Source organism: Grus americana, chromosome 2 (genome assembly GCF_028858705.1).
Source record: "Grus americana isolate bGruAme1 chromosome 2, bGruAme1.mat, whole genome shotgun sequence".
Lineage (NCBI taxonomy): Eukaryota > Metazoa > Chordata > Aves > Gruiformes > Gruidae > Grus > Grus americana.
This window is the reverse complement of record NC_072853.1, coordinates 47,331,071-47,475,249: the sequence shown is the minus strand read 5'-3', so window position 1 is coordinate 47,475,249 and position 144,179 is coordinate 47,331,071. Positions and strand designations below refer to the sequence as shown.

Here is a 144,179-nt window from a genome sequence, read left to right as displayed (position 1 = left end):
TTTTCCAAATTAGCCTTCCAGTAACTTGTCATAATTTAGTGAAAGTCTTTCCAGTCCATAAACTTCACAATGGCCATATAAAACCCAGTGTAGTTATGTAGGTAACTTGCAGTACTGACAGTGAACATCCATAGGTGCTAATTCTTCTAGAATATACAAAACCATCTGGGGGGGTGTTTAATTAATTTTTAAGTGGTTATTTAAAATTAACTTCCTTAAGCCAAGATTAACTTTATAAACTCACGTTTTTAAAAGGATGCTGTAAAAAACCATCTGGAGATTAGAAAATTCAAAAATTAATTTATATAAATTATCACTATATCTTACTACAAGATCTGCTAGGAATACTAGGAAAGTGCTACACTAATTTTTGATTTTTTAATAACTTACAAAGAAACAGCAGATCCAGTCATCATAGGTATGTGTCTCCTCCATGTGCCCTCAGCAATCCAACCAAATAGTTTCCAATACACATATTATCTGCTGCCATGCTTGAAGCCTGGTTCTACTAATGTTTAAACATTTCCTTAACACAACTAGTCTCATGAACCTCAGTGGGCTACTCATATATTTTACACTGGAAAAGGTATAGATCTGGGAATAGCAAGGCCTTTAGACTTTACCTTGCTTTGAACTTTGAAATATCATTGGGCCAACCAATGTGATCACATCACAATATCACTGTGATGTGCCATATGTTCAGTAGTGATAATATATTTTAAATTGGTTTTGTAGCCTATAATGACCATGGGGAACTGTGTATACAGAACAGAAATTAAAGATCTACTTCTTAGCTATAGTGGGAAATTCTTCCTTAGAAAAGGTAAAAGATGGCATCAGATACTGATTATTTTTTAGTCTGAATATAAGTGATCTGTGGTTGAATGGCTGGACTATAGAAAACGGATGGCTCACAGGAATAGCATTTGGGATGTCCTATTGTGGGCATCAGTTTATCTGAGAGATATAGCAGAGGGTAGCTAAGGATGAAAACAGAAGAACGACTGAAGAAATCAAGCACCAAATACTCTGACATTAAAATTTTTAACCTCATTGTTCTGACTAGTATGTTTTTATTAAGACTTTTTTGTGTGTGTGATATTCATAGAATTTTTAAAGTTATTATTTAACAGTTTAAGAATAGTATACAAGTCAAATGTGCATTATTTTATTTTAAATATCTATCTATCTATCTATCTAGTTGTGGTGTCTACAGTCCAATGTTTGATGTGGTAGCCGCACTGCCAAAGATCAGTCTCGGTCCCAGATTACAACACATGTATTTTTACTGATAATAAGAAAATATTGTCATTTTAATAACTATTTTATTTGGTCTTTATTTGGCTTTTATAATTTTTAGATGTAAATAGCTAGCATAAGTCATTATGCAAAATGGCACTGATGCAGCGAGTATTGTCATGAACGGGGTCTTTTGCAGAGCCAGGGCCTTAATCGGCAGAGTTGCTCCAAGCCCGCGTAGATTCCTCTGCTAACTTCAGGAGAGAAGATGGTTACTGTTCCTGCAGAGTCAGCACAGCTCAGATAGAGAAATGGAATATAATACACCTAAACAAGAGTTTTTTATTGACCTGTGACGAAGTATCATATACTGTGCGGTATAAGTGATGGTTGTTTCCATAGCCATAAAGGAGCAGCAAAGGAGAAAAACCACCGCCACGTCTGCAGCAAGAGCCTACTCTAAACACACAAAGAGACTTCCCAGACTGAATCTGCTTTTTCGCATCAGTGCATTTGAGAAATGCCCTCTGCCGTTTATCACCAATACTGCATTGACCGTATTCTCCTTTTTAAGAAGTCTGTGTTGTTAATAAACTAACATTTTATCTCTGTGCTATTGCTTTTGTTATTATCTAAAAGTTTCTGATGCGTGCAGATAGTTATCTGCAGCTAGCAGAAGGCTGGCCAGACTATCTTGTTTGTTTGTCTTGTAATGCAGAGAAGGTAAGGGAAAGTCATCTATTACGTGCAAACAATTCAAAATATTTCCAAGTTGCCCTTGGCAAGCAGGTGCAAGCAGGTGCGTACTTATCCAAAAGAGAGCTTATATGTATGTAGTCCTTTACCTCCAATGAGCTTGAGAGACAACATAATCTCTGACTCCCCTTTTCAGAGGATTCCAGGGTTTTGCACTTACAAAGCCAAATTTGAATTGCAGATCCAAGTACAACAATGATCTTTATTACTTTTCATGCTGTTGGGCTGTGTGTTTTGTATCTGATTGTGCTACTACGGCAGCTTTAGAGATCCTCAACCCAGCAACATTTAACTTTGTGTGTGTAGCTCTCCAGGCATTAGTTTAGGAAGTGATTTATGTGATCACATGGTATGTTACTCCTTAAATTTGTAATTAATCCACTGAGAAGGTCTTCCAAGCTTTTTATTCCAGGTTAGCTGTGAAGTCTCTCTCAAAATTTTCGCTAACATTCTAGTTCTTCATCAGCTTTAAGGTAACTTGATGGTGACCTTTTACATATATATTCCCAGAAAAAAATGCACATTGTGAGAAGTTAAATGGTACTAATTACAGCTTTTGTTCTCGGCTGAAAACAGACAAGAAAGTGATTATAGCAGCAGATGTCACACAATTTAAATGCTCTGTTTGGTACTTTTATGATGTCGTCTATCACAGAAAGATAGATAGCTAGAGTAACTGCCCAAAGGGGCTGTGATGTCAGATATTCATGGAGAAAAAATGGTAAGGGGTAGGTTGCAATGGTACTGCATGAGTCACTTGTCTTAATTTTGCTAAGTGATTTTAGGGAAGCTTCAGTTCTTCACATCGAGATCTGGCCACCAATACTTGTCCTGTAATAGTTGGTTTGTTCTGACAACTTAAGACTTACCATGAGCACGATGTATAATTTTTGTAATTCCTCTGGGACACCTTCACAATTCCTTAAAATGTCATATAACTTGAGGTGACATTTTATTACATATCTATACTGTGGGTGAAGTTCACTCTGTAGGCTGAAACATGGTATTGGAACAGCATCCAATGCATTTGGAATTCCTGAATCACCTTCTAGAAGATATGTAATTTCTGTTAAATCAGACACTACAAGCAAACAGCTTTAAATTTTTCTCCTATAATTGCAGCAAACATATTTATAATCCACGCAACAACTTCCATATAATCAACAAGATAAGCATCTAAAAAAAGAGCAGATGAGAAAACTATCAGCTGCTGTGGTTTTGATTTGACTAAACTGTGTCATATAAAAATGAAAGTAATCTTGCTAGCCATCTGCAGACAGTTCCTGCTCCTCTGAGTCTTTCTGTCATTAACAGAACTGCCAGGAGGTGTGATCTGTATGCAGTTGGAGCGCAATGCCTCGGAGGCAGGTTCCCTACTCTTCTGTAGTATATGCGCAAAGAAATGTTTCCTTCCCAACACTTTTATGGCATCTTGTCAACTGTTCTTGGTTCAAATACAACGGTTTTCTCATAGAAATTGTCCCCGCGGATTTGGGTAAAAGCGGCTCCACGTTCGTAGTATGAAAAAGTGATGGCCAGCATGGCTGAGGGAAGTGCTGCGTGGAGGTAGTGTGACCGCACGGTGCCTGGTTGGTAGGCTGGCCACACCGGCGGTACCACTGCTCATCTGTTGGGGGGGCAAAGCAGACCCCAGGTTAGCTGAAACCAGGTTTATCAGTTCAGCTGCAGTGTCATAAAAAAGACCTGAGTGATTACCTGGCTTCTGAAGGGCTAGGAGGGAGTAAAGGAACAGTAGCTGGCCATTCCTGGTCCGAGACAAAACTAACGACAATCGTGTTGAACACTGAAGCCAACAGTATAAACACTGACTAGTCACAGGCAAAGCTTTCATTGTTTGAAAATTTGCTATGGTGAGATATGTCTTGGGTAAATTTTAGATTTTACAACATACTGTTTTTAATAGTTCTACAAACACTGCACAGTTAGGAATAGACAACGCATACCTTGACTTGAGACCTGAACAATATGGTTGTAATTTTTTTTTTTTTTCTGGCAAGAGTGAGCTCTTCTGCATGTTCTATGACCTTTTCTAGTCCTGATGGAAGGATTATGTGTTCAAGAAAAGATTACTCTGTGCATCTGATTTAGTATTTAGTAAAATTCAACTTCAGCTCTCCTCTATCGACATGTTGAAGTATAGCCTGTAGGGTTTTTTTCATGAGCCTTTCCATATACAGTAACATCATCCAGATAATATTACATTCCAGGCTTGTTATTAAGAGTTATTAACATATCTGAAAAGCTCTGGATGTTGATTCAGGTCCATATGGCGTATGATTAAAAGAGAAAAGTCCATTAAGTGTAATAAATGCTGTGAAACTCACGCTGTCTGAATACTTGGTAATATGAATTCTTTAAATCAGGAATAGAAAACATAGTCTGTAACTAGGCCATCAGTATGTGTAAATGGTTAACTGTCACTCACAATGGCTTTGTTTGGCTTCTCTAAGTCCACACAAAAACAAGTATTCTAGTTTGCTTTTTGTCACCACTGTGCTGAAACTAATTCAGAAAATGCACTGTCTCCATTAGTATCACTATGGTCTATTTTTTTAATTATGTTGTGACTCAGCATCTCTCATTCAATTGCAGAGAATATGATTTCCATTGTAAAAGTGGCACATTAGATTGAATTGTCATGCTGTGAATAAACCCTTCCGCACACATGGCATTTCCATGTAATAGCTGATGTTATTTCTTTTTTTAAGAACTGAAACTGGAATTAGTATTGCAGCAGTGTTTTGTTGTACTGAAGCACTGTGTATATATATTGGCATATGTAGTGCAGGTCACAGATTTCTGCTTAACAGGAATATTGCTGTACACAATAAAGAACTCGGCAGTATCAAAACTCATTTTTATATGCAGGAAACAAGAAGAACAATGTTGTTCAGGTAGCTCACTAGATACGGCAAGTGTCAAACTTCTATAGCATTGCAGGTAAATGCATTCATTGAGTACTGAAACTCAGAAGCCAGTGTCCAATGCTATTTTAGTAGCATATGGCCATTCTTCTGATGCAAGAAAAAGTAACCAGACAGAAATGCATCCATAATAAATAACTGCTTCTATCCGTGGTCAAAACAGTAACATCTGGCACTGTAACGTCACATGAATATTGCTTAGGTAGAAATTCATGATATATTTTAATATAACACCTTTCTGCAGTATTTGCAGATTATCCAATCTGGTTTACAATGTGCTGTGGATGCAGCAGTACTATATTTACACACACACATATATACACACATGTGTTATGTATGCTGAGCTTTTAGCCATAGTTCCAGCAGCTGCAGTCTGAATATAGTTCACTATTTCTCAATTTCGCTATTGTCAATTCAGTTACAAGTAGCAACAATCATGATCTCTTGTAGTGTCAGGTTGAATTCATGCAGTAAATACTATCTATAATCAATAGGAAATGCTTTCTTCCCTAAGCTGAACTTGACCTTTTTCTGCTGTGCTCCCAGACTTAGACATGATTTTTAACTCCCTTAAAGCAGCAGTGTGCTGTTCTCTTGAGTCACTTGGTTTCTGTGTATGCTGGCAATCTTTATAGGATTCAGCTAAAGCTTTTGTTGTAGAAAAAAAAAAAATCTTTCATTTCAGGAGCACAGATTTTATTTTTTTTTCCCCATGAAAGCATACAGAATGCACACTGGCTCTCTGCTCTGATACAGCAAACAGCACAAATGGTTTTCTTTCTGCAGTAAAGTCAGTGCCATTAACTGTGAGTATATGATTTCCAACCATTTGTATGTGAACAACAGAAGGAACTTAGGTGCACCTGCACTTGGTAGGAATAATGTAAATGAATTAAGTGGCAGCACAGACACTGGTCCAATTTCTTCTCCAGCGGAATAGAAAGGATGCATAACTAAAAAGATTCTTCCATGTGTTCATACAAGTACCAGATGAAAGTGTGATCCTGACTGCAGAGTAACACTACAAACCAACCAAAACCTCCACAAAGTCAGACTAGCTTTACAGGGTCCCTGAATTTCTCTTTACCTGACAAATGTCCACTTCTGTCCAGCACCAACACTGCAAGACCAGAGCTCTCCTGAGTAATGGAACTTCAGTTCATGTTACATGCATGAAGCAACTGGATCAACAACTGGATCATCATCTACCTGTGAGCAGCTGGGGAACTAATGCAGAACGTTTCTTTCAGTCTTAAAACAGCCACTTGTGATGGGAGTGACTGATAAACTTCCCCATGCTTTTTCATTTTGTTGTAGTTTCAATACTGGAAACAATGAGGGTATTTCAAAGGCAGTTTTAATGAGGTACTTAATTACTAAAGATGTAAACTTTTAGCATGGGGGATGAAACATGAATGAAGCCTATATGGTGTAGGAAAAGAAAGTTACTAAAGGAGAGGAAATGCAGAAGGAAGAAAAAGGAAGTAGGACAGAGACATAAAAGGCAGAAAACAAAGTCAGAGAAACAAAACATAGGCAAAGAAGTGATTCCAATAGCAAGCATTTCCTTCCTAATTGTTACTAAGGTGACAAAGAAGGTATTCAGTAAATAACAAAGGAATGTGTAGCAGTTTCAACAACCAGATGATTGTAAAAATTTTTACACAACCTAACTCTGTCAAACCTGAAATATTCCAGTTGCAACAACATTTTTCTCAAGAACATTTCTGAGGCATACTCAAATCCTCTGATCAAAACTATAGTCTGGAATCAAAACTAAATTCAGAAGCAGCTGCTTAAATAGAATTTTGTTTCATTAATGCTTTTAAGTGGGAACAAATGATGAGATCTGGAAAGGTGTCATGGTGAAGAACTATCTTCCATATATCATTTCCAATTAGAACATAAAAAGGAAGAGCAGGACGCCTCTGCAGCTGAAACGCCATCTGAGTGCTCTTTGAGAGTGTTTTGGGAATGCTATCAGGTCACCACTTCTGCTTCCTCCAGGGCTGCCCCGGTCCTTTTCTAGATAAAACAACCTGAACATTGTGGTAGCTGGGAGTGACTTTTGTTTTTCCCCAGTAAACTGTACATTTGTGGGAAAATAAGGTTTAACGTTACCGAAGGCAAGGTGAAACGGGGAGCTGCTGGGAGAAGGATGAAGGAGGGAGCAGGGACTGAACAGATGGATACACAAAAGCCTGAATAATTTCTAACTCATTTCACTCTGAACGAAAAAAAAAAAAAGCCAAATATATTTCAATAGTATTCCAAATATACTTTAATATTTGGGGGAGGGGAGGAAACGGGAGAGAACCCACATCACAATACCCTGTAACTCCGGAAGGTGTGCTAAGTCCTTTGCTTTGTATTTCGCGGCTATCTTAATCCTAGGTCATCCAATAAAAGAAAACATCCTTCAGCAGTTTTACGAGCGCACGCACATCAACTCCTTTGTTTACACTGGCACAAGAAGATGTTCTTTCCTGTTCCGACAAGAAAAGGAGTTAAAACGCCACGGCAGGATCCCTCCGAGCTGGCACCTCTTTGCCCGGGGTTTGGTTTGTCACAGCTCGGCACGCGGGGCGAAACGAAGCGAGGAGGGCACAGGCAGGGACCGCCGCGGCCACAGACGCAACAGCCGCCCCGCGGCGCTCCCCTCACCGCGGCCCGCCGCAGCTGGCCCGCCGCCGGCCCGGCCCGGCCCCGCCGAGAGCTACCCCAGCCGTAAGTAAGCGCCAGCGAGGAGGTCGCACGCCGGGGGAGGGCCGGGCCCTATTTGAGGCCGGGTTTACCGAACGCGCTTTCGGCGTGAAAGGGGAAAAGCAGCGGCCCGCGGGCGACGAGCGGGAAGTGGCCCCAACCGCAACCGCGGCGCCAGCAGTAATCACCGACGACGCCGACCCGCGCGGCCGCCGGCCCCCGCCCCCGCCCCGGCAGCGCCCTCAGCGCCGCGTCCCCCGGGAGACGCCCCGCCCGCCGCGCTGCACCACGGGAGCTGTAGTCCGGCCGCTCCGGCTGCCTTCCCCCCCCCCGCTCCCCCTGCCCACCGCCCCCAGCCCGAGGGGAGCGCGGCGCCACGGCCGCTCTCGCGAGGCTTGGCGGCGGGAGCGCTCTCGGGCGGCCTCCTCGCGAGGGCGGCCGCCGCCGCCGCGGGGATGTTTGGTGCGGGCGCCATTCCCCCGCGTGACGTCATAGTGCATTGTTGTGAGCGTAGCGGAGCATCCCTCAAGCTGTCAGCTGTGCCGCCGCCGCTGCCGGGAGCCGAGCCGGCCCGGCCCCCTCTCTCCTCCTCCTCCTCCTCCTTCTTCTCCTCCTCCTCCTCCTCCCCCGCCCCTCCCGCCCCGGGGGCTCCAGAGCTCGGTGTCACCGTATCATTGTCCGTGCGGAACCCCTCCGGGCCCCCCCGCCCCCCCCGGTCCGCCCTCCCCCCGCCCCCCTCGAACCACCTCAATGAGATGCAAACATGAAAGACAAGAGGAAGAAGAAGGACCGCACCTGGGCCGAGGCTGCCCGCCTGGTAGGTGCCGTGGTAGCATTGTGTGTCTGTCCGTCTGTCTGTGTGTGTGTGTGTCTCTGTGTGTGTGTCTGTGTGTGCGCGCCGCGCGCGTCCCGTCGCCGCCAGCCCGGCGCGCTGCCCGCCGCTTTGTTGCCGGCGGTTGGGGCCGTTGGGGCGAGCGTGCGTGTGAGGGAGGGGGAGAGAGAGAGAGAGAGAGAGAGAGAGAGAGGGAGAGAGAACGAGTGTGTGAGGGAGGGAGTGTGAGGGAGACTGAGGGAGAGCGTGTGCGAGGGAGAATGAGAGAGTGCGTGTGCGTGTGAGGGAGCGCGAAGGAGTGTGTGTGTGTGTGTGTGAGGGAGTGCCTGTGAGTGTGAGGGAGTGCCTGTGCGGGAGTGTGTGTGAGCGTGTGTGTGTGAGGGAGGGTGCGAGTGCGTGTGCGAGGGTTTGAGAGAAGGAGTGTGCGAGGAAGCTTGTGCGTGTGCGATTTAGCGTGTGACGGGAGAGGCCGGGGTGCCCCAGCGTGAGGGGAGCTCGGGCGTGCCTGTGTGGCTGAGGGGGTGCCTCCCCCCGGCGGTGCCGGGGCAGCCCGCTCCCAGCGCGGGTGAGCCCGAGCTGGCGGTACGGGCAGTCCTCTGCTCTCCTCCCGTCCCTGCCTGGAGAGGAGAAATAGCTACATCCCTTCCTCGGTGTATGTGTGAGGAAATGCCTATTCTTTTCTTCTTTTGCATGTGCGTGTCTGTAAATACCCAGGGATTGTTTCTATCTCTGTGAGTTCATGCATCAGATATCCCAAGAAAATTCCTCCTTTTAATTCTGGAGAAAAGTGAAATATCCAGGAATTGCCTTTTCATCCTTTTAGGGCGGACAGGACTGGGGCGAGGGCGAGGGGCGAGGACGTTAGAGAGCACTCTGTCCTGGGATTTCCCTTCACCCTCTCTGCTTCCCCCACTGAGCAGGGAAATATCCAGGGCAATTAAACCCACTTCTGGAAAGGCTCTGTGGCTCCGGAGACCTAGTCCATTCCTACTTCATTAAGAAACAGTCTCCTTTTCCTTACTGTATCTGTTTTCATGATTCTGTATTGTTTGCTAAGTGTAATAGAGCACATCGTTTATGTTGTTTTTCAGTTTTGGAGTATGTACGCGTTCTCTCCATTCTAGGAATTGTACAACAAATAGTTATGCGCAATACAGCGTGTATGGTTGTACACGTTTATATGTGTGTCTTCTGCAAAGTTGAGTCCGGTTTCATAGAAAGATGACAAAGCTGGAAAGACAGGCTGCTGGCTATATTGCTTTTTCTATCTACACCAACTTTATCTTTTATCCATCTCTGATACATACTTAATTGCTTAAGTAACATGTCTGTGCTAATGGTGTGTCTGGTTTTGGCAATGGGTATTGATATCTTATTACTATTATTTGTCCAGTTGTGAAGCACGTTTCTTGTAAAAATGTTTTCACCTTGTTGTATGAATTCCTACATAGGAAGTTCAGCCTCTCCTATGTAAATAATTATAAGGTATTAGACAGACACTACCTATAGATGTCTCTGTAAGCTGTACCGAGGTATTCTCATATGCTTGGTCAGTGCTAAATTCTGATATTGCTCATTGTCCACCCTACAGCATTTTGTAATAATGTAGCTTTAGTGAAGATGTTCTGATACAGTGTTGCTACTGTCCTCCCTTATTTCTCATGATTGTAACAAAAGTTTAACTGCAGTAAAACACTCACCTTTGCCAAAATAATTTTGGCAGTGAGTGTTGCTACAGTACTTGTTTCTCCATGCTTTAAACTGGCAACATGTATTTAAAAGTCTATAAAATACATCACATGCTATTCTAACTTTGCTCTTTCAAGTTGCTGGTGCAGTTGCCACTATAAGCTGTCTTTTGTTTGACAGATGTGCATAAAGGAATTTTATTGTGTATCGAGTAAAATTGCTATTCCCATGTGGTCCAATATATGGAAAAGTTTAAAGCCTCTGGAGAACAAAGGCTGAGCCAGTGCTGAGGAGAAGGGCTAAGACGCTCTTATTTTCATGATGTCATATCACCTCACGCTCACACCCACCCACCCCCTCGGGAGGGTCATGATTTGCTAAAATCGAGTAAAAATGATACACTGCTGTATGTAAGTGGTGGAGATAGATACACAGTGTGGTTCTGTCTAGCCTCCTGAGGTTGCCAAGTTGTGGAGAACTTGTCCCAAGTGTATTCTGTGTGTGATACATAGTGTTACTCAGACCAACTACAGTTTTGCACCAGGCTTTACTTGTATAGGGACATATGTTTGCAAATCACAATTAAAGATTGAAGCCAAAATTGCCACTCCTTACAGTGTTTTATGTTAGGACCCTGATGGTTCATTATTACTTCATTTTCTTGGGATACATCAATAATGTATTACTGCAAGGTTTGATTAAATCAATTTCTTTCCAACGACAAGTAAACAATGAAGTGATTGATACTTACAGAAAATGACTCATGAATTACCTAGATCAATATGTTGTAAAATTGTATGCTGCTGAATTATTTTTAGGAACAAGAGGTTGAATTAATACATACAGCAAAAGAATGGATATTTACGTGTTAAATTTTCTACAAAAGCCTTTACATTACAACAGTATTGGGCTTTCAAAGCGAAGTGCTAAAAAGTATGAAATGACAAAGGTAACATTGCTGGCATTGCTTTTTCACCTTTGTTGTGCACGTCCACATATTACAATCTAGACTTCAAATTATGTACTTGCATGCTAGTTTCCCAAGTACTTTAAGGTTCACTCACTAGAGCTGCCGATTTTTCATTTTATTTTCTTTCTTCGATCTGAAGCACCATACTTAATTTTCTATGCACCTTTCAAACTCAGTGCTAAAATATATTTTTCTTTTATGTTTCAGTCGTACATAGAGAGCTATTATTAGCAACACCCAGTAGCTTCCCAAACACACATGTTTCTATACTTATAACATGCCTATGAAGTTAAGTATTTTGACCTCTGCTTTACCCATGCAGAGTTGAGGCATAGAAAGATTAAGTACCTTACTCAAAGCTGTGCAGGAAATCTGTGGGAGGGGCAGTAATGGTATCAACAGCGTCTCCGTAGTAGTTCTGTTTCATAGTCATAAAATCATCTTCCTTCTGTGGCTACACTTTTGCCTCATTCACTCTCTATTACTATTTCTCTCACAGTAATTACGAGTGAAATGGATATGGTCATGTCTCTATATTCAATCTATATTGAAACTCATAATGCACCATGTAATAGTTATGGATAAAAAGGAGTACAAAAACTGGACTGGAGCCTGAAATCATTACACAGCTCTCCATTTCCCACATTCACAGTGAAAGAAGCATAAGTACTTTAGAAAGATATATTACATGACGGTCTGAAAATACATCGTAATGTGTAAGTCTAGTGGTAAGGCTCCAAACTGACAGTCAGTGTTGCATTTACTGTTTTTTGGTATTTGATTAAAGGGTCTTTGAAAGCTTAAATTCCTGCAATGCAGTGCTTTTTTCAAGCTGTTCCCTTAATTTTTAAAACATAAGCAGGAAAGGACTCCCATTATATTCAGCTCTTGCTGTAAATACTGTGTATGTGATACAGGTGGTAAAACAGGAGCCACTGGCATGTCCTGTGTTGGAACTTGCATTTTGTGGAAGAAGTGTCCTGCAGAGAGTTGAATCTTTCTGTCTGCGACACACTGCTTTTTTTTTTCTTCATGCAAGTCTGCTTATCTTAGGGCAAGGCATAGCCCAGCTTACAAGCATTCCTGAGAAATGAATGCATGTGCAGGATCAGTGGAATGGTGGCATACCACTAACAGTTCATGTTACAGAACCCATTTTGTAGAACATGCATTTTTATGGACAAAATTGCAACCTGTCTTTACAACCTGCCAAAGGGCATATCTCTGATGTAGACCCGATATGTCAACTCACTTTGTACTTTGCAGCAGACTACAGCAATGCTTATATATGACTTGGGCGTTATCTCCATACCAGTTTTCTGCTTTTTGTGTCTGATAGACTAAGATGGAACACTTAAAAGAACAAAAGAAAATCTTTAAAGGAAGGAGGAGAAACCTTCTGTCTTTCCTCTGCCTTTCAGTTGATCCTCATTTGTTGAAACCATGTTGTTGTTTTCTGGTCATACATGGAACTCATAAAAATTGAATAGAAAGGTTAAACACTTTAATGTATTTTTAATGTTTACAGTTTAAGCAATCTGTAATGATTCCTTTCAGTTCAAAACCAAATTGTATCCATTTAGTTTCATCTGGTTTTAAACTCACAAGGACTCTCAAGCAGTTGCTGAAATTCTGAAACAGTGAATGCTGCCTCTTAATAATTTCGTGCCATAAGATATTGCAAAAAATATTAAAATGAAAAATACTGAGAACAAAACGTATCCAAGAATACTCTGCCACACAGGAACTGATAACAGTTTTAAGTAGACAGCAGTGATCCAACTTCTATCATTTGACTGCCATCCTTGGTTATTTGTGATATAGAATCACAGAATTGTTTAGGTTGGAAAAGACCTTTAAGATCATCAAGTCCAACCACAAACCTAGCACTGCCAAGTCCACCACTAAACCACGTCCCTGAGCACCATGTCTACACGTCTTTTGAATACCGCCAGGGATGGTGACTCCACCACTTCCCTGGGCAGCCTGTTCCAGGGCTTGACAACCCTTTCGGTGAAGAAATTTTTCCTAATATCCAGTCTAAACCTCCCCTGGCACAACTTGAGGCCATTTCCTCTTGTTCCTATCACTTGTTACTTGGGAGAAGAGACCAACACCCACCTGGCTGCAACCTCCTTTCAGGGAGTTGTAGAGAGCAATAAGGTCTCCCCTCAGCCTCTTTTTCTCCAGGCTAAACCACCCCAGTCCCCTCAGCTGCTCCTCATAAGACTTGTGCTCTAGACCCTTCCCCAGCTTCATTGCCCTTCTCTGGACATGCTCCAGCCCCTCAATGTCTTTCTTGTAGTGAGGGGCCCAACACTGAACACAGTACTCGAGGTGCAGCCTCACCAGTGCCGAGTCCAGGGGGACGATCACTTCCCTCGTCCTGCTGGCCACACTGTTTCTGATACAAGCCAGGATGCTGTTGGTCGTCTTGGCCACCTGGGCACACTGCTGGCTCATATTCAGCTGCCTGTCAGCTGCTACCCTCAGGTCCTTTTCCACCAGGCAGCTTTCCAGCCACTCTTCCCCAAGCCTGTAGCATTGCATGGGGTTGTTGTGACCCAAGTGCAGGACCCGGCACTGAGCCTTGTTGAACCTCATACAGTTGGCCTCGGCCCATCGATCCAGCCTGTCCAGATCCCTCTGTAGAGCCTTCCTACCCTCAGGCAGATCAACACTCCCACCCAACTTGGTGTTGTCTGCAAACTTACTGAGGGTGCACTCGATCCCCTCGTCCAGATCCTTGATAAAGCTATTAAAGAGAACTGGCCCCAGTACTGAGCCCTGGGGAACACCACTTGTGACTGGCCGCCAAGTGGATGTAACTCCATTCACCAGAACTCTTTGGGCCCAGCCATCCAGCCAGTTTTTGACCCACTGAAGCATGCGCCCATCCAAGCCACGAGCAGCCAGTTTCTCCAGGAGAATGCTGTGGGAAACAACAATGTCAAAGGCTTTACTAAAGTCCAGGTAGACAACATCTGCAGCCCTTCCCTCATCCACCAAGCGGGTCACCTTGTCATAGAAGGAGATCAGGTCAGCCAAGCAGGACCTGCCTTTCATAAACCTGTGCTGACTGGGCCGGATCACCTGGCTGTCCTGTATGTGCCGTGTGATGTCACTCAAGATGATTTGGTCCATAACCTTCCCTGGCACCGAGGTCAGAGTGACAGGCCTGTAGTTCCCCGGATCCTCTTTCTGGCCCTTCCTGTAGATGGGTTTCACACTGGCTAACCTCCAGTCAACTGGGACCTCCCTGGTTAGCTAGGACTGCTGATAAATGATGGAAAGTGGCTTGGTGAGTACTCAGCACCCTTGGGAAAGGTGAAAGAAGCCTGAACAAAATGAGTGGAGAGTGCTCACTTCAGATATGCAGAGCTCAGCATATGTATGAAGCACAGAACCTCTGCCCATGAGGAGTGGTAGTTTATGGTAATGTTTTGAGAGGATTTTTTATCAATAGCTTGCCCTTATTATTACCCTCATCCTTTTAAGTGGTATTGTGAAACACAGTTAAGTCTCTACCACTAGTTGACAATAAAGCAGAAGAAAATCCTAAGAATAAGAACAGTAGTGCTTGTTGGGTTATTTGTGTGTTGGATCTCCTTTCCAGTATTTTTGCTCTTTCTTCTCCAAATTTCATTCTGAAAGGAAGGTTTTCTTGTGTTATTGAAGACTATGAGCTTTACAGTGCTATGGAGAGTCCTCATGGTTCAGGTGATGTGTGCATATGGGGTGAGTAATATTCATACCTTAATCCTTGTATTTCTTGCACTAGTCTTCTGACAGGATCCAGCTCTTAATTAAGAGTTGTTCTCTTGCTCCTGTAAACTTTAAGAAAATTATAGTAATTAGTTAAGGAAACCAATGCTGAAAAAAACCATGAAAATCAGCAAAAGCCCATTGGAATTGTTAGCTTGCATGTTACTGTTTAATGTGGCTGGCTGTCCAAAACCTGATTGTTGCTTCGTCTGGTCTGCTAAGATAGTGTATTTGAAACAGATCGTATAGTGGTACGAAAGTATTTTTGTGTTACATATTCATATTTGAAGACCACAAATGAAACAAAAAATTAGAAGAGTAACTTCTGTGTAGCTAGACCATTGATGATAATCCCTTTGACTTTTATCTTAAGTCTTCGCTTTTGTTACTATAAATAAAATTTTAAATTATTATGTGAAAGGAACTTCGTGTATCTTTAAAAATGGGTGATTTGACATAACTTTGTTTTATGGTATTAAGGATTTCTTTGTTGTTGGCTTAACAGAGACCTACTATTATTTTGATATTTGTTCTGAGTTAATTCTTTTTCAGACATGCAGAAACATTGTGGCTTGGGAAGTTTTGATAGCCTTTCCCTTTGATCCACAATCAATGCTGCTTTGAAGAACTATATTTTATTTTGGTTTGCTCTAGGTTTTCCTCCAATTTGTTTTATTCAAAGTAATTTTTGCACTTGTTAGACAAAATTGAACCTGCACTTAATTTTTATTTACCTTCTGTGGTTGTGTTTTAAGTGTCAATATTTTATTTCGTTAGTATGAAATAATACAGAAATTAGTGTGTTTTAATATTTTTTTATTTGAAAAGGTGATCTACAAATAAAATATAATCTATTTCAGCTCACCTTTTGCATTCTTCTAGGGCAAATTGAGAGGAACAAGATTCTAAGTCTTATCTGGAGACAGCCTTTTAACCCTTGGCATCACAGACCTTTAGGAAGGCAGGAAACCAATCCAGGAATGGGACCTGTTTTCTGTAATGTTACATTACTTTTATCAAATCAGGGTAACATAGTGAAAACCCTTACAGGAACCTAAATATGGGCATTCCTCAGCAATGTGATGGCATTCTCGGTGTCTTAAGGTATGATTTAATGCTCACTGTTATAGTAAATGCTTCCAGCGGCTCATGGCTTACCTTTCTCTGTAGAAGGACCAATATATTCCTGTCTTACTGCATGTTTCTGTTGAAATAACTGATCTGTTTTTTCTTCTTCCAGCAGTTGACATGTTTCTCACAAACAAGATTTGGTCAGTTGCATGTGGAACTAGTGGAGTCACAGTGAAATAGTTTCTTCTAACGACACCCAAGTCCCTACCCACCCTTCACAGCTAGGTTGCTCTGGATCTGGTAGCCCAGATCAAACCGTGTCATTGCAGCATCCCAGTCTGGACCAGGTAGCGTGGTGTTCTCAAAGAAAAAGCCAAACTCACCGTGCTTCCTGTCAGAGCCTTTGTTTGTTCTTTATACTGTGGCTAGCAGATTACAGTCACTTGGAGAGTAACTTGCTAAATTTGACCTCCTGGCTTTGGAGTAATAGGGGTTTTTTAAATGTAGTAAGCTTCAAAATGTTTTCCCTTTTCCTGGGTGTCATGATGATAATCTTGCATTCCCGGTAGACAGCAATAACTCATAGTGGCCTCTTTTTCTGCTATCAAGACCTGGGAGAATATTTGATTTGTGGAAATTATTTCATTATGATTCCTGGGTTCCAGTTGAAAGTGACCAAATTGTACTTTTGAGGAACTTACAGACTGAAGGAATCAAATATCTTAGCCTTCACTCTGGAACAGTCAGCTTCCAATGCAAAGGCAGAAGAAAAACCTAGAATAAAGCCAACTCTAAGCAATACATCCTGGTTCAGCCGATTTGCTACCTGTTAGTTCAGGTAGCAAATCCCTATGCTGCTCAAGGACAACAGGTGATGACCTACGTCTTTCTGAATATCATACCTTAGAGCAGACTACTACATAAATATATCCACTTATGACTATAGTGCTTTAGCATAGACTTCACGAGTATCAGGAGACACTTAATAAGCCATCTGGCCGTGCATGCCTTCTTCCTAGAGCCTCTTTGGTGTCAGTGCACTGATTGGGGTAAGGGACTGCACTTAGTGTTGGAGAGGTCTAGAGCAGCACCATTCGCTATGGTCTAAGCAAACTCTGGTGTTTCTGGCATTGGAACTGAGGGGATCTGATTGAATATTAAAAGTTCAGCTTTCTGTAATAGCTTGAGCTCAGCTTGACCAAGTCTGTGTGGATCCCGGCGTGTAGCTTTCCTCAATATTGGAGCACCTTTTACGTGAGGTTTTTAACATATGGCATCCAGCTGTTACATTGCAGGTTCTGAGTCTGATGTCGTATCCTGTACCTCAGGTGTCTGAGGAGACTTGTTTTGTAATGTAGCATTGAGTTTAGTTTCTGTCTGACAACTTTTGCCAGGATTGGCAACCACAGTTCAGTTCGTGCTCTGGAATCATCAGGCGTGTTCACAGACTCATTAAGAGGATTGGGCTATAGTGCTCTGTAGAAGACATTCCAGGTCATGTCCTAGATTATTGTTCATGATTTTGGAATGTTAGAAAGTAATTTACGTAGAAGGCACACATTACATACTCTGTTTTAAAACTTGTCCTCCTATATACATAGATTGGTCTAGCTGAGACTGTAACGATGAGAATCTCCTCGCTGCTTGCAGAGGCTCAACTCTAGAGATCATTATCTTGTGGGTGTTAGTTGCATCCCATAGGATGTAGTCTGACTTACAGATAACAACATTTTCTAAACATCTGCAGCTTCAGAAGTGTTCCTTGACAGACAAGTGTCTCAAGCTAGTAGATGATTTGGTTTGGAGAACTTAATGTTGAAGCTATTTTGTCTCTTTCTTGTTGAGATCTTGTTTAAGTATAGATAGGATCAGGAATTTAGTGAAGCAGTCATTCTAGTCAGGAATTATATTGCTTTATCTGGGTTAGCTTCTTGTATAACTTGATGTCTAGAGAGGGAAAAGATCCTTAACCATAGTGTACATCAACCATTTGAAGGTCAAAGTTTTACTCCATTTCAGCTGACTCTTAGTAGCTTAGTAGTGGAGAACCTGCCTAACTGTGTGTAGTGATTCACTATAGTTTGTGAGATGCCTTGTGAATTGCCTGTAGAGTAGTAAATTACAGTCAATCTTCATGTCCCATATGATTTGTTCTTGCCTTTGCAACTTGAACCTTCTTTACATAAGGCTCTACTACTATCATTGTATTGCCAAAGTACTGTACTTCATGCTTCATTAAGTGATAACTTTCAGTTTCAATTATTTTTCTTTCAGTTCCATCAGTTTTAACTGAACAAATTCCACATCCAAATGTTTCAATACATCTGTTGGTGTCTGGTTTTGGATAAACATTAATTCTTTTTATGTCTCAAAATTCCCAGTTATCCATCAGCTGATGGGATGTCTATTGGCATTGCTATATCAGAGAAGCATGTGACATCCAGTGTCAGTACACCTATCTGCCAATATTTCCTAGCAAGGGTAATGAGAGAAAATAGACCCTTATTGGCCATAGCCTGTTGTCATTCTTCTGGACCAAGATTCTGGCAGCTGTCTCAAAATTATGACATTCTGATCACACCAGCTTCCTTAATCTCATTTGGTATTTCTGTCATTTCGAAATTCTAGACAGGTAAGACCAAGGAGAACCTCTTTGGAATTCAATGTTTAGAGTGGGAAAAGTATCTTAATTGGAGCATTACTTTGATAATGATAGAATTGATAATCATAGCAGATGAAGTTGGAAGGGGTCTCAAGGTCACCTTGTCTATTTAGACTTGAAAATAAGTCACACACCCCAAATTAGTTTTAGTTTTGTGAAATAAATAAAATCACTTGGTAACTTAGATTACCTATAGGAGCTAGGACTTCTCTGGCCTTTGCCAGAATCTGGTCTTTGTGTGGATTTTCATATCTTACTTAAAATATGGGAGAACTAGGAGAATAAAATGATTATGAAAAGTTGCCCAATGGGCATGATTTAGAATTCAAATGCATTGTTACCTCTGTCTTTCTGACAGTGACTAGATAGAAAACATCAATTTTCTTGTACAGATTGAGAATTCTGTATCCATTTAATGGTGTTCATTCACATTCTCTGCTTTTTTGAGTTGTTTTTTTTTACTTAGTCTCTGGATTTTTTTGTCAGTTTGATGCAGCAATGCTGCAGTAGGTTCATCCTTAGAGCAATAGTGCTTAATGCATTCTAATCTATTTCGTAATTTGTTTCATTCATAATGCAGGTTTTGAGACATCTTGCAAGCACTCATCTGTTTTGAAAAGAAAAAAATGTAGAATAACTTAGTGGGGCTCGCTGTCTAGCTGTGGAATAAGTCAGTAAATCACTGTTGAAGACATTTTCAAATATGTTACTACTGAAGATATGTTAATACCTTTTTGTTACTGGTTTCAAGATGACCTATGGCTCCACAAGTGTGTACCTTCCTGAAGATGTCAGGGACTACCAAGCATTTACCTGGATTTCTTCTTGTACTGAAGTCTCTCGGTTTGAAATTATTTTTTAATGGGCCAAAAATAAGAAAAATCTATGTAGCCAATTTTGCTACACTGTCAATCTTTGTCAAACAGGTTGTTTGTCTTCCTTTGTCCTGTTCCCGGGATGCTGTGCCCTTGTGTTGCATTATTAAACATCTCCAGTCTGTTAAGCAGACGTCAGACAATCGGCTGGCCAGTTCAGCAAGTGCTTGGGTCCATCAGTCCAGATTGTAGAAAAGAAAGGGGAAACAGTAGTATAGAGCATGACCTGTCATTTATAAGGCTACTAATCTTTTAAAATTGTGCTGAGATTCTTGTGATGATTCACTTCACCCTGCCCAGTACATCTGTGCAGCTGGAGACTTTGAATATAGATCACAGTACAACAGTGGTCTCCTGGGCAATAGCTGAAGTGCTTTTTGCTAGGTATCCCAGTAGGAAAACTTTGATGGGAGCACAAAATAAGGATTGCATGTTTTGATGCAGTCCCTCGAATTCCTGACTTAGCAGCCCAAATCTTTTACATACATACATACATACATATATATATATAAAAAATGTCAAGTATTGGGTTACAGCCCTGTGGGACTGACTGGGAGAATTGTAGAAACAAGCCTACATGCCTGGGACATTCGGTCTGCCCAGAACAAGCCCCAGCATCCTTTTGGTAGACAGTTAGCAACAGCAACAAACGGACACTGCTCCCAGCTTTTGGATTAGTCCAGTTGTGTGGTTGTTTTGTCTTGCAAATCAAATTCTTTGTGCTAAAGTGCTGTTTCTCCAGTCAGTGTTCAGGGATCAGCTGACTCACTGCCAATTTCCCCTGTCACTGAGTGGAACTTGTCAATGATAACCAACCCTATGCCTTTGTCTTGGACTGATGCTCCTTGTCCTTAGTAAAAGTCTGTTAGTGAATACTGTGGTTTCTAGAGCATGGGGGTCAGCCCCCAAAGAGGAGATGGTGAAAGAAAACAGAATTACTACTTTAAGCTAGCTTGAACGCTGCAGTTATAAAGAAGGATCTTTCCTGCTCTTTGTGATATGGTGTTCCAACAATGATGAGCCCCACTAAGTGTTTGTGATGTTAAAACATGCTCTTTTTTAGAGTTGTAGAAGCACTTAAGAACTAGAGGGCTGTGGCTTCACAGGGTAAATTTGGAGATTTTTATCCATCTGGCATGCAAGTTACTGCATGCTGTATACATGCATTGCTGATGATTGTCACATTTACCAAGTACCTCCACAAGAACTTCTCAGTACCTGTGTTACCATCAGCACTTCACAGTAAATGTTTGATGTTCACTGTAACCACCGTGGGTGATTTATCCTCCAGGCCCACAGCAGCAGCGGCACTCAAGGAGGAGACTCTCATAGGGCTGTCTGTGGAGTTTTCCAATGAAAGAGATCATAAATGTGGGAGAAGTGAACCAACAGATGCTTGACTGGCTGAAGGGTACAGGATACTGTGCAAGAGATAAGCAATAAGAGGAGTGGGCGGAGTGAAAGGCCTTGATAAAGTCAGTGTCTGAGCAATCATCTGAGCTATGGTGTTTCATGGACTCCAAAAAGGTAGTCTTTCAACTGGTCTGTGAGCTACAGATTGAAAACTTCAACAGAAGTTGGGAAACTAGAAAATTTTTGGAGTAATAGAGTCAAAGCAGTCAATCAAGAATGTTTTGTATGGATTTTGGAAGTTAGATCAGAAAAGCATTGTCTTATCATCTTTTAATCTGTTTAGAAAAAACAACCAACCAAAAAAAAACCTAAGATATTGTAATCTGTCAAATTAGTTTGGCCTAAGTGGGATTTTTTTTTTTTCTTCAGGGACCTGATAGACTTCTTTGTAGGTTAATGTCTAATGAAATAATTGTTATGTTGCAAAAGATAACACTTCTGTCTCCGTTAATTTGTAAGGTTACCTACTTTGAAGATAGACTGTTTGACACATTATCAAAACATTCCCATCTTACTATAATTCTTAAAATCTTTAACACTTCCGTTAAATGAAAAAAATAATTAAAAAAAGAAAATATCTCTGTGTTGTCAATTTTAACTATCCTTAATGAGGATAGACTCAGCTTCATACTGTAATTTCAACAGGGGAGTTGGCAATATAATGCTAACTTATTATATTAGTATCTGAGCTGCAGGAGAATGTTTCAAGCTATTTAAAGTAATGTTAAATTAAGTAAAATAATGCTCCTGTCTTCATTTTGAGCCAGATCTACAAAAGTGGCTGCCGGGATAGCAGAGGTTGGTATATGCATGGCAGCTGGGAAATGCTTCTGAAAAAACTGCAAAGAGAATGAGACGTTTTTTAAAAAATAATTAAAAATCACTGCACCTGTTTTCTGTTATCAGCATTCTTAGAGCTGTTATGGCAAGAAGCTTCATGTGTTAGTTAAAGTGTTTTTAAATGTTGGAGTTAATTTTATAGAAAAATATGGGTGTGGAGGGGGAGGGAAGGGGTCTGGGGAAAGCATTCTGAGGATTAATGTTCTGAAAAAGATGAGGTTTTAAGTGCTACATACATACATAATAATAGTTATGAAGCTTATTACTTTGAGTGCTTGCATACATTTTCTGGGATTAGTACAAAAGAATGAAACTGGGTTTATGTCTGTTGGTATGTCATGTGGTGAAAAGAGTGTGTGCCTGGTTGATACTGGTGTAAACCTGGGGAGAAAAATGGTAGTGCTGCATTGGGAAGTGGTGAAGAAGAAATGGAGATGTTCTTGTACCAATGAGAAGTAGAATAGCAAATATGCTGAAGGGAGGAAAAAAAAAAATCTATGCCTGACAATGAAAGGAATGAGTAAAAAAACCCCTTCTGAATTCTAGGATAAAATTGCATTTCATTTGTTTATTTATTTCTTTTGCCACCATTTCACTTAATTAGATAACCAGCTAAAGTACCCAAACCTTCATCTTTCCGGTTTAGATTCTTCTCAAACTTTGAGACTATAACAATGAAATACCAAGATGAAAAAAATTCTGTCTTCTCTGTAAAAAACAGGGCCTTTGTCTTGCAAGTGAAATACTATATTTTGATTGTGTTGCATTCTGTTTATTTTTAGAACAAGTTCTATTATGGGCTATCTCAGCCAAAGGAGTATTGATGAAATTATAAGTTCCCTTTGAAATAATTGAAAAGACCAATTTTTCTTCTGAAATATTCTTTCATCCATTTGGTAGTAAGATCTCCTATTGGAATTTTCAGAATTGGTTTCAAATTGTCTTGCCCAGGTTATTTCTAGAGCAGCAAAAAAATATAAATGTCCTAGAATCTCCCATGTCCAAAAGTCTGTCTGATGTAATGGTTGAATATGAGACTGTGGCAGTTTTCTTATTGTGATTCTGGGTACCTTGGTTTATTTTTGTTTTAACCTCAGAGGACTTAGCATGTAAATCTCCTAAGTGTAATTTTATGTGTTTGGATGAGATTTTCTGGCACAGTTAAAGGAAGACTGCATTCCTGGATTTGAACTGTAAGGCTAATCTCATTACTAATTCTTATTGTTTCAAAGGTACAGTGTGAGTTCAGTACTTATGCTGGAAGCCCAAATTGAGGCAGTGTAACTTTTCCATAAAACAGTTTTCATTTTTCTGTTCACTTATTGCTAGCTATTTTTGAAGGCAAATGGAAGACATAGCTAAAACATGTATTATTATCAGCTTCTAAAACATTAAATCTAAAATGATGTGCGTAAACCCCATAGACATTGAATTTATTTGCCAATAGCATTTCCTAGGAGCTGACAATTTTTACTGCTACATTTGCTGAGGAGATGTGACTTTGGGAAAATGCAGATCCTCATGTGTATGTATGTTGGTGCTCATAGAAAAAGAATAAAGAACATGACTGAATATGCTGTATAACAGCCGTGTTCTATTCTCTTTGTTTGTTTTTCCTGGGTTACAGTTACCGTCCTGATGGGTAACAGTTGAATCTATTCAATGTATGGTGAGGGGTCTTAGGACAAGAAATATGCTATGATATTAAGGTCCCTTAAAAATAGCAGCTTGTCTTGAACAGGAAGCCTAGCTTTATGAGAAGTCTCTGTGTTTATATTCCTTTATAAAATCCTCTGTGATTCCTTCCGTTGACCAATTACTTTGTTGCGATTCTGGAGTTCCGTGATGGTAGTTGCATGATGTGTATGACTGATGGCCGTTTCTCACTGTAACCTGGCCAGCACATGTCCAGCTTGACTTGGAGGGGTCAGCCAGTCTTGTAGCTCGGAATAATGCCTTCAAGCAGGGTCAGGAGTTTGGAGCCTTCACAACAATTGCAGATTATCCTGAACATTTTCAGGATTTCCCCCTATGGGGGAAGACATGTTCTGTATTTTTGGTTTCAGATCTGATTACAAACTGTTGATTTAACAATCAGCATTTTGTTGCCTTACGAACTCCAGTTTTGAAGGCACAGTTTGCCTTTCTTCTTTATAGGCTGGAGGTCCTATTGAATTTGTTTACCTATGCCAAGTGATTGCTTCTATTGGTTTAAATCTCTAAGGAAAATCAGCATCCAGCTGGTAGACAGCTGTACTGATGAGGACCCATTGATTTTTCTCTCCTATCCACTTACCATCAATAAGAAATGTCCTTAGCTTTCATGATAGTTCTTCCCTGCCATAATGTTGCCCTGTTACTTGGCTGGTCTCACTGTCAGGGCTGGTCTCAATTGCTGATCACATTATATGTGGATGTGATTAACAGCCTGATAAAAATGTTTAAGTCAATACTTGAGAAGCCTAGATAAAGATAAGGCTTTGTGGTGAGAGCTTTGTAATAATGTGTTCTATTTGATGTAAACCAATGGTAAAGAATTGCTGGTTTTAACAGAAAACCCTTTTGTATCAAGGATTAAAGTTTACTTAGCTTGGTGTGATTTAGCAGTATCCAGAGAAGGAGAATTTAAGAAAATACATACAATTCATGGTCCATTTAGGGGGAAAAATAATTCTTCCCTCTTTAACAGAACTTTTGTTTATCAAGTTTTTTTCATTGAAGTATTCTCTTTCATAAGAAGGAGTGGGGAGCATGTAAACAAAATATTCAGTGTGCATTTCTTCGAAGTGATAGGCTTTTAAAAGATGATTAACTTAAATTTAGGATGGTCAGATTGTTTTACAAGGTCCCTAGGAAGAAGTGAGCATGTAACTTTTCTAAAACCTTGAGGAAAGCTGCTCTTTCTATCCCGAGTTTTGTTTATGTATATGAATACAAACACAGATACAGAGCCATTGTATGTTCTTCCTGATCTGCCTGTATTGTGACAAATGTTTCTTAGTAATAGTTGTTAAACAGTGTATTTTTGAAACCTTTAAACAGATGCTACCACATACCACTGTAAACTACCAGTATTGACTTCAATTCTGCAATAAATGGTGTATTTAACAGGACAAGTGTGGGTGGACTTAGGTGATGAGATGGGGGAAAGGACTATGTGGAAAGACTGATAAAGACTGAACAAATAAATGACACAAAATGGATATGAGTTAGTGAACAGCAAAATATTCTCCTATTTTTGAAAATCTTAGATGAGTAATTGTCAACTGTGCCATCTGTAAGTAATGTGGGCTTCCAAACTTGTGGCAATTAAAACTGCCTAGCATCCCACTCCAGCCCTGTATTTTATTCTGTGTACAAGTCCGTACTGAAGACTTATCTCTTACGACATTAATCGTCTCATGAGGAGAGACGGAATAAATCACAGTAGCCCTTCCTCTCTTCACTCATGAAGATAAATGCCATAACATGATGGCTGATCTTTGTTATGACACTAACCATTATATATTTAACAGAGATAGCAAAATCCCACTGACAGCTAACAAAAGAATTCTCTCTTTACACATTCTATGAGAAGGCTCTATTTCTTTAGTTCAAAAACATGACTTATCATATCTGCTCTCAGAGGAATTTAAGCAGCAGATCTGGATTGTGCCAGTGAACTCTATTCTCTACACAATGATGTCATGATTCAGACTAATGAAAACTGATGTGAAATAATTGTGCAAGCTTTGGAAGGAAAAAATTGCATAACACCCAAGGACTCTCTAACACTCTTTTGTATTGTCTGTTCTGATAAGAAAAAATAACTTTCCTACTTAAAACAAGCAAACAGGCAAGTAACAATACACACAACCCCAAAAAAACCCAAACTCAACCAAAACCAAACTGAAAGTTTTTTGTCAGATTTCCTTTTGTGGAGATTTCGGATTTCCATTTTGCCTTCAGTACGTGAACAGTTGGGCTCAAGAAACTGAAAGTGGCTTTTTGTTGTGTCTATGATGGCAAGGGACTTTAAATTTTTCCAGCTTTATCACTTTCTGTAAACCTCTCAGGAACTTTTTTCTAGGTTTTCCATGCATTATACACATTCTGGTCTTTCTTTCTGAGATAAAATTACTAAGAAAGGTTCTTAGTATTTTTCTGCATCTCTGCTTGCTTATTAATTTGAAGGGAGCGATGCTGTGTATCATCCCATGAGTGAGGAACAGAGCAAACAACTGAGTTCTGAAGTTTATGGACTTCCCTTGTGAAGTTAAGAGAATCAATGCGACTTCCACTGGCTTTTCATCTAAGCATCAATGTGCTGTAAATTTCATGAGGTAGTTTCATGCCATCTATCTGACAGAATTAAAATGGAAGTATAATTTTTACAGTTTTATTTTTATGTTTGCTGTCGTTGACCATATTTTAGTAACATGGATAGAAGTGCTTTTTGGTTGGTTAAATATATTCATGGTGCATCAATGGAGTCAATGTCAGTTGCAATATGAAACTTGTCTCATCCTTTTAGTGGGTGAGTTTTACCTGGATTAATACTTAAAATGACTGAAACTAATATGTAAGAATATTTAGGTAGAGTGCATAGATTAAAATATTTTATTTATATTCTGCTATCCTCTTTTTTTCCCCCCTCCTTTTTCTTTTTTTTTTTTTTTGTTTTCTTTTTTGCCTTCTGGAAATCTTAGGTCTGTATCTTTAGGACACTGTCTAACAAGATAAGCTCTGATAGTAAAGCAATGGCAAGAAAACCGGCATAACTGTCACCTCTTGTTAAATTTGGTACATTCAGAGAGTAGCCAGTAGGAATTTTATTTCTCACATTAAAAGTAACCCTTACACATTACATTTGCCTGAGGAATTTAAGCGATGAAGGCTTTTAAAACAAACACACACTCATTCTCTCTGTTGATTTTTCTGGGAAGTTTTACTCTTCTTTTTTTTATTTTACTATGCTGAAATATAAGTTATACAGCAAACCTTTCAGTGTCTCAGAAAAAAAAAATCTGTATCAGCTTTCAATAGAGAAAACAGCATATATGGACGTGAATATGTTTGGGGTTTGGTGCTTCTTAGTATTTTGTTTTTCTTGTTCCCTTACTAGTGATGAATGTATTCACACTGGTGGTAGTTCTTTCCTCTGTTATCTGTAATATAAAAGCAGCTGACAGGGCTCTCATATCCATTCTGCTCCATTAGTTCCAGACACCTAAGCATGGCCTCTCTTCATTTTGTACAGGGGTAGATGCCAAAGGGGAAATTTTATCCCTGCTGGAATTAGAGACATTTCAGGATCGTGGCCTGTGTGGTCACCGAATGAGTGCAGATTTCAGTAATGTTTTTGGGTGGCAGAGCTGTGTTTTGCTCCTGGCCCCTTCCCTGGAACAATGATTCGTAGTTGTAAACAGCTTTGACCCATGTTTTTCAGCTGGGTGCGCTGATACAGAAATTGAAACTTCTACTGTAAACTAAATAGGCAGAGAATATGGTCTACAAGCCACGGGAGGTTCACAATACAATTTGTCCTGTCAGCACCTAAGAGCTACAGCGTGCTGCTAGCTAGCTATTCAGTACTGATTACTTAGGCAGCACTTGTGTACCTGTGTGGGGGTTTTGGGGAACCCATGGCAATGAACTGCATCCGTATGGATATGCTAATGTTTCAGGAGGTAGAGGACTTAAAGGAAGATACTGTGGGAGTGTACTGTGGTAAGGACAAGGAAAGAAAGGTAGGGATGTGGAAAGGTGGGAGATACGGAAGTTAGGGGTATTGCAACACCTCAAAAGATGAGAGTATCCCTTTGAGAGCAGAGAAAGACTGGGCAGAGTGAGAGGCAATGAGGTATTGTGATAGAAAGCAAGAAAAGGTATGGCTTGCATGGCTAAGCAGAAGTTTGGAGCTGGACTGCACTGTCAGAATTGAGCAGTCATTCTGAGAATCTGGATGATCCATTGCTTGAACTGAAGTCATCGCTAGTAATCTTGCTGCTAATAATGGAACCCATACTGGGGTCGCAAGTCTGGTTGCTCAGACAGACTGATTGCATTACTAAAGAGAGAAATACGAAGGCTTCCTTTTGTTTCAGTATGTCAGACCAGATCAATAAGTTATTATAAGTCAGTTGTTTAGGGTTGAAAACTTTACCCTGCGTTTTCTGGTGTGATGTATGAGGCCACTAGCAATGGCAAGATGTTGTTGCTGCTAGAGCTTGTGCCTTTTAAAGGAATAACACAATTGTATGTTTAATTTTAACTGAACTGTAATCTAATTTCTTTTGAATTCAAAATGTCAAGTGTACAGTTTATTTGGAATTTCAGAAGCACAGTTGCTGCCTTTCAGTTTAAAATATGACATTATAAATAAATTTTAAAAAAAGAACAATAAAAGATTCCAGACATCTCAGAACAAGCCTCAAACCAGCCAGTCAAAGCAATGGAATGAACAAACAAATCATTCAGCTTCTTTCTTGTTCTTTCCTTTCATTCATTTAGGAGATGATAATGCCTTTACATATCTGGCAGGTTAGCAAAGCTAGGCATTTTCAGACCAACTTGCGAACAAATTCTATGGTAGAAATTCTCTTGCAGGAAACACTCTCCCAGTTATTCCCTCTAGTTCATGCTAAAGGAACTGTAAAGTGCTTTTGACTGAAAAAGGGCTGGGGAAAAATGGTTTTTTGGGTGTACTTTAAACCATTTGAGCTCTACAGGTCAGTAGCATTACTTCTGAACCTAAAAAAAATTATGGACTAGCAAGCATGCACATAACTGATGGTAAAACTTAATGTATTTCAGCAGGTTTGGGTATTTTTGTGTTGCTTTCTTGTTCATGTTACATCTTTGTTCCGTTCCTTCCTCAATTTTACTTTTCTTTCTTATCGGTAGTGATGTGTGGATTACAGAGACAAATTCATAGTATGGACCATACCGTGAAAGACATGTCTTATGAAATGCACCTTCTTCTGCTCAGATTTTTATAACTTCCTTATTGTAACTGCAACTGCTCAAAGACAAAAGTCCTACCAAGAGACTTATTACTCCTGTTTCAAATTCTTTTAATATTTTAGTACTTGGAAACTCTCTTTACCTTTCTCTTAATCACCATCAGAAAGAGCTCCATGAATATCTATTTGAGAACTTATGTTAAAATAGGTTGTAGTGCACCATCTCTTCTTATTTTCATCCCTCTTTCCTCTTTTTCATGTGTTGTGTACCCTCCCTCCTCTCAATCTTCTTGCTGTTTTCTCCTCTTCATCCATCTCTATGCACTTCCTTTCTTCTCCCACTCTGTACTCTACCCTACCCTCCTCTCCTAACCATTTACCCATCTTTCTTCACACAAAGGGCTTTGAACTTTTACCAGGCTGCTGATAGTTCCCCAATGACTAAAGCCGTTAATCAAAAATGAATACAGAAGATTTGAGTGGGGCTTTTCCCACAATAGAAATCAGTCCTCCTGTTAACCTCACACAAGCAGCTGGAAAAGACAATGCTGGATTTTTTTTCAGGATGCTGTTCTTGTACTCTGTTTGGGAGTCCATCTTTCAATTCATTAATTTTGTAATGAGTGGCTAGAAAATATGATATATTTTCTGCTTCAGAGAAGGAAAGTTATTTTTCTGTTCTTTTATTCACCCTGCTGTCCTTGGGCAGTGAAGATTGTCTATTGTGCAGTTCAGCCTGACTTGTATTTTAGCTGTTGAGTGGGAGCACTGGCAATAACTGTACTGTTCCTCTTTCGCCTCCTGAATTATTTAAATAATGTTCTAAAGATTTCAGTTTGTGAGTAGTGGCTCAGCCTACAGTTTCACCAAGCAGATGTGATAAAATGATCCTGATTTTTGTCAGCTATCTGACCTTCAGAACCCTGCAGGCAGCTTCCAGAAATGGAAGAGGCTCTGACCGGTTCCCACTATATCTGTACTCTGGCCACACAACCAGCATCAGCAAGCCCACTAGACTGATCTGTCTGCTGCTTTCGGATCATGTCACAATATCAGACCACACTTGGTTCTTGTTTAGAAGAATCATCTTCTGCCAGCGAAATAACCGATAGCTGCAGTAGTGGCTGCCAGGGATGTTTATGGGTGGCAAGAAGGCCGACTTTCTTCATGCTGTCCCTCCACTTTTGTTCCCTCTAGCGGCTGAAATGCAAATGATTGAGCAGATCTGATTCAGGTAGTCACAAGCAGCTGTGCATATAAATTAAACTAATCATTCCATCAATTATATAGAGGTTCTCTTCTGATTTTGTAGGTGAGCTGAGCATTCAGAATTTCTCTCTTATGCAAAGACGAGTGTCTTTGCTCTAGAGTTTTCTTGCTAACAGTTCACTGGAAAGTATTTTTCCCCAATGTGGTAACTGATTTTTTGAGCAGTTGTCGATGCACAGAAGATGATAGATGCCATGTTGAGAAAAGGAATTTGGATTTCTTCTTGTCCCATATAACTGACATGACTTTTCAAATGAAACTGGGAACGTATGTGTTTGTGGCATCTGTGTAATTATTTAATGTCTCTGAAGTTGTGGGTTGATACGTGTAGGTGATAGAAACATAACAGTTTGTCACGCTGCTACCATTTGCTGGGAGGTTTGATTTCCACTGTGCTTGGTAGGATCTGAGTCATCTTCTCTTTAAGCCATTAACCAGGGTTTGAATGAACACCAAGAATGTGTTCAGTGCAATGACAACTTCTGTTCTCTTCCAGATTGTCCTGATGGGTATCAAATTATTTGTCCCAGTTATTTAGCAGCTGTCCCTTTTTATGGCTGTGGTTGAATGGCAGAAATAAATAGAGCATATTTGATTCTCTGCGACAGAGGTTGCAGTCAGTGCAAACCATTCTTCTGCTATTGTCCTTCTTAAAAAAATACATCGAAACAATCATACTCTTCATGACAGTACTCTGGCATGTTTTAATTTCAGCATTATTAGTCACTGCCCATATACGATACGAGTGTTGGTGGATGGAGTGGGAGGAAGGAGAAAGATTTTAAAACAGATAAAGGCTTCCTCCCCTGATGTGCACTACTTTTTCTGACCAAGAAGTCTACGCTACTGCATTTTAGTGTTTTATTTGCCTTAAGGCACAGTTAGTAATTCAGTTTGAATTTCTAATATTATTTTTAAAAGTCTTAGAAATGCAAAAGGGATTGCAGGCTTTTAGCATTGTTAATGGTGAGATACAGAGGCAACAGTCACTAGTGCAATTATCAGTTCAGTGTATTCATTAGCTCACAGACTCTTAAATAATACTCCGATGCTGTTTTCCATAACTGGGGGAAGAAAATTATATTATCACTACAATGTTTTTACAAGTAATTATTTTTGTTTTCTTATTGTGATGAATGGTTAGGTTAAAAATGGGGGGGAGGGCGGCACAATAGCATGGTGGGAGGGGCAGAGAAAAACATCCTTACTAAGGTTCTCTGCTAAATTAATCTTTGTTCTGATGAAGAAAACTTAATCAGGTACACAATAACTGGATTTTCAACTTAAGCAGTGTTTGAATTGGAGAATTAATGCTTTGCAGTTAGGGTATGAACAGTTCTTTAAGTAACAGGCTTTAAAGGGTTTAAAGGGTAAGATGAACAGAATTAAATTCATGGGGTCTATGAACTGCAGCCCACTCTACATGCCCGGCGTAAAACAAGTCCACACAATGGGCAATTGTTTGCTCCAGCACTTTCAGCCTGTCTAACATACTCTGCATTTCAGTTTGTCATTATACTCTGAATGTGTTCACTTCATACAATGGTATTTGAAATCTGCCTTGTGGGTTTGATTAAACTTTCTGTAGCGGTGTAATGCATCCTGCTTGTTGGTTTCATTGTTGTTTGGTGAAGAAGATCCTCCGTATCCATATGTTTGGCCATTGTTTCCACAACCAGTTCAGTGCAGCTTCCTCAGCACAAACTGCTCTCCCTTCTTCCATTGTCCAGAACAGGGTGACTTCTGATGTTTGCGTAGCTTTATTGTTTCCTTCCCGTTATTGTCAAAATCACATGGTAATACTCGGCACTTTTACTGACTTTATAGAGTAGGATGTGATGTCGTAGAGAAGGGGACAGGGCTACCCAAATTTTCTCAATTGCAGGGAGGAGCTGCCCAGGTGTGCTGAGGGGCCTGTACTCAGGAAGAGAAACAGGGAATCCTCCACAGTGAGTAACCCCACTTTCAAGTGCACACAGTTTCCTTCATAGCCGTGTCCAGTACAGTGTAGTTTCCTCTTCTGTCCTTTCCAGTTTTCCTTCTGGAATGTTCCCACCTCAGTTCTCTTCTTTTCCCTTTATTTTGGTGTATTCTCAGTTTACCTTGTCCTTTGTCTTCTTTCTGAAGGTTAAAGTTTCCATTTTTGTCTCTCCACACCCATTAATCTTTTCTCATCCTAGTCTTAATCTTTATATGCATTGTCATTTTTCCAATGTGTCATTGTGGTTCTGTCACTAATACATCGTATCATTTCTCTTCCCTTGCTGTGCAATGGCCCTTTTTCCAGCCCTGTGCAGTTCCCTCTGTCCTTACTCATTGCCGTACTCTTTCCTACCCCCTCTTTTTTCTCCTTTCAAATCACCTTTCGGTTTTCCTTTCCTGACGGGTCCCTTTTGAATCTTGCCTATTGATGTACATGAGATAAGCTCAGTTCAGCTCCCAGACCTTTCTAGTGCAGCCCTCACTTCTGCATTTTCCTTTGTGGAAAGATAAAGGATACAAAGCTCATGTGTAACAAAGAACCGAAGGATTTGGTAAACTGTGTTTTGGCTGTGAAAGGGGAGAATAGGCAGTAAATTAGAACTGTAAAATGTCAGGGGAGGGCTGAGCTGGTCAACCTGTAGGGAGGGGGGAGGCTTTGGCTTTACGTGAGCTGCTTGAATTACAGCCCTGGCTAGCACCCTTCACAGTCTGATGACTTGCATGATACGATGTGATGGTGTCTCTAGTTCCTACTGGACAGGTATCCACATAGTAATAGCTACTTTCACAACTGACATCATTTGGTAACTACTAGAGAGAAGCTCAGGATCGGATGAATTTGGAGACCAAACTGATTTCTTATTGACCCATGGTAGAAATGCAAGTTCTGGCTGAGAGATGTTGGCAAGATGCTCTGGGAAGCTTGATTGCTGTGGCCTGTGCTGCACCTTTTACTGCTGATTGAAAGGTTTCATTTTCCAGGGCTGTCAGTCTGGCACTTTACATGAGCAAAAGAGTGGCTCTTTGTTTAACAGCTTAAAACTGATGGGGACAAAAAAGGAAGTGGAAAACCAGAAAAATCCGTACAAGATGGTTGTATCTGGAAAGAGGAGTAGGTTACTTTGGGCTCAATTGGAAAAGGCAAAGGAGTGGAAAACTGAGCTGAACTGGAAAAATATACTGCACTCTGTCATGTAGCATCTTGTGTGCTGTGACTGTTCTGACTGCTTCATTTTTCGTTGTTTTTAGAAACAAAAAGCATTTTAAAATTGAAACCTATCTCTGTCAATTCTTGCAGTAGCTCCTGCTCTACAAATGGAAGGTTTTAACCAATTTTGTTCCTGAGGTCATGACAAAACCTAAGTGTAGAATATTCAAATGACCTCAAATAGTTCTAAAGTAATAAAAATCAAAAAAGAAGACTAGCTGTCTCTTTGTTTGGTGGGTTTTTTTTCCCCTCCTGCCTGAAAGGAACTCCATTGCTGTGTCATAAAATTAGTTGCATATTTCAACTCTTTTATTTGGAACCTGCTAAGAATTTTTCCCAGGCAGATGTAGTAGATGATGCACAAAAGCAGCAAGTAAATCTTATTCTTGCTGCAGTTTCCTGGACTGTATCTGGCCTTCCAACAGACAGAGGACTCCAGTCTCAACACTGCTGTTCCCTGCCTTTCACAAACGACTACATAAAAACTGCATGATCGCATAACCTCTCAGATTCCCAGGACATCTGTGTCTTGTCACTTACGCGCTTCTTATTTCTTTTCAGGCATTGGAAAAGTACCCCAACTCACCAATGACTGCAAAACAAATACTGGAAGTCATTCAGAAAGAAGGGTTAAAAGAAACAAGGTCAGTGTTTATATGTTCTGTATTTTTGCTCTCTCATCTAGGAATGGTATATAATCTTTATAAAACATAAAGTGCTGGTTAATGGCTGAATTGATTTCCAGTACCAAAGTGGGAAATATAGCTGATGGGTTTTGTTTGTTTGTTAGTTAAAGGCTTTTAAAATGGTTAGTGACTGTCTTAACTTATGTACCTTCCAAAAGGAGTCTGTGGGCCAGCTCCAGTCCAATGGCCTTTCTCTAGAAAGACAGTGTGATCTGCTCAGACAGCCCAGTGCTACATCTCATTTTTGCTTAAGGACCAAAGCTTGACAACTGGGTTGCCTCTGCCACCTTGTGCACGGAGAAAGTGTGAGATGGAGCTAGATGCACTCCTCCTTTCACTTGTGTTTGTGGTCTGGCACTTGAGTCACTGTTACGACATGCTGCTGTTGCTTGTGCCGATAAAGAATTGGCAATGGAAGGAGAGGGGTGTTCGAACACTGGGAACTAGTCTGTGTGTCTGCAGAGATTGGATACCGAGTTGCTTAACAACAACGTACTTTGGATGTAGATTTCAACTATAACCATTAAGCTGTTAGGGGATAAGTGGGTTATCCAGAACCTATGGAAATCAACAGTTGTCTTCTGTTGACTCCTGGTTCAGATGGGCATGCAGTTTCTTGTTCCTCAAAGGTGACTGACTACTTGGTAGGTCTTCTAGTGACCTGCAGGTGGAATCTTGGGCATGAAGTAAAATAAGTTAAGGAAAAACTGGTTGGTTAGTGGGGGTCTCCTAAAGATGCAGTCTCCTCTTCTCTAAATGTTATATTAAAAAATTTCTGTTCTAATTTGTTTTAAGACTTGTTGCCATCTTAAAGCAAAGGGAGACATCTGCTTTTATTTTAATTATATTCTTTTAGTGTGGAACCTAAAATCTAGGACAACAGAACTTCAAAGTCCATGTAGAGGAGTAGCAACACATTATGTCTGTTACTTCTGAGTTTATTCTGGTGAACCAGAAGTCACCATAGGACATATTTTTACTGAATTCACTCTTGTTCCTAAGAAACAGAACACTCTGTGTGACCATTTGCACTACATAATCATGCAGTGCTTTGTTGGTAGCCTTGTAACATGCTTATAATAACTGTATTTTGGTAAAATTGCAAAAGAGATGGTATGCAAGACAAAGTTGAATTTGCCACCTTTTACAGATATAAAATGCTTTAGTTCCTGTCAAGAAATTGCTTCAAGTGTATTTGGCAATGATGCCAAGGAAACAAAGGGATAAAAACTTTTTAAAATTAATGTCCAAACGTGTGTTATGCTGCAAGGATTTGCATACAATAACAGCAAAAAAGCAAGAAAACCCAACTTTGAAAATCTGTTTTTATTAAGATAGTTTCTCACAGCAGTGAATAGATTGCTTTCTTCTTCTTGCGTCTTGTGATATGAGACAACTGCATGGGAGAGGCTCACATGCCTGTTAATAGCATTTCTTTGTAATTTTAAAAATTCCTGTTCCTGTGAACAGTACATGAATAAAATTTTGTTTGCAAAACCTATGGGAGGGAGTGAAGGCAGCATTTTTATGATTTAATTATAGAAAATGTAGAAGCCCTTTTTAATTGCTGCAGAACGAATAATAAGAGAAAGATTCCTTTAAAGAGGTTCAAAGCTAGATCTTTCATTTCTTTAGTTACCAAGAAACAGAATTACAGGGAAATAGGAAGGAAATTCAGATTCATTCTGATTTTTATTTGTGGTATGGTACGTGCAGGTATGTGTGAATGTGTAGTAGATTGCAGGATGCCATATGTGGTCATGAGTATCTAGATAACTGAGGATAAAATTCAATGTTCTTTACTCCTTACTTGAAACATTGTACTATGTTACAGGCTAAGTCATCCTAAACTGATTAGCCTAAAAATTCTAAATTCTGCATTTGTAAAAACAAAAAAATGTTGATTCTGTATTGATTTTTTTTGAAGTATTCGGATTCTCATTTAACTTCTGATTTCATGTAAAAGTTGTGTTTCTGCTGCATTTTAATTGATTTAGGCACAAACCTGCAAAGTTATCTGAGTGCCTAAGTCTTAATAGGAGCCGATAAGATGTTTGACTTCATACACATAGTTGTTGATTGGGCCTGTGTGTGTAAGCAATGTTTTGTTTTCACAGTCCTTGAATTTAGAGTCTCGCATTTACTTCGTCCAGCTCTGCAATTTCTTTCAGTACCTTTCTGCCAGTATGGTATCTTGCTGTTACTAAAGATAATCTTTCCTGGTATCTATGCTGCAGCCAGCTAAGATGAGCAAGGGATGTAAATTTATGATGTGCAATCATCTGGTCATAAGCAATAGAATGGCACTAGCATATTTTATTCTGTATTGATTTGTGTATTCTTCAAGTCTGAACTTGTACCAGCAATATGTTACTACTTTAATATATTTTACTTATTCCTTTACACTGATTATCATTGTTGGTAGAACCTTGGCAATCCTAAATGAAGTTCTTCAAAAATTCTCCTCTCTACTGTTCCATTTATAGATGAACGAGGTTAATAGGCTTAGTCAATTTTCAACTATATTGCAGCATTAATGAATCTAAAGCTTTTTGCTGTGGTAGTAAATCTGAGTGAATAACGTATGATTTTCAGCAATCTCATTGTCATTATGTGTACTCTTTAAAAAGACACTGTCAGACTATTCAGCCTCTTCTTTCCTTTGTTTGCAATAAAGACATCAAGTTGCACATTTATTTTTATTATTACTCAAATAATTAAATACAATAGGAGGAAAATTCCAAAGTTACAAAGCCAATATATGTTAGAAATTAAAATAAAAACTTACTGACATGTCCTGTGAGAAGTTATATACCTACCCAGCTTCCTATATCTTGGGGAATGTACAGCTCAATTATTATTTTTTTTTAATATCTTTCCTGTTATAATGGTTGGCTGTAAAATGGTCAGCAGGTAGTTCTTCTGTTTCCCAGAAGGAGTAAAAACTTATAAGGCAAACCTTTTTGGGATGTAGAAAATATATGGTTTTCTTCTGGGAGTGGGGAGGAGAATGGAGAAGTATTTATTTTACATTCGTGCCTGTGCTGATAGTGAACAGTGTCAGGGCAACAGTCCTGGACACTGAAATCTCTTTACAAAGGCGATAGACAGCAGCTTGCTCCAGTGCACAGTGCTCTGGATTTTCCTTCCTAGCTTCCACTGTTCTGTTCTTTTGAAAATTCCCTGTCCCACTGTAAATTTCTAGACTCACAACCTGCTGTTTATGCATCCTAGCATGAGATTTTGCTGATTTTGCTAGTGTGACATAGACTACTAGTCAGAGTATGATCCACTCTTGCCTCAGTGTTCCTTTTCCACTGTGCTGCTGCTAGTTGTTCTCCATCTTGTATTTTTGCTATTACTTATTCCTGTTAAGCTCTAGAATTTCCCTTACTGACTTGTATTCAGATCTTCAGCAGACCGTTTCTCAAATTTATTAAGATTTCTTTAACATGCAGTCTTGTCTTTCAGCATAGTGTCATTAGGTGTCAACAAAGAAAAGGCACTAGTGTTCCTGTGCTTTTGGTGTGAGTGCTCAGTGCCACCCCTTCACGGAAGAGCAAGCCAGTTTCCTATTCCTTGGTGTACTTACCGAAATGTCTTTGTGCATGGTGGGTGGGTAGGTGAGTTTGCTGAAGTTTAATTTCCTGAAGCTCATTTTCTTCTTTTTGTGTTCTCCCTTATTTTCCTAAAAATGAAGAATCATCCCTTCATGAACACTCAAAGTTTTCAGCTGCTTGTTCCCCACTAGTTCAAGTCGAATCTAGTGCTGCCTTCCTTCCTAACTGCTTTTTACATCTTCTGTTCAAGGATTTTTGTTCCTAACACAGTCCCAGGAAATTGCCAGATGCTTCTTTGTCCCTGTGTCTTTCTTTTCCCAAGAGGTGCCCACATGGTCATAATGGGGATAGTTAAATAGGTCATGTGTTTTAAAAATTTTTACTGATTCTTACAGAAAAAGGATTCTCTAATTCTCCTGTTTTTATGCTATATTAAACTCTGACCTGGTACCATCCTTGGTTTTGCCCTATTTTGCCATTACCCGGAAATTGCCTGTAGGACCAGCAGGAATAACGTATCTATTTCCTTCTGTTTGGGGCACTGTACCTTCATGAAATGCACATGGAAAATAAGGAGGTGATTGGTGACAGCCAACATGGCTTCACTAAGGGCAAATTGTGCCTGACAAATTTGGTGGCCTTCTATGATGGGGTTACAGCGTCCGTGGATAAGGGAAGGGCAGCTGACGTCATCTATCTGGACTTGTGCAAGGCATTTGACACTGTCCCACACGACATCCTTGTCTCTGAATTGGAGAGACATGGATTTGATGGATGGACCACTCGGTGGATAAGGAATTGGCTGGATGGTCACACTCAAAGAGTTGTGGTCAACGGCTCAATGTCCAAGTGGAGAACGGTGACGAGTGGCATTCCTCAGGGGTCGGTGTTGGGACCGGCACTGTTTAACATCTTTGTCAGTGACATGGACAATGGGATTGAGTGCACCCTCAGCAAGTTTGCTGACGACACCAAGCTGTGTGGTGTGGTCGACATGCTGGAGGGAAGGGATGCCATCCAGAGGGACCTTGACAGGCTGGAGAGGTGGGCCCGTGCAAACCGCATGAAGTTCAACAAAGCCAAGTGCAAGGTCCTGCACATGGGTCGGCGCAATCCCAAGCACGACTATAGGCTGGGCGAGGAATGGATTGAAAGCAGCCCCGAGGAGAAGGACTTGGGGGTATTGATTGATGAGAAGCTCCACGTGAGCCGGCAGTGTGCACCTGCAGCCCAGAAGGCCAACCGTGTCCTGGGCTGCATCAAAAGAGGTGTGACCAGCAGGTCAAGGGAGGTGATCCTGCCCCTCTACTCCACTCTTGTGAGACCCCCCCCTGGAGTACTGTGTCCAGCTCTGGGGGCCCCAGTACAGGAGAGACATGGAGCTGTTGGACAGAGTCCAGAGGAGGGCCACGAAGCTGACCAGAGGGCTGGAGCACCTCTCCTATGAGGACAGGCTGAGAGAGTTGGGGTTGTTCAGCCTGGAGAAAAGGCGGCTCCAGGGAGACCTTATAGCAGCCTTCCAGTACCTGAAGGGGCCTACAGGAAAGCTGGTGAGGGACTGTTTATCAGGGAGTGTAGTGACAGGACAAGGGGTAATGGGTTTAAGCTGAAGGAAGGTCGATTTAGATTAGATATAAGGAAGAAATTCTTTACTGTGAGGGTGGTGAGGTACTGGAACAGGTTGCCCAGAGAGGTTGTGGATGCCCCCTCCCTGGAAGTGTTCAAGGCCAGGTTGGATGAGGCTTTGGGCAACGTCATCTAGTGGAGGGTGTCCCTGCCCACAGCAGGGGTTTGGAACTAGATAATCTTTAAGGTCCCTTCCAACCCAAACCATTCTATGATTCTATGAAGGAGAGGACTAACTGAAGCCTGCTTAAAGTTATCAGAGAGTTAAAAATAAGACAGAAGTTTTTATGAATTAGGTGTTTGGATTAAGGAAGAGAAGATTGAGTTTAGACACAGTAAGTCTTCTATTACATTAAAGATAGGAAAAATAGTAAGGGAATAAGTTACCCTGCATATCTGATATGGACAGGACAAGAAATAAGGCCTTTAAATTGTAGCAAGAAAAGATTTTGATTAGATAGTATGAGATTTTTTTTTCTTCTAACATGTATAATTGAGCTCTGGGGGAGATGTGAGAGATCTCTAGATTTCTCTAAAACCAGTTTAGATATGTGTCTGTCAGAAATTATGTAGATTTGGTTGATCCTGCCTTGAACTAGAGGAATAAACTAGCATATCCCTTGATCTACATTTTTCTATGAATTTTTTTAGATCACTTTGCAGTCCTTGGGCCATACATATTGTTTGAGTCCTAGGGGAGAATATCCAGCCAAATTCTGATAAATGTTTGATGCTAATAACCCTAGATTGTGTCTTGGCTCGCTGTAGTTCCCTTTCTCCTTTGCTTGGTGAGGCTGGGAAATTCACTTGTCTGGATAAGATTAAAGCCAAAGATTCTCAGTACAAGTTAAAAGCCAATAAACTTTCAAAATGGGACAATTTTTTGGACTAAAATGTTAGCCCACAGCTATGCTAGCTATTTACTTTCTTCTTCCATTTGACTCAGGACTGTGAACTCTGGAACAGGATAATTTCATAGTATTTTTACTATTCAGCTAGAGTAACTGACCTCTGTATTGTCAAGTAACTTTGATTATTCTGTTCAGGTAATTCACAGAAGAGGTTAAAAAAACCCCCCTTTGTCTCATTCTGTTTTTCATTTTCCAGTAGGAATCTTAAACTTATTTCTCTTGATGTTTCTTTTTGGATCTTCATTTCAACTAGGAGAATCACGCCATCAGTCCTCACTCCTCCTTTTTTTCTCTGCATATTTTGTCTTTTGCTACACAAGATTAAGCTGTCTATTGATTTATTGTTGTGGCAGTAGTCTTTCAGAATACTAAGAAGAGATGCTTGCCACTGGCACTGGCAATAGTGCTGTTTCTTCTGCACTCCACAGTGTTGATAATATCTATCATGAATGATATCATAACATATTAAGTCTTCTGATCCTAGGAAAGCAGCAAAGTATGACCCTAATAAATCTCAAGACACTCTTACTAGATTTACACACTTTGTGCAGAAATATTAAGCTAGTGGGTTAGCTAGAATTAAACCCACTTTGAACTGCTGAGCGGAGTCATCAATGGAATAAAACACATGATCCGTGCAGGGTCTGTCTTCAGCTCCAAAGTGACGTGGTATTCCTGAAAATATTACCGTCACTTCTGAATCCTTTGATCTTTTTGACAGTGTCTCTTTAAGCCTTTGCATACTTCATCCTTAGAGCTATTGACTTAAAAATAAAAGCCCTTCTGAATGTTGCTGTTTCTGTAAATAGGCTAAATGAGCTGGCAACTGTCTTCTGTTGTTTATCATTTTCAAGTTCCTTGTTCTATTGTGTATTGTAGACAGAAATTTTTACTTCCTTTCTCTGTAAAGTAATTCCAAGATGTCATTGTGATTCATAATTATTAACAAGTCATAGTTTTTATCTTCCACTTAAAGAAAAGAAAATGCCCTTCAATAACCAAAAGCTCTTAAAAATTTCACTGAAAGAACCACAGTTTTTTGACTTAAGGCTCTGATTGTTAATGGAAGAGTACAGACAAAGTACAGTTAAGAGGCTTCTGTGGTTGCATATGTCTGACAGAATTTATCTGGGAGCCTCTTCAGCTGAAGGAGTGCACTGTTTTGTATTGAAGGTAGTTATTCCCTGCAATGGACTGAAAGGAAGCCTCGATCGGAAGAGAGAGAGAAAGCTATTCGCATTCTTTTGCCTGGCATTATTAGGTTGATTTTTATGCCTCTACAGATGTGGCTTTTGGCTGTAGAGCAGTGAAAGAAACAAACTTTCAGTACAACCTGTCTTTTTGCATAAATCCACTTCAGACACCTCTTTGAAACACTGCTCTTCCCAGTGTAACAACAAACTGCCTAATTTGGTAGGCAGTTGTGACAGCAGCAATTCACCAGTTGAAAATCTCAGGCTTGCTCCTTGCCTAGACATTCCTTATGTCTAGGTCACAGTCCTTATGTTATGCCACAGTGCAGTCTAATGTGGTAAAAACTCATGGTTTTCCTGCATTATTGCATTCCAACGTTGTAACTGTAACTTGCATAATCACACCCATGTCACCTCTGTGATAATTATTTCAGTTTTTGATAGTGATGTAGCCCTGAAACAACTATGGTATTAACTCATGCCTAATAGCAAGGTGGTTAATTCTTTATTCTGTGTTGCTGCATTGTGATTACCCTACCGTTAGTTTAAAGCTAGCTTGCTTATGTCCATACAATGGTAATCCTGTCTTTGTATTGATTTGGAAAACTGGTTTTGGGTGCTAATGAAACAGATACAAAATAATAAACCTCTAATGTTTTCCCTCAGCTAATTGTGAAGACAACAGAATTTGTATTTATTAGTGATGGTGCTTCTTCCATTGTGTATACCTATGAAAGATATATTTAAATATAAGACTTTTAACTACCTTGAATGTTGGGAATTTTTTTGCCTGAACCACCATTATCTTCATTTTTGCTCTATATTTCATTTTTAGACATTATCTGGGTATTTTTTTTTTTGCTGCTCCTTTTCCTTTCACAGGACAGTGAAGTCTCTGTCTAGGGACTTCAGTAAACAGTCCAGTAAAATCAGTCTGCATGTTAGCATTTTTTATAAAATTACCAGTTTGGTTTTGGCATTTTTTGTTGTTTTTCTTCATGATGTAGTAACACGTACCCCAGCTGTTACAGGCAGGCTAAAAATCATGCTTGTCTCCAGAAATGCAAATTCCTTTGTTAGTTTTATTAAGGTGTGGATTTAATTTTGGAAATATTTCAGATGATAAATGGCACAATGTAAATAGTAAGAATCTTTTGAGTATGACACAGAATACTTTGGAGGATACTGTTCTTACTGTTAAGAATATTAATTGAACATATGTAAAAAGACAGTGGAGACAGAAGCAAAGTAATATTTTTCAAAGCTAAATGCAGAGCTCAGAATATAGCCTGATCCTCTACTCCTCCACTCCCAATATCCTGTCCATTAAATTGGTGTTGCTGGTGCAGTATCTCTACTAGTTCCCATCTACCTGCAATCCCTTGTCCCAAGAGTTTCTGCTACATGAATCTTCCCTTGTTCTCAAACTAAGTCACCAATCCCATGGTCTCCAGTTAACCCAATCTGCTGCCATCCTTTTTCCCTTCCCATATATGAGGACTCAAGCTCCATTCATTTGACCATTCCATGTGCCTGAAATACAATGTGGACACCCTAGATTTCAGTATTTATTTCACATTCTGGCTCAGGACCAACCTAGCTTTCTTCTTTAGTTTGGTTCCAGGACCAATTATGAGGAAATAAAAACACAATTCCACCATTTATTATGTCTGGCACCTTCAATAGATGATTTACAACACCTTAGAAAAGTTCATATGGCTTCCTCTTTTGTACTTTGCCCCTGACTTGTCATCATGATGAAGTCTGTTCCTGTATACTCAGGTGAACTAAGATTTCAGAACAGTTAATTCTCTTTTTTTAAAGATTATTATATTACTGTTACTTTCCCATATACATTTTTGCTCAGTGGTCAGTATTTCAGTTTTCCATTTGGTACAATGGCTCTCTGTATCTGGATGCTAAAACATATATTGTAACCACCTTTCCACATTTCATGGAAGTAATAGGAAATAGTGCTGCTTGAGTTTTTTTAATTTTGGGGGTTTTTTTATTTTTTTAAAAGATCTGCTATAAAGTTGTTTGCTTTAAATGTATTAACAGCTCAGCAAAATGTGTCTGCAAAGATTGGGAAAGCAGGAATCCAGTCTGTGTGATACACTTGCTTCCTCGGTACTATTAAAATATTCTTATTTTACTTGTGCAGTTACTTATGGTTCTGCTCCCCTCACCCAAGCCTAACCTGTATTTTTGCAAAGACTGTTATGCTAGTGCAGTGTGTAAAGCTTTTTTTATTTGTTTGATGCTTTACTGGTAAGGGAGAGTGGCCCATATGATCATTACATATTAGAATATATATTAGATATAATAATTCAGTGGAAATGTGAAAATTTTAAAAGTTAATTTATTTAGCTGTAAGGAAAAATGACGGTTGTTAAATTTTGTGATGTGATAAACATTTTTCAACTTCTAAAGGTCTATATTGCAAAAATATTTTGTCTTCGAATGCATGCCCAAGTCCTCTTTATCACAGCCTAATTGCTGAAATTAAGACCTCCATAATATGTTAATGCCATATTAAAATTAAAGATATTCCTTTTCTAATACAAGAGGAAATCCAGCAACTTAAATGTAACAAATAATGGATAGTGGTGCAGATGCTGATTATTTTGTGGAGTAATGACAATACTTCCTATTAAAGGACATTTTATTTTGAAGTAGCAGATGGCCATGAGCTCTGACTAAACAGTGTAAATTTGTCAACAAATTAAGTGTTGGCTTTTTTTACATAGTGTAATAATGCCTTTATCAACATATTTTGATGTTTAATATAAGAATTATATTTTATATATATATAAGAATTATATTAATATATTAATAAGTTGTGTTTTCTTTTTCCTGTTGTGGTGGGTTGACCCTGGCTGGGGGCCAGGTGCCCACCAGAGCCGCTCTATCACTCCCCTCGTTCACCAGACAGGGGAGAAAAAGTACAACGAAAAGCTTATGGGTCGAGATAAGGACAGGGAGAGATCACTCACTAATTATCATCACGAGCAAAACAGACCGAACTTAGAGAGGGAATTCATCTAATTTATTACCAAGCAAAACAGAGTAGAGGAATGAGAAATAAAATCAAATCTTAAAACACTTCCCCCCACCTCTCCCATCTTCCCAGGCTCAACTTCACTCCCGGCTTCAACCTTCCCCCCCCCTCAGTGGCACAGGGGGACAGGGAATGGGGGTTACGGTCAGTTCATCACATGTTGTTTCTGCTGCTTTTTCATCCTCAGGGGGAGGACTCCTCTCATCATTCCTCTGCTCCAGCATGGAGTCCCTCTCATGGGAGACAGTCCTTCACGAACTGCTCCAGCGTGGTCTCTTCCATGGGGTGCAGACCTTCAGGAGCAAACTGCTCCAGTGTGGGGTCCCCCACAGGGTCACAAGTCCTGCCAGCAAACCTGCTCTGGTGTGGGCTCCTCTCTCCACAGGTCCACAGGTCCTGCCAGGAGCTTGCTCCAGCATGAGCTTCCCATGGGCCACAGCCTCCTTCAGGTGCCTCCACCTGCTCCGGTGTGGGGTCCTCCATGGGCTGCAGGTGGAATCTCTACACCCCCTCATCCTTCCTCCATGGGCTGCAGGGGGACAGCCTGCTTCACCATGGCCTTCACCACGGGCTGCAGGGGGATCTCTGCTCCGGCGCCTGGAGCACCTCCTCCCCCTCCTTCTGCACTGACCTTGGTGTCTGCAGAGTTTCTTACATCTTCTCACTCCTCTCTCGGGCTGCAAAAGCTCTCTCTCTCTAAGTGTTTTTCTTCTTCTTAAATATGTTATCACAGAGGCGCTGATTGGCTTGGCCTTGGCCAGCAGCGGGTCTGTCTTGGAGCCGGCTGGCATTGGCTCTGTCAGACACAGGGGAAGCTTCTAGCAGCTTCTCACAGAAGCCACCCCTATAGCCCCCCCCTCCCCGCTACCAAACCCTTGCCACGCAAACCCAACACACCTATGTTGTGTCTCTCAGTGTAGACTACTACTGAAAGAGACTGAAAAGTAATAATGTAGTTCATGCTGATGAAAAGAGAAAAGCTCCTGCATTATAAATTGGTGTTACCATATGCATAGGGTTGTCCTAAAGTGTATACTGTGTGATAACTGCCTTCCCACATTTCTCCTAGAAAGTATAACTTTTAGCAATATTTACATAAGTATGCTACAGATCTTTTTTCTTTAACATTTCTGTATTTCAAAGAGTGATTCTGCATTAAAGTTTGTGTCTCTTTTTCAATAAGAAATATTAAATAAGGATATCCAAGAGATCTAAATACATTCAAAACAAGCAGATACTCACAGAAATTATGTTAGGAAAGTTTCACCAGATCTTTAATTCATTGCAAGTTTTTTGGTTGTTGGTTGGTTTGTTTGGGGTGGTTCTTTTGTTTGTTTTGGTGGTTGGGGTTTTGTGTGCATGTGAGTAGTATGTTTCCTATAGTGTAGTGCTTTAAGCCTGATTTATTTTTTTAAATGACTGAAGAGATGAGACCTTCCACAGTCTACAGAGTGTTTTCCTGTTCTTTTATCCAAAGTCTGCCTGCAGTTCTATACACTGAACCATGACTATGTGGAAGGTAGATAGATATGTATGTTCTTCAATTATACAACCTTTATCAGCCTGCTTTGCCAGCATCTTTTTAAGAGGAGCAAGGACATGGAAGAGGCTTCCAGTAATAGTTGTCCAGCCAAAACTTTCAAAAATATCTTTGGGAAACTGAAATTTGACAGAATGTGTTCTCTTTCCATCATTATTCTGAAATGAAGATCTGTCATCTGCTAACATTAAAGTACATAGGTAATAAACTAGTATTTTAAAATAAAAGTCAGAAACAAGACCTGCAAGAGAGCTTAATATCAGTGTATGCTATTTAGGGGCAAAACATGAGAACTGTTGCTGAGTAGCCAGCAACCTTGTTCAGCTCTCTTGTGCCTAGGAAAAGCAAGAATAATCTACGGTATTTCCTTTAGGAAGTATTTGGGCAAATGCGATTCAATATATAAGCCAGTCAGAAGCAGCCATATATATCAAACTTTCAAACACAGAATGATACAGAGACTTTAGCTAGGAGTCACCTTTTGAATGAACACTCTGCTAAAATATTCTTGGGAAAAGAGTTTAATCTGTTGAAGACTTAAAACCTGCAGTCTGGCTGGGAACTTGAAGACATGCCTAGTTTAATGGATTTATGAGCTTTTGTTACAACGTCTGAGTAACCTAAGAAGCTGCTTTTTCTTGCATGTGTAAAATGAATTATTCCAGGTTTCAACTTGCTAGTTGTTGTTTGAAATTTATTTATTGGGGTTGGATTTTTTTTTTTTGCATTTCTGTATTGTTCTCTGTATTTCTCTTTTGCATTGAAAAGTTAGTATTTAAACCTATTATTTATTACTGCTTTGAATTTCATTTATCCCACAGCTGACTTCTGTCTTTATTTCTAAGCACTCTGTGTTAAGGGACATGCACAACATCCCACAAAATGGTATAATCTTTTTTAATGCTATTTCTAGTATTCCATAGCAACTGGAAAAAAAAGAAAAATAAAAAGGAGCCTAAACTGAACACTACAACACAGGCAATTCATTACAGATTTTCCGCTTAGTATTCAGTAAATTGTCAAGTTCCTACTTTCATCATTAGCATATTTTTCACAGAGCAGAAGCATAGCCGTTTCTGGCAGTCTGAATTAAATGTGTTTTACTTGAATATGAAAGAAGAAAACATTGTCAGACTTTCTATGAAAGCATAATTTTCTAGTAATAATTTATTTTCTGGAACAGTTTGATGTGGATGTCTTTATGTTTCTGTAAAGATATGGGTATGTATTTCAGTCTACCTGTAATTAAACCATTTCTTAACTGAAGGGGGAAAATACAGAAATAATTATTTTCTCATATTTTTTTTCCTTCATATTGCATGGTCTGAAAAATTAACTAGTTCTCTTACAGTCATGCACTGGCATATATCGTTTAAAATTTTGAAGTATGTTTTTATAGAACCAAGACAAAAAAAAGCCTCAGAATTTCACTGTCCAAGGATTATTAAAAAGATCAGGTATAACTGTTCAGAAAATTTGTTACATACATGAATTTCTTTTCTATCTAAGGCTAGCTGATAGCAATTCCATTTTATTTGAGTCTCATAGGTAGTTGTCTTAATTACTGTGAAATTAAATTACATGCACTCTCTTCATTTCAAAACAATAGTAAAAGTGCCTAAACATCTTTTGCTTTCTTACGTACTGTCATGTGAAGGAAAAATCTGTTTTATGCAAGATCTGATTTTCTTTCAGCAGTGTAGAAAGCTCACATCCTCTGTTTGTAATCCCAATAAACTCTGCATTTGTCACTGAGGCTATTTTATGATAGCTGTATGCTAGAAACAGTAATTGTGTGGCTGGCAAATATTTACAGTATTAACAGAGAACTGAGAACCAAAACATATATATCAAATTAAAGTATAAATTAACTAAAATACTCTATGTATGAAACTATGTTTATGTTCTTGTCCTGGTTTTGGCTGAGATACAGTTAATTTTCTTTCTAGTAGCTGGTATAGCACTGTGTTTTGGATTTAGTATGAGAATAATGTTGATAACACACTGACGGTTTTAGTTGTTACTTGGTAGTTATAGTGATTACACTAAGTCAAGGACTTTTCAGCTTCCCACTCCCTGCCAAGTGCACAAGAAGCTGGGAGAGCACAGCCAGGACAGCTGACCCAGGCTGGCCAAAGGGATATTCCCTGCCGTATAACGTCATGCTCCAGATATGACTGGGGAAGCTAGCTGGGAGGTGGGAAAGCTGCACAGAAACAGACTGAGCATTGGGTTGGTTTTTTTGCCTGTGGTGGGCAATTGCATTTATGCATCACTTGTATTATCCTCCTCCTCCTCCTCCTTTGTTATCCTATTAAACTGTCTTTATCTCAAACCATGAGTGTTTTTTTTCCATTCTCCTCCCCATCCCCTTGCGGGAGGAGGGGTGAGTGAGCGGGTGAGTGAGTGGCTGTGTGGTGCTCAATTACTGGCTGGGATTAAACCACCACAGTGCTTGAGTGTGTAAAAATGCCTGCAGACACAAATTCACCTTTGTGCACATACACATGCACTTATACGTATATCAAGTTATAAATCACAAAATTATACTCAAATACATCCTTTGTTCAGTTATTCCAATAGCAAAGACTATGGGAAAGAGCTCAAAAGATTCCTAAGAACTGTTTTGCTGTTTGCCCTCAATAGCTAAAAGAGAGGACAAATTGATTTTTTTCCCCCATTTCTTTTGGTTTTCATTTTATTTGTAGTATGAGAAAAGGAAAATGAGATCTAGTAGCTCTTCTGCTGGAAGATATACTTACTAAAGAAAAAACAAGCAAAAATAGCTCCGTCGCCCTATTTAGCTACTACTGTATTTTTATATGTTTCAATAAGCTTGTTTAAGATATGTTTATCTGCTATCAGGAATCTATCAAGATATACCATTCTGTACCTTTTTTCCTAAAAGAGCTTCACTTGCATGCTTTTATATTTCATTCACAAATAAAATAAGTGCAGGATCTAGACAATAGTTTCTCTTGCAAATGGCCTCCATTACTTGTCATCGTTTCCTTTCTTTTTCTTGTGTTACCAATACACCTGGAGTTTTTGTTTTATACGCTGCTAAATACTTTAGGTAGCCATTATCAAATATGGAATCATATTTGAAGTCTCAACATGTATCCCCTACAATCATCACAAAAGAAAAAACCTATGACCTATAAAGGACAGCAAGAAACTTTTTGAGAAGAAATGTTTAATAATATATGACAAGCAGAAAGTTGTTTTGTTTTGTTTTGTTTTGTTTTGTTTTTAAAGACTACTTGTTTTCAGTCAGGGAATCAGGGATTATTTGTGCCCAGGATTACAATCCAGGAATTCATGATATGATTGATACTGTCAATTGATTTAATATTAAACTTACAATTTAATTCATTATTAAAAATATTTAGACACAGTGATCAGGATGTCTAACAGAAAACAATTTCTGGTTAAGACTGAATTTTGTTTGTAATGCCACATTACGTTACATTTCTTCGGCTCGCTCTGTGTGTGTGTGTGTATCTCAGCCCCTACATTCAATGGGACTTTATTAATGACTTCAGCAGAATCAAGCTTCCTTTCAGATGGAATGATGTGCCTATCAAGAATCGCCAGTCTAAAACTTTTAGTTATTAATGCTTTGTTTTTACAAATTATTTGATGGTTACTATTGTTCTAATTTTAAATCATTGTCTGTGACATTTTGAAATTAGATTAACTTTTAGTTACAATTTAAATAGAAACGTAAGTCTCTCGATTCCAGACTTAATGAGCTGTTTTAAGTCAAAAAAGAATAAGGAGATCTACTAATAGTATGAATTGCAACAGCTGGATTAAGTTAAAACACAAAAATAAAAGTATCTGCTCGGTCCTTTGAGGGAAGGAAAGAACCTTTTGCCTTGCTGTTTTGCCAAGTTAAACTCCCTTATGTACAACAAGTATAACTTAAACATTTCACATCCACCCAAATATTTTAATTTGACCCAATAAAATAAATCATATGTTGCTATATTTTTAAAAATACAGACCGTACTGTTATTGCCCATTCTGTATTTATTTTCAGGCTTTCCTTTCAGGTGAGAGCTCTTAACAAAAATATTTTAAGGACGTTAATTGACACTTACTAGTCAGCAAAGTTGTAGTAGTTACATTTATTTTAATGTAAAGCGTGAAATTATTGTCTTGCTTACAGAAATATTTTTGTAGGAATAAATATTAATAGAAAAAAGTAATTTGCTTTTGGATCTAATTGTTGTTTATTTCTGATTACTCCCAGCTTCCTTATTCTATATATCACTTTGATTTTCCTGCCTGTATTGGTGGCTGAGTAAAGCATTCTCAAGTGCTGAATTACTCTTCAAATAGAAGAATATTGAGAAAAAACTTTTGTAAGGGAAGAATGTTTCTATTCATTCATTCTTTCACATGATACAATAGATTTTAGAAATTTTTTGTCTTTTTTGTGTGTGTGTGTGAACTGAAGATGTAGAAATAGATCGTTCTCATATGTTCTGACTTCCTTTTCCTCTTTTTGGGTTGGATACAATGTTTTGGATGCTAAAAATAAACATGACACTTTTGCATATTTATCCCAGAATTCAACATTTAGTTTCAAAATTCTAAATTCCTTCAGTTAGAAGTCATGCCCTAATTGAAAACTGGGGAGAAGAAACAAAGAAAACAATCCGTGGAGATTTCTCTGAATTTTTGTGAGAAGGAATAAGATATGATACACTTTCTTTGTTTTGAATAGAAATGAACAAAAATAAAAATAAATTTAGTGATTTCAGTTGTTCTTGTTTCATTATTATTTTATACTTCTGCTTTAAAAGAAGTATGATTCTTTTATCAGAATAGGGTATTACAGGATGGAGAGAGAGGGGAGGACAAGAGAGAATGAGAGGAGAGCAAGGAGGAGGAGAAGAGCGAGAAAGGGAGAAGAGGAAGAGAAGAGATAGGGAGAGAAGATAGAAGATGGAGGAGTAGAAAGAGAGATGAAAGGGAAATGAAAGAAAAGGAGAAGAGAGAGAGAAAAGAAGAGGTGCACATGACAGGGCACTGGTGGGAGGCTGCAGGGCGGCCTCTGTGACCACAGGCCGGGCCTGCCCCCGGCCAGACACAGCTGGTTCCAGCCAGCTCCAACCCACCCACTGCAGGGCAGAGCTGAGCCCAGCTGCCAAGATGGCGGCACATCTGTGGGAACGTATTTAAGACAGGGCAAAACCAGCACTCAGGCAGGAGGGTAAAAAAGAGAGTGTCAAACAGCAGTGTGAACACCACAGCCAGAGAAGAAGGAGAGGGAAGAGGTGCTCCAGGTGCCGGAGCAGAGATTCCCCTGCAGCCTGTGGAGGACCATGGCAGAGCAGATATCCATGCTGGAACATTTGGATATTTCCTGAAGGAGCAGTTGCCCACAGAGAGCCCAGGCTGGAGCAGGCTCCTGGCAGGAACTGCAGCACATAGAGAGCCCATACTGGAGCAGACAAAAAGTGTGAGGAGGAAGTAGCGGCAGAGAGGAGCTGATATGGACTGATTGTAACCCCCCATCCCTCAGCATCGCGCCGTGAGGGGGAGGTATAGGAATAGGAAGTAAAGGAGGAAAGTTGAGCCTGAAAGCAGGAAGCTGTTTTAAGGGTTTTTTTGGCTTTGTTTTTCTCTACCCACATCTATTTGAATTTGCAATAAATTAATTCTCCTCAAGGTGAGTCTGTTTTGCTTCTTATGGTAACTGGTAAGCTATCTTCCTGCCTTTATCTCAGATCATGACTTTTTCATCCCCTTTTCTCCCTGTTTCCTGTTGAGGAGGGGGAGCGAGTGGCTGGGTGGGCATTTGGCTGCTGGGCAAGGCTTAACCCACCACAAGAGGACAGAAAGAGAAAGCAAGGGAGAGGAAGAGGAGAGGAGAAGAGAAAGGGGAAAAGAGAAAAGAAAGGAGAAGGAAAAGAAAAGAGAGGAGTGAGAGAAAAAAGAAAAGGGAGAAAAGAGAAAATGAAGAAAGAAAAGGGGAAAGATTGAAAAGAGAAGGAAGAAAAAAGCAGAAGAGAGAAAATAAATACAGGGAAAGAAAAGAGAAGACAATGAAAAGTAAGAGAAAAAAGCAGAAAGGAAAGAACAGAGAGAACATGGGAGAAGGGAGAGGAGAACAGAAGATAAAAAGGAGAGAAAAGAGAAAAAGGGGAAAGAAAAACAGAAATGAAAGGCAGGAGAGAAAAGGAGAGGAAAAAGAAAAGGAGAGGAAGAAAAGCAAAAAGAAAAAGACGAAGAGAAAAGAGAAGAGAGAGAAGGAAAAGAAAGAGGAAGGAACAGAAGAAAAGGAGGCAGAAAGGAAAATGAGAGAAAAGAAGGAATAAAAAGGAAACAAGTCCAGGCAAGTCCACTGTGGTTGAGGAATCTGTAACTGAATGCTGTTAGCAGTGAAGTTAAAATTCTTAACTGACTTGAAAAGCTTGTATGTGGTATTGGTATGTGGTAACCAAGACCCTGGAAATTACTTTCCATCAACTAAAAACTGTAAAATCCTTAAATTAAAATAACTCAGCTTTGATGGTTTCAGGATTGCCATTCAATGAATAGATACATTCTTTCCAGGTAAAAATTTCCATAGAAATTGTAATAAGCATTAAAAACTTTCTTACTGATTTGGCAAATTGATTACTTAGACAGATGGATGGTGTGGCTGAAATGGCACAACGTCATGAACTCCAGCAGGCCAGCATGTTGGCATGTGTCAATTTTTAAGAATAGGCAAAGTTAATAAAACAATTTAATTAGGATAACTCAATAAGATTTTTGCTAGTGAGAGTAAAGAAAGGAAAATAAATCACTTTTAAGTTCAGCAGAGCAATTTGCTTTAATGCTGTCCTTTCTATCAGGGAGAAATATTATTTAATAAAGTAATCTCATATTACAGTCTGGTAGCTCAATATTGAGTAACATAATCAAGATTTAAAGACTTCTGAAGTGAAAAAAGAAATCCCTAATTCTTATAAAACATAAACAATAGTTTTAAACTGTGCAGTAGCTAGTGAACTTTGGTCAGCAATACTTGTTGATGCTTTCCTTTAAATGGTTAAATATTGCCATAATTTAAGCCTTTTCTCTGAAATGTGCTTACCTTTTAAAATTTACTTCTAATAGGTCTTAACAGCATGTTGTGTTTTGCCTCTTGTGTTTTCTTTCCATTACTGGGGGAAGGTGGAAGGAGATGTCTGCACCTAAGCACCTATTCTAATTTTATAAATTTAGTTGCAATTGCTTTTAATGGCAATGACTGGAACACTGCACTGAAATCACGTGAGAGAGCAGGGACATGACATTAGGCTCAAGTGGAAGAATGTGTAGGGTATGTGGGGCTCCTTCAAGCTTGGTAATTCTGCTTTCCCTCAGCAGGGTGGTACCTCCGCCTCTCCCCTCGTCTGTGTCTTCTCGTGCCAGATGTAGCAACCCAGGGGGTTACAGCTCAGGCGAGCCAGCTGCATCTGGCATGTAGGTTTGGGAGCGGCTGGAGGGAGCATGTTGTGTTACTGACAAAAGGTGAAATACAGGCCTTGCTCTGAGCAGTCTGAAATGGGAACCAGTTGTGTCAGTCTGAGGCCATCCTTCTCCAGTTACTGTAAACCAATATTGCAGCCGAAAAAGTAATCCCACTCTCTCCAAGCTGCTTTTCCTGTTCTGGGCTGCCCACCTCCCTGGGTGCTGGCATAAGCATTCATGTGGCTGTTTAGGGAAATAATCAAGATTTAAAGAAAAAAAAAAACAAAACAAAAAGCACGGGTGAGGGAGATGGGGAGAACATGTCGTGGAGGCAGGAATATGGGGTCTGCCTTAGAGGGAAGCCACGCAGGCTGCTCCTTTGATTGGCAGAGCTGGCTGAACGTGACAAGCCCAGTATTCATCTTGGTGCAAACTTCGTTGGTGAAAGCAGAAACTACTCCATTGCCTTACATACAGGTACACAGATGTACTATCACTGGCATAATTGCAGGATGGTGTCTTGTCACTGACACAGCTGTGGTAACAAAAGCACCTGCTGTGGATGATAAGAAAGGCTGGAGATTCTTCTAATCAATCAGGGGAGGAGTGTGGCTGGAAGCTGTGACTGCGTCAGGATTACGTTCCTGGTATAGCATGATAAAATAGGAGTCCTACTCAGCCTTCTGAACTAGACCTGGCCCACAGCGGTTTTCTGGCAACATTTTGTTCTGCTACCTTCTCCCTTTTTCACTGTGCAACAGAGTTAATGAAGCCACTGTCAGATGCTGCATGGGCTTCCTCTGTGGGTGGTGCAGCAGCTCAGAAGTCCTGTTGTTCTTTTGCAGTATATTTTGTCAGTCTGCTGCAAATCTCCAACAGAGGCAGCTAATCAAAAACTTAGCAGTTGCAGCGGTTTCCAGGCTTCTTCAGGAAGCTTCAGGGAAAATCTTTTGGGAGCTCCTGCTTCTGGGAACTGTGGTGGCTTGTTGCTGCAGATCAGGGCCAGCCTGTGGAGGTGTTTGCCTCTATCAACTCTTAGTGACCACTTTTGTTGGCTACATGCTGATTGTGGACTGCCTGTGTATTTTGTCCTCAGCTGACTGTTGATCAAGCAGTGTCAAGCACTTGCTTGATGAATGCTTGAGGAGTAGTTGTATAACTGGTGGGCACAAGTGCAGCTCCCAGACACCTAGCAGTTAGCACAGCAGTTAGTACAGGAGGGGTACAATGGGGTGCAGAAAATTAGCTCAGGACAATGTGGGACTGCTTAGGACTGTGCAGTGATGGTACTGATGTGCTGTAGGGCATGGTCACCAGCAACTGTTCCTAGTACATCAGAGGTCTTGGTCCTGAGAGAACTCCAGGTCTTGGGCAGCACTCCCTGGGACTAGGACTCACACTGGGGAGGGCTGTGGCCTCACCCATGGGAAGTGCACTCTGGTCAAGGTGCTGAGTTGCCAGGTGAAGGGGCTCTGGGAGGAGATGAGTAGACTGTGCAGCACGAGAGGACAAACAGGAGATCAACAGGATCTTTGCAGAGGCAAGAACCCAAGCTCTGTGATGTGAAATAGAGGCAGCTAGAGATTATTTTCCTAAGACTGGGAGACTGGAAATTTATGACTTCTGGCAATAGAAGGAAGATTCTCTGCCTGCAGAGAAGGATAGGCGTAGTGCCCTGGAAGGAGGTGAGCAGGATTGTAAGGGGAGACGTCAGAGCCAGCTGAGTCTCAGCCAAATGTGCGCATGAAGAAGAAAAGGAGGGTAACAGTTATTTGAGACCATATCCTGACAGAGGCACCCATCTGCCAACCTGGTGTACTTGCTATAGCTGGAGGTTTACTTCTTGTAGGGTACTTGAATCACAGATGTTGCAGATGGACATATCTGAGGTTTGTCCAGCCTTCAGACTTCACCCCTTGCTGTTCATCCATGTGACCACCATGATACTACTGGGGTAAGCCCAAATATATAAAAAATGACTGCAGAGCCCTGGGGGCAAGAATGAAGAGCACAAATGCCCAGGTGGTGTTTTCCTCAATCCTGCCAGTGAGGTGGAAATGCACAGGTGGCAGAGGGCACAGCCCTCAAGTCAAAGTGTAGCTGCATGGCTGGTGTCACAGGCAAAGCCACAGTACCGTCTTTGAGGAATACGGACTGCTGAACAGGGACAGGATCCATGAGATGGAGTGTGGCACGGGCATCTTTGCTGACAGTCGCAGTAACCTTTTCTGGAGGGCTTTGAAGTAGTTACTTATGGGAGGGTTGCTGCAATTTGAAGAGAAGTGAAGGTATGGGAAACATTGAGGAAGTGTCTGGGGGACAACATGATTAGAGAAACCTTGCACTTTCCTTATGCAGGCAGTATAACTGGGGTGTCCATTTCAGGTATCAGTACACAAATGCACAGAACGTGGGAAACAAGCAGGAGAAATTGCAGTCTGTGCACACTTGCAGAGCTCTTTAGGGTTACAAAGACTTGGTGGGATAGTTCATACAATGGAGTGCTGCCATGAAGGCAAAGAGGGGCAATGCATGCAAAGGAGGGGCAGGAGTGCACAGTGCTTTGTCTTGGAACGGGTACTGAGCCTGTTGAACACTTAAGAGAGAGATCAGAGGGCAGAACGACGTGAATAATGTTGTGGTAGACATCTGCTGCAGACCGTCTAGCCAAGAAGTAGTCGATGAGACCTTTAAGTAACTGCTGGGGGCGTTGCAATCATTGCACACCATGCATGGGGGATGCAAGCAAGCCAGGACACTCCTGAAAGTCAATTTCTTGATGTGGATGATTGATGAACCAACTAGAAAACATGCTGTCCTGGACTTGGTACACATGAACAAGGAAGAACTGAAGGTGTGAAGGTTGATGACCACCTTGGCAATGGTTGGTCATCAGACTATGGACAAAAGGGCCCAGGAAGGCTGTTTTGTCTTCCTTGGTGAATGAGAATGGCCCATTCCAATGTGCAGAAAGCCAAGCAAGTATGGCAGAAAGCCAGTATGAATGCGCAAGGGCAAATCACGCCTGACCAGCCTCTTTGCCTTCTATGGTTCAGTGCATGAGAGGAGAGCAGTGGATATTGTTTACACTGACTTTAGCAAGACCTTTGGCATCGTTTCCCATAGTATCTTCACAGTCGAATTGGTGAGATAGGAACTCAGTAAGTGGAAATAAGGTGGATGGAAATTTGCCTGGGCTGCAGGGCCCAAAGTGTTTTGATCAAAGGTGTAAACTCCAGTTGGTGAGCAGTTGCTAAGTGGTGTTGCTCAGACATTGATACTGAGGCTGCTATTGTTGAATGTTGCGATTAAACACCTGGAGAATGGGACACAGTGCACATTCACCAAGTTTGAAGATGGTCTTCAACCGGAGGGAGTGGCTGGTACACTGGAAGAGTGGGCTACTGTTCAGAGGGGTCAAGACAGCATAGAATTGTGCTAACAGGAACCTCATGAAATTCAACAAAGGCAAGAGCAAACTCCTTCATCTGGGATGTAGTAACCCAGTACAGGTTGGGGGGTAACAGGCTAGAAATCAGCTTTGCAGAAAATGACCTGGGAGTCCTGACAGTTAACAAGCCAGATGTTAGTCCAGCAACGTGCCCTTGTGGCAAAGAAGGCCAAGCCCATATTGGGCTGTGTTAGCAGGAGCGTGGCCAGCAGGTGAACTGAACTGATCCTTCCCCTCTGTTCAGCACTTGTGAGATCACATCTGCAATACTGTGTCCAGTTCTGGGCCCCGTAGTACAGGAAAGAGATTGATATACCAGAGTGAGTCCAGTGGAGGTTCACCGAGATGGCTGGAAGCTAGAGCATATGATGTATGAGGAAAGGCTGACAGAGCTGGGCTTCTTCACGCAGGAGAAGAGAAGGCTCAGGGGGATCCCATAGCAGTCCGCAGCTCACTAATGGGAGGGTGTAGAGAAAATAGAGCCAGGCTTTCTTTGGAGGTTACACAGTGACAGCATGAGAAGCAAGGAATGAGAGGCAACAGACACAAATTGGAACATGGAAAATTCTGATTTGATACTAGAAAAAATATTTTCCCAGTGAGAGCAGTTAAGCACGGGAGGAGGTTGTCCAGAGAGGCCGTGAAGTCTCCATTCTTGGAGATTGCACAAAACTTGACTAGACAAGGCCCAGATCCAAGTGGCCCTGCTTTGAGCAGGAGGTGAGACTAGATGACTTCTGCAGGTTCCTTCCAATGTAAATTAGGCTACAATTATATGAATATGTGAACCTTGGTGGAGCTGAATGTTCTTAAAAATAGCTGTAACTTTTTTGGGGGGGTGGGGTGTATTTTTTATTTTGCATTTGACTAACCAGTTGTATCTCAGTCACACACACAAGATATTCTTAAAGCACTACAGAGAAAGTTGTGGACACTGGCCAATTAAAAAGCCAAATTAAACAAGAGAACTTGGGATAACTTCATAGAGGTCCCTTGTGTAGGATGATTAAATTTTAGAGGCCAAAAGGCACTCGGTGATTACTGCCTATGTCTTGTTCAGCATAGTCACTTTACTTTCCACCTTAATTTCTTTTTGAGAATTAAGCTTCACCCAACTTGAAGCCAAGAATATTTGGAAGGGTGGGGTGGTTTTTTTCATTTTATACATTGCACATTTTGTGGCAATGTTTTTCTTGGGTTTAGTACATTTTTGATTGTAGCACAGTCATTACTTCATTTTTCTAAACATATGTATTTAAAACCCACAAGGGCCTGTGAAATCTGATACTAAAATAAGACATCATATATATCAAAACCATGGTTTCTTTAAGAAAGCCATTTTTACCCTCTACTCCAGAGTTCCTTTCATGTGGCAGGAATTCATTTTTTTCCTCTTTATAATTTTGTCCTTCATGGTGATCAAAAATGTACTACTGCTTTTTAATGAAATCAGTTAAAACTATTAAAAGGAAATATTTTATTAAAAGGGAAAAGAAAAACCATATATTCTTGAATAGAAGTAGCTGTCAGAGAGCACTGTATTATTTGACCAGTATAAGAATTTGTTACACAAAGAAATCAAACAGTTTCTTTCAAGTGATGTTGAATGAGGAAGGTGGTCTAAGTCCAGAGGACACCTTAGCTGTCATGACCATCTCTGACGCATGCTGATTTCTTTTTCTTTTGAGATAATTTTCTTTCTGAAACATTTTTCTTTCAGGATGATTTCAAAAGGTAGTCTATAATCTTTGCCTGTGTCTTTCAAAAACACATTCAAAATGCCTTTTTTTTTTGTTAGTATTGCTTTTTTCTTGTATTATTTGTACTACATCTAACAAAATGGTAAGAATTCACAAAGAAGAAAAACCTGGGTTTTTCCCAGGTGTTAGGGAACACAGAAAAGTGTAAACATTCTCTATAAAACTTGTATTCTCATTTCCTTTCTGGTCAAGGAATGCTTGTTGCCATATGCGAATATCATTTAAAGAGGTGTCATGGTGTTTCAAGCATACTTTTCAGAACATTCAAGAATATTTAGGGAGACCTACTCAGAGGCATGGCTGACAAAGGGCAAGGGTAATCAGCAAAAATAATGGATAGGAATACTTAAATTTCAGGAAAGCATGTTTGTATCTTTCTGTGTACAGTGTATAATGTGGCATTGGTATGATAAGTTTGTGTGCTTTTTATTTTTTCTTCTCAAATTTACTTACTATACTGCTAGCATCCTGTTTTCAAATATACTATAAACCTAAAGTTATATCTCCATAGGAAATTTTTCCTTCAAAAACTTTTTTTTGAAGAAAAACTGTTTTCAGGGGACAATGGCAATAAGTCTGTAAAATTGTATTCAGGAACACTTTTAAATTTTACACAGGTTCTGGAACTTTTGTATGTAAAGGTTTTCTTGTGAGAGAAAATGGTTTAAAAAAGAAAAAGGAAAAGCCTCACTGGCTTAAGGAGTACTGAGATTTGCAATGAACTTTCGTTCCCAGGGCTTTTCATTTTATTGTTTTGGATGAGTCGTAATAAAGCTCTGGTTTTACCACAGATGAACTCCATTTGGGTATTTTTCCTGGAGCATTACTGTGGTTATTGTCACCAGGTTTGACACCATCAGAAGTTTTGCCAGGCCACCAGCACCAGGAGATACAATACACTTTGCTCTAGATACCAAAAAGCTTCATTATCAGTGCTGTAGGGTACCAGAATTTCATATACCCTGGCCTCAGACCACAGAGTGCTCTAAAGGTAAGGGTGGAAATGCTGAACTTGATTGAAATGTCTTTCAAAGGCCATTGTACAGAGCGGAGGGCAGATCTGATGTTTTCAGTAGTCTTTGCCTCTGAGGAAAAAAGGAAAGATATATACTGTAGTGCGGTAATACAGCTAAGAGGTGAAAAACCCTAAGTCTATGCCACCATTTGGAAAAGTGAGCCAAACTCTTAGCTACTGAGAGGGAATTAGAATAAAAATGTATGGGTAGTCATGCATGAAAGGTTTACTTCACCAAGAAACCAAAGTGTCATCTTAGATTGTGTCGTCAGTTAGTCACTTGTGACTGATTGTGTGTGAATGCAACCAGTCTGGCAAACTCTTAAACAAGGAAATACAGCAACCTTTTCCTTGTCTTTTTGTCACGTTCGCCTTCAGCTAGTTTTATCCACTTGTCCACCTTGGTTTTTACATGATGACATATGGCTAGAAGTTTATTATGTTTGTGCTTTACTGAGTGTGCTAATATCATGTAATCACTGCACGCAGTGGCTGTATGCAGATGTACAAAAGGCCCAGAGGGACATTGGTTCATGTAGGAGGATCCTAGCAGTGATAGAAATAGGTCTTAAGGGTAGTGGCATGATCTCCAATATTTGTTTATTATGTATATCCTTTCACAGAAGACTTGAATAATCTTTGGGTGTCTCTCTGGGTGGCTGCTTGCCACTCCTCCAAGGCGATACAGTGTTGTTTAATGCTTCAAAGGCGGTCTGATAAGAGATAGAGGACACCTGTTAGTTCTGTGAAAGCAGCTTCGCTTCCCACTCCTTCCTGATTCCAGGTTTGGTGAATTTAAAATGTAAAACCAGACTAGGTGAGTTTGTAAGTGAGATTTCCTGCTAAGGAATGCAAAAAATACCTTTCGTACTGGCTTGAATTTAGTATCAGTTGAATTTCTCTCCAGTATTGCTCCACATTATTTCGCATTTGAAGGACAATGAAAAGATACAGTTTCTTGGTGACATATCAGATACTTTAGTCAATTGTGATTCCAGCTGCTTGTAACTAACTCCCTCACAAGCTACAAAGGGCAAGGTTCAAGTTCATTGCTATGTTCTTCTGCTTTAGATATTTGGGATTCACTACTTTGGTTAACTGCAGTGAAAGCTGATAGGTAAGTTCTGCTAGCTTGTGCAACAGACACAAGGTATCTCTGATGGATGCGTTACGTTTTAACATGTCTGTACTGGTCCTTGTTTTCTCCATCATACTAATAATATTCTTGCCTCTGTCTTCATCTGGTTTAGAAAAACAAGAAATCTATATGAGGGTTGAGTATGAAGTGATGTCAGTAGTGTATATAATGGGTCTTTTCCCTATCATCTTCTGGGATTTGTTTGCAGTCTGTGAGACTATGGTCAAATCAGCTGTACTAGTCTCTCTTGTTGCCTGATAGCTGTGAGCTTTCTGGCCTACTTGATCTGCTCAAAAATAGTAGCTGTGTTTGTGATATTTGAAGGCTGAAAGTCAAGTGCCATGTATGAAGCATAAGTAGGGCCAGAGATGTAAAAATTTTCTTTAGGGTGCTGCCCAAATGAGAACAAAACTAATGTTAATTTTGGCTAACGTGGATAAAATCGGTTAAAAATAAACTTTATATATATATATTTCTTTTAATAAATTTCTTTTAATCCTTCAAAATATTTAAAGATCCAATTGGGAGACCTTATAGTAGGAATAAACCTTAAGTATATTTTATTCAAACTGTATAAGTAGTATTCTACCTGTATGCACTTCAGTTCCTATAAGACATTAGCAAACCATTGTTTGAGGCTTAAGACTTTATTATGACTTTATTTATTAATTAAGTGGTTAAGACTTCAGAACATAAATAGTTTTGAGAGTCGCATCAACTGTAGGTATTGAGTACTCTGTAGTTCTCATTAGCAGAGCCTTTAAAACTAAGAAGCTGATTGAAAGTTCAAAAAGTAAAATGCTTTCTTCTTGTTCCAGTTTATGAATGAAAACTTTGTGTGAGAGGCTGAGATCTACCAGCTCTACAGTTTCACTAGTCTTTATATAGAAATAGTAGCTGGTTCCCAAGCTACCTACTACCCACATACTAAAAGATAATGTTTTTATTGTTTAATAAATTATGTTGGATATGTATTATTTTGAAGTCTCCCTTTTTTCCTTTTATATCCAACACATCTACTATGTTTTAGCATTTAAAAGCCAATCTTTTAATCAGATTCCAGTTTCCTTCCAAAAATGACTTAACAGAAATAAGTACACTTGTAATGGTTTAGTAAATAAGATGTCATTGCTATTTTAAGATCAGAAAATATGACTTAGATTAATTTTTGTAAGTTAAGTTGGATAATTGCCAAATGCATTTGTAGTCTCCCGATTGGCAAAGAGTAATATTACATTAAAGCTCTATTTATTTGCTGATTGGGGTATCAAGCAATGAATGAATTAACCTTGCAATAAGAAAATAAATAGAAGGAAGATTTAAATTGATTGTTCACATCAAGTTTTCTGTTTGATAATTTAAATTGGTTAGGTTTGGATTAACATGTTTAGTCCATGATTTTGCTGTCTATTGAAAGAAGGATGACTGAATGAAATTTTACCTGCAACATGTAGTCAGTTTTTAACATTGGATGAAAAAGCAAATACACTGCTTGCAGTCTTCCTGTGTAGGGATCTACAAAGTAACCAGGGAAGACAGTTGAGACTTCATCATCGTGTGATTTGATTTGTTTAGACTAACTCGAAGCTTTTATTGCTGAAAAGTTTGTAGATGGTTGGCAGGAAATCTTGCACTCATCAGCATTGTTTTCAGCCATTTCTCTGTGCTCTCTACTTCCCTCTGTGCCAAGGGAAGGATCCTGTGCCTGTACCATTAGAGTACAGTAAAATGTTCTGGCTGCTGTGTACGTTGGAAAAAGTATACTCAGGGTATACAGTAAACCTCAGGCTTAAACAAAATTTTGATGTATTAAAGAGATAAAGAATCCTAGGATACAGTGCTGGATGCCTGCTCAAGAGGTCATGCAATACGAACACTAACACTGGGACAGGTTCCAGTATATGTACCAGCCAGGACTGGTGTGTATTTGATCTTCTGATGAAGGTCATTTTACAAACTCCCCTGCTCTGTTCTGGTGTTGATTAAAACATCAACAGCTACATTCACACTTTTAGACTATCTGTGAACTTTCTTTTCTTCCCCCAGTGGCCATGAAGAACATTTATCTCTATTGACTTCAACAGCCTTTTACGTTTTTCTGAAAAGTTACAATTATACCTTTTTTCACTTTTCTGTTTGCTGGACCACAGAAATGTGTTTTCTGCATGCTTCCGTCATAAGTTTTGTTTTATCTGTTATCACTCTTGTGTACTCTGAAACTGGTGTAACTTACATGCATTATGAACATATTTTATTCTGAATGACTTCATATCAGGTCTAGAAATTAGTTCTGAAGCCTTTTAGTTTTACTTTGTTTCCAGCAGTGAGTAAAAATTGTTGCTCCCTTGTGACAGTTTATGGATCTATATAAAATGAGCAGAAGATTTCAAACAAATACATACTGATCACATTTATGATGGCGAACTGCTTCTCTTACAGCAGTCGTCGTTCAGTTTGGGAACATATCAGGAACCCTTGTAAGCTCTAGGAGGGGGCTACGCCACGTGCAGGGGGGCTGAGTGGCTGAAATGCTGCCTACGGCAGGACCCCAGGTGCCTTGGCTGTGTAGTGTCAGAAAGCTTTCACCGTCTGCCACACTATATTGTCTGGACAGGTTGACTTTAGGCAATTTATATTCCATATTTAAAACTTTTTTTTGTTTTTTTTTGCCAAGATCATACTTTTTTTCTCTTGGCAAGCAGTCTAGCAAAGACCATTAGAATTAAAAGTATAACCACAGAAGTTTTTAGGTTCTTCTGACAAAAGTGTATGTTTGAGAAGTTTACAATATAAAAATAAGTAGTGGTTTTACTGGTGTTTTTACAGATTTTTATAGGGTTTTGGGGGAGGGTGGCAGGACAGAAAGTAATTGAAATGTGTACTTCCACTACATGTTTTTGCAGAGCTTTGTGTGTTGAGACTGTCATCCGGCATTTCGATTTAGGTAACACTGGCTGCATGACCAGTAGAGGGAGCCCAGAATCACAAAATATTGGAGATATTTTTGACTGGGGGAGTTGGGGTGAGAAGTGTGCTTTGATAATGTGCAGGAATTTTGTGATTATATTTGGAAGGATGTGCTGAATACTACCAACTTATCGTGATTCTGGGAAAGAGCATTTATGAAACATTGAAATGTCTTTTAAATGATCAAATTGTATTAACAACTTTTATATTGGAAGGCTAATCCGTATTTTTTTTTCTCTTTCCTGTGTTGCTGGTTGTTGTAACTTGGTATCACCGTTACAGAAAGTAAGTAACTTTTCATTTTTTAAATCTATTTGAAAGTATGCAGGTGTGGGTAGACTGCTTGTATGTATGTATAGATGTATATGTATATAAAATAAACATATGTGCAGAAAATGATCAATCTTAAAGATGTACTGCTGCAGAGGGTGACTCCCATGTATGAATGACTTTTAGAATACCACAATGGTTTAAAGCAATCTCACCCAAAAGATGATAAATAGTATGAAAGTTCTGTATCTGAAGGCTGTAAATGGTAAACATATTGTAGACTATGGCAACAAGACTTGCAGCAGGTTTATAATATGTTATGGCTCTAAAAATTCACAGATATCAAGTTACAAAGTAGAGCATTATTGTATCCAATTTGATTTAACTGAATCAAAGTTGAACTGATTTGGTGTGTTTCAAGAACTTAGGTCAAACTGTACCATTTTTAACATTCAAAGATACTTGCATTTGGCAGTCCTTGGCTGCTGTGTTAATACATGCCAGCAGCTCTGAGCAGAACCAATATGTCCTCAGGCTGCAGGAGAATTTAGAAAGCATGCGATAAGTGTTATGGATTCCTCAGAAACTGCTTTATGATTCAGACATCAGTCTGCATCATGGGATCTTTGATTGCTGGCTTTTCTAACCACAGTCCCATATATTGTGATAGCATGTATTGCAAGCGTTTCCAGCATCCCCCGTGGATAAGGTTTGGGAATTTTAATACAGTGTTCTAAGGATGCCTCTGCTGACAGAAGAATAGGCAAGTCATTGGTTAACATGGGTCAAAACAGCAATGATCAAGGACACCATGGAATTTCAATTTGAGCTGCTAGCTCAAAATAAATCTCATCCCACAATGTCCAGATTATTATTTCATTTGCAACTTAAGTATGTGTGGTTTGTTTTGTGCTCATTATAGACATAACCAAGTCTGATTTTCAAGAAGGGTGGATATGGCCCTTTGGTTGTATGCCAAATTATTTATTTAGGCATTGCAGATATCTGCATGAAACAAGCATAACAGTAGTTAAAGTACTTCTTGGCTCAGTAGCTGATACGGATTTCTTTGTAAGTCAGAGAGTAGTTTCTATTGTCCACTTGCCAGTTGGCTAGACTTTGAAGATTAAGATATCTTCTGTGAGCACAGTAGTGGTCATGAGATATTGCCAAATCCTCTATTTTGGGCTCATTCATCTTGTATCATTTTAATTGGTTAATGATATCTAAAAATAAGTGTGGAGTCCAGAATATCCACATTGGAATAGGAGAAGGATACAAATGGTGCATACATGCACACACAGTTTTGTTTCTTGTTGATATATTGAATTTGTCTTCCACTGCAGAGTCAGCAAGTTCTTTCTGTCTTGCCGAGAAAGTCTTAATCTGTGATAATGTTTCACTAAAAAGATCCAAGACCGTGAGAGTCAAAATTGCTTCATGTTATGTATGTTAACATATGGAAGAAATTACACAACTAGAACTGCTCTATCAAATGCTTTGTGTCTTTGCTTGTCAAACATTAATACAATAAGGAAAATGTGTAAAGAGAAGTATCCTACTTATTCCAAAACTGTTTTAAGTAATTGTTAAACTCAATGAAATCTCTTAATGTTTTCTGTGCTACTGCTAGCAGTACTGTTCTATTTCTACCATGTTTAGTTTTGTATTCTGTTATATTGTTATATCAAAACCAGATGTGGAATTAGTTTTATTTGCAGGGGAAAAAAAGGAATAACAAAAACTTGTCAGAATTTTCATATTGTATGACTATATTTAGAATACTCATAAAATAGATATTTCTTAAATATCTGATGTGTTTATCAACAAGCAGCATTTTTAATTGTAGATGTAGTAATGTGATACATTAGGTGAACAATAGTAAATAAATTATATTGGACAGGACTTCCTGTCCTGAGGACACTTCATAGTTTAATTTTTAACGGAAGATCAATTACCACAATATCCACCTTGCCATTAAATGAATACATGTACAGTAAGGATGAATTTTGTTGTAACAGAGCCATGGAAATCAACAGAAAACATCATCATATGAAAGATGACAATTTCAGTCCAGTTGTATTTATAAAAGAAGATCAGTCATGCAATTTTTAACAAAGATTGGATGTTGTGTTAGAATATTGTATAATAACGAACAGTAGTTTTTTATGGACTTTTGAAGCCCTGTTCCTGGTTTATAGTTGAGTATATAATTAATCCTGAAATACTTAGCAACGCACTTAATTTAATGCACAGGCATTGTTCCACTTAACCAAGTGGAATATATTTACGTGGCTAAAGATAAGCGTGCGTGCAGGCTAGGGACCCAAGGGAAGAAGCACAGTTTCAGATTCAGTCCCTGAGTACACCGTGTACATTAGTCAGTAAATGGGGACAAAGATGTGTTAGTACATCTATAAATCTTGTACTTTAATTTTTAAATTAAAATGAAATAAAACAATTTGTGACCACCTTCTTCCCCACCATTTCTTAGATCAACTTTTCAGAATGGTGTAACTAGGGTAGAAACACTTTTTTCTCTTGTAAACATGCATATCTTACAAAGACATCTCTGTACAAGTACTCTTTTTTTCTTATTGTTGTGTTTCTTTTTACATAGTCCCTTAACATGCATTCCACAGTGGTATTACAATTACTACCTTGAGTAGGTCAATCTCTTAATCTCTAAACCAACTCTAATTAGAAAAGATAGTACTTTATAGAAGGTGCAAATGTGCTTGTATTTATGTATAGTAATGCATGCTGACCATGTTAAGCCAGAAGAAGGCTTAACTATATATCACTTTTAATTTTAAATGTGTTCTTACTGGGCTCTTTATTATTCTTTTGTTGCCTTTCATCCTATGGGATGCAGCTGCCCTTGAACTTGGTACTGTTTTGATCATTCATGTGCAGCAGCCACATTGTCTGTAACATTTTAAAAATGAGGCTTCATGGTGTTATTTACGAAGCAATTTCACATAAATATTTGGACTTTGTTTCTCTTAGAATGTGGAGCCGGTTGCTGTATGAAGAAAAGCATAATTATAATTCACAGACTTTTTGCCTCGAGCCTAGGGGACAGATGCATATGATTAAGTTTGAAACTGGCCTGTTATTGTAATGTAGATGTTTTCAGGGTTGAGAGAATTAAAAAGGGGGGGGGGGGGGGGGCAAAAAAAAAGCCAGGCAAGCATGAGTTTAAAAAAAAAAAAAAGACCAAGGGAATAGTTTTACAAGAGGCACTCAATCTTGGACTGCACAATTTTATTTTTCAGTGGAACCTCTCCATTAGCTTGCCTGAATGCAATGCTTCATACTAACACTCGTGTAGGTGATGGAACATTCTTCAAAATCCCTGGGAAGTCGGGACTCTACGCTCTCAAAGTAAGTTTAAATTTTGTATATGGAAAGTACATAGCACTATTAATCCGTTTTATGAATGTCTCAATAGATATAAAGGTAAACAGATTAGATTCTTTGGAGAGGAAATGACCTGATAGTCCTTCTAACTGCTTTCAGATGTCTTTTAAAAGGATTTATAATGAAAGTAAACATTGAATCTTTTATCCTAGAAAGCATATACATGTTCTTGAATTTGGCATATGGTATAAAAAACATGTAGCTTAGCTAAAATGCTGCTTTTTCAGAGTTGTTCACAGAAAGGCCTTTGTTTTATGAGCAGTGAGCTCATGAGGATCACTGACTTTCTCATTAAGCAATTGTATTAACATTTGATTTTTTTAATAGTGCAAAATTATTTGCAAGTCTAATATAAATCGGCTTTTAATTTCCAGGTTGCATCATTGCTTTTGAGAAGGAATATAATTATCGTGATAGAATTTTGCCTTTATGCTATTTCTATTCCTTTTCCTCTTTATTTTTCTGTTTTGGTATGTATATGAAGGTTTCTGTGGGTAGAAATTTTTTGTTGCTGTACATGATCAAACTTAGAGGGGCTTCACAGTAGGAGCAGAGGAATGTGAGGCAGAGGTGAGAAACAAAGTGAGATGATATGTTTGGCAGTCTAATTGAAGTCAATTAAAATTTTGGGCTGGGGGAAGGATCTTTTGTAATTTATGACAGATTTATTTGATATAAGGGTTTAAAAAAATAGAAAATAAAACTATATAGATTTGCCTGTTCCTGATAACTAGAAGTTCTGTATATGAGATTGAATTATTAGTTTTCAGAAGCTCTATTTCCTAATTTACTAAAACAAATGCTGTTGTTTTTCTTTAAATCGGGAGATATTCTTGGCACAAATCCAGGTATTCACAATCACTCCCATGCTTGTGAGCTCCAGGTTGCTTCAGCTATTTGAATTCAGGAAACACGCAAAGGCAGAAAAGAAACATTAAAGGATTTGTGTTTGCTGCAGCGTTCTGGACACTCAACTGGAAAACTAGGATTTTTAACAGCTAACCAAGTCTGTTTCTATTAAAAAAAAAAAAAAGAAAAAAAGAAAAGAAAAAGTGGAAGATCTTGCATTTTATGTGACATTTTTAAAAAAAGAGTATATTATGACTTCACAAAATAGCTTTTTTGCTTTTGCTTTGCAAGTTGTTTCATGAAAGTCTGTTTTTATGTCTTTCCTTGAAGTAACTCACAAGCATATTTTATTTTATTCTGTTTTTTGAAATGCAAGCATGAGAGTACACTGCAGTAATCTATTTTCGGAGATGCAGCAGGATCATGATTGATTTTTTTCTTGTTAACTTTAGTTTTCTTTTTCTTTTTTAACTGTAGAAAGAAGAATCAACATGCCCTACTGATGGAACATTGGATTTAGGATGTGAATCTGAGTTAGATGGCACTGAAATGGCTGAGACAAACAATAGTAATGGAGAAGAAAATGGTGGTAGGTGTTTTAATTTCAATATTAGAGGGTGTATTTTGGAGAAAGAAAAAGTATTGTTTACTTAAGATTTTCATTATGTGATTTCTAAACAGTATAGGTAATGTTTTGTACTCAGTAGAAATTTTTTTGAGTGATTCCCTCTCTTTTTTGGCCTTATAAAGAAATCAGGAATGCCAAGTGACTTAGATTTGTAGAAGACAATGAGTAATGCTGTTGGGTGTGTTTTGAGTGGGTAATTTTTTGGCTTACAATTGTTTTGTTTTAGGCTTTACAGCTAAAGAGTAATTTGCTTTACTAGGCTTCAGACTTGCAGTTGTCAGATAGACTTCTCACTGATTTCAGTGTGGGCAAGTGGGGTTGGTCCCTCAATAGAGTTCTGGGCACAAGACAAAGGTTAGTATTTTTTTTTTGTTTCAGGCAGAGATTCTCCTGGGTGCCATGTTGACATAAAGACATGTTGAAGTATCAAATCCTGTGCATTTTTTTTTCTCTGAGATAATGACAAATCGAAACATTGCAAGAACTTGAAAATGGCATCCTTAGAAATACTTTTTCATTTTGAGAGGTAATAACTGCTCATAAAGAAAATGCAGTTCTTCAGTCACGTAAAATTACTTGCAAGTAATAGAAATTACTATTCTCATTAAAACTACACTAATGTAGAGCTTATAAAGTGAATGCTTTATATAAAAATCAAGCTTCCCAGGACCTCTGAAATAAATCTTTTCTTGATCAGTTCTTTTCTGCTGCCCCCTCACAACCTGTCCACTGCTGGACTGCAGCCTACTGTTTTGGCCCACATTGTATATAGGAGAGGGTGTCCTGTTTACAACTAGGACGTGAAAAGGCTCAGCTCATGTTGTTGTTCTGCTACAGACTTCCTTTTTGGTCTTGAGCAACTAACTTAGCTTCATGCTGCACCTGTACAGGACCAATACTGCTATTTCAGTATTGCTGCTAGCAGCATTGAAAAATCAAAAAATGCTCAGTGGTAGGAGTAACAGAACTACCTAAGACCAGTTGTTTTGGATCTAGTGGTGAAGATTTGAAGCTCAGTGGAGAAAAAACAAAAGTCAACAATTATTAAATGGCTCTGCTTCTTCATTTTCTTTGACATATTATGTCTGTAAGTTAACAGACTCTGCATGTGCAGTGGTTTTATGCTTATGTAATATATACTGCATGTATAAGTGAACATACATATTTGTAGTTCTTCAACAATTCCTGTCTGATACTGAGACAATTTGTGGATGTACACTTCTTTAAGTCACAGGAAGAATACAGCAGTGAAAAGCCAGTTACAGATAGGAAAGCAAAAGTTGATGTTACTTGTTATAAACAAATAAAAATCGTGGCAAAACCCTGGCAATTATTTAGGAGTGGTAGGATGTAAATAAGGATGCCAGAATGGCAGAAGTAGAAAATTGCTGGGTTTTGACTGGGAAGAGGCTGCATACTATTTTCACAGTTTACAGTAATAAAAATAATTCTAGCACTTGTGGTGACATAAAAGAGAAGCTGTTAAAATTAAACATTTTAAAGTATTTGAGGTAGAGCAATAAATTACACCTAGATTGTCTTTAAAGCTGAGAATTTTCCCTCATGTTTCACCTTTAACAAATCTTGGAAAACTGCAATATATTTAACTTTTTGAAAACAAGACATTTTAATTTTTTTTTGATGTCATGCGGTGGATATATTTAAAAATAGTAAATAGGATGGCAATAGTGAGTCTATATTGCATATAGAAAGGCCAGTGCTGGATGTGATCAATAAGGACTTGGAGAGAGCACATCTTGTATTAATCAGCTGATAGAGTACATAGTTTTGTCAAGCGTGTTTGATAATAGCTTTTCTTGAGATCGAAAGTTTTGTTGTTAAAGGTACCTATTGATATATATGTACAATTCTAGAAGTTATTTCATTTACAATATAGAATGCTTGGCTTAAAACCAGGACCATGCCCGAGAAATGCAGCCAGTTTTAAGTGGATTGAAAGTTACAAATGATTAGATCTGCAAAGGCGTAGGAATTGCAATCCACAGTAGGTATTTTTGCTGTTCTCTTGAGGATATGATTTGACCACTCTTCATTCAATATCTTTGTCAGTACTTTTTGAAAAGTATAAAATCCTTCTTGATTAAATTTATTGATAATAAATAATAATGTTGAGACCCCTCTTGATTGCCTTGTAAATGATTACAGTTGAACAGCATGAATTTTTTAGACTTTAAAGTGAAGAATAAAGGTCACATTTGTGCAGTGGAAACATATATTCAATAAATCACTAAATCTGAAAAGCATTTAAGGATCACAGTAGAAAATGAATTGAACATGAATGAGATGCTTTTGCTAATTAGTCCAATGCAGTTCTTGGACTGTAATTCTGGTAGTACTGATTAAAGAATATAGGCACGGCATTTCCTTTGGGTATAGCACTAGTTAAATGATTACTAGTGTATTGCATTCATTATAGCTGTAAGAAAGAATTAAGAAAAATAGGAAAGGAAAGACAAGACATATAAGAACTCCTGAGTGAACAAATACCTCCTTTGCTCTGGGAAATTTAATAGGAACAGTCTAGTTAGTTTATCAAAGATGAGGTGGTGACTTGATCGGTTTGTAAATATTTGAGAAAAGGTATTTCTATAGAAAATATTTGGTCTAGCAGACAAAATCTAACAAGATGTCTATCAATTTTTTCACACCAAAGCTGGGACTTTTTTTTCTTTCCAGGAAACTATTCTGTGGCATAAAAATAACATTTGATTCAGTACAAAAACAACTTCATGAAATTCTCTGACTTGTGTTTTAGAAAAGGTCAATAGATATAAGGTCTCCTTTCAGGCTTAGTATGTATGATACATATGACGATGGACATTGTTTGCACATTGTATTCTTAATTGCACAATTAATTACATTTTTATTTGCTCCTGTTTCCACTGTGATAGAGTCCAGAAGCTCCAGTTCTGACACAGTGATCAGAACTTGTTTAGCAAGAGTTTAAAAAGTGTTGCTTTAAAGTTAGCTGGAAGCAGAGGATGAAACCCTAAGCAACAGCCTCAGTCTGTTTGTGGGCTTTTAGATGATAGTCTTCGGCTTTCAGAGTAAAAAGTACCAGTTGACACTGAAACAGAGAAGAATTGCATTATTCCCCAGCAGGCACATTTTTCCCAGTATAAATGCAGGGTACTGAACAATTTTATTAGCATAATAATATAAAAATTCCTCACAGTTATAAACACATGACTTGGCAAAAGCTGTTACTCTACATCACTATTGCTAAACTGACAACTAAAATGGTCACACCTCAGGATTTTTCAGATGCTGTGGAAAAATCTTTCTTTCCCCACCTTTTCCAAGGGCATATGTTAAAGAAACTCTTTATGCTACAGTTGATTTTGTTTGGAACGGGATTTCTATAGAAGCTCTGTAGCAGTCTCATATCTTTTTATAAATTCCATTTCCCTCAAATACAGGGGCCGTGTGTAAAGATGCAGTCAGTAAAAGAATTAAAATCCCAATTACTGTTGCCTGGGAAAATGATGACTATAATATCCTTTTGCCCATCAATAGGATGTTCTGTTCTCAAAAAGCATTTGTCCCTAGGGTTTCTGAAGCCAGGGCTAATCCATCAGCCACGGAGCACAGTTGATTAAAAATTGTCTTCACACAAGCCAACGGAATGCACAATGATGGAACTGTGGAGGAGGTAGCAATTCTACAGTAGCGTGACTTCCCTCCCCAACCCAACCATAGGTTCTGATGTTTGCCCAAATACAAGCAGCGTATGTCTCCTCTTGAGACACTTTGGTTTTCAGCACTTCCTAAAACTTTAAGTTCTTCAATTGCAAACGTGAAATGGCAGAATTATTTTCTTAGGCAGTTTTCTTAGTGATAGTAGACGAAATGATGGACAATAGAGGATCAGATTCATGCTGAATTCTGAAATTCTGTCTTTGTAGCTACTGTGCTCTTGAACACCTTGTACTTTTTGGACTAGGAATCCACTAGGATAACTCCTGTAGTGAGTAATGAATATTCACCATTGTTCGAAATCTGAGTCCACATTTAGATGTTCAGTTCCTTTCTGGGAATGGAATTTCGGCAAATCAGGGAAACCTGTTATCCTTAGCATCCTTGTCTCTTGGGAATAATGTTGGATGATTCTGCTGAATATGTCCATTGCACATGGCAACATCTGGATGTGGGTTAGGCTCTTCTAAAAGCAGAAGGGTGGTAACAGAATAGCAGCTCGAACATACGGAGTTTTGGATGACATCAGAAAGAGGCGGGTTTTCACTTTTTTTTTATTTTGGTGGGGTATTTTTTTTCCATTTCCCTGCAAGTAGCTATAAAATCAAAATACTGTTCCCAGGATTGCGTTTAACTTCTGTTTGTTTCATTGCCACTGGAGGGGAGTCATAAGAATGAGAGAAGATACTGTGGAGCTTGAGGGAGAGATCTTTCTGCTTTTTTTTGCTGTACAGTAGAGTTAATGAGGCCTAAGAAATTGGTGGCTTAGTGGTGACAGGCTGTATATTTTTAGTGGAAAATGTTGACTTCCTTTGGAATAAAGATTCACAGTTTTCAAAGCTTTGTGAAATGTTTGGGCTCAAAAGCATGCTGAGAATATAATGTGATTCAGTGCAAGCTACCAAGCTGATGTGGTATTTGATGTCTTTTTCCAAAAAATACTATTCAATATTATTTATCATTTCACCGTGCTAGTATTGCTTTTCAAAAAGAATATTACAGTTACAGTAGTGCCCTTGATACATGCATCTGTTTTTGCTTGCGTTGGCGAACTTGTACAATTAACTAACTCCCAAACTGGTTTTCATTTTCAAGATCTGATGGCAACAGTCGAGTTCTGAATTGTTCAGATTTTGCAAGTTGGGCTCTAGAGATCAAAGAGTGATGGAGGTGAATTACTTGATACATCTGTGTTGGCAGAGCATGACCATTTATGTCAATACAAGTATAGATCTGTGTCACCCAAAGAAAATATTGAATTTTATGGGTATTTTAGAGAGAGATTTTGTGTGTATGTTTTCCTAAGGGAGTTCTCTGTGAAGTTTCCTATCTTCAGAGTGTGCACATACATTTTATGCTTGAGGTAGACTCTAGTCTTCAGCATATGGTAGCAATATTAATTTGTGTTTTGTAATGTGGCCATTAGTAGACAATCCTTCTCATCTGCTGTGGTTTCTGTAACAAAGAAGGAAATGAACTGCTGTTGATTTTACTGGTTTGATTTTAAATGGTATGGTCTGTCTGAAATCGGAATTAATTGTGCTATTTATTTTGGGAAAATAAGCCCCTTAAAGCACTCCAGGAATTTTTCTGTCCATCTAGTTACATAAATCTGTTTATAATTATTCCTAATAACTTTCAGTGGCAGTGAGACAGAATAATTTTAAGTTGTATTCCTACAAAAATTGTTTCTTTGAAGAAACACGTCTTCTAATATGTTTTATGTAGGTGTCATTTCTTGCGTGGGGAAGGTAAAAGGTAATAAAAGAGAGAGCTTTAAAATTTGAAATTAAAAGATAGCATTGCTGATTTTTATAAATCATAGCCTTTCATAATAATTACCAAAACTGGTCTTGGAAAAATGGAAGAGAGGAAGTTATTTTAAATGGGGGTTGTTGAAAACATTTTTAACATGCTCTTTTTGCAAACTAATTCTAATTCTATCATTCATGTTAACACTCTCTGAACACTCACTAAGGACGTCTTATCTTCAGAAACCCAGCTGCTCTTCCAGCTCATAACCTAACAGTTTATGGCTTAATAGTTGCTTTTTCTTTATTCCTTCACTCAGTCCTGGCCCTTGAAGAAGCCGATTTAAAGAATGGAGCCTAATTATTCTCTGCTAAATGGAAATGCCTCCTGTAGGCTTAAAACTGCTCTTGTTCTCTTTTTCTGCTGTAGCAGTGGTGAATCCAAATATTTTTCCTTCATCTGTCACATTCTTTCAGGGTTCTTTTTTTCCTCCCCAGCATCCAGTTTATTTTTAGCATTCTTTTCTGATAAAGCTTTTCATGCAAACATGGATCTAATAATATTCATGCATCTTCAGTGTTTATCGACAAAGTAGTTGCAGCTTTCCAAAGTTGTATGCACGTACAAAGACCACTGTCTCTTCCTGAATTTGTTTTTCTTTCACTGTATTCTTTGGTTTCCATAGCAGAAGTGCTTGCTCTGTGCTTAAGGTACTGTATGTTTCACTAGTATCATCAATGTTCATTTCAAATGCTTACATATTTTTCTGTCATATTTTCCCCTTTTTTATTTCTGACCCATTCAGAGAAATGCAGTTGGACTTTATCCATATAAATGAACAAATAAATAAATACAATTTTCTGTGGTCACAGGCGTTGTAGTATAGTGAGATTTTGGCACAGATTTATTTAAATCACTAAGTAGCAGAACATGTTTTAAAGAATAAATTTAGTCATTGTCTCATATTTGTATTTAATTTCATACAGAAAAGTAAATTCATATTGTTTTGTACACAATTAATATCTTGATTATCCTCTAAATAAAGCCTGTAGATCAATATTAGTAACTTTTTTTGCTAATAAAATGAAGTGTATGAATTATTAAACAAATACATAAATTAATGTAATGTAATTATATTTTTAATGTTTGTATCTTCTACTTTTGGAAAATAGGCAGTGACACCTCTTATTTACTAGATGGTTCGGTTTATAGCCATGATTTGTATCAAAGCTGGTTTGAAATGGAAATTTAATTAAAACATGGAAAACAAAATAGCTTCTTACTATTTTAAGCCACTAGATATATGAAGGAAAATATAATGTACAAAATATATTTTTAGAAAGGAAGTGTCATTAGTTGTTAATAAATGAAGTTGACTTTCTCTAATCATTATGTCATCTTAAAAATTTTAAGCAGTGGATTTCAGCCTCACATATCTATTTCTTTAATCATAGACTACAGGAAAAGATTTCTGTTTCAAAACTCTGAAGGAACTATGTTTGGGTTGCACTAAATTGAACCAGCCTAAAGTGAGGTATTCCTTCTGTATCTGCAGAAGAGATTACAGCAACGGAAAGCTATTTATTGTTTCAGTGAATTTCAGTTCCGGTTGCTTCACCTGTTAGAACAATTCCTGTTCCTTGGTTTAACTCTGTTGTCAAAGCTTTAAAGAAACAGAAGCAAAAGAAACCAAAACACTGATAATATTTTTACATAAAAATTGAAGTAATAATAGAAATAAGAAGTATGGTTTCTAATAGACTCTGTCACAATTTCAGGGTTTATTGTTAAAAGAAAAATGAATGAAAGCACAAGATTAATATAGAGCTATGTGTCGTGGTTTAACCCTAGCTGGCAGCTAAGCACCACGCAGCCACTCAGTCACTCCCCTGCCCGGTGGTGGGATTGGGGAGAGAATTGGAAGGGTAAAAGTGAGACAACTTGTGGGCTGAGATAAAGACAGTTTAATAGGTAAAGCAAAAGCCGTGCAAGCAAGCAAAGCGAACCAAGGAATTCATTCACCACTTCCCATGGGCGGGCAGGTGTTCAGCCATCCCCAGGAAAGCAGGGCTCCATTGCGCATATCGGTGACTTGGGAAGACAAACACTGTAACTCCAAGCATCCCCCCCTTCCTTCTTCTCCCCCCAGCTTTATATGCTGAGTGTGACATCATATGGTATGGAATATCCCTCTGGTCAGTTTGGGTCAGCTGTCCCAGCTGTGTCCCCTCCCAACTCCTTGTGCACCCCCAGCCTGCTCGCTGGTGGGGTGGGGTGAGGGGCAGAGAAGGCCTTGGCTCTGTGTGAGCACTGCTCAGCAGTAATGAAAACATCCCTGTGTTATCAACACTGTTTCCAGCAAAAACTCAAAACACAGCCCCATAGCAGCTACTGTGAAGAGAATTAACTCTATCCTGGCCGAAACCAGGACACTATGTTTATTTTTATTCTTGTGCTATATTGCAACTTTGACATTAACAGTTGTAGTGCTGAGCATCATCAGTTAGCTTTACCAGACTTCTCCAGGATGAACTTCATCACCAAAATAAATAGGGGACACTCTTGGATAATGTCCTAGATCAGAGTAATGAAAATCAGAATTTCCCATTTGAACAAGAAGGGAATAGGAGTTGCAGATATCCCAGACAGCAGGAATAGGTTTTTCATGACATCATGTTCTATCCTCTCCTATTAGGAGTGACAGTTAAGTATATAACATTTTCCATTCTTTAGGTATTTTTAAATTTATTCTGTTCTCCTGTCCTTAACTCTGTGAGTACTTTGTGTACTCACACACTTTCTGGTTTTTTCTTCGGTTCTTTGACTCTCAGACTTTGCCAGAAAACACTAAAAAAAAATCTCTTTGAAAGAAAAGACAAAAGCTGGGTAATTTGAAATGTCAGGTTTTTATTTTGGTGTAGGTGTTCTTTGTCTCAGGAGCTTAGCTATTGCAGTGATTTAGATTATATAAAGCAGCTATTGTTTGTTTTCTGCTGACACTTTGCTGCTCCTTTAAGTTGACTTTTTTGATAGTAAGCTTTGCTCATCATGTGGAAAAGATTGATCCAAACCAGGTGATGCTGTAAACTCAGAACCTGTTTTGTGTTGCTGCTTCTTTATATGTTTTGACAAATCCTTCAAGTATAAGGCAAAAAAATGACAAATATCAGTTATAAATCTTGTGACAAAATAGGATTTGTCTTATCTGCTAATGAAAAATTTTAATCTAATATGAAAATTATCTTGACATAATGCCCATGCCATAAACCAGAATGTATTCTCTGTTTGTGACGTAAGTATTAATTATTTTTCCTTTCAATGTGAAAACAAATATTTAATATCACATGCATCTTACAGTGGCTATTAGTTATTGCGAGCTAAATTGTCTCTATTCTATCTTTTTTCTTACAAACACAAATAAAAGATCGTTAGAATATTTTTTCTATGAAGCATTGCTAAAGGCAAGGGAGTTAGAATGCTACTTCAGGTGTCTGCTCATCCCACTGAAGGATGGGAAGAGAAAACCATAGGCAAACGGAAGCACTGGGCTAAAATTACTTCTGGCACGTGTCTGTGCAGCTGCTTTGAGTGTCTTCAAACTATTCTAATAGGTGCGCGAAGTATGGCAAAGCTTGGAAAACCATATGCAGCTGCAGAGCATTATAAAGCAGGTATGTCAACGCGCAAACCAGCTCTGAGCAGCGCTGGAAGACAGACTTGAATTAAGTCAGCAGAGGAGAACAGAAAAAAAGCTGCTTAATTTCTGGATCCATGCTAATGCTGTTTTAGCTGGGCTGTCTTAGGACACTAGTGAGAGTAATAGTAAGTAGTGCGAGGCGTTAAGGGGGGAAGGGGTTTTACAGCCCTTTTAGTCAAGCTTGCTGACTACCAAGACTAATAGGATCCTCCAACTATTTTCACGTCTTTGCTATCTGTTTAATAAAGCTGTTTTTTAAAAACAATTAATCATATTTCCTTTTATTTTTAACCAGAGACTTTTTCTGCCTCGCACAACATGTATTCAAGAGGCTGTTTAATGCAAGCACTGTAGTATTTGTTCATTAAAACATGTATTATTTAGAAGGCTGACAAGTAGCAGTGTGTATTACCTGAGAGACCAGAATTCCTCTTTGCAGGATATTCCAGTCTACCTGTTAAACAGGAAAGTGTGTGTTCTTAGCTTTACCAAGAAGTACTTACAAAATAGATGAGTCTGGCTCCTAAGAAGCCATTACAATCTCACATGAAGTTACATATTTATAAATATTTCTGGAACACAGGGTCACCACTGTCTCTTATATAAATACACGTTTAGACATGTAATAATCCATTAAAAATGTCTTGGTGAGGAAGATAGGTTTTGTCTAGCTTCTCTGTCAAAAACTTAGTTAAACTATTTCAGTTACCTTTCGGGACCTGAAAGACAAAATATGCAAGGCCTCCAGAACTGCATAGAAAGGGTATGATGAGCTACAAATTTTTCTGAAGCAATGCATTTATGTAGAATAAGGCTGCATTTTCAGCTCATCTGGACCTTGAGATTAGTTGAATTTCTTAAAATGAGCTTTTTGTTTTCCAGGCACTTGCCTTTTTTTTTTTTTTTCCCTGTCCTCAGGACTTTTCAATATATAGGGAAGATAACCCCCATAACAGAATTCTGATTTTTTTTTTTTTTTCTTCTGTAAAGTTTGCCCAAAGCAGACATCTGAAGAAATGTCTTCCAATCGTGATTCGAGCCTTACTAATGCACCGGTGCAGAGCAAGCTAGTATCTTCCTTCCAGCAGCACACAAAGAAAGCACTTAAGCAGGTAAGCTTGTATTGACTGATAATCAATTGGCTTCCCTTTAGCATGTGTGTCAGTCTTATACCAATAAGATCTCAGCAGAATTTCAAGGCATTTCTGAGGATTTTTAGTGCTTTGTTTAGTGGTGTATTGCTGGGATTTTTTTCTTCCTTTTTTTTACCTATGGTGCAGTCCTGCTATTTATTGTGAGTTTGATTTTTTTTTTTTAAGTGCTTTTCTAGTAAGCAGAATTGTTTATATTATCACATCCATGCTTTTCCTATGTAAGCATTTGTGTTGGAAATTTTATGTGAGGCTTTAAATAAAAAAGATTTTGAAAGAAGTTCTGCAGATCGGTAAGAATCTGGGTATACTTGCTGTTCAGTTTTTCTTTATGGTCTGTTAAGTAATTTTTCTTTCATACTGTATTTGACACTACAGTGTATAAAAGTGGTTTTGTTTTGGGTGGGGTTTTTTTTAATAACTTAAGATTTGGATGATTTAGGTTGCATGATAAGTAGTAAAGCTTGGCTACAGTACCTGATTATTGGAAGCCAGATATTAACAGTGCCAAATTAGTTCAGCTTATAGCTGGACAAATAAAAAAAAACCCTAAAAAATTATAATTTTAAAAAATTATCATTACCTCCTCTCATGTTTGAGTATGTAGGAATTGTTTTAGTCTTGTAAAGACTATAAAAAATGAAATACAACTTCTCTAAAGTGTTAGCATAATGAAATGATGTTGTTTTAATTTTTCTCATAACTGCTCTGTTAGTTATGGTTAACAGAGGTTTAGTATTTCATGGAGTAGTTTATTGCCGAGTTGTTGATTTAGGCTTAAGTTAAGCAAAGCCTGTCCACATGTCCTTGAAAAACTTAAGTATTTCTGCTTAGTTTTTCATGCGGCTCGAGTTTAGATCCACTAAAATTAATAGACCTTTATCATTCACATATGGTTATCTTGTACTTTGAGGCTTTGAGGACTGGAAAGGATTGTTAGATTGGGGTCTCACATCTGTTTGGTCAGGAAAATTGAGCAGTGGGCACAAAGCAGCTCACTAACTGTGCGGATAGTTGTGAAAAAGACACACTTTTTGGAAACTCTTCTATACAGATCTTTTGCGATATGTGAACTTTCTTAGGGGTGGAGGGAGCAGGCAAAGGGAAAGGAGCGGGAAAATAAGAGCAAAGCCACAAATGTTTGAACTTTTATAAGTGTTTAAACTCTACCATTTGTCACTTAGTAGATGTATAGCATTGAGAATAACTTTTAAAAGGGCAAACTAATCAGAATAGCTTAATTAATATAAAAAGTCATAACATTGATGGAAACCTTTGCAAACATTCCCCAAGGCAGTAGGGTTAGAGCAACATCAGAAAGTTAAGTAATCAATAAAAAGAAATTAGTTTTAATTAAGTTGATGGTAATTAGATCCTGTACTTCAGAGTATGAGAGTATTATTACAGCTATCAGTAAAATGTTTTCTCTATATACAGTATTAGACAAATGGACACTTAAATTGTGGAACAGTAGAGGATTTTTTCCCTTGTTTTCTCTGCAGTTTCAGTTGTTGGCTACTGCCATATACATGCTGTAGATTTAATGTGATATTGTAGCAGAGGTGAATAAACTTTAACAGTGATTTTATTTATAAAACCGCTGTTGGAAATTTATTCTTTCACTTTTCAATTTTTCTATTGCTTTTATGGATACATAATACCTAAAATTTGTACAAAGAAGAACCTGTAGTACCTTTGAATACACAAGAAACGTTAGATAGTTGTATGCAACACTCCTCCAACTGATACTAACTTACTGGTTCCATGCTAATGTAACAGAAGATGAGCCATCATCATGCTCTCAGCAAGTGCTTATACTATGTAAACATATATATACTGTATATATGTTGTAATGGGGTCTTCCCTAGCTGTTGGGGTTTTTTTTAATTCTCTTTAAAGTATTGTATGCTGGATTTACATATGATTTTATTTTTAATGAATTCTAGAGGTATATTCCTGGGTTTAGATTGCAAAGAGCAATCTCACATTTCCTTGTAACAGCCTTCATTTTAGGATGTTCTCATGAATCAAATTAGTCACAACACTGCATTTCTTGAGCTATGTTAGGAGCTTGGAGGGAAGGACATTTTCTGAGCCCTGGCTCTTGGTCTTGATTTCTCTCAGGTAGCAGTGGATCTGGGGTGCTTTGTAGGGGCTAAGGAGGCTTGCAGTTGCAGCGGACTCTCACAAGGTCTGTGCCACAGTGCAGACCTTATCTCCTCACCTTTCAAAGGCTGGGTTGCTGTTTCGGTCTGGAAACTTTCTAGCTTCACCACCTTCCATAGTGTCCTTGTTGGGAGAAAGGTTGTGAGTATTTTGCCACTGTGATACTTCTTTTTCATTTCTGAGGGAGTTTCAGTTTTGCTCTTGTATAGTATGTGAGTGTAATGTCCAACAAAATAGTTCCCATTCATGAGGGTTTAGACAAAAGAGTCTATGGTGTAGAGCTGCCTTTTATGCTTGGCTTTCTGATGGCAGATTTTACAGATTTCTGTTTCCCTTTTGCTGTTGGAAGTGCTTGGGTATGTGTGCCCAGCTGTTGCTGATCTAGTACCTTTGAAAAGAAGGTTTATGACATGCTGTCACACGCTGATTTCCTATCAGTACTGATCAGTTCCATACTGATTTACCTCATTTTCACACTTGAGAGTTTTGGCATGCAGACCCATGTAAGGACCTCTCCCTGGGAAAGTACCGAACTACATCTGCATCTGCTAGCAGTGGTACATGGTCACACTACTGTGTGAATTATTCTTGCTCTGGACAAGGCTAACTCAAGTACGGACATCAAGTCATGGCATAGTATCTACCATGCTCCTCTCTGGTCCAGTTTCTGTTCCATTGACTTGAGGTGATACTTTTTTTTTGAAGTCTTCGCTATGTGCAGATTTGTCTGTATCTATCAAGATGTTCTTGGAACATTTCTCAGAAGAAACGATCATACCTGCAAACTGGCCTCATGTAGGTAACACTGAGCATGTGTGAATATCCAGGACATTGAGGTGGTATTAGTGTCTGTTGGACTCTGATAGCCAAATATAAGAGCACCTTGTCCATCAGTGTACCAGTTGTTTCCTGGGGCAGTACCAAGAGAGGATAAAGAACTTGAAGATGCACTATAACGATGTCTGGGATGATAGTAGACCTCCCAGACATGGAAGAAAATCCTGCCTCACTTTTGGCACTTTGGAATCAGCACCAAGAAGGGTACCCATAAATTTTCTGTTGGGAGAAGAGAAGGATACTCCATTCAGACTCAGGATCTGAATACAGACCAGGACATGTCTGAGACTGTGCTGGGCATCCAGATCTCTTTGTAGAGACAGAAACTCCAGAGACAGCAGCCAAGTGGGTTTGGGAGGAGAGAAGCTCAGGAAATAAGGGAATCTACACAAGGTATGTTACTGCCGTGGTTTATTTGTTTTTCTTAACTTTGGGCTTTGTCTGCATGCTTGGTGGCTGGGTTCATATATGTGCCACTATTTTATTCATAAAGTGGGTAGATGCAGTTTTTGGTGGAGAAGGAAGGCACCCATCCGTGTGATTTTTTTCTTATACTAGAAGTGGCAACTCCACACCCCTTTGTTTCCAGTGGATGCTGTCAGGCCCCAAGCAGTAAGAGAGCTACGGGGAAGTTACAATTTGGCTCATGTGTTGCTTCTGAATTTTAGGACGTTAGACCAGTACAGCTCCAAATAACATTTCAGGCTAACTTTTCTAGCACAACTGTAATTATTAGAAACCAACCTACAACCTGAAGCAACAAGAGACTAAATTTCAGAGCAGAATGGTGAACAGTGTAATTAGCCCTGATTTACCCAAATTCGCAGGACTAGTTCATCAAGATTTCTTTGTTTGATTGGGTTTTTTTAAGGACATAGGTGTCCAAGTGCCTAGGTTGGCACTGGAGGTAGAATCTTGATCTCCCTTGATGCTGGTGTGGATTTGCTTTCCTGTCTTCAGCTCAGGCACACTGCTTATCTTGCTTTGAGAGAACAACAAGAGCAAACTCACCAGTCTTGCTCTGTCCACACTCATTCTGTTAGGACTTCTTTCCTTGATTACAGCCAGATGCAGGTTATCCTGAAGCATTTTGCTGTCTGTAGAAAGTAATCCAGTATGAGTCTGTCTGTGGTGTCTATCCTTTGACTCATTTGAGCAACTACTCACTCACACGTTCTGATAGAAGCCTGATACATTTGCCTGCTCTCATTTCCCTTCCTTGCCCCCAAAGAAACAAAGGTGACAGAGGAGATCATTATGATTATGTCCTTATCACTTAGAATTTGAGCACAGGGTGTCTTCCTGAAAGGCCCTGAAAATTCACTGTGAACTGAGAGGTATCTTTTGTACTGAATTCCTCAGTATAAAGAGTTTGCTGCAGTTTCTCAGTATCTCTGTTAACCATTTTCCTATGTTTCATTTCAGATGCCACAAATTTACCAAGGCCACAGTTGGAGAATTCTGGCTCCCTAGCTGAAGCATTTGATCAGATGTCTGGCAACATAAGTGATGATTCTTGACAAATTTTCCTGTCAACAAACGGAAAACAAGGAAAACATGTTGCTTTTTGACTTCTAGAGAGACATGGGAAGGGACAGTGGAATTTACAAAGTGCATTCAGGAAAATGGAAGTTCGAAGATGATAAACTAAACTGATTTTCTGATTGCCAAGACAAGTCTAGGGAAGAGGACAGAGAAACTATGGCAGGGAGACTGCATAATGGGGAAAAGAAGCTGGAAGAGCAAGAGTTCCAGCAGGAGCTCTTCAGGGAGTACATGCATTGCCCGAAGGCAGGCTGCACGGTATGTCCCTCTAAAGGTCCCTATGCATGGGCAGCATGTACCAGCTGCTCAACACAGTGCTTTGGTAAGACGCAAGACAATGTTTATGAGACTTTCTTCTGGGCCATCCCCATGGTCCTCAGCCCTTACCTGTGACGGAAAGAAAGGGACAGGAATCCACACAATCCCTGTATTCTTTTTGTACCGCTTTTTAATAACTAGCTCCCAGTTGCTGGGGCATTCTGCTTGTTTGTTTTTCCTCAGGGGCTGTTTGCATAGCATGCTTTTTGCAGCGCTCCTGCATGTTTTCTATTTTAATAAATGTATTTTCCAGAATTTCTTACTCTGAGAAATAACTAAGAAGAATTTTAAAGCGACTTTACAACAGTACTGTGTTGAAGTGTAGTTGCCCTTCTACCTCACTGTAGGACAGTGTCCCTCTCTTAAAATATGTCCTGATATGAACGTTACCATTGTTTAAATCTACCACTGTTACGTAGTGGAATCTCCTTCCCAAATATAGGTCAAAAGCGTTCTCTTTGGTCTGTTCTGCAGATGCAGTTGCTTGTCCTAAGCCTCAGACAATCAAGCTGTTGATAGTGGCCTAGCTCTAAGCATTGCACTTGTCTGATAATGTTGGGTTTTTTTAAGTTACTTGGGGAACTATTTAAGATGAATTGGTCATTGCTACTGTATTAATGACAAATATCAGCACTGGAGATGAGAGTCCCAGTCAAGCTTTTCCAATGATGTTACATGATTTTTCCATATAGTGGTAGTGGGTGTCTAAGTGAATATCTTCTTCTGGGCCATATGAAAAGAACAACTTTTGATTTGAATAGTTCATAACATGAAATTATACCCAGGTGAAAATGAATCATGCCTTGATTTTGAAGTGCATCCTAGAAATGGTTGGCCTTTTCAGGGAAGGACAGGAGTTGGAACAGCTCACAACTCTTCAGAGCTCTAGGAAGCCTCCTACAAAACGCTGACAAGCAGTTATCTATGAATGCTGTTTCAGGAGCTGTTGGGTAGGTCCCCAGAAAGCTGCATGCTCAGGGTGTGGGGCATGTGGCAGAACCCAGGATGAAACAGGATGTCTGGTAGAAAGACATTACTCTGTAACTGCTTACATTGGTGCAATGTAAATTGGTGCACCTGTTTCTCTGAGAGGTAATGTGACAAGATTTTTTATCTGGAGAATGGTAGTCTAGCCCTGAAGCCCCCACTGTATGCTCTGGACCTGTGCAGAGTATGTTTCCAACTTTGATCTAATGGAAAATGTTGATGACTGTTTTAAGATTTTGTATTGACATTGCTATCTTTATTTTACTTTGTTTTTAAACTGCTTTCTACAAGGTTTCCTTACCTATATGTGCTTTGTTATGCCAAGAAACAGATTTCCCCATAAAGCACTTTTCAGCTGGTAGATATTATTAGTTTAATACTACACAAACATTTTAAAAAACAACAACACTACTCTCTTTGGAAAAAAGTCTTACTGAGTCAATGCATATGTCATCATCATTCCCATTCACATGCAAGTCAGAACAGATGTTGAACACATCACATGATTTTTTGTCCTTCTCTTGTTTCCGTGGTTGAGAAAGCAACAAAAATGTTTATTTTGCAGTCTATCATGATCTGCAGCCACTGTAGCTGTGAATGCATTATTGTAATATAGAAGGTAGTGCTGGCTTGCAGGTCTACAGACACACACATAAATACACACGTCTCTGTCTCTGCACCATGAATGTCCAAGCACTTTAGTTCAATGTTGGTTAATATACAGATAAATGTCCAGTTGTTAATGTATACTGTAGTTGTACAGAAAGACCCTGACCACTACTGGGACCTAAAGAACAAATACACAGCAAGAAATTATTTTTGTTCCAAATACAGATATAAGTGTCAAAGGGTAGGAGGATGGCAAGGGACAAGAATAGATTATTATTTGGGAAGTTATTAGCAGAGTTTGAAAATAAACCCTAGGTCTCCAAACTTCCAGCCTGATATTGTACCACTACTCTTCATCTCCAGATGATCAGTTGTGTACACTTGGCACCAATACTGTTACGTTCGGTGTACAAGTCTGGTTGGAAGTAAATTAATTTACTCTGTGCTTTGGAAATGGCATTTTGTACTTTGTAGCTGTTTCCGTAAGACATTTTTATTATTATTTTAATCTTACATTTGCATGCTTGTAACTGAGTACTTTTAATGTATGTTTAGTATAAGAAGTAGTGGCATCCTGAAAACAATAATGTGTTTGTTCTTCATGATTTGTGGTGCTTACTGTTTCATTTTAACTGTTCTGTGTATCAATGAAACAGGTTGCCACTGAGAAATTTTTATTTAATAGAGACATGGGAATTAAAGGCTGTCTTAATTTTACTAACAAAATGAGGGTAAGAGAGAGGACAAAGACTGAATTTTATGGTGGTGTTAAATGAATCAGTGATAAACTATAAATCTGTTTCATCTTTGCCAGTGTGGGGTCCATGACCATGATGCAGAGTTGTTATTTATTTTGTGCCATAGACTTTTGTCAGTGTATCATAGCTTGTGTTTTTCACATCGCAGAATGGAAAAATTCCATAGCTTTACATTTCTGATCCATAATGTGTGAAATTTCAAAGGTTATGTTTCACGATACGAGTTTCAGAATGTAGACTTGGCATTTATGGAACAAATAGAAATCTGGGACCATGTTGCTTAATGCAACCAAGTGTTACATATCTTTGTTGTTAATAACCTAATTTTTAACATTCTCAGCATGTCATGCATTTAAGCTCAAATGAAAGTGGTTTTTTGCATTAATGGTTTATCTGTATGCTGCATTTTTTTCATTCTGAGTTGAAAAGATGAGGGAAAGAAAAATAATAAAAAATATCCTGAGCAGCAGTGAAATCGGAGCATAGAGCTTGACATTTTGCTTCTGGTGCTCTTTTGGGGATGTATTTTCCCCCTCTCTCCAGATACCTTTTCGTTTATATTGTTTCCTTTCATTCCTACTTCAAAGACGACTTTATTAGTTTTTTACTGAAGGAGTCAACCATTTTGTCACATGGGTGAAGAAGTCTTTCCTGTGTTAAGACCAAGTAAATGTGAAATTATTATTCTTAAGAACAGCTAATGGCATTCCTGAAACCTCCAACACACTGCTGTACTCCAGCAGGGGCATAAACTCCCCCAAAAAAGGGAAGGAGACTTGCTCTTGTCACCTCTTTATAAAAAACCTGCTTGGTATTAGAAGATCACTGTTAATTACATGGTGTTTTTCCTTTGCCATCTATCTTCAGAGTTGTGTTTTCTTAATACTCATTTTTTATGTTATTTTGAGTTCTTTGGATGAAAATGGATTGATAGGTTTACTTAAAGATTTTGGCAATAAAAATAATTTCTTTAAACAAATTAATTATGCCAAGCCCTGCATAATGACCGTGGTAGTGTTATTCAACAGATGGTCACAGGTTCGTTTTTATGAATGGGAATATTGGGAATTCTCCATACTCATTATGTGCAAGAGATTCACAGATGTCCTTTGCAAATCTGCTTGTGAAAGGCTGGATGTAAGTACTATATTTTGGTGATGATTTTAAGAGAGCTTTTAATGTTTGACTTGTATACCACATGCACCTCCATTTTCTTTCTCTCCTTTTTTTATTTGTGCTGTACAGATAGGATGGTAGTAATGTTTTACAGAATACTTCAGCCGTGATCAGTTCTGGGAATTTACAACTTGCAGCTTTTTTAACTCAAGCATTTAGCACAAAGTGATTGAATACATTTGAAATGTAAACCTAGAGTCTCATTAAAGAAAAATATACTTTATGTAAGCTATCAAATGTGCTATATGTGTTTCTCTCTTACTTTCCATAGTAAAAATGACACCTTATCATTTGGTAGAATCATCGGCTCTTTCTTGCAGATCTGTAGGAAGCCCAGCTAGGACGTTATGCATCTCTAAATATGGATGAGATGCAAAAGCCTGTGTCAGTAAAAGATGCCAATGTAGGTTGTGTTAGTTACTGTTTCTGTGCCTACAGTGAGATCTGGAACCATTTTTCTTTGGAATAAGTTATAAAATTTCTCATTTTTTTCAGTGCTAGTTACAAATTTGACTCATCTACTTTGAGTTTATTCCCTTCACCTGAGGAGCCAAAGCTAGAGATTTATTTGGTCATGGTGACTAGGAAAGCACTGAATTAGCTTGGTGCACTAAAAGCTCAATATAGTAAAGTGCTTGGTGTATGTTTCACTTTCAGTAATCCCATTGACTTCCCAGCTAAGTGGAATTAATCTTGGGATACAAGATGCTTGTCTTATCCTACAGTAGTCTTGTATCCTAAAATTAATATCCCTCAGGCAAAGTGTAGAGAAGTTAGATATTCATCCTCAGCAGAGACTGCACAGAGTGTCCTTGGTTTATATTTAACTCCTCCTGGCGTTTGGCTTTATGGTAACTAGGTGTCAGTCGGCAATTTCGCCCTCTACTGGGTTGCTCCCTGTGTTGTCTTGCAAAGACTCATCTATCCAAAATTTCAGACCCTGCAGCTTTAAGTTCAAAAGAGAATTCAACACAAAATTGTTGTGATTAGCTGGGAATAATATGTCCCACTAAACAGAATTACTGAGCAAAATCTCAGCCATCTCTTTATCCTGCGAATCAAATGTTAGATAATTTACTTGATACTTTTGTACCCTCCTCCCCGTCTCATAACTTTTCTTTGACAAATGAAAAGATGGAGAGGCATGGGGAAGATTATTCATCTATTCTCTGGGCACAGCATAATTCATTGGCACTTTGTGTTAAAACTTTGACTTAGATTTTGATGTCCACATGGTTTTAATTTTTTTTCTCCATTCTACAACCTGTCTTTCAGGTCTCCACATGTGTGTAACTTTACTGTCAGCTTGAGTCATCCTGCACAGACTGATTTCCAAACTTAACTGTTGGTTCCTTGCATTGTGAAGCTGGAGGAGATGGGGGAGGGACTGACAGTGAAACAATGAATGTTAGGGATAAAGAAACCTTGAAAAGCAAATGTGTGTCAAAGGGAAATGGTTTTTTAAGGTTTGTACTTGATCCTGACATGTTGAGGAGCTTAGTCTGTAGCTCAGAAGTGGGCTGTGCCTCAAAGTAAATAGTTCTGGTAGCAACCTTTGCCTGCTCCCAGCTGTGTTAGGAAGAAAATTAACTCCATCCCAGCCAAAACCAGGACACCCGCTCTCGTGGCTCCAAGTGTCTGGGGAGTGCGGGGATGAGCCATGCTGTCTTGCCTTAGTGCTCTGTGAGCGTGGAGTGGCCTGCGCTTCTTGGAAGTGCCAGATCAGTTGCATAAATGTGTGCTTAAGGTTCGCAAGTGGCCTTCCTGTAACACGAACAAGGTAAGTGGTGCACCTGACAAAGATGGGGTACCGCTGCCCTTGCTCCAGCAGCGCGTGTGTCATCTAAGGTGTACGAACACCAACTACCTGTCATTGATGGAGTATACACTGCTGCTTACTTTCTCTCATTTGTGGGAGTGCAGTCTGAAGCATTGAAAATCAACTGTGAGGCTTTACAAAGAGTCTACCTTTGTCACGGTGGCTGTATAAATCATTAAAATGGTATTTCCTTATGGATGCTGGCAACAAGGCTACGGTCCCTGGTAGAGGTGCAAATTGTCTTGAAAGATCAGGAGGAGACTGGAGGAGAACATGGGGCATCGTTTGGGCTCTTACTTATTAGTCTAGGGAAGATGACACTGAGGATGGCTGTTTCTGGCTCTTCATCAGGCAAATCAGGCTGTGGAGCACAACAATGCAATGTCTGCGTTCTGGTTATATTGATATGCTGTTAGTGCAGAAGCTGTCTGTCTTTTCAGTTAATTTTTAGTGGACTATTTGTTACTGTCTCAGTGGTATTACTATTAAATAAGGGTCACCTGATTTGACACTTAGCTTAGGACTTTGAACTGTGGGTCATTTTTGGAATTTTGGGGAATTTTTGAGAAATGTTAACATTTTGGAATTTTCTGTCTGCAAGTCTGGCTGTGCTTGCTCAGTATCAGTATGAATTTTCTGTCTCAAAAATGTATGAAGTATAGGCTGTTCTTTGTGGCTTTCTGCTTGCTTCTTTGGTTCAGTGCAGATCTGACCAGCTTCCTCTCTTTGTTTGATTTCAGGTGTTCTAATTTGCTTTTTATTGCACAGTGCTTATGTGTCTTTTATAAGAAATCTACTGTAAAAGGGGTTAATCGATGAAATAGCTTTTGTGTGGCTTGGTGTATTTTATGTTGCGTAGTGTGTTATTTAGAGGAATAGAGTGATATCGATTTTTTCTTTTCAGTTTTTTTTCTTTATCTTTGTGAACATTTTGGAAAAATACTACAGATTAATTGAAGTTACAGACTTAAACCTTATAAGGCATCAGTCATTCATGCTCATAAACCTACAGGGATAATTCATCTCAAATATGTTCCTTGTTGATATAGTATTACTTTAATAAATCCCCCCAAGATCATAACACATATCACAGTTATAAAAAGACTCCACAGTAAGATTGGAGAAAAACAGACAGGAGGATAGGAGAGATATGTATTAAGCCCAGCCCATTCTAATCAATTCCAGAATTTTAATGTTTGCAAATGTATTAATTGGCAAGTATTCATACTTGTATGTGTTAAGATCTTTTGAATCAGGTATCATTTTCCGTATAAAACAATCTGATGGGTATTTGCTATTTCTAATCTTTCACTATTTTGTATTACATTATCAACCCTGTATTCGATCCATTTATGAAACACAAAGCACTCCCATTCGTAGAGATTTATTCTTGTATCATTTTTCCCCAGATTTGCCAGAACACCATCATGTTCGTGTTCTGAAGGTTAATGCCCAAAGTCAAGCAGACAGAAGCCAAGTGCTGCAAGGTTTCCAAGATTAGGACTGATTCCCTTCACAAAAATAAATGATTCCTGCCATGTTCAGTGATTTTGTGCAGCACTACTCACGGCTGAGTGAGTGCATCAATACTGTAGTCCTTACATGCTGTACATACTGATGACACTCTGTGTTAACTTGATTGACTGAGCAGTATACTGGAGAGGATGCACCTGCGAGAGATATGCAGGCATATATATTTTTATCCTGGTTTTGAAACATTTATTTCACTTTTTTTTTACTTGGAAGTCTTAGTTTCACATTCCATGGGTTATCATGTTGTGCTGTTAAGGTAGAGCAAACAGTTACGTGCTTCTTTGTTGTCAAAACTGTATTGGAAAATGATCTGAGGTGCATCTTCTTTCTCTTTATAGCCAAAAGCCTGATTTTATATTTTAAAGGAAAATGACATAAAGGGGATGAGTGTGAAGTCTGGCAAGTCAGTAGCTATGTAAATTATGCTTATTTTGAGAGATTCAGTTTAATGGTAGAGAAATGTCTCATGTAATTCACTTATAAGTATTATTTTTTGTTACATTTTTATGTTTTGTTATCGTTTTTGTAGGCTTTAAGACAACAGCAGAAAAGAAGAAATGGAGTCTCAATGATGGTAAACAAGACTGTTCCTCGTGTTGTTTTGACACCATTAAAGGTGTCTGATGAGCAGTCGGATTCACCTTCAGGTAAATAGCTAAAGGACCGTTTGCAAGATCAGATCTAGTCACAGAGCCTTCCTCTGAATCAGCTGTGTAGCATACAGAATTTGGAACGGCTGAAATAATATTTCCACTTGGTGGCTTTGTTTAACGTCTTTATTTCCTTATCAAATCTGGTGTCTCAAGGATGGAGATTTTTCTTTAATAAAGAACTGAAGGCACACAGTAAAATGACAATTGGTAATAGCAGCAGCTTTAAAGGAATGCAAAGTAACATTTTGTTTGGCTCTGGAACTCTAATGGAGGACCTCATGCTGGTATTCAATGTCATAAAAAGGGGAGGGGGGGAAAAAAGGCAGGCTTCTCTGTGAATGTGAGTTTGTGTCTCAATTCTGCATTGCAATACTCGGATCCTTTTGTTAGCGTTTCTTGTTCTGGTGCCATGCTTATCATTGCAGCATAACCTTGACCTTTAGTTCTGGTGGTTAAGTTACTTCATTGTAAGGGATTTCTGTGTCTATGTTTAACACAAATTGACAATTGTATTTCCAGGCATATCTCTTCTATTAATGTTTCTTCACAAAGAAATGATCTTTTTTTGCCTTTAGATTGCTTTACTGCACCGTAACTTGAGGTTAAAATATTTTTGAAGATATCTCTTGGGCATTATAGGAAAACATTATTTTTGTTAGATCAGTGAACATTTTTATTGACTACAGTGTTCAGTAAACTTTAGTTTTCAGCACTTAATTGATTTATTGAGCTTTTACTTCCATTTCCTCTGATGATGAGGAATTGTGTTGTGACCAGAAAGGTGTATTGCCTTTCAGCAAGTAGATGTCAAATTTTTTTTTAAATCCTATTTTTATTTACAGTGTAGGGGGTGCTGGGGGGATTGTTGGTACAAGTGCATCAGTATCATGTTTGGGGTTTTTTTATTTTTTTCCTAAGGATCTGAATCTAAAAATGGTGAAGCAGATGGTTCTGATAAAGAGATGAAACATGGGCAAAAGTCTCCAACTGGAAAACAAACAAGCCAGCACTTAAAGAGGTTAAAAAAATCTGGTTTAGGTGAGTAGGAGTGAAATAAATATCTTCTTATTGTAATACTGATATTTTTCTAAACTTTGTGTTCTCTTTAGAAGTTTTATTTCTTCTGGTTTATCTGTCCCTTTTTCAAACTCAGCAGCTGACCCTTTCTCAAGAAGGCATTTGTCTTTCTGGCTGCCTGGAAAAACCATGGCAGTTTCCCCTCCCCCTAGAATGCTTTTCTGTAGTTGTGTTTTTTAAAGTTTGACAGACCTAAGCAACTGCAGGCAGAGAGGTCATTTAGCAATTAGCTTCTGATTGTTGCATTATGATTTTTTGGGGGGATGGGGGTGGAGTGTAGCAAATATTCTTTCTTCCTGGTGAATTTACTTGTAGTCTAATATGCATTTATTCCCAAAGATAATAGCATATGTGCTTACATACCTGCCCTATTAGAAGTTAACCCTCTTTTCTTCATTTGCATTATTCCATGTCATACAGAGATTTGGCATATCAATTTTGGTTGATTCTCTTTCTTTGGTTGATGTGTTTCTTCAGTTGGATCCTTAATTATTTGGAAGCTACATCTCTTGAGGTGGTAGATACAGTTTCTGGTTTTATTTTCTGTGTTTTTTAGCAAGATTCATGGATGATGATCTGTAATTAATGAAGAATTTTCTCTGAAGAGATGCTAAGAGTAAATTCTCAGTAGCTCCATGTGATAGGCAGATTTTCCTGCTCTGCTTGAAATATAATTGGAAATGTTCCCTAAGGAGCAGAAAATGTAGTGTTCACTAAGACTCTTGTCTCAGCTAAAGTAAAGTAGAATAATTACATAACTGTTTCTTTATCTTTACAAAGGACTTTTTGCATTCAGCAGACTGCTGAATCATTTAGAAAAGTATTTTGCAATGTGGCCATATTGGAAAATTTAGCAAACAAGCTTTTTGTAGTGGCTGGATCAGCCTAAAAATTATTTAATGTCTGTATGGGGATAACAACGTTCTTCTTTACTAATGATCCAGCCTAGCCCTTTTTCTATGTAATGATTCTGTAAAATAGCTTGAAGGTACTTTACTTTCTAAATATCATAGGTTGATTGTTAAATATTCTATTACCAGTTCCTGGCAAACTTGTTTCCTGCAAGCCTTATTGTATCACAGCCTCCCATGAAAATGTACTTTGGTTTCATATATGATCTTTCTGCAGATTATTCATCAGTCTCAGATGGATAGCTAGTTCTCTGTGTTGATCAAATGGCATTATTCAAAACCGAAAATACTCGGTCAGTATTACAACTTTCGCTATGCAAAAATAGGTTCAATTTTAGATGATTTCCTGTAACTTTTCTCTACATTTAAGACTGATATACATAATTTGATGTAAACATTTCTCCCCATCTCCAGATATTTCATCAACTGTTGACCGATGATACCAAATGTAGAGTGAATTCATTAGATTTGTGTGCATTTCAGAAAAAAAATTCTCTGGCCTTTTGGGATACCACACTTGGAATGCAGGGAACTTTGTGTAAGGTTTAAGGGTTTCTGTTCTTGTACCTGCTGAAATGTTTCTCTTATGACATAGTATTTCTTAGGATACTAAGAGAACAGTTGTTGAGCATCTTTGAGAATAGATCCAGTGTCCTATTTAGTGCACAATTCAGTTCCAGACATTGTTTGATTATCTGAAACTCTGCTGGTCTGCCCAACATTCATTGCATGTTGTGTTTGGTAGATTTTCTGAGCTCCCATTAAATATGACAAGATTTTCCCCTTTTAGTTAACTGATTCTGCCAATTATGTGATTTTTATCCTTGTCCTATTTTGATTTTTATACTTTAATGTAGCACCATGGTGCTCCCATCCTTTTCATAGTTAATTCTCTACATTGGAGATTAATCTCTTCTTTTCCAAGGCTGCAAGCTTGAGTTTCTCTCTCATCTTTGAGGTTCTATTTCTGATCTGGGCAGTGATCCTCCCAAACTCTGGTAGCAGCTACATAAGGATTCAAAATGTCTTTGTCTGTGGAAAACAATTTAAAAAACATTGGCATGTGTTTTGTCATAAACTCAGAGTTATGATTAGCTATGCATACTCTTGTCATATTCCACAGTACTACTTTCCATGCTACTCCCAAATGCTTTGCTAAATCTGATTACAAACTTTGAGACCTACAGTGAAAGTCCTAAATTAGCCATAGGAAGGGTGCAGGAGAGAGAATTTGTTGTTCTTCTGAACAGATTTTGTTGTTTTAAAGTACAGCTATGTTGGGCATCCACAGTGAGCTACTGGCCTGTCATCGTAGGAATAATATACGTATTTCTTCCACAAGTTGATGAAACCTCCATAGTAGCCCGTATGCAGTAGCAGGTCAAATATGAAATGAAAATGTGTGACCCAGGCACACAGAATTAGGTTTGACTTTCTGATATAGTCTTGGGCTTTTCACACTATTAAAATATCTGCCACTGAAGGATGTTACTGACTCTGCAGTCATATATCTTGTTTTAGTTTGGATCATCTCTATGCGTATGTCTTTCCATCAGATATGAAGTGTTAGCTGAGGAAAATGTTGCTCCAATTTGGAGTCACTTAGAAGATGGGGAAGTATATTCTGTATTGATTAAAGAAAAGAGTACACATACAGGCATTAAAATCGGATACATCATACTACTTGTGTTACGCTTCGGGACTGTGTTCTTTTTGCATTTATATTTAGCGGGTGGAACAGATGGTGAGGACAGTTTATTGTGATGCATTCATGAAAATGAGCACTTCTTCCATACAATTGTCCTTTATAACAGGGCATTCATTTGTTTGTAAAAAAGTCTTTGCTGTACTGAAATACAGTATGTTGGAAATATGTGTTGGAAAAGGTTATCTTGTGCTGAGTGCAAAGTAATCCTTGTCTCATTCAGTTAGTATTGTCTGCTGAAAAGTAAAAGGAAATTGCAAAAATGTTTGTGGGAGGCTGTGGCTGAAGGGGAGCTTTTAGAATTTACAACTCTGCTGCATTCTCCTTCATTTGTACATTTTGTGGGTGATGTTATAGCCTTTCAGGGGAGATCACTATAGGAATATCAAGAAATCTAAAGCATAATTACATTATTTTTTTAACGATACTGTTAAGTAGTTTGTAGCATTTGAGAAGTTCCTATTAATCAGTATGCCCAAATTCCCCCATCTGTAAAATGTATTTATTCTTAACGTGTCAGTTGTAATGCCTGCTGAGAGGTCCTATGTGAATGCCAAATACCATTATTGCTTATAGCAGTGGAATAGTCTTCTAAATTGCTTTTGTAGAGATTCTACTGGAATTTGTGTATGATTCAGTTAAGACCCTTTTTGTAGCATCTTTGAAATATTTGAAAGTACGACAGACCAAAATCTGGAGGAGTTTCCTGGGAGGGGTTAGAAGCTTTTGAGTTTTTCCAGCCACCTGAACTCCCTGCTTCTTCCATTTCTGTATTGAGTATCATAATCATAGAATCATTTTGGTTGGAAAAGACCTTTAAGATCATCAAGTCCAACCACAAACCTAGCACTGCCAAGCCCACCACTAAACCACGTCCCTGAGCACTACATCTACACGTCTTTTGAATACCTCCAGGGATAGTGACTCCACCACTTCCCTGGGCAGCCTGTTCCAGGGCTTGACAACACTTTCGGTGAAGAAGTTTTTCCTAATATCCAATCTCAGCCTCCCCTGGCACAACTTGAGGCCATTTTGTCTTGTTCTATTACTTGTTACTTGGGAGAAGAGACCAACACCCACCTGGCTACAACCTCCTTTCAGGGAGTTATAGAGAGCAATAAGGTCTCCCCTCAGCCTCCTTTTCTCCAGGCTAAACCACCCCAGTTCCCTCAGCTGCTCCTCATCAGACTTGTGCTCCAGACCCTTCCCCAGCTTCATTGCCCTTCTCTGGACATGCTCCAGCCCCTCAATGTCTTTCTTGTAGTGAGGGGCCCAACACTGAACACAGGACTCGAGGTGCAACCTCACCAGTGCCGAGTCCAGGGGGACGATCACTTCCCTAGTCCTGCTGGCCACACTGTTTCTGATACAAGCCAGGAAGCTGTTGGTCGTCTTGGCCACCTGGGCACACTGCTGGCTCATATTCAGCTGCCTGTCAGCTGCTACCCTCAGGTCCTTTTCCACCAGGCAGCTTTCCAGCCACTCTTCCCCAAGCCTGTAGCATTGCATGGGGTTGTTGTGACCCAAGTGCGGGACCCGGCACTGAGCCTTGTTGAACCTCATACAGTTGGCCTCGGCCCATCGATCCAGCCTGTCCAGATCCCTCTGTAGAGCCTTCCTACCCTCAAGCAGATCAACACTCCCACCCAACTTGGTGTTGTCTGCAAACTTACTGAGGGTGCACTCGATCCCCTCGTCCAGATCCTTGATAAAGCTATTAAAGAGAACTGGCCCCAGTACTGAGCCCTGGGGAACACCACTTGTGACTGGCCGCCAAGTGGATGTAACTCCATTCACCAGAACTCTTTGGGCCCAGCCATCCAGCCAGTTTTTGACCCACTGAAGCATGCACCCATCCAAGCCACGAGCAGCCAGTTTCTCCAGGAGAATGCTGTGGGAAACAACAATGTCAAAGGCTTTACTAAAGTCCAGGTAGACAACATCTGCAGCCCTTCCCTCATCCACCAAGCGGGTCACCTTGTCATAGAAGGAGATCAGGTCAGCCAAGCAGGACCTGCCTTTCATAAACCTGTGCTGACTGGGCCGGATCACCTGGCTGTCCTGTATGTGCCGTGTGATGTCACTCAAGATGATTTGGTCCATAACCTTCCCTGGCACCGAGGTCAGAGTGACAGGCCTGTAGTTCCCCGGATCCTCTTTCTGGCCCTTCCTGTAGATGGGTTTCACACTGGCTAACCTCCAGTCAACTGGGACCTCCCTGGTTAGCTAGGACTGCTGATAAATGATGGAAAGTGGCTTGGTGAGCACTTCTGCCAGCTCCTTCAGCACCCTTGGGTGGATCCCATCCAGCCCTATAGACCTGTGCATGTCTAAGTGGTGTAGCAGGTTGCTAACCATTTCCCTTTGGATTATGGGGGCTTCATTCTGCTCCCTGTCCCTGTCTTCCAATTTAGGGGGCTGGGTACCTGGACAACAACTGGTCTTACTGCTAAAGACTGAGGCAAAGATGGCATTAAATACCTCAGTCATTTCCTTATCCTTTGTCACTATGTTTCCTCCTGCATCCAGTGAAGGATGGAGATTCTCCTTAGCACTCCTTTTCTTGCTAATATGTTAAGACTGACAAGAAAAAAGGATTGTAGCAGTATGTATATACCGTGAAACAGACACCAGTAATTGGTCTTTAAGGAGCTTTAAAAAGTATCTTAAATATTATTCTAGAAATAATAACAAAACGAGACCAGATGGGATCTCCAGTGGTCATCTAATTTGTTCATCAGTCATAGGGCAAAATCAGTTATACACCTGTCATTCCTGACAAGTATTTGTCTAAAATATTCTTAAAGATTTCCACTGATGGAGACTGTAATGCTTCCCTATGTATCTAATCCAGTGTCTCCTTGTCCTTGGTGGTTGAAAGCTCTCTTTTCCCAGTATCTTAACAGAAGTATTTCTTACTGTGCAAGAGTTTAAGCTCATTACTTTTGCTTTGTCCATCCTTTTACATTGTCCGTCCACTGCGGACAGAAAGAAGACATTGTTCTTTGCCCCCGTGCATCAGCCATTTATGTATTTCCCCTTCCCTCTGCTGAGTCTTTATCTTACTCATTCCTGGGTTTGTATTTTTCCTCACAGCCTCTGTTTTCTAACCTCTGATAATTCCTGCTGCTGCCTTCTGTGTTTTGATCACTTTAGATCTTATGAAAATTCTGAGAATTATGAAAATTTGGAGAAATGCATGTTTTCAGACACTAATTTAATACATTAAATATTCTCATCTCTATGATCACTGTCTGTTCACGCAGGTAGTTTTTAGCAGGTGCTATGGGACGTGTTACATAAGCCATAGTGCGCTGCAGATGCGGAGCATGGCAGAAGAAAAGCTCTCCATAATGATTGATTCACATCAGCCACCTCAAGCAGCCTTTTGCTTGGAAGTAGATGTTTGTAATTATGTTGATGACATGACAGGAAAATTTTCTGCTACTGCTGAGTTGAGTTGGTCTCTTGAGCTGGAAGTAAGAATATGTCAGCTGTGATGTGGACTGGAACATGGATCCTGTAAGAGCTCAAGAGACAAATACAGGGAATATAAAAGAAGCTGTTAAGACACCTAGAACAGGCTGTGTTACCCTTCTCAGAGTACTATTTCTCTGGAGCTTACTGTATTACACAATAAAAGCTAAAAAAACTTAAAAAGAAGAATTGTTCTTACTCTCTTCCTTTATTTATGTTTAAAGTTATTTCTGTTTATTTACTCCAGGACATTTGAAATGGACCAAAGCTGAGGATATTGACATAGAAACACCAGGATCTATTCTAGTGAACACTAACCTGAGGGCTTTAATAAATAAACACACCTTTGCTTCTTTACCTCAGCATTTCCAACAATACCTCCTGCTTTTGCTTCCAGAAGTAGACAGGCAGGTAAGTAGCATCATGTAATATTTCTTTCTTTAATGAGACTTTTTTACAGTGTGTTTGCATAGGCTGATTTGATTGAGTAGGAGTTGTTCCAGGAAAGAATAAGGAGAAAATTTCCATACTTTCTTAGGTAAAACTGTTAGAAGTAGAATGACTGTAAAGTTTATCTAAGCGTCACCTAGCTCCTGCTTCCTTTCTTTTTGAAAACTGTGCTGCTCCCTGATTTGTCTAAAAGGAAACTGGTCAGCAAATCTTCCAAACTTGCCAAATCTCTTAATTAGCTTTTCTACATATGGTATTGAAGATAAACTTCTCATCTTCAAGACTTTATTTACATTGAGTCTCTTTTCATCTGTGATCTTTCTGGGCACTCTGCCAGCAATGTCCAGGTCAGTATTAGTTCTGTTAGTTTCTTGTCCTCCTCACCTTTTACGCCTGCCTATGTACGCATCTGCTCAGCTCCAGTGCACTGAATCCATACATTCACACCTTTTGTAAGAAAGTTCTTCAGAGCTCACGGCCGTAGGCTCGTATGGGTTGTTAATCAGTTCTGTTGAGGAGAATGATTCGGAGAGTAACAGGGTGGAAATAAAAGTTCAATTTCATGCCATTCCCTACAATGTTTGGTCCTTCCTGCATTTGTTGGTCAGATTACATACAGACTGCTTAGAGCAACAAAAAAATCTTTCCAGCGTGTCTAGCAGTTAAAGTAGCAAAGAGAGCCCAAAATCATTTCATTTATGCACTTGCCTCACTTCTGGATTTAAATAGTCTTACTGATTTCAATGGGGAATACTCATGTACTTAATTCAGACACATTAACTTAACTAAACAGGGCATTATATTTTTGCAGATGGTCAGTATCCCTCTTTTTATGTAATAACTAGAGAATGCAGGTCACTTAAATGACTGATTAAAACTTGCATCTTAAATCAGTATTTTAAATGCCATGGTTTCGTTTCCAAAACTGTTAATAGTTAGTGTCTACCACAGTGACACAGGGCAAAGCAGTGCAATAAGAGACAAAAAGAGAAAGAAAAATTGTATTGATGTACATTTACTCTTATCAAATTAGATACTGCATGTTGTGGACTAAAATTATGCACTTTAATAATGGAATATTTGAAAAAGAACATTAAAACCAGAGTCATAGGAGAAACAATGTAAATGTATTTATTCTCAGGCTCCCACAAGGCAGTCAAAGTCAGTATTGACAAATTTTAGAGAGCCTTTTTCCCTGCTGTAAAACAAATTTTAACTTAGTGCCCAGAAAATATTTTCCTGATAGTTTTGAATTTTTTTTTCTCTTTCTAGTTAATTTACTGGAAGAGATAACAAAAAAAACCCAAACTGCTAGGTCAAATCATATTTTCTCTCCAACCATCAAAGATCCCCATGTACATTTCAAATACTGGGGCCTTATTTAGAAGTTTCTTACTTGAAAATTTATATTTAAAAATGGAGGCTCTAGAACTGACAAGCCATTTACCTTCTTATCAGGGTTCTTACAGCAGAGCTTTTGGCAAGAAAATCAAGAGAATATTTGTTGAATTTAATCATACCTCATTAGTTAAAAGCAATGCATTTCTGTTTAATTTTTATTTCAGAAAGCGTTCACGTAATGCATGCATTGCAGGTATTATTTCAAAGGCCCAACAGTACATAATCAGACACTGTTACTTCGCAAGCAAACTAGTCACAAAAAAGCAGTTGTCATGTGACATTTGCAGGTGTCCTTCTGTCTGTCGTCTTCTCACAGTGTTATGTGGGTTTGTGTAGCATACCATGTTTTAACATGCATTTGGAAGGCAGGAGTCTCCATTCATCTCTGGAAGATTCATGGAAACGTTTGGTCTCTAAGCGTGATAGTTTGAGGATTGTTTTCTGGTGGGGAGTGAAACAGCCCCGAATCATGACTTTGCGGTCTTAGTAGAGAAAGAATTGCATCCCTTTTCTTGATATCTGACAATATGTCCTTCGCTGTGCCTGAAGAGTAGCATCCCAGATACGGAGTGATGAAAGCAATTGAACTGATAATCTTTTCCTTCCTGTGGCATGTGAAAAATGCCAGTGTAGTGCTCAAGGGTCACGTGAGACGGAGAGGGAATTCCAGCCAGGGAGCTCAGGTGGGTGTCTCTGGTGTTGGTCACTCTGACTGGACAAGGCAAGGGTATTCAGTCTTCCTCTTTTACTTCTAATGTCTAAATCAAATGGAGCATCAGGCAAGCAAAAACGGTGTAAAACTATTCTTTGACTTAGCTGGCCATCTCTGAGGTTTCAGTTTCATTTTTTTATATTGTCCTTTTCTTGTTTTGCCTGAGAATTCCTACTCCTGCTTTTCTGGATCTGAAGTGTTTCCCCCCTGTGCTGTGCTCTGCAGTTTGCTGCTCTCTTCCCCAGAGAAGGCTGCATTTCTGTGCATGTGGATATAGTACGTGAAGTACTGTAATGAATGGCACTATAAAAATGTAATAGAGTTATGCTATTTGTGTATGTATAGTGATCTGTGAAATAAATTACTAATGAAGTGCAGTCTCATTTAGGCTTTATTACTGCTCCACATAGAAGAACCCTATGATGAATGATCCTTTGTGATTTCTGTCATAAACACCATTTTTCTGGGCGTTGTAACTCCTCCTCTTTAAATCGTACTGAGCCGAAACTTGTCATGCATATGTCAGTTTGAATAAGCATTTTTAGAAACCATTAGTTAAGGGAGTTGAGGTTTTCTTTTTTTTTTTTTTTTTGCATTCAAGTGTTTATTATAAATAAATGACTTCTCTCTCAACCGTGGTTAGTCTAATATGTTCAAAAAAAGTTCAGGGCCAAGTCAGGAGCTTCATGGGATGTGGTTTCTGATTTTTCTTTTGCTTTCAAGTTTTGTAGTTGCTATCAGGGAGCCATGGGAGCCCCTTATGGAACAAGAGCCATGGGAGCCTATGGAACAAAGGGCCTTAGAAAGATGTTACAGAATGGAAGAAGTTGAGAACAACTCTCCTGATGTTGTTGCTGTCATTTTTCCTACTCCAGCTAGATTTTTGACAAAGTGGAAGTGTAGGATCATTGCCTTTTTCTTTTCCTTAGGAAAAGATAAATTGTATCATCAGTTATTCACACTCGAAATTTATTTCAGCTTGTATATTATTTTAAATTTTATTTTGGTAGCAATGACACCTGTGTGTAATTTTCTGTATTCAGAATGCCTATAAAAGAAATTGGAGCAAGTTGGCAGTTATGGTAGATATGTTTTATCAAGGATTTTATTTGCTTTCATTTGGGATCAAAATGAAATAGTTTGTGGACATTATTCAGAGAAGCAGCCATGACTCAGGCTTGTCTATTTAGCAGACTGCTCCAAAATGTTGCATCAGTGGATACTGGGAACATCGCGCCTGAAATGTGAACATCCAGATTTTCAAGCTCTTTGTTGATCTATATGGATTCAGAGGCCTGAAAACAAAGCTCAGCTGATAGAGAAGCCTGTTGGGTGATCCCCCAGGAGACCTAGATGACTGAGCTGTCAGTAAAGAAAACATGGAGGTATAGAAACTATATGGAAAGCAAAGTCTCTGCACAAAAGATTTCAGTTGTCACAAATCCCAGCAAAGTATTCTTCTTTTCAGCTCTAATTAGAACATTCTACAGCTGAAGAACAATGGCATTTTCATCAGAGAAATACCTGCTTCTAATATTAATACATCAAGCTGAAAATTAGGTGTAACAGAAGCCTTCCTGACCACCTCTCAGCAAATATTCATCTTCAAAGCAAGAAGTCTCTCTCTGTATCTAGATTGCTATACTGCATCAATGCCTCTTTAAATATTAATTAAACAACGTATGTTGTGCAAGGATGAGTAATAGGTCTGTATGACAGATTGCTAAAAAGGAATGGTAGCTGGAGATATTTTGTCTACACCAGCTTTCCTTGTTGCTGCTACTGGGGAGTCAGATTCCTGCTAGTAACTCTGGAGTATGGGCAAAAGGAAGTGAAATACACCTGTGTAGTAAGCTTCCAAGAGGTGCTGCCTCATCTGAATAGTAGCAGAAAGCTTAAATGATTTTACTCGTCCTTAGAGCGCTAAAATGTTCTTTCCTGAATGCTCTGAAAAAGCGTGTCTTTCCAGACTCTACAGATGCTTAACAACTTTCTGATCTTCGAGAATTTAACTCCCTGTCCTGTGTTTTCTCTTCTGGTAATATTGGGTTCTTCTGAGCCTCTTGTGGTTTGCACCTGCCCTGCCCTTTCACATAGGATGGGAATTTCCTCCTGCAACAACACCCATGAAGGATCTCAAAGCCTCCTCAGACCTGTGTGTTAGGTTGCCATGCCATTTTATCTGATCAAACCTGCTCATGAAGAACATTTAAAACAGTAGAGGATATCCTAGTAAAAATTATATCTTGTCTTAGCTTTACTTGTTTTAGGAAAGAAATTTAGCAATCTTTTATTTTCTGAATCAATCTACAGTTTAAAGATAGTCAAGGTAGTTACTTAAATTCAAAATTCTGAACTTAAATATTCTGAAGCAAATACTTAAGCCATGTAGTATTGCAGAAGTGCCTGTGAATATTTCAGGTTTATGGTAAGCCAATCTACTAAAGAGAAAAACATGACGTACAAATTGAAAGATTCTAAAATGGGTCAAAACCCATCTTAATCTCTTTCTTTTAATTTCTATATTACTGAATCCCAAATTAATAGCTGTCTCTTGGGTCAGTGCCAGTATTGTTGTTACGTAATAACATTACAGCATCCTGTCATTTTAAGGTCAGCGCAGGTTCTGTGTTTCTGTCTTGGCCTACTCAATTTAGGTTCATGCTGGCACTTCCAGGTTGATTATATCACCTTGCATTGAGAAAAGGCACAGGTTGATGTCAGTTAGTGGTTTTCTCTGTTCTATTTAAAATAGTTAGAAGTAATTTTGGGGAGGTTACTTACAGAATTCCATTTCAAAACCTCTTTGCTTTCCTGTAGTATGAATCAGCTTAATATCTGTTCCTGCCATTTAAGCAACGATAACAGAAGGTTACCATTGTTTTTGATGCGCACAAATTACACCTACTCCCAAGCACGTCAGTTTGAATTCTGCAGTGGAGAGCAGATAATGAATAATACACAAAATTCTTATGCTTGTAAAAGACAAGGAGAGAGGTGTGGTATCTGCCATTCTGACACTTAGTATTTATTTTATTCTATTATACTATTATAGTAGTAGAAATACTATTTAGTATACATCTTACTGTATATACTTTTGTATTAAAAGAGAGTAAATGAAGGTTTATTTTCACACTTCATTGTGGCGGGGTAACCATCTTCCTGTTTACTTTCTTAACCTCATCAGTACTTGAGGATTATATTTGCCATTGGACTTTTCCAGCATTTTCTTTATAAGACATCAAACTGCAGAAATGAGTCCTGTGTGTATTATTTGCTCTCAGGTTTGTTTTACGTTTCTCTCCGTGGAATTATTGTGTGGTAGTAGCTAAATGGTTACCTTATCTTACTTACCCGCTTTCTCTGCTAATACTGCAACCTTTTAGCTGTCCTTTTCAATTCTCTATCATCAGTAGCTTTCAAATATTTATTATTATGTTCCTGTAAATGGTTGAATTTTACACTGAAATAGTTTTAGTTTTATGACAAAAGCACTTAGTTCAGAGGAGAACATTTGCAATAGAAGGTTAAATGTAACATATGTCTTCTGCACCTAAGGATATTTAAAAAGCTGTTAAATTGGCACCCCTGTGTGTGTAGTAATTGAAGGTCATTTTTTGTCACATTTCTCCCTTTAACTGACATTTTTTCTTTGGTTTTATTGGTTAATGTGGATAGCATGGCGTTGTTGTAATGTGCTTTATTTGTACAGCTTTATTAGGGTAGTTTTAATATAGATATCTTATAGACTAGATGGATGAAGAAATTCCAAAGCATTTAAGCTGCCTTTTCAATAAAATTCTGGGGCTCTGATTCCTGAGCTCAGCTAGCCAGGGGTGTTCAGAGAGGTTACTACCCCTGGCTGGCCCCCCTGTCCTTGTGCTGCAAGTTAATACCTTTTTTACCAAACGCAGCTGTATGGATGGTGTATCTGCACATTTCACAGTCACATATTAACAACAAACATCAGTTTCACTTTACATGAATTGAAGGCTGAAGGATTTTACTTCAAAATCCCTGTTGGCTTTAGCTACAGGAATAGTCTTTTAGCTTCCCTAGTGCAGTCCAGTAAGGCTCACTGCAATTGCATTGTAATTTGCCTGCTCCGATTGATGTAGTAATGGAATTCTTGTTTGCTTGTTTACAATAATCCTTAGAGGTCCTCCTCAATGTCAGTACTTCTACGTAGGTGAATAGGAAGCTTTACATTTTTCATCAAGTGTCACTTTTTTTTTATTTCTGCAGGCATGGTCACTGTCTTTCAGAAGTGTGAATAAGCGTTTTCCACCATGCCACATCCATGTTGTGGAAGTTCTTGTTTCATTTCTAAAGGCCTAGATACAAGCTCTTGTCACACTTAAAGCGTGTCACACCTTTATGAACAAGTTTTGCAGAGGTGTTAGCAGAACTATTGCAATTGCTTTTGTCTGTAGCGAGGCTCAGCTCAGAACGTCTAGTAGGACACAGCAATGATGCTGTGCCTGCTGAAAGCTAAAAATACAAGAGCCACAGCTGTTTTTGCAGCATCCTTTTCCATAAGTCCTTCAGGTGTGTGAGGGGCCCTGCATTCATGGTTGTTCTTCTGATGCAAACTAATGAAGCTTTTTTTCCCCTCTCCTTCCTTCCAAACAAATTTTATAAAGTACAGTGCACAGCTGTTAGTGCTTAATAAAAAAGAGGACCTTGTAAATGGAACTGGTATTGCATACATTTGATAGAATTATTAGTACTTTAAAAAGAGAAAATAATTGATAAAACACCTCCCTTCCATTGGGAAAGTACTTGCACAAGTGCCTTTTAAAAAGATTTTGTGCTAGGAGCTGTGTTATGAGAGGATAACTAATATATGGACATAAATGGTAACATATATGGACATAAATGGTAACATATATGGACACAAGGGACTGGCATGCTTCAAATTATGTGGCTGTTAAGGATGCATTGCATTACTGCAGTGTGTAGTGTTTCAACTGTTCCTTCCTTGCAAAGTGCTAATAATTAAGTGACATGAGTTGGTCTGCAGTGCCTCCAGTGTTGCCACTGTAGGGCTGCATTGGAATTAGACAGACAACACAACATTCCTTACAGTTCTGAATCTGAAGACAGCCAAGGACTTGAAACAATGTTGGATGCAGGTGCAGTTAAAAAGAAGAGCAAGCAGAAATGATCCTCCATCCATGCTTCTGCCTTCTCTCCTTCTCTTCACCCATTTCTTTCTCCTTCTCTGTCTCCCCCCCCCCGCCCCCCGTGTCTCTTCTCCTCCCCGCCCCTCTTTTCAGTATATTTGTTTTGCTTAAATAAAAAAGGGAAAAAGAGGTTGAGGGTTTTTTCCTAATTATTTTAGAACATTGCTATTCTTTGTCTTTGGATTATTTAAACTCAAATTTCCTTTAGCTTGTTCTCTCTTCTGTTAAGGACATACAATCATTTTTTTTTGCATAGGAGGGCAACGTTTTCTAATGCCTAGAGAAAAGGGATTGGATGCAGAGTTTTATTTTATGACACTCATCCAAAATGACTGACTAATTTTAGATGTTTACGTGTAACATCCCTTCACCTTCTGCTTCTTGGGGTCAAAAGCATATGTCTCTTATTTTTATCAAAAGCTAGATGAATAGTGCCTAGCTGCTTACATCTCAGTAAGTTTCCCCAACACATAAGCATTGTTGGATAATTTAATAATGTTTTACTTTTTCAAAGTCTCCAAGCATCTTTTTTAAAATAACTTTCATACATGTTTGTCTTGATCACTATCTATGTATGTTTTTCTATTTTACCTTTTTTTTCCAGGCTTATACACCTCTTCTAGTAGCTTTATAAATACTTGGTGTTTGTTGGGTGTTCTGACATGTTTAGGATTGGTACTTGGATGATGGATGTAATCAAAAAATAAATTTTAATTGTAATTTCTATAATTTGAATGCAGTCAGAAGGTACTGTTTGCTGCATATTCTAGTTTTCCTTATGTTTTACTTGGTTTTTTGCTTCATTTTAAAGCATACTTTATCTTTTCATTTTTGCCAGATTTATTATTCTCCTTAAATTCTTCATTTAATTTCTTGCATCTGAGCTCAACCAGATTGGATTCTATTGTCTTTTTTGACACTACAGTGTATTGGAATGAATATAGCTATCCCACTTGTCTTCTTGATTTAGACAAGATCTAAATTAACAAGTCACATTTCATTTCGAAAACATATGTTTGCAATTCTTCAGTCTTACTCGGCATATTTCCCACTTTAGTGAAGATGGAAAAGGTCTTTGTTTCTTTCTTTAAAAGACTCTTCTTCCTTTTCTCCTCTTGTCTGAAGCAATTATTCCTATAGTAGTAGATACTTTCTTTTTCATCCTTTGATGTTTTACTTCTAAGTTTAGTCTGGTTATTTTTTAAATTACTTCCACCATCTGTCTTCAGAATCTGTCTTTTCATTTTGTATTTGAGGACAAACTATTTATGTTATGTCAATGATCAGTTGGGAATGACAGGAGTTTTTCTTATAAGGATTGATAACTTCATAATCAGGGCTAAATAAAATTTAGCTGTATTCTGGGTCACATTATACTTTACTGTGAAAAGACGAGACCTATGGAAGAGAGATTATATAGAGTGAACATTAGCACTCAAGTTGTATTACATTAGAATTGCTGTGAGAGACATAGTGTAAGCTGGTATCTTTCAATGTCACCTACCTAAAACATGAAGTTGGTGTGGCTGAGTTTGTTATTCTGGGAGCAGCTCTTAAGTCAGGTTCAAGTATTGTTGTCTACTGTATTCTTTTGTGTTGGATGTATCTGTCTTATCATTCATGTACTTCTCAGCTTTACTACAACTGTTTTGTGGTCACAACAGCAAAAAGGTCCTGATAGTTGCATCTTATCAGAAGCAATTTTCTTATACTCCTGTTTACCTACTTTAAACTCAGAACCTCTTTCATTGTTGGCTTTAAATGTGTGGAAACTGTTTTAAGAAAGGATAGACTTTTCTTCAAAGTCATAGCACCATGTGTAAATGTGTGCATGTATTTTTGTGTTTGAGATGAGCCTCTAAGTGTTCCTTATCTTCAGGCAATGAAACAGTTGCTATCCGTTTTTTCCTCTGTGTTTTTTGGCAAGCCCTGTCTGTTTTTTTAAATGTTCTGTAGCTTCCAACTGCATTACTTCTTCCACATTCCTACCATCTGTGTCCTCAAGACCTGAAGTCATAACGTTTTGTATTAAACTTGGTGATTACCAACTCCTTTGCTATTCATTCCACTCCCTTTTTTTGCTCCTCTGCAATATTATACTGTGCCTTTCTCTGCACATGTTTCTCTTTCCTTTTTTTATGTATACCAAAACCATTGGTGAAAATTTGCTGCTTTTGAGAAAAGACAGGCAGAGAAGACAAGAGGAGTGGTTGCCCTCAAGGGGAGCAGCCTATGTGTATGGACCTCTTCTATAGGGTGGATTACAGTCTGGTTCAGATCTCAGAGGTCAAGGTCAGAGGAGAGGCAAGTGGCATAACAGCATTGTGATGGGAGTTTGCTAGACCATCAGATCTAACTCAGCACTGGTAAGGCCGCACCCAGAGTACTTTGTCCAGTTCTGGGCTCCCCAGTAGACAGCAATGGAGCTACTGGAGACTCCAGTGAAGGGCCACTGAGAGGATAAAGGACTGGAGCATCTCTCATATGACGAAAGGCCTTTGAGAGCTGGGACTTAGCCTAGAGAAGAGAAAGATTGGGGGAATCTTACCAATGTGTATTAATACCTGAAGTAAGGGTGTGACAGGACCAGAGGCAGTGGGCACAAACCAAAAGACAGGAGGTTCCATATGAACATAAGGTAAAACTTTTTAGTGAGGGCACAGATTGCCTAGAGAGGTTGTGGATTCTCTGTCCTTGGAGGTATTCAAAAGCCATCTGGACGTGGTCTTGGGTAACTGGCTGTAGGTGACCCTGCTTGAGTAGGGGACTTGGACAAGATGACCACCTCCAGAGGTCCCTTCTAACCTCAACTATTCTTTGATAGGGTGAGGAAGTGGGTAAACTATTCTTTAAATAATTTGAGGAAGTCTGCATCACAGATGTGGTTCTTACAGGGACTTCACCCTCCCTGTTATCACTAGAAGGGCAACACAATGGAATACAAACAGGGAGGTTTCTGGAGAGGTAATGGAATAGGCAACTGGAGATGATGCACAAGTGGATCTGCTGTTCAATAGCATAGAAAAGCTGGTTGGGTGTGTAATAATAAATGACCATGCTAGCTGTAGCTATAGTGCCTGTGGAGTTCAAGATCCTATGGGGAGCAAAGAATAAGTAGTAGTAGACTGAACAAAGAAAATTTGGGACCACTGCTGAATGAGGTGTGTGATTTAATGACTATGGACATATACACAGCTGACATAATGTCTTTGCCTCCATTTTCACCAACAAGATCTGAGCTTTGTAAAAGCGAGGAGAACTGCCAGCAGTAGATAAGGACCAAGTCAGATCACTTGCGAGAACCTGACTTATAGAAATCCATGAGGCGCAACAAGACTGCATCCGAGGGTGCTGAGAGAGCTGCATAATGTCTTTGCAAGGACACTTTGTATCTGTCATCTTTGAAAGGTCCTGGAGATCAGGGAAGGTCCCCAGTGACCGGAGAAAGGAAATGTTACACCCATCTTCAAAAAAGGCCAAAAGAACCCTGGGGTCTTGGTAAGCAGTGAGTTAAATAAGAGCCAGCATTGCACCCTGGCAGGAAGGAAGGCTTGACCACAGCAGGTCAAGAGAAGTGATCACTGAAACCCTTTCTTTCAAGATAGACATTTGACATATTGGAGCAAGTCCAGTGGAGGGCTACCAAGATGGTTACAGGGCTGTAGCACAGGAGAGGTGGGTTTGTTCACACAGAAGAGGAGGCTGCGAGGGGATCTTATGGCAGTTTGCAACTAGCTAATGGCAGGTTGTAGAGAAGACAGAGCTCTTCTTGGATGCACACAGTAATAGCATTAGAGGCAATGGAAACAAGCTGAAACATGGGAAATTCCAATTTGATTATCAGGAAAAATATTTTCACAGCAAGAGTGGTTAAGCTCTGGCAGAGGTTGTCCAGAGAGGCTGCGGAAGCTCGCTTCTCAGAGATACTCTGAGTTCAAGTGGGCAAGGCCCTAAACAGCTGCTCAAATTGGACCACGTGGATGGCACCACATGGCTGCTCACTCACCCCTCCCCCCTGGTGGGGGGATGGGGAGGAGAATCAGAAGAAAAAGGTAAAACTCATGGGTTGGGATAAGGACAGTTTACTAGGATAGCAAAGGAAGAGGAAAATAACAACAACAATACTTAGAATATTTCAGGAGGATCTGCTCCATGATGGCTGGATGGTCAAACTCAAAGAGTTGCAGTCAACACCTTGATGTCGAAGTAGAGATCAGTGATGAGTGGCCTTCCTCAGGGATCGGTATTGGGACTGGCACTGTTTAACATCTTTGTTGGTGACATGGACAATGGGATCAAGTGCACCCTCAGCAAGTTTGTTGACCACACCAAGCTGTATGGTGGGTGGTTGACATACTGGAGGGAAGGGATGCTATCCAGGGGGACCTTGACAGGCTTGAGAGGTGGGCCTGTGCGAACCACATGAAGTTCAGCAAGGCCAAGTGCAAGGTCCTGCACATGGATCAGGGCAATCCCAAGCACAACTACAGGCTGGCAACCTGGTCTAGTGGAGGGTGTCCCTGCTCGTGGCAGGGGGGTTTGGAACTAGATGATCTTTAAGGTCCCTTCCAACCGAAACCACTCTAAGATTCTCTGTATGATTCTGTAGGTGATATCTACTGCTTTTTCCTCAGACCTATCAGAGAAAGCATTTATGTTGATGCCATGATTTCTTCTTGAGAGCTCCATCCTGGTTGGTGCTCATTTCTTTGTAATCTTCTGGTTTCTTTGTTGCATTATTTGCATTATTTCCCCCCCCCCCGCCTTTTTTTTTTTCCCTCTAGTATTTGAAATCTACGTTCTGTATGTGTGAAAATGTGGAGAAGTACAAACACAGCATGTTAGCTGTTCAGTAACAGGCTAGCTCTTTAATGTGATTTAAGATCATTTGTTAATGTTCTTGTTTTCCTTTGTTAGTATATCTCATTTTTTGCCTGGCCTCTGATTTTTATCCCCATCTGAAGTGTATTATTATAGTTTAATAACACAGCCAGGTTAGTACTTTCAATATGATTCTTTCTGGTTTTGGAGACTAATGAAAAGCTTGTGCTTTAAGCTGATAGGTTCCTGTCTCTTTTTTTTTTTCCTTTTTTTCCCCTACACTGACATAATTTGCAAGGGTGTACTTTGACCTAGCATCATTTCTGTAAAGAATTTAGAGAATTCTTCATTTCTTTAATCAAGCTTGTACAGCTACTAATCTAATAATTGATTGAAGTCCAGTGTTTTTATTTTGCTGTTCACTGTGTGGCAGCTTGTGTTCAAGATGGTTTTGTTTTGCTGTTCTCAACTTTCTTGTTGGGGCCCCTCACACAGTTTTTTTTCAGGGCCTGGCACTGCCACAGGTTTATCCCCATATAGTTCCTTTTTCTGGATTTCCAAACTCTGTTTCCCTGCCAGTTCTGAGGGAAATACAAATTATCAATCACCCCTACAGGTACTTCTTGTGGACTCTTGAGCTTTGTCTTTTTGTGACTGTTTCCCTTACCATGTGAGGTTTGCCCACAAGTTCAGAGGTAATCCAGTACTGAGGAGTTCTATAGTAAGGCAGTCTAAGCTAGACATTGAAGCTGAATGGTGGCAGTGGTAGAAAAGCATACACCATTTCGCACTGGAAATAATGATGTGGGTTATTCCATTGCTTGTTTCTAAATCAGATTTGAAAAGAAGATATGGTCATTATTATGGACAGCTCAGTAGAATGATCCATTAATTCAACCTTTAAGCAACAACAAGGAGAAAATACCTTTTCATTAAATAAATAGTATTAAGTCTTCATCTTGATTATTAAGCATGGCCAGTTCACTTCAGAAACTGTGGAAAGAATCCAGAGAAGGGCACCAAAATTTACATGAGCCATTAAAAAAAATCTAAAGAAAAATTACTGGATTTGGGCTTTTTAATCTACCAGAATCAAATTAAATGTGAAGAGCGGCAACTTTAATAACAATCAAGTGCTGCATTTCATACAATAGGCAACTAACCCATGAAACTCTTTTGCATACTAGAAGTTAGAGCATTGATTGCTGGCAGAGTTTAACAGATATAAATAGAAGATGGGGAATGCATATACATGAGTAGTAGCCACAGTTATATCAAATGGATTTAAATATTTATGATAAATAAAAATCCCCTTGTTTAGTCTTATGCCAGGTGAGCTAAATAGAAATAGAAATCTCTTTGACAGCTTTCCTAGTAATAGGCTACCATATGATCTTTCACAAGCTTTATCTACGTGATCTATTCCTTGCAATTATCGAGGGTTAGTTCAACCTCTGATTTTATCTGATACTGTTACCATATGGTACCACTCACATATTACTGACTGCTGAAAAATATAGTATCTGTGCTTAACATTGAGTTGTGTAGCAGAAACACTATCATCAGAAATGCAGCCATTGTTTAGCAGAACTTACAGATTTTTGTGACAACTACAGCTGCTTTTCCTTTTCTTACCCAAGCACATTCACATGCATTCTCTATTATAGACTTGCCAACTGTTAGAGCATCCTTTTAGTTTGGTCCCATTTATCACAATCTCTTTGAATGGTAGTTGTATAAGTGGAAAAATTACTTTTAGATAGGTAATGGCATACTTGAACAGTCAGCAGTATTCTATAGGAAGCGGAGAAACTTCCTCAATTATTTTCAAACTAGAAATACATGCAAGTGTACTTAAAAGTATTTTTGAGATGGATAAAAGTTAAGTTTTATAATTGCCAACTATTACTTGACAGGGAGAGCACTACTTGTGGAGAACTCCTTGACATAATTGGTTCCCAGATTGTTAGCCAAAGTTATGAACAGGACAATCATTGTTTTGCATTATTATATAGAATTTGGGCTTATATAAGTGCAAGGAGATCTTGTTAGTTTCTGAAGAATGTGTCAGTCAGAAATTAAACAGTCCAGAGACTGACAAGAGCACATATAGTAATAAGTTCTGTTCCCCTTCTTAGTGCCTTGTCCATTTTGCAATGGTAACTTTTTTTTTTTTCTAGAAAATGTTGCTATGAACAAAGCATATGTCCTTCTAATACTACTCTCTGCAGCCATTCTGTATTTCCCAGCGATAATTTCTGGCTCTTGGGCTTAATGAAAAGTCTGTTCTACAGAGATGCCCCTCTCAGCCTCAAGAACAGAAAGTATCTAACTTTGCTTTTAATATACCTCAAGCTATCAACTGCTAGCAAAGGAGTTGTTGATGAGGGAGTAAGGCTCTTTCCAGCCATCATGAAGCATAAGTGTGGTGGTTGATATGATGAGTTTGTGTTTGAGAAAGATGGTTCCAAAAACTGAGAGACTGCATCCGCAGTACAAGCTGAGCCAGAAGACAGTGCAATGCTCCATGCTATGACATCCATTTAAGATACTTTGGAACTAACTGCAATCTAAGATATAAATCTCATGCAGGCAAAGCTAAGCCATTATCTTATGAAATCACAGTGTTTCTGAAGGCCATTCTGTCCAAATGAGTGGTTGGTTTAGATATGAATCATGAGCTGTGGTCAGTTACATTAGATTGCATAGAGCGACTCCATTGGAAGGGCATTAAGAGGCTAGAGGCCTTGAAGAAAGAATGCAAGGACTGACTTAAACACCTTTCTTTAAAAAAAGAAGCTTTGCAATTGGTCAGAAGAGAAATGCATGCAAGAGCACTTTTAGTTTTCTTTTTAATGATGATGTAATAGATGGCAATTTGATATACTGTCCTTTAGCTTTGTAAGCTGTTAAACACTCTGTTACTAATTTTTTTTTTAAACTTCTTTAGCATCTTTTATATCTTGACATAGAAAACATGCAAAGAAAGGACAATTTATCTAGTCTTCTCTACACTAAGGCAGAATCAACAATGCCTTTTTTTCTTTATAGATATTGCCTAAAAGCTTTTTGGGATGTTCAGTGGTGGAGAATTCACAGCCTCTCCAAATAAATCTAGTGTTTCATTGTTTTGACTGTTAGAACATTTTCTGTTCAGTGTCTAATCTGAATCTCTCTTGCTGCAATTCTATTATTCTTTGTTCAGTTCAGCATCTGTATGGAGAGCATGGAGATTACTGTGTTCATTTTGCCATAGCCTTCAAACATGAAGGCGGTAACCCATTCCCCATCTCCCTGTTTCTTTTTCTTGAGAAGCAGGCCTTATTAATGCAGTCTTGCTAGATCTAGAACCTTAAATCTGTGCTCAGCCTCATTTCTCTCCTTTGAACTCTGTACCAGTTCTGAGTTGCAACAATCAAAACTGAACGTATTACTCCAGCTCAAGTGATAAGTAACACCAAGGAGAGAAGAACAGATTTCTGTGGTTTTACACAGTACTCCCACTTATAACTTCCAATGTTGTGCTCACCTTTGCAATTTTATAGCAAGGTTGACTTATATTCAGTTTGTGATCAGCCCATGTGCTCATAAGCCACAAATAGTTTTCTACAGATGCACTGTATAGCCACTTAGTTTCTTCATTGTGTATTTCTCTAGTTATGTATTACTACAAGAGTCTGAAACTTTGCATTTGCCACAATTGCAAAGCCCTACTTGTCCCTATTGTTTCCAAAGTAATTCTCAAATCCATCAAGAGAATTCTAAATTTCAGTTGTAGATCTCAGTGTACTCAGTCCCCCTGTGACTGATGTTATTTGCAAATTCCTTCCATTTTTTTTATTATGCCCCTGAAATACAGCCTTCCATTTGATAATAAATAAACAGTAGTTCCCAAAGTAAAGACTTCTGTGCAGTTCTGTAGCCACCTAATTACAATTTATATATCCTAGCTCGCTTGAGAAAATGTCATGTGACATGGCATTGTTAAAATCAAGATATAATACTTTTGCTGATTCTCTTCTATGACAAGGGCTTTTATGCTGTCGGAAAGAAAAAAGACTGACTTGACATGACCTATTCTTGACAAATCCGTGTTGGCTGTTGCTCAACTCCTTGTTAACTTCCAGGCAGTTGTGTATAGCGTGATATCTTGTGCTTTAATCATTGCACATATTCTCCAGAGCTTGAAGACAGAGGGAGCAAGCAAGATATTTAAACCTAGGCTTCTTGTGTCAATTGAGATGCGTTGTGGTATGTAGTCCAGTACTCAGCTGCTTCTTCAGAAGTTTATAGGTCCCCTGTAGGTTCTGGGTTGCATCTGCCTAGAATGTTTCCATATGATTATCTTAGGACACCCTAGGGCATCTCAAAAAAAAATCAGTTGTCTGTGTATAGGCCATAGAGTTCTTCTGAAGCAGGCTGAGTCTGTAAGTCCTTAGCTGTGCTTATCCCCTTCTTTAGACACTGGTGATACGTATGTGCTGTATACATATAGCTAACATGTATAATTTTGTGGTTATCCTCTTCACTGCTCTGAAATCTATCTTTTAATAGTTCTGAAATAGATTCATAACTGGGAATTTAACTAGGCTAGTCTATGAAGCCCAGATTATTTGAATGCGTTTAACTAATATTTATTCAGCGCCTTGCTTGTTCAAGTGTGAGATCTTACCCTTTTGCTGCTGGTATGGATTGTATTAAGCACCTGAATGGAGCAGATTTGTGGTGAAGATGGATGCAAAAAAGGCAGTATGAGCATTAGCTTTGCTCTGTATCCCTCTAGCTTTTCCCCTGTGTTGCACAGTGGACTAACATTTTCTTTCATCATCTTCTTGCTCCTAATGTACTTATGGAATTATTTCTTCCAGAGTTAGATGTATCCCTTGCCAACTGTGTCTAATTTTGGCCCATTATACCATGTTCTGCTGTGGTATTCTTGCTTAGTAAGTCGACCTCATTTCCATTCCCTACATGCTGTGAGATCAACAGTGAGGTCCTAACTAAGACAATGTGGTCTCATTGTACAATCCCCGTTATTTCTTTGCAGGAGGCTTTGCACTCCTGTGGTCAGTATTGTTTATTTAAAGAACTGTGAGGTTTCTTTAACCCCTTTTTCACTAGCACTGCATTCTTGAGGATTCTCCCAAACTGTTTTTGAAAACAAAGCTTATGAAAGTATGCCTACTTGAAACACATTATTTTTTTAATTCTGTCATCATTTCTTCTTTCTCCTTTTTTGCCAAAGAAGCTTTAGTCTTTTATATTACTATCAGTCATATGAATTATCAGATCTCCATTTTGCCAATTAAGTCAAAATGTTGATTGTCAACTAAATCTTCCAACTCCTCCTACGTACCATTTGTAGTTCTTGCATTAGTGTTCAACCATCAAAGACTGAGATAAATGTACCACTGTCATCCTTCTTTAACCCCTCCATTTATAAATGAACTTTTTTTGGCAGTGGTCCACAGAACAATATTTTATTTTGTTTGATTTGCCCATACTATTGGACCGCATATATAAATACAGCATTCAAATTTTGGAGAAATTAGCAAGTTTGTCTTTACAGCATGTTCCTTTCCTCTGTGAGGGCTGTTTTCCATCTTTGCTCACCTATTGCTCTCTAAACTTGCTTGGGGTATCACCCTGTTGGTGAAGATGTCAAAGCCGTTCTGCCTATAGCACCTATTAAACCACAACTTAATTACCAGTATATGTCTATTACTGCTGATAAACACATCAACGGATCCCTAGGCTCCATGATGAGTCCTGCAGCCTCCTTGTCACTTCTGATCCATTCAGTCTCATTTCTGGCTGTATTCTTAGAGTGAAGGTAAATGGATATCAAAGTTTAATAACCGGTGAAATGGGTAGAGTTTGCAGGCATCATATCTACCAAGACCTTCATGAGGTTCATCAGATGGTCTGTGTTGTCCTCATTCCCCTTCGTTCCTCACTTGGAATCCCCTTTGGAAGTGGTGAATCTCTTGGACACTGGGAGCACTGGCTTGTCTTAATCCGTTCTTGGGATTGGTTCCTCTTTTTCCAGAACAGGTTCTAGTTTTGGGATTACCTTTCTCTGTATATAAAGATCATATGAATATTTGGAGGGTTTAGCACAGAGAGAGTTTTTTATTCTCTGATGATGTGCTTGGTTGCATTGTGCTGTTCTATCTGAATTTCAAACTTATCAGTCACACATGTAAACTAGTTACTGGTGCCTGAGACTGCCTATTTAAAATTTACATGTACTCATTTTAAACATACTGTTTAAGAGGAATAGGAATGTAGCCTTTCGTGTCCAGTGCTGCAGATGTGGGTTTACAGTCTGCTGTGTCAGGGCTCAGGAGCATGTTTGGGACTGCTTATACCAGGAACATTTTGTCCAAATGTTTCTGCAGAGCTTGTATCTAGTTCTGCTCTGTGTGACAAAAGGTGTCTTCAGTAGTTAATGAAAAGGTAGGTGGCCTTTAGAAATGCGTTGCTTCATCTTTTATGTTGTGCTTTATAAGTATTAACAGGAATTGACATGGTCAGTGCTTTTCTTGTTATGCTTTTCTGTTGTTGCAGTGTGTTACCTCTTTGTAGCTTTCCTGTATCCAATCTCTGAGCTGTTTGGCACAGAGGAGGATAGGATTCACCTCCAAATGAAGACATCTAGATTTGTATGTCTGCAAGCGTGCTAAGTGTCTAAATGCCATTACAGACAATGCAGATTGAGTCAATACATGAACAAAGAGCCTGAAGAGCTATTTGTCTTACTGTAAAGCAGATGCGGACTTATTGGTCAGCTGAATAGTCCTCTAGGCTCCATTGACTGCATTGGCTAGACATCCATTGACTGTAATAGGAGAGTGGAAACCTAGGCCATGTCTAGACATTCACATTAGTTGTTTTAATCCCAACCTGAATTCCAGCCAGGAATGTCACCACCCTCCATTACTGTATTGGGTCTGGCTGGGACGGAGTTAATTCTCCCCAGAGCAGCCCTCGCAGTGCTGTGCTGTGTATCGGTACCAGCCAGGAGTTGGTAACACCCTGGTGTTGTGGCTGCTGCTGAGCAGTGCTGGCACAGCACCCAGGCTGTCTCTCTCCAACATTCCCCCTCAGCAGCAGGCGGGGCCTGGGCAAGATCTTGGGAGGGGACACAGCCGGGACAGCTGACCCCAACTCACCAAAGGGTAGTTCCATACCATAGGATGTCTGCTCAGCAAATGTAGTTAAAAGTCTGATCTTCTCTATACTTTCTTTACTGTTAGTGGAAACAGAGGAGCTCTTCCAGAGTAATGATACAGAGTACCTAAATTAAGTGATTATTTTGTGTACTTGGACTGAAACAGTTCTGTTTCTTGGAGAGAGTTCCCCTTAATAATAAAGATTTTGGTGGTAAAATACAGATACTGGTCTTCTCTGTCACTGTGAACTTTTGCTCTTTGATCATCAAGAGTAAAATGAGCCAGGCATGTTGTTTATCCAATTCTCCAAACTGTTTGCCTTCAGAAAGTCAGTCACTACGGTTGCCACATCTTCAGATGCTACATTTGCACTCTACATTCGTCACAGGTCAGTTTGATGCTGGTGCCCAGTACTGGAGAATCACATTTGATCCATGTTACAAAACAGCAGTGGTTTCTCTCCACATAAATAAATAAAATGTAATTTTTCCTCTGTGTGATATAAATGCTGCTAAATTTTTCATTTTTAATATTTTAGAGGCTTTAATGCAAAAGCATCAAAATGCATTTTCTCATACCTTCCATCTTTTGCACGTAATTCCTTTTACATGCCTTTGGGAAAGTCTGTGAATTATAGGACTGTTCTTCCCCCAAGATAAAATAATATAAAGGTACAAAAGAGGGTTAGTAGCAGTTTGTAGAAAGTGTATAATTACTTGAGTGATACTGAACACTTAATTTGGATGAATCTTCACTTCTTTTGCTGATTTTTTGTTTGGTTTTGTATTTTGAGGTATTATGGTCAAATGGTGTGATGTTCACACATAAGCTTTCATATAAGAAATATGTTATACTTCACAGGAACTATATATAGTGGATAATTAGCAGTTTTATAAATACATTGGGAGAATTTTGAATCATTTGAAAGAGACATAAAAATAATAGATTTGCTAATTCCTTGTCTTCAAACATTCCAGCCAAGATCAGAATACCTACTGGTGGTACACACCTGTGCAGTACTTGCTGTATCCCTACCAAACCACCAGTGTGCATTTTCAGGTTGAGCTACAAAAATAATCCCTGCGTTCTTGTCAGAAGAGAAGTTTCAGTGGAACTTGAAGGAAAATAATTGAAGTAGTTGTTCATAGAAACATTACTCATTTCCTTTTGATAAGAGTGTTTGACATTTGCTTTGTAATTCAAACAGATGTTGGGTTTTAGCAGATATGTTTTGGGGTTGGATGGTTTTTTATTAGCTTTCAATAAAAAGACGAACATTTAAAAGCCATTGTGAATTCTGCACACAAGTATTAATTAGAAAACATAATTCTACCATTGTGCTTAATCAGAAAAACAGAAATTTAAAGCTCAACAGAATAAAACATAAACTTTCCAAGAAATGTTTGTTGTTCTAGCTCATTACCACACTGTCTCTGTTGGACAGCATCTTTTAAATACCATAAAAATTAATAGTGTATTTAAGAACTGCTTTATTGGCATGTTTCTTCAAATTCTAATTTAGACCTAGTGGTTAATTATGCTGTCTCTATCATCAGAGCATAGAGAAGTAAATACACCCTTTGGCTTCAAAATTTTCATTTTCTACTTTAACTTTTTGGCTTAGGTGAAAATGCGTTCTCTGGGTGAGGTAAGAAAAGATGATTTCAGTAGAGGTTGTTAGCTAATACTGTAGGAGGAAGACCTCTTAGTCCTTCCAAGTTTAACAGAGCAGAAAGAATGTCAGCCTAATTTCACATGACTAGGGTATTGAAAAAAGGACCCAAAACATATTTGTTAGTGTTGTTGTTTCTGATAGACTCTTCCTGGTAGACAGAAAGTGTTCCATTCCCTCTTTTCCAAAACAACTAGATGTAAAATTGCTCATTCTGTGACTGTTCTAACTTGCTCACACTTTTTTTCCCTCTGTAGAAATCTTTAAATGAATTAAAAATAGCTAAACAATTCTTGTTAGTTTAGTTTGGGTTGTTTTCCTCATTTGAGAGCGGATCTGCTTTCTCTTAGTACTTTTTTTGTCATACAACATTCTGAAAAATTCCGTCTCATTCACTTTAGCTCTTTGGCCATTATGAGTTCCTTTAGCTTTCGCCCCCCCCCCGCCCCATCCTTTTCTCTTTGAACTTTAACTAACTAAATAAATTCTTCCTGTTCCATTCCCAGCACAGGTTTTCTTTGATCTCAAATCTCTGAGCACATTTGGCAAAGTCACTGGGGCTGGCCAGCTCTTTATTTCCTGCATTTTTTCCATTGGTAACTCTTACCCTAACTTATGTGTACCAAGTCTAGGTAATGACAACTACTTTCATGCATTCCTCCACAGAGTTTTAGTCTGAAATGATTCTTTCATATCATGTTAAAATAGATCACTGGAAGCGTCTCCTCTAATTAATGAGTGTGTTTCCACCTTCTGTATCATTATATGCTCTTCTGTCTAGATTTCGGCTGTTCCAGCTACTTAAATCTTCCATGACTTATGTGGTCCCATGAACATAGGTCTCAGGAAAGCTCCTTCTCTGCCAGTCATCAAAGGCAATGACTATCATGAAGTCAGCAGTAACTTCTTGAGTTTGTTCTTCTTACTTTTCTTAACTTAAGCATCTTTAAAATCATATTTTCAATCTTGTGAACATAGTTCCCTAATACTTTTAAGCTGTAACAGTTAATATCTGAAGTGGTCAGTGCAGCCTGCATCTGTTTTCCAATGCGGTCCACCAATGATCTGTTGTTCCATTGGTGCTAGTTGACCTTTACTAATCTCTCTTCTTAGGTAACCCACTGCAATCTTCTGATTCTCCCTTTCTGCTATTCTTCTGTTGTGGGTTTGCTGGGGTTTTTTTATCCTTTCCTTTTTTCTTCTACAGGTACTTACTACTTAGCATTTCTCTGGTCCACAAGAAATAATGAACTTTACCTATGACCTTGCTAAAATTTGCTTTCTGTTCTGAAGTTCCAGCCTGTCCTTTTCTCTCAGGTAGTCTAGTTAACATTTGAATTTGGTTGGACATCTTTCTAGCATTTAGCTTGAGGTTTGCAGTTTCTTTTTCAAACCTTATAAGAAATTGTGCACCCAAAAACTTGGCATTTTTTTCCAAGTATATTAGCCAATAAAATAAACGACGCAGTAACTCTTCCTACAAAGCTTGCTTTTCTCATGTCCTTACAACAACAGGGTTACAACGAAGCTAATACTGTTCTTGTATTCAGATGGTAATCTAACTTGGCAGTCTTCATAACGCTCTTGATTTATGCAGCCTAGTGAAATAGCTCAATCACACTCGGCTACAGTTTCATATTATGTTTTATGCAATCTGGAAGTGGATGGCTGCTGAAAAGTGGCATTCTCTTTCCTCTTCTTGTGGTACGTTCCAGCTTTGCATGCGATCTAATGATCGTATGACCTTAGGATAAATTGAATCATCTTGCAGATTTAACAGAAAATTATTGTCCACAAATTATTACTTTCCTGTGAGATTTGTTGATCTGGCTAGTGATACGGCTACACTGTTTGCCATCAGCTAAGCAGTGAAGTTGCAGGAGGACCATGCCTTTCAGAGGTAGCCTGCAGTTAAATGAGGTTTAATATGATAATAACAATCCCACATCTGTATTATTCTTTCCTGCAAAACACTGTCAGGCTTTGGGATAAAATCTTGAATTCATGGAAGTTTGGAGTAGAATCTACATTGACATGACTGGGTGTTACTATTTCATCTCCTTTTGTGTTGAAGGTAGTTTCAGCACCTTTCTTTGGAGAACAAAGAATTGTTTATTTAGTAACTTGTGATTCTTTTCTTTATAACTCTTCATCTTACCTTTTTAGGAAATTGTGTAAGTGCTGTTTTCGACCGTCTACTGGTTTGTTTGTTCAGGCACAAGAGGCACTGGTATCTAAAAATCTCACTTTAATAATTCTGGAATTTAAATATTTCTGGAAAAGTTCATTTGTGCAGAAAGAAGATAATGTATCATACCAATTTGATTTATGCAATAAGTATATCTCTTTATGGCCTTTCTCTTGTCTCACTGATTTTATTTTCTTGCTGCTTCTGCTCCACGTTTCACTGTTTCTTTCCGGTTTTCCTCCAGTTTCAGCATTAGTCATAGCCTATCTGTAATTACTATGCATGTTTCACAACCCACACCATGAAAAGCATAGAGGCATTATATATCCACCCTACTTGAATGCAAATCCTATGACTTGTTGGCAAAACAATGCCATAGAACAGGAAATCACAGGCAGCAGTACTTTAGGTTCATATCCTGCTGAGGGACCCTGGTACCATGCTCATACTGTTTTCTTGCTGTAATCAAACGCCTTTAGCGCTGCCTGTTTTTCAGAGTCCATCCTTATCATTCTATTTCTCTTTTTACTACTTCACATCTTTCTGGTTTAGTCCTATGAGATTATTGTGGGACAGGATGTCAGCTAGGCAATGAGTAAATTAGCAAAAACTGTTCTGAAAGTAGGGCCAGTATTATCGGTGAAATGTAGAGCTCAGCAAGGGAGATACAGCTAAATATCATTTAATGTTTCTGACACGTCTGCTTCTTTCTGGCTCCAGTTTGAAACAAGCACTGAGAATTAGGGGATATTACAAAGCTAAAACGTGTTAATATGCTGGAAAATGTGCTGGGTTTTACTGCTAGATCACAAATGGTGTTGACAAACATTCATCTCTTAGTTACCTTAAAGGGTGTAAAATGAACTATAGTGAGAGTGTTTGTTCTAGCAACATTACTACTTCTGCTGTTTCCTCTCTTTCTCTCTGTATTTGCTAATTTGTTTTTAATGTCTGTTTATTTATTATGCTAGAGGTGATACCCACTGCTAATTTGTTTTATATAATTAGTTGTTTCAGTTATTCGAATTCTTTCAATAGTCAGGCATATCTTCACAACCTGAAAATAAGCATTAAGTTTTATGGCAAAAGAAAGCTCAATAGTTGGATTGCTTTTAAAAGTTATTGTAAAAAATACTGTGATTAAGACTTTTAATGATGTTCTATCATTGAATGTTTGACAGATGTAGAAAGTAAAAATAATGTTCTTCCACAGTTTTCACTGTTGATGCCTATAAAATTATTTGTATAGCTGGTTTTAGTGCAGAGTTTACACCCGTTATTTTGTTAAGGTTACTTGTCATCCAGTCTTCTGCCAGTACAGCATATTAGCTAATATGAGTGTTAGGTTTATTTAGAAACAGCAAAGTTACTGTCTTCATTACATTTAATTAATTTGTTTTGTACCATATTCCAGGCAGATGCACGAGTACAGTAATGATCTTGATTTTTGATTGTGTACAATAGCTCTAGACATAGGCTCAAGATAGGAGGCTGTGATTAAAATGCATCAATCAGTTGTAAACTGAGTTATCAGTAGTACTGATGACTGATTACTGCTGAAGAGAGCACACTGATGCTGGATTAGCCTGCTTGCATTTACAGTAACAACTATAATGAAAATGCTGGTTTAGTAGTAGTAGGTAATTCTCTTTGTTATTCCCACGCCCTATCCCACCCCATTTCCCTTAATTGGAACTCTGTTTTTATGTAATCTTAGCTGACGCTATTTCTGACGCTATCTTCTGCTACCATCGGCTTATTTTCTAGATGGGAAGTGATGGAGTTTTGCGCCTCAGTAGTTCTGCTCTAAATAATGAATTCTTCGCATATGCAGCGCAAGGGTGGAAACAGAGATTGGCAGAAGGTAACTACCTCCTTGTTCTCAGATTTACCAAAGGTTAATTGTTTTTATGAAGAATGCCTCTGTTTCTACGTTGGAGAAATACTTTTAGAATAGAAAGTGTAATACACCAGTAATTCAGCAAAAGAAAAATTGCTGATTCCATTTTAAATTTACTGCACATTTTTACAGCTTGCTGTGGCAGCTTATTTTGACAGTTAAAAAAAAAAACAAGCATTTTCAGGCCAGCCTTGGAAACATAAATGCATGCAACTAAATCCTACCAATATACTTTTGAAATACTGATGTTATATGGTAAATTAAATCTTGCTATGTCACACTCACTTTTGTTTTTCTTTATTTTCATTTGGAATTGTTGGTTGACTGTAACAGAAATCACTGTATATCATCTTTGTATTTTTAATTTATAATTACCCATCTTAAGTTAATCCTTGACAACTTTTATTCAATATGTTAGTATTTGTTTTTTAGGAGAATTTACACCAGAAATGCAGTTGCGCATCAGACAAGAAATTGAAAAGGAAAAGAAAACAGAACCTTGGAAAGAAAAATTCTTTGAAAGGTTTTATGGTGAAAAGTAAGTACTGAAGCAAATAAAAGCATTTTTTCATTTTCTTTTAGGAGGAAATGAAAATATAATTCTCTGCTTCACATAACACAGTCATATGCTGTAAAACTTAATAAAGCAGTTATCAAAGGCAGTCATTCCCCAGTATAAGAAGTTGTGGGTAGAATTATAGTGGTGTGTCTGCACTTGCATTACAATTGCATTTTTAAAGGTTCATAACTCATCCATAAAAGTTCATTCCAAGGAGAGCTTAAGACACAAGGCCCAAGCATGTGAGTATTTTCTAATTATCTTTTCAAAGATATCATTAGGGCAATTGTCCCCTCCTGCAACGTATAAATACAGCTTCTACAGACTAGAAGACCAGTATAGATATTTCTGTAGTATGTGTTTATTTCTTTTATTTTTTCTAAGCTAGTTGCAAAGTTTCTGAAATCAAATAGTGGTTTTTATTGTTTGATTGAGATGGCCCTTTCCTGAAGTAGAATAATACCGTGTGGATATACAAAGTGGCAATGACTAGTCTAATTTTAGAAGTGAGATGCAAAGAATAAATACCCTTAAATGACTAAAATGACTTACGTGGTATCACTCCAGGTGCACAACTGTGGCAAGTCAGCACAATTTCATTGATGATGGCATTCTGCAGCAGTTGAAGATTTAGTTCTTATATTCTGGGTTTTTTAAAAAATAAAATTTTTAAGGAGATTCTCATCTTTATAAAATTGAAGAATCTTCCTTTTAAAAATTGCTGTAAAACTTAATCCATCAATACTTAGAATTACATCTCTGGTTTAAAAAATATTAAGTATTAAAAGTATTAATTATTATAAAGTATAAACTAGTTATTTTAATGTTACTGATTTTTTTTATTATTTTCAGGTATGTTTTAATGCAATTTATGAATATTACTTAGCAGACAAAAATGTGCCAAGGGAACCATCATCACATGAGATGTCTTAGTTTTGTTGTTAGATGTTTTTTACTTAGGAAATCCAGGTCACAGAGAACCCTTCATATAAGTGATTAGCTTACAAGATTAAGGCATTAAGTAAAGTATTTCTGCAGTAACAATGCTACTTCTTACAATCCACTGTCTTGGACCACTGGGAAATATAATGAAAACAAGGCAGCAAATGGACAGATCCATTTTAATATTTTATTTTGCACATCCTTGCTAGGTGCTTTCTCCCAGTGTGAATACTATTTCTACACCACTTTATCTTTAGATATAATGGAAATTCTAGGGTCTTATCATGGCAGACTTTCTCATTGCCAAGTGCTTAATTTCTTACTTAACAGCTTTGAGACCTCCATGTAGTCCAGACATTGATCCCTTTAGTTTCAAAAAATACTAATTAGGTTTTTAGGTAAGGAACATAATGGCTTTTCATTATGCATGTCAAGAGAAGAGTCGGTTACCAACCCTTCATGAAGGAAAGGGCTATGTAAGGTATTGACATGAGGCCTGCCACAAAAAGTAGAAGTTTAGTACCAGCAAAGCATGAGCACCTCACTCTAGCTGAAGCCTATTCCTCAGTCACAAATGACTGTCACATGCACGGAGAATGATACTCATAATTTTACAGAGCCAGCAGTCCTGCTGTGCTAGCTGAATGCTGGACACTGTAATGGTTGGCAGGTAATTACTCAGTCTTCAGTGATACATGTCATTTGGGTTGATAAGTTCCTGGCATCAACATTGTTATGCAAAATGTCATATTGCACATAATTTCTATTTTGACTACAGTATCGAATCTGGTCCCCCCTGCCCTTTTCCCAGCTTGCGTTGTTTCACTTGCATTCTTCTTCCTGGCTGTTTTGTAGGCAGATTCTACTACTTTGCTGCTTGGCCAAATTTAAGTACTTTTTCTCATTATTTACTCACCGAATGGTAGCTTTTGCTATAGTTTCCACCTTGTGTAAGTTCTCTCCCCTTTTTTCACTTTGGTTTTTAAACTTGCTTTGAGTATGATTGAGCTTTGTCTATTTTCTGCTATGTCGATTCAACAGAAGTAGCAGAGTTTGAAACTTCCCTGAGCCATTTCTCACAAGCACTGTCTGCAAAATGGATCTCTCCTGCAGTCTAACTTACTCAACTAACAGTCAATGTGGTATTTTTGCTCTGACTTCAGCTAATTTGATCTTTTAATATTCCATAAGTAAATTCAAGTTTCACCTTACAGTTAGAGAGGGACCATCAATAGATACAGAATCTTGTAAATATTTTTATATACTCCCCAGTTCATGGCATTCAAAGGCATTAGAGTGCTTCTTCCATGTAGCTCTATACAGTATATTTTTGTGTTTGCTCTTATCTCTACTCAGGCTGTTTATCTTAGGACTGCCAGTTGTAGTTTACTTCCATCCATTTATGTTCTCTTTCTACTTTCTCATGGTTGTTCATTTTTCCTCTCTCTGACTTTCTTTAAAAACAAAAAACTTCCTTCTGCAGTCATTTATCCAGAATCAGCTGATGCATGTCGCCAGAAATTCATGTTCTTCTGGCTTGTTGCCCCAGGATTGCAAGGATTATACTCTATTGTCTCAATATATTATTTCTTTTCCCACTCTTGAGAGAGTTACGTGTCAGGATAGTACTGCCAGCTCACTAAATCAAAGCTTTAATTTTGGGTAGACCTCCTCTAAATTTTATTGCTGATTTAATCCTTCATATTCTTCATTATTTTTTTTTTATCTATTCTCCCTGGTACTACTTTCACAACACTAGAATATCAGCATCCATATATCCTTAAGTAGCTGTTTGGGGTTTTTTTATTTGATGACTGACTGCCCTTACTTTCTCAGTTAATCCCGTCCTTATCAGCACTTTCCCTCATGGCTGTTTACTGCTGTCCTCATATTTTTGTGCTGTTTTGCAAACTTTGGGTGCCTGTTTCTCTAAGGAAGGTGATAGATCAGCTGTTTATCTTACAATCTGAGATTGCCTTAAACAAGCTGATCTTGAGTCTTCTCCTTTTGAAAGCCTTTTTCTTCACTGCAGTATCTTCTTCAAGATAGTATTTCCATTACTGCAGAAAACCAACTAAGATTCAGTACATGTTTTGCTGGCCTTAATCCTGCATTATCTTATTTTTCTTACACTTCTTCCTCTTCAGTATGTTACTAGAATGCGTGTATTTGCGTAGTGTTCAAGTGACAGTTGCATTCACCTTTATCCTGTCCTTCATTTTGTTGCTGATTTTCATTCCATAAAGACAACTACCAGGCAATAGGCAATACCATTTCGTGATGTAAGCCAGCTAGAGAAAATAGACCACTGATTTTGTTTTGAGTAATGCAGTGGATTTCTTTACCCTCTTCATTTTCCTGAGATAACTTTTGCTCATTTACACAAGGAATTTTAGAGACAGGAAGTTACTCACCTAAACCTAGGTAAACTAAACTTTACTCACCTTAACTTATAACCTAAACTTAGACTATATAGGAAACCTATAGTCTATTCAGAAGAAGGACACATCTTCTGAAATGCATTTAATGTGGGAGATGTAAATTTGCTGTTCTGAATTGCTCTCTAGAGGATCCTTCCTCAGCGTATTAATGGCATAGGGAATCTTTGTGCATATTAAGTGACTAGTAGTAGGCGATATTAATAATTACCCTGAGAGTGCTTTTTTGGTTACCAATTCCAGCCTGGGTTTTTAGTGTGTGTTTATGGCTATCACTGTAATGCATCTGTTCGGTATTTTTAAAATGTGCAACCACAGATTTTGATTTTTTACATATTTATTCTGTACTTTCATATACATGGGCCTTTGTGATCTCTGTATCCTCTGGCTGCACACTGACAAGTTATCTTGCTTCCATAATTTCTGAATGTCTTTTTTGCTCGCTTATTTCCATATTATTCTTTACTTTCTGATTAAAATGAGAACCAAGATCAAACTTGTATTAATTAGATTCAAACATCCCTAAGACCATGAAATTTATTTTAAGGCCTCCATCCAAGCTTTTGTGTATCTTCTGCTATTACGGAATTGCTGAGTCACAGTCTGCTTGGAAAATCTTAATAAAGATACTGAAACACCTGTACTCCAATTGTCCTTAGAAGGAAATGAGGATGTCAGAGTGCATATATTTTTAAATATAACCAATTTCTCCAGCTTTTAGCTTTTGTTTTGTTTTGCTTTGTTGTGGTTTTTTGTTGGTTTGGTTTTTTTTTTTAAATCTATTGAAGTAATAAAACTTTTTTTAAACTAATACTTTCAGGACCAAAGGTAAGAAAATCTCCAGAAGAGAAGTATACATAGGAATGGTTCCTTTGCACTTCATCCCTGAGAATGAATGCATAGATTATAAATATGTGTCTTTTTAGCTCCTTAAGAATGTTAAACTTCTTTTTAATTATAGTGAAATCGAATGAATAATATATACATAGATCTGTTTATTTAGAAATAGTTTTTATCTTAAATGTAGTATTTAGTTTGCTGAAAGAATGGAGCAAAACGACACAAGCTGTCAACTGCAATCTTTATAATTGACTTTTGAGTTGTAAAATGAGGCTGAAGTGGAGTTATTTTGATTTTTATCATAAATTTGAAATGACTTTCAAATTACAAAACTGAAGCACGTGCTTTGTCGTATTAGTTTTAGGTACAGTTTTTTCTTTAAAGTACAGCTTTTAAGCCATATTGCTGGCTGTGCTGATCCTAAATGCAGGTGTAGGAGGAAAAAGGGATTTCCTTTAGAACTGTTACTGATGAAGAAGATATAGTTGTGCATTTGCTCTGCAATGCAAGCTGTAATAGTATTGCAGTGCTGGTATTAAAAAAAAAAAAGGCAGCAAAACCAAACACTGAAATGTGTGCAGCTTGCCTTTCTGTTTCATTGAAGTGCCAAATAGTTAAATAATACATTATTTATTTTTAAAATATTTAAGTTTCTTAACTCTGGTAAGAAAATCTGGATAGTTAGTTTCCCAAAATATATAAAACTATATCTACAACCATATAAATTAGTCACCCACCACTTAACCAAACCACTGTTTTAAATGGGAAAATATGTCCTTTTTGTAAATAAAAGATGGGGGCAAGAAATACGATCTTATTCCTTTATCGTGTCTGTGATGAAAATACCTTTTTAATTTGTGTGTTTTTATTTAGATTGGGAATGTCAAGAGGAGAATCAATGAAACTCACTGCAGCGCAGAACAATGATGAAGATGAAAGCAATTCTTTCTGTGAATCTTCTGGTACACCTGGTCCTTCTAAGCAAGCAACCTTTGAGGACCAAGAAAAGAAAGGTGCTAAAATTCCACCTTTACCAGAAAGAGATTATTGTCCGTCTCTTTGCAATATGGAACGGGTTCCTGTCAAGGATCTAATGGCAGACTCAGAGGATATTCTGATACCTGAAGAATCAATCATTCAGGAGGAGATTGCTGAAGAGGTTGAGACAAGTATTTGTGAATGCCAAGAGGAGAACCATAAAACAGAACATGAGTTTTCTGAGGAGTCAGTAAGTCCAGCTGGCACAAATGAAGAAACAGAGGCAGTGCAGCTTGCAGACAGCACTGAGTCCTGTGTCATGATGAATGATGTAACTGATACTGTATCTCACATTGAAATTAAAGTGGAGTTGAAGTCAGAATGCCCTCAGGAGGAGATGTCAGTTGTGATAGATCAGCTGGAGGATTGTGTGTCACCAGCACAATCAGCTTCATCCACAAACTCAGTCAGTGATACAGCAGAGAAGGATTCTGAGTCTGCAAAAGAGCTAATTGCACCAGAAATGCAAAATGCTGCTCTGGAAGGCTCCTTGTTCACTGGCGGAGGCATCACAGTGGATATGGAGCTTCAAAGTGACCCTGAGGAACAGTTATCTGAGAATGCTTGTATTTCTGAAACTTCCTTTTCCTCAGGAAGTCCAGAAGGACCATGTGTTTGTATTGCCTCTCCTGGAGGAGACACTCAGTCAACTTCAGAGGAACCCTGTACTCCAGCATCTCTTGAAACAGCTTGCTCATCTGAAGTGTCCAGTACTGAAAACACTGAAGGTGATATTCAGCAAAAGTCCAGTGATGAAAACTTGCACACACCTTTAATGTCAGAAATCTCTCCAATGTCCACCTCGCCTGTAACCTCAGAAGCATCTCTGATGTCAAATTTGCCTTTAACATCAGAGGCATCACCAGCTTCTAATTTACCTTTAACATCAGAAACATCTCCAATGTCTGATTTGCCTTTAACATCAGAAACATCTTCAGTATCTTCTGTTCTTCTAACTTCTGAAACATCCGTGGCAAATAGCTTGCCTCTTCCATCAGAGACATCTCCAGTTTCTAATTCCCCAAGCAATGAAAGACTTGTTTTGCAACAAAGGAAATCACCATGTTTGTTGGAAGACTCCCTTCCCACTTTGAAAGAAGAAAGCTCTGCCATTCCTAAGGTGGTTCAGGAAGAGAATCTTGTTGTTCAGCCAAAGCAACTTCAGAGTGCCCCTGAAAATATGAAAGTTGGTCCACTAACAATTATACCTGATACTTCAGTATTGGAAGAGCCTCAAAGCAAAAACCTCAGTCATCAGCCATGTACGTCACATTCTGAAACTGAGAAATCTTACATTGCATCCATCCCAGAACACTCTCCTCCAGAGGTGATCAAAATTAAAAATCATAGTGTTCAGCAAAGAGGTGACAAGAAAGGTACACTCTTGCCATCAGAGGTAGCGGTCTTACCAGAAGGATCAGTTGGCAAAAATATCGAACTGCTTCCATCAAAGCCACATGATAAACTATATACCTCATCTCTAGAGAAAGCTACATTCTCTGAAGTGTGCAGAAGTAAATCTCACAAGCTAACAGGCAGCACCCAAAGCCGTCTTGAGAGTTCACATTCTTCCAAGTCATTAGAACCCACAAAATCACCTGAAGTGAGGAATGAAAGTAGAGACCCAGAGATCCCAAAGAGGAAAACAGCAGAACAACACAGTTTTGGAATCTGCAAAGAGAAGAGAGCTAGAATAGACGATGATCAGCCTAACCGTAGTGCTTCATCAACGAGTCCATCTGATAAAGATCAGCCACCCAGAGAAGAACCCCGAGTTCCACCCCTTAAGGTAAAGTAATGAATAAACAGGCTGACTTGGAAATGAAAGTTTTATTATCTCTCTCCTACTGACTGCATGCAGACACAGTGCATGGTGTATTTTTTGTGGAGGTGTGAGGGGTTAGTTATGATGGTTTTGCTTTTACTATTACATTCCTACCATGCCAAATTACTTCTGACGTGAATATACCTATAGTTGTTCAGTCAGGGTCTTTACAACAAAATTGCTTTTGTGAGAGAGAAAGTTTTCCAGGATCTACAGCTTATTCTACTTCAAGAGCTTCCCCATCATTTACACAGTGCTACTTGGTTTTCTAATTGCCCAGCTGTATCATCCGCTTGTTTTCCTGTGGATGACTTCTCCAACAAGCACAAATAATAAATGTTACCATAACCAATACTAAGAAAAAGAACCAGTGCCTTAATCCAGCAAGAGAACCTAGAGTCAGAATAGCTGGAGATCCTTTGCAAGCCCAGGGCTTGGGGTAGGCTGAAGTATAAGAATTCCCTGTAGAATTAATTGGAAACAGAGACCTGGCTATCAGGGGGAAGCGTCTAATCAATGTGTGTATAGATATCTTTGTTAATGGCAAAGCACACGGTAAAAAAGATACACCAGCTAAGCAAACTCTTTTATGTGCATCATTCTGCTATGTAAGAAAGTAAATTCCAGTTAAAAGCTTTTTTTTTTCCCCTAACAGAGGGATCTATAGATTTAGTTATATATAGGCTCAGCTTTTGACCCTTTTAATTTTGTACATGATGACATCAGCCAAGTTTTAGATCCAATTTGCTGAACTTAAGCCGTTGACTTTGCAATACTAGTTCCTGATTATTCAGAAATACCCTTTTCTGCATTTATTTTTAACTGCTGCAATCACTGAACATTGTTAATATGGCCAGGAGGGCAAATAGGCTAACTGTTTTAATCACTAGTGCAGCAGCATATTTCAACTAATTTATTTTTATGAGCAGTGATGCAATTGGAAGTTAGCCCATTCTGAGTTTAGTGATATTATTTCATATTTGTAAGGTCTCTATCTAGCCTAATAAATTCTAATCATTCTCTAAGCACAAAGGAAAATAGATCACTAGGGAATAAAAAAAGGTCATGACTATAATAATAAAAATAATCAAGCACTTAGAGCTTTAGCAGTTCTGGTGATGCAAAGTAGAAACTGAAAAAAGTTGCTACTGAAACAGAAAGTAAAATCTTTTGAAGTAATTGTGAATTTGTGATATTCTTTAAAACACATTTATGTAAATGTTAAAGCCTCACAATATTAGGCATGAGTGTTTATTTATAAGCCAAAACTTTAACTGCTAGGAAAAGTGAAGTATTCCAGCCCTCCAGACCAGCACTGAGTTGTATGGTTATATAAATGGTTATATATTACAATACTATCTTACTATTGATTTCCACTGATGTCTTATGGAAAATCAGATGCTGTCAGTCTTGCACAGTCTTACCAATTGAATCTCCCTGAAGCGTCCAGTCAGTGAATGAGAATACTAAAAAATTGGCAAGCATTTCCAAATAATTTTGGACAATCAATTCTAGTCTGGTTTTTGTGTAACAAATATTTGGCTCCTGGGTCATCTTACCAACAAACCCCTATCCTTTGTTATTAAAAGAGGAAAAAGAACCCCGGTTCCCCTAAATCATTCTGCTACATGGCTCTCACTTTCTGTCATACCTTATGACTACTTTTTCTACAAATACTACCTAGTTTTCTTCTCAGTTCCTTTCAGAAGAGAAGTTACAGCATTAACCACTAAGTCCTATTACTGTGGACAGCCGGTAAACATATGTCCCTTTTAAGAAATGGAAATGTATTTTTGCCTACCTTTGAGTATTCCGAGTGTATGAGTTATAAAGTGGTCCCAGGACTCTTAATCTCTAATCCTGAAAACAGATGTGTCTAACTGGAAACATACTAATAATCCCGGTGATTTTACAGGTTATTATTTTGCTTAAAGTTTTAGGTATTTAAAACTTTAATATTTGCGTTTTTAATATTTGTAGATTTGGGGATTTTGGTTTTGAAAAGCAGTAGTGTAGGAGGTATCTCAGGGATGTACTAAAGTGAATCTCTTAAAATTGCGAGAGAGGAAGGGAAAGGCATGTCCTTTGGTTAGAGCTGTGGTATGAAAGAAGTGAATAAAGTGCTCTGTGGTGTAACATGAAAAATAGTGGAGACACTGCTACGTCCTATCTAAAGGCAAGGTTTGTTGTCTGGTATATAAGCGAAAGACGGGCTGTTCCTAATCTCTTAGTCAGTGGAGACCACGGAGCAAAAGCACTACATGATCATTACTTTTTCACACATTTGCAGCAAGTGCTTAGTTGTAGGCTCTTTTCCAGTATCATTGCACTAGGCTTGTTGATCTTCTCAGTTAGATACACAGCCGATAAAACAGGTCTGACAAATTGTATCAGATAAGCATCATGTTGTCATCCAGTTCAATCTTTCTTCCTGTCAGAAGGAACAACATGAGTAGGCCAGTACAGGTGTCAGTTATTCATGCTGGAGGATGCTAAAATACTGCAGTGTAAATATCATTAATTTTTTAGCAGTTTTCTGTCCAGCTGCACTGAGCAGTAATTCCCTTCATTACCTTTCTCTGACCCTTTTAAGAGACAGCTGGTGATTTTTAGCCAGTCAACGATCTCATTAAAATTTTTGGGTTTTTTTCTTCCTTTAGATTCAGCTTTCAAAAATTGGACCACCTTTCATCATCAAGAGCCAACCTGTTTCTAAGCCAGAACCTCGAGTTTCCCCAAGTACATCGGTCAGCAGTGGGAGAAATACTGGGGCTAGAACTCTTGCAGATATCAAAGCAAGAGCTCAGCAAGCAAGAGCCCAAAGAGAAGCTGCAGCTGCAGCAGCCGTGGCAGCAGCTGCTAGCATAGTCTCTGGAGCAATGGGGACCCCATGCGAAGGTGGGAAGACAAGAACACTGGCACACATCAAGGAGCAAACAAAGGCCAAGCTATTTGCAAAGCATCAAGCCAGAGCTCATTTACTCCAGACTAATAAAGAATCAAAGTCGCAGTTCGGCTTAAAGGAAAGTACCTCATCTCTGGAGATACCAACTTCTACTGACACAAAGATTGAAGGTTCTACCGGTGTCATTATAGTTAATCCTAACTGCAGGTCCCCTAGCAACAAGTCTGCTCATCACCGTGAGACTACCGCTTTATTGCAGCAGCCACTTAACACAGCTACATTACCAGAAACTGCTACTGAGATATCTGTGCACAGTTCTGATGAAAATATACCTATGCCACAATTGTGTGAGAAAATTATTTCATCTACCTCTACTGAAAGTAACAGTGTGCCAGTGCTTTATAATAAAAGTTCAGTCTCTGTGTCTGTTTGCAGCACTGCTATGTCTGGAGCAATTAAAGAACTTTCTTTTGCAAGTTCTGTTGATAAATCCTCTGTTTTAATGTCTGTTGACAGTGCAAACACAGCAGTTTCAGCTTGTAATATAAATATGCTGAAAACCATCCAAGGGGCTGATACTCCATGCATAACTATTGGACCAAAATGTATTGATAACAGTAACATACCAGTCTCCATAGACAATACGGTCTCATCAAATGCCATCGATGACAAAAGGTTGCTGATACCGAGTAGCAATGCGAATAATGCAGTCTCCAGTCATTATGCCACTGTGCCAGCTTCATCTATTGCAAATAATTTGCCAAATCATCTCTCTGGTAGTTCTGTACTGATTCCCCCAGTGGGGACTACCAACAGATTTTCTTCTGATAAGATAGCCATAACTGGGTGTAATGAGCAAAGCACTGTCTCCATTCATACTACCGTTAGGTCAGCTTTAAGTTGCAGTGAGGCCCTTGCAGTAGCAGATTCTGTTGGAAGGCCACCCATGTCCATGTTTACTGGTAACATGGTGACGATAAGCTCTTATGATAATGCTACTAAACTAAATGCCGATCTCTTAGAAAAAAGCTCTGGAGCAAGAAACCGAATGGATGTCTCTGGTAAATCTCAGCCGGTGAGCTTTACACAAACTGCCATGAATAGGTCTATTCCTTGCAAAGTCATTGTTGACCACACTACAAATCCGAATTCCAGTCTGTCACTTTCTTCTTCTATTGAAAATGCAGAGAGCAGCATTGACCTGCAGAGCAGACCTGTAAGGACAGAAGCTGCCTTACAAAGTATAGCCTGTCCTCAGGTATCTGTCATAAGCAGGCCTGAAGTGGTCTCTAATGAAAGCCTTGAGCACAGTTCCAGCTTTATCACCATTACAGCAAAGCAGGACAGCAAGAACTTGCAGGCAGGTTGTTCAAGTCTTCGAGAAGTGCCTCTTGCTCCTCAAGATAAACTAATTGAGGTGATTACTCCCAGCCAAGGTTTTGCTGAGCAATTAAGAGGTCCTTCAGCATTTAAAAATGAAGCAGACGCTGTCTGTGCCGGTCAGTATAACACTAACAATAGAATTTGTTGGCATGATGAAGAGGCAATGAGTACAGACCAGCCAGTGGTGAGCCATCTTAACTCCGGTAAGCATAAGGAATATGCAGAGCAAAACTGCTTAAAAAATGTCAAAACTGAACCTTCCAGTTACACACAAATGTCAGAGCTGCAATCCAGGAGTCTTTTGACGAGCATTGCTGTTCCTGTTAAATCGGAAACTAATGAGTCTGACAAATGCTTCAGGATGGACACCGAGGATTTTACAGGACCTGAAATGCCTGCCCAGACTGCAGAAATCGCCACAAGCGTGCAGCCGCCGCAGACCTCCAAGACATCCATCACGGACTCCATGGAAGACTCCCTGTCCCTGACAACAGAAACCCTAAAGAGAGTTACCAGTGCCGGGGGCTCTAGCTGTCGCTTGTCGTCAGTGGAGGCCAACAATCCTTTAGTGACACAGTTACTGCAAGGCAATCTGCCTTTAGAGAAAGTGCTGCCGCAGCCCAGATCAGGAGCCAAACTAGAAATTAACAGGCTTCCCTTGCCTTTGCAAACTACCTCAGTATGTAAAACAGCAGTGTCCGAGAGAAATATTATTGAACATCCTTCCAACTCTCCTAATCCAGATGGTAAAGGATTTACAGCAGGCAGCATAGCCCCGCTACAAATCAGAAAGCGTGAAAACCATCCGAAAAAGAGGATGGCCAGGACTGTAGGGGAACACGCTCAAATTAAATGTGAGCCTGGGAAGGTGTCAATGGACACAGATGTTAAAGTGGCTCCTTGTGTAATTAGTTCCAGCATGAATCAGCTAGGGCATGGTCAGCCATTTAAGCAGGAGTGGCTGAACAAACATGGCATTCAGAGCCGAATCGCTCACAGCCCAGAGATCAAGCAGCAGAAGAGGCCATTGCCTTCATGCAGTTTCCAGCAGAGCTTATTTCACATTGATAAAAATGGCAGCTTTCATGCAGAAGCTAGTACCTCACATAGACAGCATTTTTACCAAATGTCCATGGCTGCAAGAGGCCCCATTCCTACGGCAGCTTTGTTGCAAACTACTTCAAAAGGCCCACCTGGCTGCAATGCATTTGCTTTTAGCAGACACCTGGAACAGAAGGGCTTGGGAGACGTGAATATTTCTACAGCAGCTCACCAGCTGAGGCTAGGAAGTGTGTTTTCCCCTAATATTCAAATTAAGGAAGGTGATGACATTGCCAGTGCCTCTCAAACTCTGCAGAGTAAAACATTAGTGCATCCCCCTCCGCCCCCTCCACCCCTGCCACCTCCTCCCCCTCCTCACCCAAGTGCAGAAGTCCCCTCTGATCAAAAACAACCGACAGTTACTATGGAAACCACTAAAAGACTGAGTTGGCCTCAGCCAGCAAGCATCTGTAGCAATATAAAATCTGAACCTATTTCTTTTGAGGAAGGTTTAAGCAGCAGCTGCGAACTGGGCATGAAACAAGCTTCCTATGATCAGAACGAAGTGAAAGAACAGTTAAAAGCGTTTGCATTAAAAAATGCAGATTTCTCTTCCTATTTACTTTCTGAGCCACAGAAGCCTTTTACCCAACTTGCTGCTCAGAAAATACAGACGCAGCACCCACAGCAGCAGCAGCAGCAGCTCTGTGGAAATTATCCAACAATACACTTCGGTAGCACAAGCTTCAAAAGGGCAGCATCTGCAATTGAGAAATCGATTGGGATTTTAGGAGGTGGCTCAAGCACTGCCACAGGCCTGTCTAACCAGAACGCGCAGATCCCGGTTCAGAAATTTGCTGACAGCAGCAATGCCGATGAACTGGAACTGAAATGCTCTTGCAGGCTGAAAGCCATGATCGTGTGCAAAGGCTGTGGAGCCTTCTGTCATGATGACTGCATAGGGCCTTCCAAACTGTGTGTAGCTTGCCTGGTTGTACGGTAGGAACTGAATCAAAGATGCAGTATCCCTTATCAGCGCGGGAGAGCAGGACAAAGGAACAAAGAAATTGGAACAGTTTAGACCACTAATGGTTTGCAATTAGTTGATTGATTTTTTTTTTAATTGTTTGTTTGTTTGTTTTTTTCTTCCACATGGTGCTTTCAGAATTTAGTTATTCCTGCCTGAGTGCCATTTTCTGGGAAGAAGAGGAAACCTGTAGAAGTAGTTTTAAAAAAAAACAAGATAGCCTTGTTACTGAAGCTTCTATGAGCTCTCTTGTTGTACTAAAAAAAAGCATTAATGCATGTCATTCCCTAGCTTCTATTTATTTGCACAAAGTGCAGCACGTTTTTTCTCCACTTTTTGATAGTTGATACAAGCAGGTTAAAGATCAGTGGAAGAATAACTGCAAGAAGTGGAGTAACTATGCAGAATGAATAACACACTGAAGAGCAACCGTTTTGATTGGGGTTGTGGCAAGGTGTGGGGTATCAGCCATCGTAGCTTCTAAGTCAGTTTGCAGTTTTTCTGCTGGAAGGATTGTTTTCTTCAATTGACTTTCACTACCTAGAGCTAAAATACAGTCACTTCACTTAGCCAAAAACAAAAAAAAAGAGGAATTTAGATTGTTAGAGGGGTTTCCTTACATGCCTGCCAGGGACTATGGAACTCATCATCTCTTCTTGTTGATTCCTTGAGAAAGATTTGTGTATGCAGTGGGTTAGTGGGACCAACACTGGAATTACATTGGCTTCAGTAGACTCTGGAGAAAGTAAATTCTCTACTGGGTATTAGAAATTTGTTTTCTCTTCCTATTTCCCACTCGAATATTCTTTCTTTGTATCTATTTCTCTAATCTGTCAACTCGGTTTGTCAGTCTCAAATACATACATACATATATATATATATAGGGTCAGACTTATGTAATAGGTTCTGGATGTTTTAGCCTTCCCGTGGCCTAAAAATGATGCGTTCTTATGATGAATGAATAAGGAAAGACTCTAATTGAGTATTGATTGAATATTAGAGTATCAGTTGTTTTTCCTCTTATGTGAGTTACTCTAAATAGTATATCAGAGTTTTGCCATTTAAAGTATTTCTTAGAATTACTTACAACACTGACCTTTTTTTTTTCTCAGAGTTCAGACCCCTTACTCTACCTTTTAGACATTTGAAAACAAAAAGGCATTGTTAAAAGGGATACTGCATCTTTAAAGTAATCTTCAGTATTTATCCAGTACTGTATTTACATTTAGGACTATAGCTGCATTCCAGATGCGCTAGCCACCATAACAGCAGAGAAGAAAAATGATAATTTTGGGGCCCTATTCACCTAAAAGGAAAATATTATAAAGGGATAAAGCACATGCAGTTGCTGGGGAGATGAAAATACCTTGGGTTTTTTTACTCCCACTTCAAGAACACAAAATGTGGAGTGCAAGTCATCCATCTGCCAATATGTGGTTGGGTCTGCCCAAATGTCAGCATCAGAGAAATGTTATTTTTACCATTACAGTAGAACCTCACTAATCCAAAGACCTTACAGTCTGCTCCAGAAAACTGATTTTCTTTCCACAATTCTCAGAGAGCAATGTAGTAAGAATGTGTGAGATGTAATACTGCTTGGATTTCATGATGCATTTACTGTTGCATTCTGAAATATTAATGTGAATGATAGAACTACATTTAAGAAATAAAAACTATACTACATTTTACACTATTTTTTTTTTTACTATGACCTTTGTTTGCGTACTTATTCATAAGCTGTATCTGGTCTCCCTGATGTGAGTGCATATTAGTGAAGTTCTACTGAATGGAGGAACCACATTTATTTTCTTGTGGGACCATTTTCACAAACATGATAAATGCCATTTGTTGTCTTAAAAGTGAGCTGGAATATCTACAACATACATTCCTGTCATAGGAAGCTCTATGGTGCACCTTGATGTTCTCTTTTATTGTAATTAGCAACATATCAATATTATTTTTGACACTGTGTGGTACAAAGGCCATTTATAATTACACTAAAAAATTTGTTGCTGATACAATAATATATTTTTTCTATACAAAAGTGCTCCTTAGTATGACATGTGAGTGAAGAAACAGCTTCTCAGCACTTTCGGGTCTTCTGGTAGGAAAATAAGCCAGCCAAGCAAAAACGTAAAAGTAACCACATGAAAATTAGCATCCAGTGCTATGCCAGCTGCTGGCAAAACAGTGACTGGAAAATACTCATGAGTAAGCATGAGTGTAGTCAGTAAATGCATATCAAATTCATATTTGAGGAGCCTTTGTATCGGAATTGTATTGCATTGTATTTATACTTGGTAGAGGTAGGATACTTCTATTTAAAATAAAGAGAGCAACCAGTCTTAGACTTGTAATAACCTGTGTTTATATAAGCCTGCTGGGAATCCTTATTTCTAGCTCAGGTTTTCCTGTCCACAGCACCTAAGTCAACATTTGTTTGTACTTACATCTTGAAATACTTCTTGTATTGACTGACATAATATAGAAATAAATTCCGGCCACAAAATAGTTTTATGTTGTTCAAAGGATAAGAGTGTGACTAATGTGGTAGGTAACTCATTCATGTCATGTTGTCATTTTTGTATGAGGATTGCAACTTGCATGTGTGAGGTCATGATAAAATGTTGTTTAAAATGGCATTAGACTGGATGGTGCTATGTTATATTACACAACTGACCAAACTCTTCTGTAGTGCAGTTCCACTCCTTTCATTCTTGAGTCGTTGGAGATGCACCAGGAATAAATCTGACCAATTAGTTAGCAACAGTCATGAAGTGTTGTTACAGATGATAGTTTTAGGGTATTAAAATACTCAAAAGCAACTGGGGTGATACCAGAGCCTGACTGAATCCTAGTGTGACTGAAAACCTTACTTGGATTCCAGTATCACACAAATGCCTGGGGGGAGAGTGACCCTTGGTCTTTAATAAGAACACAATCGCATTTAGAGGTTAATTTTGAATGACTTCTTTTTTTGTTCGATTGTCCAGGTTTCAGGCCCAATGTCATTGTGTTTTCTAATGACCATGCAGTTTGCACCGTGGGGTGTTAATAGTTTATGCACTGAAAAGTGGTGAAAGAATTGCTTAAGAACACACTGCTCTATGTTTGCGTGTACGTACGTATGTGTCCCAATGTCCAGCATGTATAATTTACCTTTTTTTTTTTTTTTTAAAATCTCCAAAATTGTTCCCCCACTCCTACCCCTGGAGCAGCACTTTTGGGTGAGAGGGAGAAACTCTTTTTTTTTTTTTCTTTCCTCCCTCTTTATTGTTTTAATTGCATACCTGTGAGATATGCAGATAACGTTAGGGCATTTGCAGTGTGTGTGTTTGTATGTTCCTGTTCTGAACTAATTTTCCAAGCAGAAACTCCCTTTGAAATAATGTTTTTTTAAAAAAATATTAAGAAATGGTGAACTGGATGCTCCCTGTTTGCATTTTATTTATCTGCTGAGGTCTAGTACATGAAATAGTGTTTAAAAGACAAAAATCAAGGTTGAGCCATAAAGCAAAAGGTATATTCTCTGTACTATAGACTTTCTTCTTGAGGGTGGTGCATGTTGTCAGGGTACGCTACAGAACGTGCAGGTGGTTTTTCAGGGCCCTGCAATTCCTTGCACAGTTTTTAAGCTGGTGCATATGGTGCTTTATAATGCAATTTCTGAAGTAAAATTACCTTATGCTGCACCCCCTTCCCCTTATAAACACACGCACAATTTCAGAATCGTTATTGTAGCCTCTGGTTTAGCAGTTTCTCCAAGGTGTGGTGAAGTACCAGGATAAACACTCAAGATGAGCTGAGAAGTGTCACCGAAAGGGATCATTTTAGCTGACACACGTGAAGGGCCCTGCTCTGAACACTGAATGACTTCTGCAGTCTCCTGGCAGCAGCGCGGCGGTTCGTCTTCTGCGGCTCTGCAGAACACTGGGGGGGGAAGCGACAAAATATTCAGTGGATTTATCACGGACCTGTGTAGCTAAATGTTTCTGAATCTATGAAATCCTGTTGTCTTCGGTCATCATGCTTTGTCACTGTAAAACCAACGAAAAGAAAAAAAAAAAGCATTTTTTAGTCTAATTTAAGGAGCTGCTTCTTTTATAGCACATAATATTTCGCTTTGTACTATATTTGATAGTTAAAGAATAATTTAGTCCGTAGAATAACTTTGTTGTATTTGTACTGTTCATGAATGTTACAAGAAAAGTGCTTTACTTTGTTGCCATAATTCTCTTGTACTGCTGTAAAATATTTTTTCTGCTTTACGGAAACTTAACTCGATTCACATTTTCAGTACAGGGTTTTTTGTGTGTATGTATTTTTTATTTTTTTTGTCAGTATTCTGAATGTTTACATCTGTTTGACATTAGCCATTCTATGCCTTTATAGGGCAGTATTACTCCTGCAGTATAACAGCAATGTGAAATCCACTCATACCTAACATGCATGAGAAATACAGATTTATTGGGGAGATCCCTAACGTGCATAGATATTTTTTTCTATCCGCATTCAGTGAAGTAAATACCCTCCTTCAGTCCTCTACCAAAGAAAATATTATTCCCACAGGACAAGCTCGGAAAGTGGTTCTCTGAATCTTCAGAAGGGGGTGTAGTTGGTTTCAGCGGGATTGCTACAGTTTAGTGCTGTTATGCTTTGCTTTGTTACCCCACCAGACGCGACTGACTGGGTGAAACAAGTATTCGAGCAATTTTTTTGTTTCAAGACAGTGTTTTGTTTAGAATTCAGGGATCATGCTTTCTTTAATGGTGCTGTTTGTTTTATTTTTTTTTTTAAGAAAACAACATTTTGTTGCCTACAGAAATGACCATTCACAAAACCATAAATTAAATAAAATAATTTGTCTTCATAACTTCTCTCTTTTCCCTTTCCTTTTCCCCTTCCCTATCCCTTGAAAATAACAACTTGGGCTTCAATATTAAAATATTCTGAAAAAAAAATAAAGAGATAAAATAATATTTGTCATTTGTTTATTTATTTTATGTTCAGTGCCTTAGGCAGGAGATCCTGCTTGTGCACATCCATTGTATGTACAGGTTGGTGACATAGAAATGTGAGAGAAAAATCAGTCCTTTGTAAAGGATTTTTAAATGACAATGATGTAAGACATAGTCTGAATGACTTCTGATGTAACTCAAGTATTAATCATCTTATACTAGTAAAATAAAACTAGGTGTTGTATATTAAGTTGTTGTAAGTAGAATAGTTTGTGGATGAAAGTGATTATATTGCTTTGGGTAGTTAATGCCGGGTATATTTTAGCACTTTGCCCCCATCTGCAACCCTGTCCACAACACACTTGACAACTCCGCATCCAGGCACACATCTCCATCATTCCTCATCCCCACAGCAGAAGAAATTAAATGTCCGTAGTACATGAAAGGCTACCGGTCCAAGTTACGTTCCTCAAACCGGTTACCCTTTGAAGTCCGGAAGGCCTTCCCGAAATAGAATTTCAGTAGCCATTATATTAAAAATAAATTCTTAAAAAGTTTTCAGCATTTTACCTTTCAAAGAGATGTTCAAGTGCTAGTGGTTAGGGTGAAAGTGGGTGGGCAACAAACAGCTTTTTCATGGGCCTGCTCAGAAATATGAGAACAGTGCTTCTTAAACACCATCTTCTGTCCAGCCTCCTGGCATCATTATTTCAGATGTGGTACCGGCTGAGGGTCTTGTTAGCAGCGAATGGCAGCCCCTTCTGCCACCATCTGCCCAAATCCAGAAAGAAGGCAGCGCCACCCTAAGCAGTCTGATCCAATGACCTTTTTTCCATATCCAATACCCACCCGGCAAACTCCCTCAGCTAGTACTGTCATTGCCAAGGTCTGCTTAGATATTTGTCATTGCATGGGGCGGTATGAAATCAGGGACCAGCTCTGCTTCTGACAGCAATAGTTTTTCAAGCTAATTTCTTTTCACAATTTTTCCTCTAAACAATGGAATGCAAATCCGCACTAGCTAAATAGGCACTTTTGTCCCTTTTCCTTTTTTTTTTTTTTTAAACACGTACACTATTTCTGCACATTTTTATTCGATCTTAAATAAATATTTGGTTGTTCTGTGGTGTTTGC

The 144,179-nt window shown here is 38.8% G+C and overlaps 1 protein-coding gene across 2 annotated transcripts; it reads left to right on the top strand.

Annotated features, from left to right (window-relative positions):
• Positions 1 to 67,073: 67,073 nt before the first annotated feature.
• Positions 67,074 to 143,204, top strand: ASXL3 (ASXL transcriptional regulator 3). Of its 2 annotated transcripts, none has more exons than XM_054817726.1 (10): positions 67,074 to 67,183; positions 68,546 to 68,657; positions 78,853 to 78,974; positions 91,291 to 91,408; positions 92,333 to 92,452; positions 98,832 to 98,995; positions 123,957 to 124,053; positions 124,522 to 124,627; positions 129,742 to 131,695; positions 134,392 to 143,204. In XM_054817726.1, the coding sequence occupies exons 1-10, from the start codon at positions 67,106 to 67,108 to the stop codon at positions 138,061 to 138,063; spliced, it is 6,543 nt and encodes a 2,180-aa protein (XP_054673701.1). In that variant the 5' UTR covers positions 67,074 to 67,105; the 3' UTR covers positions 138,064 to 143,204. The 2 variants fall into 2 exon arrangements, with proteins under 2 accessions (XP_054673701.1, XP_054673702.1); XM_054817727.1 differs by lacking the exon at positions 67,074 to 67,183 and adding an exon at positions 83,442 to 83,819 and having other exon boundaries at positions 68,641 to 68,657.
• Positions 143,205 to 144,179: the final 975 nt, after the last annotated feature.

Coding starts and splice junctions, on each gene's coding strand:
- ASXL3 (XM_054817726.1), top strand. CDS start 67,106: ATGCTTCATACTAACACTCGTGTAGGTGATGGAACATTCTTCAAAATC. Junction 124,054..124,521: donor GAAACAGAGATTGGCAGAAG/GTAACTACCTCC, acceptor TTTGTTTTTTAG/GAGAATTTACACCAGAAATG. Junction 124,628..129,741: donor GAAAGGTTTTATGGTGAAAA/GTAAGTACTGAA, acceptor GTTTTTATTTAG/ATTGGGAATGTCAAGAGGAG.